This window comes from Xyrauchen texanus, chromosome 18, assembly GCF_025860055.1.
Source record: "Xyrauchen texanus isolate HMW12.3.18 chromosome 18, RBS_HiC_50CHRs, whole genome shotgun sequence".
NCBI classification, from domain to species: Eukaryota; Metazoa; Chordata; class Actinopteri; order Cypriniformes; family Catostomidae; genus Xyrauchen; species Xyrauchen texanus.
The window spans coordinates 28730631-28874809 of NC_068293.1; the positions used below are offsets into that span (position 1 = coordinate 28730631).

General features: G+C 37.9%; 3 protein-coding genes across 4 annotated transcripts; 2 read left to right on the forward strand and 1 right to left on the reverse strand.

Moving 5' to 3' along the window:
• Nucleotides 1-19562: 19562 nt before the first annotated feature.
• Nucleotides 19563-116200, forward strand: clybl (citrate lyase beta like). Its single transcript, XM_052149141.1, has 8 exons — nucleotides 19563-19609; nucleotides 78761-78971; nucleotides 95575-95763; nucleotides 102520-102621; nucleotides 103286-103379; nucleotides 103696-103863; nucleotides 112288-112412; nucleotides 113431-116200. Exons 1-8 carry the CDS (start codon nucleotides 19566-19568, stop codon nucleotides 113524-113526), a joined length of 1029 nt encoding a protein of 342 aa, XP_052005101.1. The 5' UTR covers nucleotides 19563-19565; the 3' UTR covers nucleotides 113527-116200.
• A 12424-nt stretch (nucleotides 116201-128624) lies between these two features.
• On the reverse strand, nucleotides 128625-133044 carry LOC127658672 (zinc finger protein ZIC 5-like). The gene is made up of 2 exons (XM_052148081.1): nucleotides 131856-133044; nucleotides 128625-130230 (listed from the first exon to the last, which is right to left on the reverse strand). Exons 1-2 carry the CDS (start codon nucleotides 132898-132900, stop codon nucleotides 129785-129787), a joined length of 1491 nt encoding a protein of 496 aa, XP_052004041.1. The 5' UTR covers nucleotides 132901-133044; the 3' UTR covers nucleotides 128625-129784.
• Nucleotides 133045-135414: 2370 nt separating this feature from the next.
• LOC127658673 (zinc finger protein ZIC 2-like) lies at nucleotides 135415-141271 on the forward strand. 2 transcript variants are annotated; one of them, XM_052148083.1, is made up of 4 exons: nucleotides 135415-135679; nucleotides 137363-138475; nucleotides 139736-139899; nucleotides 140273-141271. In XM_052148083.1, the coding sequence occupies exons 2-4, from the start codon at nucleotides 137497-137499 to the stop codon at nucleotides 140465-140467; spliced, it is 1338 nt and encodes a 445-aa protein (XP_052004043.1). In that variant the 5' UTR covers nucleotides 135415-135679; nucleotides 137363-137496; the 3' UTR covers nucleotides 140468-141271. The 2 variants fall into 2 exon arrangements, with proteins under 2 accessions (XP_052004043.1, XP_052004042.1); XM_052148082.1 differs by lacking the exon at nucleotides 135415-135679 and having other exon boundaries at nucleotides 135727-138475.
• Nucleotides 141272-144179: the final 2908 nt, after the last annotated feature.

Genomic DNA, 144179 nt, shown 5'->3' on the forward strand with positions numbered 1-144179 from the left:
AAAGCAAAGGATTGCTGATATGCCCAAAGTAGTTTATGATTCCCATAACATTTATATATTATGAACAATATAAATGGAATCAATGTTTATACAAAGTACTATTAACATTTATAAGAATATGTTAATAATGACTCAATTTATTAAATATATTTGGGTGAATATTTACATCCTAACAAAACAGAAGTAACGCTGTTTAGGGAAGCCACACAGGTCTCGTGTGAGAGCTGATTCTGAACAGTATTTCAGACTGACTGTCTGTCAGGCCTGGCTCTGGGCTGTGTGTAGCGTAAAGGCAGGTCTGCGCTTCTCAATTGCACTCAGTGGGGGACAAGTGCTGGGCTCTCAGGGACACCACAGCCAGCTGGCTTCACACAGATAAGCCATGCCCCAAATGTCTGCCCTGCAGTGTGTGTCTGTGTGAGAGAAAGATTTGAGATTAAGAGCATTTTCCCTTTTTGTGTAAACAAAATACCATTTGATTTTGATTTGACATATGATATAAAAAACAATTTATTTTATCTTTTGTCGGGAGTACTAATCAAACAAAATGTCTGAATATGAGAAATACTAAAGCTCTTTGCTTTAGTTCTGATAGGTAGCTTTACAAAGTGTTGGTGGTTTCACATATGATGTGTCATAATATACTAATATTAAAACTCTTTCAGGAACTTTAAACTCATTGATGTTAAAGGTTTGCAGAATTTAGGTTACTTTCATTTAATTTGACTGTTTGACTGAAAATTCTTATAGTTTTAAGACATCAGTTGGTTTGTTGTATGCATCTAGATGCTTAAAAAGCAAGATTCCTGTAGCCATATGTGTGGAACACAATAGGAGTCATTTAGCAGAATGTCCAAGCAACTCTTTTCCATACAATGACCACGGCTTTCATTATTCCCCTTCCACTTTCACTGCATGGAAAAAGCAGCATGAACACTCTTCTACATTTAGTGTTTCACAAAAGAAAGAAGGCAATACAGGTTTGGAAAGAGAAACCGTTAAACAAATGGTGACAATTTGGTGAACTATTCCTTCAAGTTAGCCTATTGCAGCTATTTTCATTAGCTTTCATATGGTCCCATTTAGATGTAATACTTCAACAATTTTGGTAGATTAGCTAACTACAAGTAGCGATGCTACCAACTTAACCTCATTTTTCATTTTTCAGCTTGACAGAAGTTCAGCTACTTTTCCAATTTTTCCAGTAGCGAGCTACTTTTTTCAGTGTAGTGTGAACAAACGCATCTGCAGCCTTCCAGGAACAGACTGAGGCTCATTTGTACAATGGGCAGAATTATGCACTGTCTATCTTCTTCTTCTTTTGGGCAGATCACAAACTAAAATAGTGCATTACCACCATCCACTGGCTACTTATTACAGCTCACTTGGATAAGAAGAGATTGTCTCATGGGTATGTAAAGCCAGCAACCACAGTTTACAAGAAGTACAGTGGTGGGTAAATTAGAAAATGATAAAAGAACACCATTCTATTCTATGAAACGAAGAATGTTTCAGACACTTTGTTCTTAATAGATAGAACAACAGCATATATAACTTTACTATTTTAAATAAAATAATTCAAAAAGTAATTTTTGTCTTTTGAGGGAATTTTTCTGTTTATATTTATATTTTGAATATTTTGCTTATCATCATCTCTGCATTATTGGGAGCAGTGAGAGAATTATTTTTTTATTAATGTATATTAATTATTATAATTATCCCTGTCAGGCATAACTATTTGATTTCTACATTTACTAGCATTTCATTAACTATTATTTTAATGTAAAAAAAAAAAAAATTATTGGTAAACTAAATAATTTATAAATGGCATGTATTATTATTATGCAACAATCTAGGTTGACCATCCGTCCACTTTTTTGGACCTGAACAAAATGAACAAACATTTGTTGCGCAAACTCTGTATGTGACCTGTAAAGGTGACACTTGCATGTCAATGACAAAAAAGTCAGAAATACAATGTACATAAACCCAGGTGAGGGGAGAAGCAAATCCTGTGTATCTGCACTGTAAACAATAAATTTAGTTTAATTTAACATTCATTCCCCATTTTTCATTAAAAGTGTGAAATTCCCCTAAAATGCATTTATTCATTGTAAATTTAAAATGTTCCTGTTTCTTAATTGATAATATGTGTTACTGACAAAAACAGGCATGCTCCTTTAAATGAAGGTAAACTCCATGTTTTGTAACATGTGAAAATAAAATTTTAACCTGAGATTTCAAAAGTAAATGTTTTCTTTCAGTGTAAAATGTTTTATTTTTACTGTGAAAATACAGTATAATTGAACATTAATTTAAAATGTTTTTTTAATAAAAGTGTTACATTTCAATACAAATTTAAATTTTCAGCAAATATTGCTCATTGAAAAAAGATTTTACTTATAAAGTTATGTTTTGTACTTTATTTGTCGCTACATTTGCAACAGAAGATATTAAGTTTATGTTGTATTCATAATAATGAAGAAATTAAAAAAATAATTTAAAGTGTCAAAATGAATTGAATTGTAAACTCCTAAGTAAAATATTTTTTGCTGCTCGTTTACTAATGTAGTATACAAATTTACTTAATCCATTTATGTTGGGATTTCTATAACTGTTAAAAAATGTCTGTAATTTATCAGAAAAAGAATGCAAAAAGCTACTGTAAAAATGTTCATTGGTTAACAGGTAGTAATCTTAACATATAAAGTAAAACATAAAATGTCACACACATGTAATTTTACAGTAATACATTGTAATATATATATATATATATATATATATATATATATATATATATATATATATATATATATATACATACATACATGTATATGTGTGTATGTTTTTAGATGTAACAGTACCAAATAATTAATGGTAAATATGTATATTATATCTAACAATATACAATATTAATTAATTAAATTAATTAATTAAATTAAATTAAATTAAATTAACAAGATATTACATATACTTTTATGGTAAACCTTTGTAAAAAATCATGTTTCTTCTTATTTTTTTGTACCATGGGGTGTTCAATGCTATATTTTATGCAGTTTAGTAAACGTTAATTACAGTTGTTAATTATTGTTAATTAATGTTAATTATTATTTTAGTGTCACATGTGTTACCTGGATGGTGTTTTGGGTCTCTGTGAGTAAAACTTTGCACTGTCTATATATGTGTTAATTTAATTATTGTTCCTGGAAAAGTCACTCATGATGAACTTTAAGTCATCATGTGGCATTTAGTAGTAACAGTGTTTAACATTATTGATTAAAAACAAATAAATAATTGAAAAGCAGTTAAAGTGAAAACAGATATTTGTAATTCTGTAACGTTGGAGTTTTGGGGGTTACCACTGTGGTGTAGAGTCGAGCTTGAGTTTAAAAGGTCCTAAAATGAAAAGTGTCTAAGTCTAAATGACTTTTAAATGCATGGTGGAGTAAACCTACTTTAACTCTTAAGGTTAAAAAACAGAAATTAGTCATAATTACAGTAAAATCTTTTTGGGGGTTTCTCTTGTTTTGTTCAAGAAACACTTTTATCCATGTCCATGCTTTTCTTAAATATAGAGAGTTTTTATGCAACTCAGTTTTTAATTCTTACTGCATTAAGACTATAATCAATATGCAATGTAATGCATATTAATGCAAATATTATTCTAATTAATAACCAATATATTAAATATATCAATATATTCATATATTAAATATATTTGGCACATGCTGATTTAATAGCCTGTGTGTTGGTAAGCCACACTGATCTCAGTCTCTGGCACTAAACACAAACATAATATTTTTAAAGAAAGCAGACACCTGTCCACATATTTCAGCTATTTGTGAAAAGATGTTGCCATCTTAGTTGGTCTTTAGGATAGACTGTTTTCCGGTAATCTGAGGCAAAGCCCATATTTTGAATGTAATTTTGGCTGTTTTCATATTGTTTTATTCACAGAGTGTGGACTAATTATTCCAGTGGAATTGCTCTCCAGCTAACAGAGTGACAGTTGGCGTTATCGGAGTGATCAGTCTGCTTCTAAGCCTGTGCTTTAGCCATTTGACATATATTAACAGTAATTGGTGCCACAGCCACAATGATGTTTTGTAAACCTTACGGTATGTTCCAGAAGGATGGCCAGGAGGAATTCAGGATTGAGGCTGTCCATAAATCCACAGAAATACACTTAATTTTCATCATGAACCTCTGCTCCATTAAAGCAAAGATTTCTTCTGCTCTATGCACTTCTGTTCAGACTTGTGCTCTGGCCTGAAAGTAGGTCTGAGAAAAAAAAACCCACTTCGTTTAAACGTAGATATGTATTTTCAATCTAACATTTGTGACCTGTCTAAAACTGTATGTAATAGCCACTTAGCTGTGTTTTAGGTTCACCAGCAATGCTAGATATGTTTATCTGCAAAGAGAAATCTATTAAATTGAAGTGTGTATTTTTTATGTTAAAAATGTATCTACATCTATTTAATATGCAGAGATTAAAAAGTCATTTGTAGGTTGATTTTCCACAATAGTTCTATAGAAAGAGAGTGCCTATGTGGCACTGTCAACACATTTTATTGTTTGTTTGAGCATTTTTACCAACCCAACAAAGAAACATTGACTGAGTTTCGACTTTGAGTGCCAGTTGGAGTTTCGGGCAGGATTATCAATTTTAGCGACTAATGGCAGACAGGGGAAGTGTTCTTGAAACCTGTTTAAACCAATGCTCACACCAACACTTGAAACCTGTTTATATATATACAGTATCTCACAAAGTGAGTACACCCCTCACATTTTTGTAAATATTTGATTATATCTTTTCATGTGACAACACTGAAGAAATTACACTTTTCTGCAATGTAAAGTAGTGAGTTTTCAGCTTGTATAACAGTGTAAATTTGCTGTCCCCTCAAAATAACAACACACATTAATGTCTAAACTGCTGGCAACAAAAGTGAGTACACCCCTAAGTGAAAATGTCAAATTGGGCCCAAAATTTCAACTTTTTGTGTGGCCACCATTATCTGCAAGCACTGCTTTAACCCTCTTGGGCATGGAGTTCACCAGAGCTTCCCAGGTTGCCACTGGAGTCCTCTTCCACTCCCCCATGATGACATCACAGAGCTGGTGGATGTTAGAGACCTTGTGCTCCTCCACCTTCCGTTTGAGGATGCCCCACAGATACTCAATATGGTTTAGGTCTGGAGACATGCTTGGCCAGTCCATCACCTTCACCCTCAGCTTCTTAACAAGGCAGTGGTCGTCTTGGAGGTGTGTTTGGGGTCGTTATCATGCTGGAATACTGCCCTGCAGCCCAGTCTCCGAAGGGAGGGATCATGCTCTGCTTCAGTATGTCACAGTACATGTTGGCATTCATGGTTCCCTCAATGAACTGTAGCTCCCCAGTGCCGGCAGCACTCATGCAGCCCCAGACCATGACACTCCCACCACCATGCTTGACTGTAGGCAAGACACACTTGTCTTTGTACTCCTCACCTGGTTTCCGCCACATACGCTTGACACCATCTGTACCAAATAAGTTTATCTTGGTCTCATCAGACCACAGGACATGGTTCCAGTAATCCACGTCCTTAGTCTGCTTGTCTTCAGCAAACTGTTTGTGGGATTTCTTGTGCATCATCTTTAGAAGAGGCTTCCTTCTGGTACGACAGCCATGCAGACCAATCTGATGCAGTGTGCGGCGTATGGTCTGAGCACTGACAGGCTTACCCCCCACCCCTTCAACCTCTGCAGCAATGCTGGCAGCACTCATATGTCTATTTCCCAAAGACAACCTCTGGATATGATGCTGAGCATGTGCACTCATCTTCTTTGGTCGACCATGGCGAGGCCTGTTCTGAGTGGAACCATGGTCTTGGCCACCATGCTGCAGCTCAATGTCAGGGTCTTGAAAATCTTCTTATAGCCTAGGCCATATTTATGTAGAGCAACATTTCTTTTTTTCAGATCCTCAGTGCCATGAGGTGCCATGTTGAACTTCCAGTGACCAGTATGAGGGAGTGATGACACCAAATTTAACACACCTGCTCCCCATTCACACCTGAGACCTTGTAACACTAACGAGTCACATGACACCGGGGAGGAAAAATGGCTAATTGGGCCCAATTTGGACATTTTCACTTAGGGGTGTACTCACTTTTATTGCCAGCGGTTTAGACATTAATGGCTGTGTGTTGAGTTATTTTGAGGGGACAGCAAATTTACACTGTTATACAAGCTGTACTCTCACTACTTTACATTGTAGCAAAGTGTCATTTCTTCATTGTTGTCATATGAAAAGATATAATCAAATATTTACAAAAATGTGAGGGGTGTTCTCACTTTTATGAGATACTGTGTGTATATATATATATAAATTATTTTGCAATTCCATTTAAATTTCAAACAGCTTTCCAGAATATTCCACAAACTCAGGTATTGATCAAACAAACAGCTAGTCCACCCCAAACGCATAGCATTGGTTGACTCAATGTTGCTGTTCAAACAAACATTTTCTCTGTATGCCAATCATGGGCATCTGAATTCTCCAAAAAAATAAAAAGAAGCATTTTTTGAAATCAAACAGTCTGACTCAGCATTTCCCACCTCTTATTATAATGACATCATCACCCACAGTCCATGGTTGCATGCAGTTTGTATAGGGTCAAGTTAGGTCAGCTGCACACTTTAAACCGATAAGGAGGCCCAGTGTCAGGAATGCTTGCATGCAAATACCTCAGTTTGCTCCCATTTTGTATATGTGTTTATTTGTTTGTAAAAAGCACACTATCCACTCTGAGGTTCTCTAATAGTGAGGAGAGGAGTTTCACGAACTCATGCAGGTTCCGCAGCTGCCAGTTTGTACAAGCGTACACAGCGGAGAGATGTGTGTTGACAGCACGCCGCTCATTAAACCTAATCAGCATCATGGGGGTGACAACTGGACAACTCGAGCCTTGCCCGGTCAATCGGCAATGCTTTGTGGTCTTGTTGCTGGTATCAGGGCAACAGCGGGCATGGATTTTACTCTCCGGGCTATGCTGGTGATATCTATTTCAGTGTGCCTCGCCACCTGACATGCGGAATTCCACGTGTGCCCGAGTGCTTTCATCACAGTCTTGTGTTCTGGCATCTCCTGCATCTAGATCACTTAGCCTCCGACAGGCTTCCCCTGAGCCATAGCGAGTATCATTTATGGAGTCTCAGACACTGAAGAAAACAAATGTGTGTTGATCTAGTCATAGGTTAGTTTATATAATTCCCACTGCCTCAAAAGTCATGTGTGATCCTTGTCCGTTTTATGCCTTGTGGGCCTTCACATTTAAATGAAGGATTCTCAATCAGTGGCTATAAATGGTTAGAAATTAAAACAAACACAGAAAACTTCTGTTGTACCAAAGGAACTTAATATTTGCCAGCAATTCTGATTAGTGTGTGGCAATGCTTTATGAAATCCATAAACAATGTTTCTGATGTCCTGCTGCAAAACAACAAATTGTAATCAAGAAAATAAATAAATAATCATATATAAATATACAAATGTATATATTTATTTATGTATTTTCTCGAGAAGGATAGCAACAGCTTTACTAGTTTAATATCGTTCCTCCTGCCTTGTCTAAAGCCCTTCCAAAAAACATCACCTCAAATTCAACCAGATTGTGTTGAATTTATCTTATAAATAACTTTTGAAATTAATAATTTTGCACAGGCTGATTTTGGCAAGAGACTGAACCCGCACCTCATTTTTAAATAAAAACTGTTGTTGTTTTTTTTTATTTATTTGATGGGTAGTTTCCTTGACTGCCCCTCACTTTACTCAAAGAAGCATACTATATTACTTGTATTATTTGTATTTCTGCAGTATTTAGTATGTGTACCAAATGCAGCAAATCTTCTGGAAGCATGAAAAACATGATCTACTACATTTCTTAAAATATTCAGTGTACAACAAATCGCACTATCCCCCAATGAAGCTCTCGACTTGGCCTCCCATTTCCAGTGTGACAAATTAAGTGGAAGTACAGAAAATTCAGCAGGGGTCAGGGGTTCAAGCCCCAACACCACCAAGACACCACTGTTGGGCCCTTGAGCAAGGCCCTTGAACCTATCTGCTCCAGGGGCATTTATAGAATGCACTGTGCTGTAAGCAGTACGCTACTCCATTCCAAACTTTGTTAGCAAACAGAATTGCTTTTCTTCACGCGATGTGTGGAAAGCCATGGCATTGACTGGGATGCGAAAAAATGGGAAGAAAATAAATGGTGCCAGATTAAACCCCATCTGCTAAGCTGCTAAAATTTTCTGAAGGGCAAATAGTAAGTGTTGGTGTACATTTTTAACGCCTTGTCAAACTTCTGCCTCTTGAAAAGCCCTCAGTGGTGAAAAATGGAAAACAAATGTTCTGCTGACAGCTTTTTATGCCTAGGGTGAGAGAATATTTATATAAAAAAGGTGCAAACATAAAAGCTTTATAGAGCAGCTAGTAAGTGCTAAGGGTGAATTGAGGCATTCAAGCAAATTTGGTACCTTAAGCACTTTAAAGTGTTAATTATGTTATTTTATTAGCTGATGGATGGACACAATGCAAATACTTCAGAGACAGTATGAAATGGTCTCTAGCTTGAGGACAGTGGTGAACACAGTGGTGGTAACTTGGATCCTGTGGGCCCCAGTCAGGTCCCCCTTGTTTGTTTTTGACATTGGGATAGCAATAATTTTCTCCAGCAGGCCCTCAGTTGTTTTCATCGCTCCCTTTCGGGCAGCTGTCCCGGTCCCCAGTGCGGCTGTTCTGCACTGCCTGTAGTTACGCTACTGGTGTAAGGTGATTCATCCATTAAGTGGGAGAATATACCTAATACAGTGTTCATTAGCATTCCCATTCTGCCAAATTCAGGCCCCGTTTCGAGTAGCCAATCACACCAACACAGTATCCTTGAGTAATTATGCTAAATTGCTCATTTGGAACTAGAAAATCACATACCATTAAATCAAACACTGCTGAAAGCTATTTGGTTCGTTACATGAAGCTTATCATTGTCTTTGTATTTGTTTTTGAGTTGCCACAGTACAGTATACAATAGACTGGCATTTCTTCAGTTAAAAATAAGGTCAAAAATGGCAAAAAAAAATCCTTGCTTTCTCTAGAAACTCGTCAGTCAATCATTGTTTTGAGAAATGAAGGCTAATGCTTGAAATTGCCAAACAAATGAAGTTTTCATACAAATGTGTACACTATAGTCTTCAAAGACAAAGGACAACTGGCTCTAACAAGGACAGAAAGAGATGTGGAAGGCCAGATGTACAACTAAACGAGAGGATAAGTACAAAAGAGACTCTAGTTTCAGAAATAGACAATTCACATGTCCTCAGCTGACAACTGCATTGAATTCTACCCACTCAACACCAGTTTAATGTACAACAGTAAAGAGAAGACTCAGATTTGAGCAGGTCATATGGGAAGAATTGTAAAGAAAAAGCCAGTTTGAAACTGAAAATCACAAATAAAAGGGCAAAGAAACAGACATTGGACAACAGATAATTGGAAAAGAGTTTTATGGATCTTAACCCTGTTGAGCTTTTGTGGGATAAGCTAGACTGTAAGGTGCATGAGAAGTGCCCGACAAGGCAGCCACATCTATGGTAATTGTTACAGGATGTGTGGGGTATCTTGACAAACTGACAGCTAAGGATGTGCAAAGTTGTTATTGCTGCACGTGGAGGATATTTTGATGAGAACACTTTGAAGTAGTTTAAGAAGCTCTGAACAGTATTTTTTCACATTATTAATGTCCTGACTATACAAAGTGATCAGATGAATGGCACTTTGGTGAATAAAAGTAAAATGTTCTTTCCATAAGTGCAAAATTTGTACAGTATTCCAAAATGTTGGCAGCTAGTGTAAATATAAAGCATATAAATAATAAATAGACGGTTTAGTTGTTGGGGGGGCAGTTTCAGCCATCTATCATTGTTTAGTTACAGATCTGCTGTGCATTAATTTTCTCAATAGAATTCCACACCAGCTCAAAACACAAATTGTTTACTGATGAAAGTAATATAGCTAATATAGATCTACTACCAACTATGAAAATTCCAAAATAATACTTTATAAACACACACCCACACACACACACACACACACACACACACACACACACCTGAAAGATTAAATATTTGACCATTTGATTACCTTGACCTGTACTGTAAAATGCTATTATCATCCATTTATCATCTCTGCTCATAAAATTGGGACTGTCTGGTCACATAGATAAAGGGGTATTGTAGTTCAGATGCTTAAAATTATTTCCTTAGCAGAAAGGGCTGGAATATTTGATCACTCCTATTATAATTTGAAGTTGATAACCCTGTAAGCATGTGACTTGCGCAGCTTCGTTCTTTATAATGGGTGCGATCTATATGGTCTCTTTTTGAGCACCTAAAGTAATACTTTTTCTTAACTAGCCAGCTAGACTAAACTTTCAAGTAGTTGACAAAAATATGTTCACCCACCATAGATAAAATGTGTGCTACATATGCTGCAGTTGTTAGTACTGCTGTGGTCAAATGATTTCAACTTCAAATGATTGCTACTTCGGGCCTTTACTTGAGTGCATAGCCTAATTGACTTCTCCCCCTAACAAATATAATCAAGACCATAGTGTTTGTATTATACACTCACATTTTAATCTTATTTAATATTTTTAATATTTTTAATTATTTAAAAATGTACATGTTGAAAGCCATTTTTTGACACAGTTGTATGGCTAAATTAGTAAAAGAATGCAAGAGCAATGCATTGCAATATAGCCTCCTTCTATATTTGATCAGATGTCCTTAGATTGAAACAAAACACAGACAAACTGACACTGGCTAGCTTATTTTGATAAATAATCTCTATGTAAATGTATATATATATATGTGTCAAATGTTTTATTGATTGAAAAAGTTGTTTTACTGCAATAGACATGACAGGTCTACGATTACTTTGGGCATCGTTTTGAAGAGAAAAAAAAAATATTTGATACGTTTTATGATACACTTTCAATAAAAATTCTTATGAAATATATATCTTTATCAACCAAACATGTCAAGAATATTGCAAGATAATTTCTTCTATCATCCACCCCTGCCATAGCATACATGGCATATTGTTTTAAACATTATTAGTTCTGAAATGCTTACTATTTCACATACATTAAAAAAACAAAAATAATAATAATAATAAAATAGTAGGCAGTGTGTTTACTGTGCATTATCTTGTCACACACAAGAAATACAAAAAATTCAATACAGATTTTATATAAAAAAAAATTCCAAATGTATTTAATTTGAAAACCTAGTGCCCATATTGAGTGACTTGGAAAATGCTGTAAAATTAGTTTTTTGTATTTTAAATGTACTTTTAATATGTGTGTAAAAAAACTATACAAATATATTGTATTAATGCATTTTAAAAATGATTATGTTTTGTGGATACAGATATAGTGGATACTATTGCACCCTTGATACCAACAAGTTCTTTTTTTGCTGTGTATTTGGGATCACTATCATTCTGAAGAGAAACTGCTTCCCAATTCACTGATCTTCAGCAGTCATGTTAAATTTTAGTAGATTTTTTGACAAACTAAAAAAGAATAACCACATAATTTCCAGAGGGTCACAGCATATCACTTCATAAAACTTTCTGTCACTGTATGAAGCTGCATGCTTTTTAGAGTTTCCAGTAAATAATGACAATTCTTGAGCTTTGGACCCATTACAAAGAAATCTTAGGGTGCAGAATAAGCCCTCATTGGCGCCTGCAATAATTAGACCCAATTTGTCACATGACCTGCTTTTATGTGTCTAGTTAGTAGAGTAAAACCTGTTTTCACCTTTCCCCTCATCACCAGTGTGTGCTTGAGGACCCATGTATTCATGCTCACCCATGGGTTTGGCAGTGGGGCATGTTTCTTTGCCCCAATAATATATTAATAATCAGATACTGCCATGACTTGTCTTGTTGTCATTGTTTGCTTGTTTTCATAATTCACGGGTCAGTGGAGTGGCATTTGGTGCATGTCCCCTGTGCAAGTCATGTCTGAACTAACTAGCTAGTTGTGACCACTTTGAGACCGTGCCGGTGATGAGATGCTTTCATAATGCTGACCGTGTAAGTGACAGCAATATAGGGAAATGCAAAACTGAATATGAATAATGGATGAACTCATATCAGTTCATAGATCACATGACCATGGTACATATTGAAATAAACATATTGTCCTTGTCTGTTTGATGAGGGGAAAATCACAAGAGGAAAAGACAGAGAAAATGAGAGAAAAGAAAATGTATCGAAGGGAAGGGTCACACACTGCAGAAGTGGAAATCTCTGTAGTAATGAGATCTGTCACAAAATGGTAGTACAACAATGAATGCTATTTAAGAAATGCAATAGCTATAAGAAATAATGTCAATGTACTAAATGCATCAACTGCAATATTACATTTAAATTAAAGTAATGTAGTATATGCATGCTCGCTCAAAAGTTGGCAGGTGCAGAACAGGTCATTTTTCAAATTCACTCTTTTATTTTCTGTCTTTTCTAAATGCACCAGAACCTGCTCATTAATTTAGTTAAATGAGGTGAGAAAGTTGTTTTTGGGATGGATGGGGGATGGGAGCTCTTGAAAGCATTTCCTGTGATTTTGTTAATGTGCAGACCAGGTCCACCAACCCTGACTGCAAGCAACTACTGGGTCAATGACCACAATCTTGCTCTAAGTCTATGCTCTACTCCATTTGCTTTGGGCCTCAAGGGTCTAATGTTTTGTGACAATGCCAGTTATGCTCAAATCACTGAAGTTCTAACAGTATGTGTGGGTAGACTTTGTGCAATGGCTGATCTTATGCACAAACCTAATGACAAATGTATTTATTTAAAACTACTAAGACTCCCTAAAATAGCAGATTTAAGTTGTATCTCTGGCTTAGATATCAATATCATCTTTGTATTGGAAATCCGTGCAAGATACTGTACCTTCCCAGGCATTTGTCTGTTAAAAGCACATATCTGAATTGTTGCTTAACCCAACCAGTGACCCTGCCACATACAATCTCTCTCCTTCTACCCAGATTTACCAGCGCACAGTTCCCCTTGGAGGCAGACGATACAGGGTGTGTCAAAAAGGGCCACTACAACCAAAACGCAAACCTGTTATTCACAAATCCGAAGGCTCTCTCCATGGCTGCTTACTCATCTGTTAAAAACAGAGTGATCTGGAAAGTTTGTATGCAAGGCCTTTTGACAGAGCCCTGCTGCTCTGTCAGTGCAGCACATGCTCTAGGCACTAGCATCCCCTATTGCCTTCCAGGTCATTGAGTAGCCACAGAGGGGGGTCTGCCCCAAGCTCCATGACAAGCCTCTGATTCGCAGCTGGATCCGTAACAAGGTATCATAGTAAATGAGTCGGTAAAACATCACTGAACTGAGGAGCGTGACAAATTGCCATGATATCATTTGTAATACTTAATGTGAGTTGTGTGTGAAGGTGATCCAGTACTGATGGAATCTCTCCCTCTCTCTTCCCGTTTACTCATCCACTGCTGACACCACAAAAGTGAGATTTCTGCTAATTCAAGAAGGAAACGAATAAACAGTCTTGGATTTGCATGTTTAAAGTGTTGTGACCATGACATGGGTTGTTTGTGACATATTGCCCTCTTTTAAATAAGGGTTAGGCTCTTCATTTTAAATGAACAATGATAATGTCACAAATTGAGTTGGTCTTCACAACTGGGATAACAATACACTTTTGACAGTTTTCTGGAAAATGGAACCCTGAATTCATAAATGTAAATCATCATCATTATCAAATCACAAAAGTTAATTAATTTTATTTATTTTATTTTCATTATACATTTAATTATTTATTTGATGATTACATTTATATGTATCTAAAATTGTTGGGCTTTGATTTTATATTTGTAATACTGTTATATAAAGCAAATACATTCTAATCCCTTAATATCAAATATCTGTGCAAATGTTTATTCTTTCTTTATCTGTTTTAAACCCATATACATCTCATTTATTGAACTTAATAAAACACATAAAAATCAGATTGATTTGATATGCAGTATTATTTCACAAATAGGAATAATGTTTACATGAAATTGCATGTGTGTCTGAGAAAGTTATCACAAACAAACAAACAAACCAAACAAAACAAAACAAACAAGCTTCCTGAAAATCACAATGATATCTTGGGTCTAAATGTCATGGTTTCCTACCAAATCCAGTGACATTTCTGTGATGGGATGTTTGATATGTGTTTTTCCTTAATTGATTTTGGTATGTTGACCTTGTCTATTAGAAATCTGAATTTGAAATAAAGAACATTTACTTTCTTGAAATGCCAGGGTTAGGTTATGAATTTCCATCCAAATATTTTGTCCTCCATGTATTATTCTTTAATCTCCAGCTTCAGAGTTGGCACTATTTCAATATTTTCAAAGAATCCAGGCATCCAAGACACCAAACCCTGCTGATGCATTGTCCATTTTTACATTTGTTTATGCATTCATTACTGTATATGTTTTCATCAAAACATAATATTCACTTTCTATAAAAGGAAATTATACACTTTCCTTGTTTTAGATTGCCATCACATAATGCTGATGATGTAGGCTATCACATTCTGTAAACAATCGAAACCTGAGCGACTTTCGTCAGATGGCAAAGGCCCCCTTTTTGGGACAACCGAACTCTGACTTATTTTGGGGGCTCAGTGGTTCCTATGGGAGACCAGAATAGAAGTCATGGATCTTGCTCTGATCCAAAGGAAGTGTGCCAAATGCTATGAAAACTAAATTAGCAGACAACAATTGAGGTTGATGAAAGGCGTTAAGCAAGAAAAAGGGTTTCCAAAGTAACCCATGAATGGAATTTCAGACTATATGCAATATGATGAAATTAGTTTTTATTCTACACTGTTGAGTTATGGTATTGTTGTTACAGCCATAGTTTAAGTTATTTGATGTGCTATTGTTCATGTGTACAATTAATGGATGCATTGAATTAATGTTCTGTCTTGGATATGCGATTTGTTCCAGATCTTGAAGCTATGAGAGATTTTTCTAACAACCATTAAAGCAGACAATGTACATAATAAGGCTATTATAGGAAATAATCACTGATATAGCAATATCATTGATGGTGAAAAGCAGGTATGTTTGCACCAAGTGGAAATATATATGCATTAATTTTTGCCAGCTAGTGGAAATACAAACACTGATTAGACATGAACAGCATAGACCTTAATGATGAATGATGTATTGGTTTTGATTGCCAACATGCAACATTTTTACATAGCCTTTACATAGTCTGACAGAGATTGCTCACATATACTCTAATTGTTGAAAATAACTATACTGAGTTATATGTATTTAATTGTATTTATTTATATTTTCTTTTTTTTATATTTTTTATGCAGTTTTCTTTTGGCTCTTATAGAGTTCTTCTGCTTTAAGCAATGCTGTGTACAACCACTACATAGTCAGAGAAATGGTTTTTGAAACTTGACATTTCCTCAGAGCCCCCTGCTGACTTTATCATGGCAAATATTGCGTGTCATTTGTTTGCCACGCATGGACCTGGCTGATGGTAGTAGTAGTAATTCACCACCGCTGTGCGTCAACTCCTGGAGCGCAATCCTGTGATGGTGTCCTGCGCGTCAGCACATAGACATGACAACCAGGATCATCACCAAACTGAGGATATGTTCAAAATGGAATAGGCTACTACTGTAGCCTATAATGCACAGTAAACACACTGCCTACTATTTTATTATTATTATTATTTTCTTTTTTTATGTATGTGAAATAGTACGCATTTCGCAACTAATAATGTTTAAAACAATATGCCATGTATGCTATGGCAGGGTGGACGATATAAGGAAAAAATGATATTGCAATATTCTTGACATGTTTGGTTGATAAAGATATATATGTCATAAGCATTTTTATTGAAAGTGTATCATAAAACGTATCAAAAAATATTGAAAGTAATCGTAGGCCTGTCATGTCTATTGCAGTAAAACAACTTTTTCAATCAATAAAAGACTATTTTTTGTTACAATTAGAAGTCTATTTTATCTACCAGCATTGTTTTTCAACACCATGAAGCGAACCCCTCCATGAGGTATTTGTTTAAGATTTAGCCGTTTGATACTGGACACCTTTGGTGACTGTATACTAGATATTAATTCACGGTTGGCAAGGTTATTTTATAATTTGTGAAGTAACCAAAGTAATCTGACAAAAAGATTTTAATACATGGACAGATAATTCCAAAATGTCCATCGTGATAGAGCGCTCTCATCCATGACCGTGAGACAATGGCCCCTTTTAATGCAAAAAAATTATGTAGAAGTAACTAATGACGGATAAAATAACATTAGTCTATTAAAAGTATTACAATTTTACTGTACAAAATCAAAAAATGACCAAAATATGTCATTAGAGAATTAGAAATCATGCTAAGTTGAAATACTGGCTTCTTCGATAACAATGCTACGTATATTCTACTTTGAAGTTTCCATTCCAGGCCGGAATTTCTGTTTATGTTTTGGCCTGTGTGATCCCGCCCACTGCCCACTCATCAATAGTATTTCGACACCTCCGGGTTGCCAGATTTGAACAAGTTTGCGGGCAAACAACACTGCGTGCTGCAGCCATGGAAGGCAGCAAACGAACTGGATCAGAGTGAGATAACAGATTCCACCTGACCTAAACAGACACGCCATCCGTCTAAAAACGACCATGACCAGAGTGTAATAAAACAAGGATAAATATTGAAGATTCCTTTGGAAGAGGGAGACCGCATAAAGCCCAGAATTACTTTAAAACGGATGATTTGGCTAATTTGCATGTCAACATTCTGGCAACCCGCTTGAAATTTGAGTTTGGGCTGACAACTATCCAATATTTTGAATTTGGACTACAGTACACATTTCAAACGCTTGTTGTCAATCTAAAATATAGCACTTTTAAAACAACACTTTGACACATTTCTACCGGTATACCGATTTAACCGGTATATCGCCCACTCCTACAACAAAGTTGTAGTCACCTATCCGTATTATATGGTTTAATTTATTTAGTGAAATAAAAAAAAGGCATTTTAATCAAATAGTGTGTAAAATGTATAACTTGAGAGTCAGATCAAATAATAAATTACAACGATGATTTAAGATATCGAGGTTTGTTTTACTTCCGGTTGTGGCATAGGAGGGTACATTGTTCATGTACTGCAGTCATCTGTATATGCATACAGTTCCATTCGAATAGCCTACTGGGCACTGTACAGATAGTTTATACTGCAGAAATAGTAAGACTATACGTTTACACGACAATGATGTACTAAAAACGGAAACGTTCTTCCTTTGCATTTTTTTAAATTTTCGCATACAGACGACAACATTGTCAAAATGATCGCGTTCACATGGATACAAGAAAATGACTAAATATGCTGTATTATGAATGCCAGACCAGTAGTTCGCGATATTACTTTGTAAAGAAACACTACGCACATACAGGTCCTTCTCAAAAAATTAGCATATTGTGATAAAGTTCATTATTTTCCATAATGAAATGATAAAAATTAAACTTTCATATATTTTAGATTCATTGCACACCAACTGAAATATTTCAGGTCTTTTATTGTTTTAATACTGATGATTTTGGCATACAGCTCATGTAAACCCAAAATTCCTATCTCAAAAAATTAGCATATCATGAAAAGGGTCTCCAAACGAGCTATTAACCTAATCATCTGAATCAACTAATTAACTCTAAACACCTGCAAAAGATTCCTGAGGCTTTTAAAAACTCCCAGCCTGTTTCATTACTCAAAACCGCAATCATGGGTAAGACTGCCGACCTGACTGCTGTCCAGAAGGCCATCATTGACACCCTCAAGCAAGAGGGTAAGACACAGAAAGAAATTTCTGAACAAATAGGCTGTTCCCAGAGTGCTGTATCAAGGCACCTCAGTGTGAAGTCTGTGGGAAGGAAAAAGTGTGGCAAAAAATGCTGCACAATGAGAAGAGGTGACCGGACCCTGAGGAAGATTGTGGAGAAGGACCGATTCCAGACCTTGGGGACCTCGAGGAAGCAGTGGACTGAGTCTGGAGTAGAAACATCCAGAGCCACTGTGCACAGGCACCAGAAATAGCGGCAGAAGCGCCTGACCTGGGCTACAGAGAAGCAGCACTGGACTGTTGCTCAGTGGTCCAAAGTACTTTTTTCGGATGAAAGCAAATTTTGCATGTCATTCGGAAATCAAGGTGCCACAGTCTGGAGGAAGACTGGGGAGAAGGAAATGCCAAAATGCCTGAAGTCCAGTGTCAAGTACCCACAGTCAGTGATGGTCTGGGGTGCCATGTCAGCTGCTGGTGTTGGTCCACTGTGTTTTATCAAGGGCAGGTTCAATGCAGCTAGCTATCAGGAGATTTTGGAGCACTTCATGCTTCCATCTGCTGAAAAGCTTTATGGAGATGAAGATTTCATTTTTCAGCACGACCTGGCACCTGCTCACAGTGCCAAAACCACTGGTAAATGGTTTACTGACCATGGTATTACTGTGCTCAATTGGCCTGCCAACTCTCCTGACCTGAACCCCATAGAGAATCTGTGGGATATTGTGAAGAGAAAGTTGAGAGACGCAAGACCCAACACTCTGGATGAGTTTAAGGCCGCTATCGAAGCATCCTGGGCCTCCATAACACCTCAGCAGTGCCACAGGCTGATTGCCTCCATGCCACGCCGCATTGAAGCAGTCATTTCTGCAAAAGGATTCCCGACCAAGTATTGAGTGCATAACTGAACATAATTATTTGAAGGTTGACTTTTTTTGTATTAAAAACACTTCTTTTATTGGTCGGATAAAATATGCTAATTTTTTGAGATAGGAATTTTGGGTTTACATGAGCTGTATGCCAAAATCATCAGTATTAAAACAATAAAAGACCTGAAATATTTCAGTTGGTGTGCAATGAATCTAAAATATATGAAAGTTTAATTTGTATCATTACATTATGGAAAATAATGAACTTTATCACAATATGCTAATTTTTTGAGAAGGACCTGTAAGCACTTTAAACCCCGTTTTCAGGCCCCAAAACGCCGTTGTTGAAAAAGTTGTTGTGTAAACGGCCCCTAATATAGTAATTATAAACATGTTAATTTTGTTTGAATAAAATGAAAACACATTCATGATAATCAAGCCGTTGTATGGGGAAAATAAATCAGTTGGGTGACTATTTGGCTGCCATATAAATGTAAAACGAAATAAGAAATAGGGAAGAAAAAAAAAGAAATATGTTTAAACATATTAATGAAGAGTTTTATTTAGAAAGTGCGCTTTACTATTTCTAAGTCAAGAACAAATATGTGGTCTGGGACTTTAAATCAGAAAGCTGCGGTTCTCTAGAGGCGCCTGCTTTTCTGTTTGGCCAATCAAAAGTCTTAACTTTACACACTGAGATGCCGACAGCCAATAGGAATGTCTTCTGTTGAGAGCTGAAAACATGGCGCTGCGCATCGGTTCTGTTGGCAGAAGAGAAACAATGCTGTAAGTTTGAACTGACTCTGTTGTCCTTTCTTCATATCATATATTGTACATACGTGAAACTGATCGGTTTTATGCATGAGTTATGAAAGAACATCATTTATGAGTAAGCAGGGAGAATTAAGGGAGAATAAGACAAAAACACTGAGCTTGACAGTGACATTCAAGTTTGTCTTCATCGCTCTCCTGTCTTTCAAAACGCTTGCAAAACTTGAACATGGTAGCTTATGCTCCACTATGTGTCTTGTGTAGTTATGTTAGAAATATCAAAGGGGTTATGATGAGAAAGCAAAAGTTTGATGTCAAAAACCATTTCTCAGACATGGTCGAACGAGAGTGGCACATATTTAAAGAAATAAACGATGCAAACTAATATCTAAATACCATCATATTTATGGTATGAATTACATTAGTTAAAAAATATGTAAGCTAATGAATAAATAAGCACTAAATTATTTATTCTATTATACTCTGCTCTATTTACAGAATGCTTGGGCTTTCTTGGAATTTAGAAAATTGTCCCAAATGAAGCACTAGACACTGTGCACTTACACTATGCACTATGGATGTAGAATCCTCCCAAATGGAACATTTACCCTGTGTCCGAAACCGTGTACTGTATTTGATGAAGGATGCAATTTGCGACTGGTAAAACGATACGATCTTTAGCTATGCATGCGAGTAGTATGAATAGATTTCGGACATACGTCATCTGGGGACATGGATATTGACTCTTGACACGAATATATGATGTAATAACAAAAGCAGCAGAAAAAATAATCTCTGGTCTTGTTAATCAAGCACCATTTAAGCACAACTTTCTTACAGTTGAAACAGAGCTGTCCAACTTGCGATTCTCCATTGTTCTTTTAAATTCAGTGTTTTGAACGTGATGTCACCTCAGCTCTCGAGTGATTATGGATCCTAATGTGTCCAGTCAATGCACAGAAACCCGCCAAAAGTCCGGGTTTTCCTTGCTTACTGCTTAATGAGTAAGGAGTATTCGGACATACTACTTTATTGCAGTGGCGGGCCGTGCATTAATTGTCTAGGCCTTCGGTGTGATCCATGCCATTAAGAAAACACAGTTTCACAATGAATAAGACAACCTATGCCTTTGGGCATCATACATTATGTCACAGCTAACTAATAATACCATCTGACATTTTAAAAACACGTCCACGCACGAAAGCCAGAACTTGAAACGACACATAATGCTTAAGCAAGCATAATTTTATCTGCAGCATGACTGTTTTGTGAAATGAACGTCTCCCTAACAGACATCCAAAAATCATAATTTTTCATATGACTCTACCAAGGAGGTGTATAATATCTGAAAAAAAAACAATCTAATAATATTTGCGATTTAAATGTTGCTTGCAATAAAAAAAAATTGTCAGGGTACACGGTTATGCTCCATTCCATTCAAGTTGGATGTGGGAATGTAGTTGGACATTCTACTTGATGTCTCTGACCATAAATGCATTCCATTCCCTGATATTCGGAAGAGGATGTTTAAGGAAAAAAAACGGGAATGCTCCCATTAGTTTAGCAGGGGTTTTGACTCTCATTAGAGATGTCTCGTGGCAACCAAACTGATAAACATTGCTGCAACGCTAGCATTTGTGCTTCAGGTGTACAATTATCAAAAGAGATTGTAATTTACCATGTTTTATACACCTGTTTCTGCAGGCATTCGTTAAACAATCTTTAATATCATGTAATGTGGAAACAAACTCATTTATCGATATTACTTAGTATATCTACCTGAGTGTCGACATGTTTGTGTGACATCATGCCCCTGCATCTTGGCATGATGTCACACAAGTTGAGAATTTCTGCGCAAGCCTAAAAGTTGTAATTCTGACTTCAAGATGTAGGAAGTTGTCAAATCCAACTTTCCGAGTTGGAATGGAACGCAGCACTACTTTTCAAAACTGACACTGAGTGCTCCAGCAGGCTAATTTTCACTTAGAAAACTCCTGATGTTGCTATAACAAGGCAAAAAGCACTTACCAATTTGCTTGAAGTGAAAATCAGTCCTCCTTTCCTGATTAATAAATTAAGCAATCCATAAGGATCTCTTTCTCAATGGTGATAAGAGGCAGTGATGACAGTAGACTCCTCAGCCAGACCTCGCACTCTTCACTTTCAAATTATGTTACTTAAAGCGTGATTGCGCCACACAAGGCCAGCTAGAAGGCCTCGACTGGGACATATCCTAATGAACACACCCACCAAGAACAAATAAATCAGTCTGATTGGCTGATGAATCTGACAATTAGGGATGCACTGATACCACTTCTCTTCTGATTCTGATAACGTAAATCTCAGTACAGACCGATCCCGATCTGATACCAGTGTTGTTTTTTGCATAATCAGTATAGATTACAGATTATAAAGATTATATATTTACATTATTGTGTGGAACTAATTGGGTGGGTGTACTCTTTAACATGTAAAGAAACACAAACCTCTAACCACACATTATTTCAATATAAATGTATATCTTATTAAGAAACACTTTATTATTAACTAGTATACTGGATAATGAAGCAGCAAAATTAACAGTAATTCCAGTATAGGGCTGGGTATCATTAAAAGAAATGTGATATCGATACCGATATCTTGACTTCTATACCAGTTCCTAAACAATACTTTTTAGATTACATTTTTATGAAATCCATTTTAACAAGATTACAAACATTACCTCAAAAAACGTTGGTTTTATTTTTTCAGTTTGTTGACTTTTTTTACAGACACAAAGACTCATCTCCTGAGCCTTCTGGTCTCCTCATGCCAGGGACGGCAGAGGCTATAACATTAACGTGAAGAGGCAAAAAAACAAACAAGAAAGCTAAACTGTTAATTCAGCCAACCTTATGGATAAGTACGGTTTAACAAGATAACTAGTTCAATGTGAGTTAAACTTGATCAGTTACTGTCAACCTTAAAGCATTTTTAGCATCGATTTAGCTAGCTATCTATAGCCATATATCCAAACAATATCTAACTTTACGTAGGTCCCAGTTTATAGGACTATGTCACCGCGCACAGAAATGTTAATTTAACAAGTACACAAGCGTGTACCACTACAAGTTAGCCAATTTTGTTTGTTAGTTTGTTTGCTAAATGTTAACCTACCTGTCGGAGTCCCAGTCATAGCGTCGCTGCATTCATCAGTAGTTTTGGAGGAGGACACGTGGTGGGCATGTTGAAGGAAGCTCTGTGGCAGGAGGATGCTGAAAGGATGACTGCACCGGCTCTTCACATTAATTAATCGAGACACCATGTAATTCATTTGATTAAAAATTGTAATCGATTGACAGCCCTAGATGTAAGATATCAGTTCACTTTTCATTCACACAGTTATTTTTTGGAACCCATTCATCTTAAATATTATTTTAATTTGTAAACAAATAAAAATATATTATAAACTCTCCAGTAAGTGTGTCTGTTTGTAGGCAAGTTCACAGTTGTTTAATTTGCTTCGTGAGTATACTATAGCGCTCAAATATTACGCACCACGTGAAGGCTAAAAATAGCCGCAGGTGTGTGTAAACAGAGCAATGCCTTTCAATAACGCGCTGGAGCTGCGCAAGCATTTTATATATTTACTTATTACACACAGCCCTTTGTGATTCACCGAGCTATCGCATGTCTTCAAGTGGCTTTGAATAAAATGCACGAGTCATGTGAACTACTTAAATTGTGTTTTTATGGCATGACAGTAACGGACATGACCAACACACAGTATCGGATTTGGATCAGGCTCGTCGGACCGATAAACAATTAGTCTAAAAGCTTCAGTATCTGAACCGATACCGATCCAGGTATGGGATCAGTGCATCTCCACTGACAATGTGACTTTAGTTGCCCATTCATTTGCACTATTGAGGGATTCTGAAGAAATTCTGTAGGCCTGAGGCCGTGGAGCTCAGACCCACATGCTGCTTTGGGCATGTGATATGTGAAACAGTTGTCACGCTTCGCTTGTAAGCATCAAGGAATACATTCTGACCGTTTTTCTCTATTTGTTTTTAGATTAATTAAGAGTGGAAAGCGATTAAAAATACATAGGCAAAAATGTGTTTGAGAATGAAAGGATGAAAAATATTTATTATTTGACATGTTAGGCCAGCAGAGAAGGCTTTGCTGGTCCTGAGAATTTCCACTGCTCTATTGGTATACTGTTTTTGGCATACTATATGGGGAAGTATGGATATTTGAACGCAACGTTAAAGTTTTTTTAGTTTTTGGAAGCATTTGTCATTGCTTTGTGTTGATGCTAGTTTTAGCACATTAGCCAAACTCAGTTATTCACATGTCTCAAATAATGTACATAGCGTGGCATGATGGTAAAGCTTTCAACTCACATTTGCAAGGTGCTGTATTCACTAAAGTTTTGCTATTTAACTAGTCAGTCTCCATTATTTTTCAATTGTTTTGTCAGATCATCAACACAGCCAGGAAAGTCCACCCCTTCAGTTAACATGCCTCGATGGCTGAGTTCCACACTCCATTTTGATGGTTCAAGTAGGTGACATCATCCGAGTACTCCTAGTAAATTTTTTTCGTTGCATTTTTAGTATTAACATACTACTCGCACTACTAACACCACAAAATAGTGAAAAACCGTGCCGAAGTGTACCATTTGGGATGCTTTTCACAATTTTATTTTGATAGTGTTTGTAATATTTTGCCACTAATTAATATTCTTCAAATATGAATGAATATTTAATTACATTAGAATTTTATCTTGCATTATGTAGGCTAAATAATTACAAAAAGTTTATGAAAATGCTTGTTTTTTTTCCTGTGGTGTTTCAAATAAGCAAATTAGTACTGTATTTCTGCATGGTACATCTGTGTCTAATTCCTGTTTAGAGACTTTAACGAGGGACTTCAAACAGTTTAAATGTCACTTACAAAGAAGGCATGGTTTTAAGGTCCCAGTAATCTGTCCGTATTGAGCATTGGTCATCGGAACATGGTGCCAGGTGTCTATAATTCAAAGCAGATGAATTTCCAGAGGCGCTGTACTGATGGGCCTGCTAATCTATTGTGTGAAGTGACTGTCACGCCAGGTTTTGTCATATTTGCAGTTAGTATGTGAATATGAGGTTTTGATGCCCAGGGTCATCTACGATGTGTTTATCTCTGATAATTAAACCTACAGTTCACATTTTTTTTAGCTTTTATTTTATTTTTCTTGTTTATATATGTTTGTCTGGGTAGATATTGAGGTAAAGCAGAACTAGATGAGTCATCAGTTTTCTATTTGTTTAATAACTGTGAACTCTTGTGTTTTCGTTTCATCCTTCCACAAATGCCACAATGCAAAATGAGTATGCTTGGAAGGAAGTTTGAATGTGTGACTAACTGCACGAGCTGGACCCAATTCCGAGGCCTGCGAGTGGAATGTGTGTGCATGTTTTATGGTGAGCCAAGTGCCACTGGCTTGGAAGCAGACTGGGATATGTCACAAACACCCTTATGTCAAAGATGCAACGGCATCCCAGAGGAAACATGGATTGCCGCTATGAACTCGACAAGTGATGAAAGTAGCCTAGAGCTTGTCAATTATACTTCCCGAGCCTGGACCCTATAAGTTAAAGCTTCCCCTTTGCCTGCCAAGGCTTTATAGTACTGGTTATAAACCCATGATGTGTAATGCGCAACTATAACTTTTTCAATTAAGAGCAACTGTGCAAATGCCTTTGCATACCTGGAAGCAATGGAAAGCAATTTTGGAGATTTTTTTTTTTTGCAAACGTGTGTATTTCTAGCAGACTTTACTTATTGAGGATACTGGATGATATGTGGAATTTGTTTTGTTAATGAACTTTTCTATGATCCAGTCCTGATGGTGTTGCCTATATTTTTATGTCCTATTTGTAATGATTTTTAAATTCAACTCATTTTGCTTAATGCTGTATCCAAAATATCCCACTGTGCTTTGCACCATCAAGTTAATTGTTCATATTATGAGCTTTTAATTGCTACTGGATCAAAAATACATGTGTTTGAATTTAATATCAACGGCATCTGCAGTGCATGAAAGGGATAAATTAGGGTTGTTGTTGTTTCCTGTTTTAATATTCTCTGTGTGTGTGGAAGGACTGTGACATTTCCGAACAAAGTCAACAGGAGAGGACGGATCATTTTAAATGTTCAAAGCCACCGGTCCCCCTCATCTGGTGCCTTTTAGTGTAGGTGCTGCCTTTGGCATCCCATAGAAAAATAAATGAGTGCTGAGTAAATAGTGATGTGTTGACAACTCATTTCCACATTGATTGGTGCCGGTAACAAGAGCAGAGGTGTGTGGCCTTAATCCAATTAGGGAGTAAATCCTGAGCCTAACTGTAACCAAATTCTACCAGCAAATCTGGATTACAAAATATGGACTGAATGGAGTAACAGTTTTTGGATGGAAATCTCATCTGACCCTCTGTGTTCAAAGCAAGCCTGAATTTATTTAGTGAGAAAGTAAGGCTGCTGGTATTCCCCTGATAAAGTGTGTGAGGATTTTAGTCCATGGTGAGACATGTTTGTTTGTCTCAGTTGTTCACGGAACCAAAAATCTTAACTGTGTGAAAGATCAGTTGGGTTTTCCATAAAAAAAAAAAAGCTTCCTCCTCACTCGTCTTTCAGATCAATACATCAATAAATCGGTCAATTACCTGTTGTTGACCCTCCCCCAAATTGACATTTGAAATTTGTTACAGAGCATTAACTTAACACATGTTCTGAGGGAAAACAAAGGGGAGGTAACAGGATTGGGAGCCAGCTGAGTAAACTGAATGTAGAGGGATGGCAGTTCGGAGAGTTCTTGTCCTGGAGGTAACTGAGAAGGTCCATACGGCCAACAGATGGAGATTTGTGCTCAGAGTCCCTACCGACCCAAACAAGTGCCTCTGCTCTTGCATTAAATGCTTTGATCAACGGAGGGTCTCGGCCAGAGAGCGGCTCCTCAGATAGCCCGTGGAATCGCATCTGTGTAAATATGGCCATTCAGGAATGTGTGAAAAAAGCAACAATAGAGTCTTGTTCCAGAGCCAGACCTCTGAACTCATGCGGTCCATGTATCGAGCTTGCTGCTCGTACTGAAGTTTTGGGAATTTACAGTTTTGGGAATTTACTTTGTTTTTAGACATAACAGCAATGGTATGCTTTGACTTTGTTTTGCAATACAATTATGATTAAGAATTGAAAGGGCTGTCTTTGATGAGAAACATTGTTACAGTTTGATTACAGTTTGATTTTAAATCCAGGTTTAGCTACATATTATCAAAAACAATCAGTCGTTTCTTCCAATATATATGGGAGAGTAGTGCAAGATGATCATATATTTATAAAGAACCCATCATAGATAGCAGCCTGTGTTGAGAGTAACTCATGAGAAAAGTGATAAGCAGTTTTTAATGTTTAACACATTCGACAAATTTTATGTAAAAGCCAACTTATTCAGGTCTAAAAATCAGGTCTATACTGTGTAAGACATGTTGGTAAATTGCCAATGCATAGAACCATGTACATTTTTTGGCTTAAGTTTCACAGTGATTCAAATTACCCCTTGGCATGACGCAGCTTACCACTAATGTGTGGTAAGAAGTCAAATTTCAAAGACTGTATAGATGCTTTCTTCTTATTTCAGCTGGTTTGTACATCACAAAATATAATTATGCATATTGGTTTTATTTCTCATTGACTAGATGACAAACTAAGTAAAGTGTGACACCCCATTCTCCCCTAATTCAAAAGACAAAAACGTCAATAGTAATTTTCTCTAATAAATAATAGCTATGACTGACATTAAACAGCTCTCTGAATAGTCATGATGTTTACAGAGAAACAGACTATTTATTAGCCTTATTATTTTGATTAATACACATGTTTCATTGCCTGCTTGACTGAACAGACTGATTCTTAGAAAACATTTCTCAAGAAACCACTGACTCGTTGCTTACATCAGTTAAACTGGGTGCAGTGTATGGGTTGGCTTGCATGATCTCCTGCCACAGCATCTGCCATGCTTAGTTCGTCATACTCCAGGCAAAGCTCTAAAAAGAGACTTGGACTGGCCAACCTCTGCTGGGTATGCCACGCTGTGCCAAGGTCACCCGTAATCACCATGCATTCCCTGTCGAATAGATCATGGTTAACAACTTTACAGCAGACAGCTGAAAGCAGTGTTTGGGGTTCAACTTGGATGCTCAGGTTTAGGGCAGCAGTACTCTTTCTGTCCCCATGGTGTCAGTGTTTGCAGTGTTCTCAGTTTGATAATTGCCCTTTGATCTTATACCAGGTAGGTAGCCTTGAAAGTCAATGAAAATTAAGTTGCCATTTTATTGACAAGCATACCCTTGTATTCTTCGCTTGATTTCTTTCTTTCTTTCTTTTATCCCTTCAAAGCAGTGCTTTGGTAGTATACAATATAAAGTATATATTTTATATACTTAAGGGAAAAAATTAAATAGAATTTGTGAGCTGGATTGTTCATTAATTAATGGCTCTGATTTAACATTTATTTTGAGGTTTACAAGCTCTGTCTAGACTTTTAATCAATTTACAACCACCATTTGTGTTTTTATGTATACAAAATACTTAATCTATAATTGCTCCACCTCCTAAATCACTAAAGGCTGCACATTTTATTTAGAAACAGATCTTAAGTTCTGATTTAAAGGCAAGAGCAAACAGCACATACAGTGAAATTAGTCTTTGGCAATGAAGTGTGCAATTAAATTATATCCATCCTTTTTTAATGACTGAATGAAATATTAAAAGAACATAAGCAATAAGAGGAGAGATTATAATAGGAGCAGATTTCCCATGGTGTGGCACATCATGTAAATGGGGAGTTCGGAGCCCTGAGGTTGGGCCCGGCCCCCTCTCTGTGCCTGTGAGGTTCCACCATCCCACCGACATTCCAGCGTTTCTCATTAGCTTTGGATATGAACACTTCGTGGTTCAGGCTACGCAGCAAGAGGTTTGAGCACTGCAATTGACAGTGTTTGGTGTGATAGGTGGTGCCGGAGATCCTGAATACCACCTTCTTGACTTGTATGGCTTCTATATCAGAAATGTGTCTGTCTATTTACAACCCGGGCACGCCGTATACTCTCACAGTGTTTTAAAGTGTTTTGGACTTTTAAATCACCAGTTGTAATTTTCGCATTGGTTTAAGGCTCTTTCCCCACTGCACTGGATAAAGTATTGCCGTCTGAAATAGAACAGTTGCCTTGTTGCTATAGGAGTATTTTTATGGATTTGAATAAGTGATTCAATGTTATTTTTATAGTAACTGTTAAATGTCAAATTTAGGTTATTGGGTCTCTCTTTTCATAATAGACTTTTAATGCCGTGGGTTTTTGTTGTTTGTGTAGAAAACGGCTCCTGCCTAGGGTTTTCTTCTCCCTTAGGGAGCCTTCTCTTTTTAACACCATTTTATTATATGAAATCAGCACATTTGCTATCAGATAAGTAATTTATCTTCCAATTTTTCTTATTTGTCTGTTTGTTCGTTTGTTTATTCATGAAATCCTTAGATGTGAATGATCAAGAACATATGTATAATTAATTTGGAATAGCATATACTGATTTTTATTGTGAAATTATTTTATTTCTGATTTTGGATAAAAACTGACAGGACCAGAAATATTATAACAATTTTTTCAGTTTCAATTTACAGATAATTAGTTATTTTGACAATAATGCAGTACACTTCTCTCCAATTATATTTTCTATGTTTGACTGAACCTGATATCTTTTCAGGTACTCACATGTCTTTGGGATTTAGGAGCTTATCAGTTTTCTCTGCTTTCAGCAGATATGTGTTAGGAGCATGACGTACCTGAAAACAAGTGCTAATTATGGGTATCACCCCTGCAATGATTACACCTTTACTTCCTCTTTCTCTTTTGCTACTCGTACACTTTTCTTTGTGTCTTTTAGCTTTACCTTAAGGCAAGGCAATTTAATTTTTTAAGCATATTTCATACACCGTTGTAATTTAAAGTGGTTTACAGGTAAATGATAACATTTGTTTATAAAAAAAATAATAACAAGAAAATAAGAATAAAAAGATATAATAATTTAAAACTGAGTTCGGGGCACCACTTCAGTGGAAACGCTGAACAGGTGCCCCAGGGATCTGAAGGTCGCTCACTCATCACAATGAAACGGCCACCCCATGACCTTTTAATAACCATCTTCCTGAGGTCCTAACGTGTATCACCCCGTAATCTTGAAGCGACCTCCTTAAGGCTAAATAAAGTAGATTGTTCCAATTGGGCCTTTCCCACTGGCGGTAAAGCCCATTTTAGGCACTTTTACCCAAGACAAGATCTTTTGTTGCTTTCGCCCCTAAGGAACCAGAGTTCCTTGAAGCTGTTTTAAGGGCCATTTTTAGCTCCTTCTCCGGGGCAGATACTTTTGGGCATATAACTGTGGGTCTTCGGTAGTTGCTGCATCTTCTGATTGGTCACAAACCTGCTTTGAGAAAGGAGAGGAGCTCCGTAGCCGCCGTAGTAAACAACTAGCTTCTAGCCTTATATTCAGAGGATTGTGCTAACTTTACAATTCCCTTAAAAGAAATAACATTTAAAAAAACAAAGTATCCAAAGAGAATCACTGTTCAGTGTGTGTGTGTGTGTGTGTGTGTGTGTGTGTGTGTGTGTGTGTGTGTGTGTGTGTGTGTGTGTGTGTGTGTGTGACTTCATGGGGAGACAAAATATGAGTTTTCATCACATCTGTACTTTGTGACCAGGGTGGATTATGACTATTAAGGTCTCTGGGGCCAATATTCTTTTATGGCCCCCCTATCCAATTATTTTTTAAAGTTGAGGTCTATGCAATCTATTTTCATTGATTTGAAACAAGTCTGTTTTAATACCTGTTCTGTTATGTACAGTCAGATTAATTTAAACACACAACACAGATGTGGTAAAGAATCCGCTAACATCAGCTTATCAACCGCTGATCCACCACTGGACTTAGAGACAGTACCATTTTAATGTTTGTTTTACATAATGTAAACTCAATGTAAATACTTAAAATTATGTGTACAAAATGCATATTTTTACAGGGGCCATAATAAATTATGAATTTTTTTTAACTTCATTGGACACTTTAAAGGGGATAGTTCACCTAAAAATTAAAATTATCTTATTATTTACACAAATCATGCCATCCAAGATGTGAATGACTTTCTGTCTTCAGCAGAAAACACAGATTTGTAGAAAAATATCTAAGCTCTGTTGGCCAATACAATGCAAGTGAATGGTGACCAGAACTTTGAAGCTCCAAAAATCACATAAAGAAAACATGAAAGTAATCCATAAGACTCCAGTGATTTAAATTCATATCTTCAGAAACAATATAAGAAATGAGAAGCAGTATATAATGGGTGTGGATGAGAAACCGCTATCTTTTCAACTTTGATCAAACCTATAAAGACTTAACCGTCCATTGTGAGTGCTTCAATTGGCTGAAAAGTGTGGGGCTCAAAGATAGTGGTTATTTGGTAATTTTTTGGGAAATTCTGTTTGGAACAACCCTACAGCTTGACTACCATTATTCTTCTTCCATAGAAAACCCCTGCAAAGGCATCATTTAAGCCTTTTCAAAGTGTCCAAAAATTGCCTAAACTAAATTACATTGACAGAAAGTTAAAATAAGCCTGTTATAAAATGAGTCTGTTTTGAAATGTTCGTAATTTCAAACTTCAGCTGTCAAAACTTACACACACTAACTTTAATCTGCTTTAAGATGTTCTACTTACTTTCTTTCAAACCTGAAAAAATTCTAACTTCAAGCATTTAAAACCATTTTAAACTTTCAGACAAGGTTATGTCAGACCAACATTATAGTTTGTCTCAAACTTTACATATCTAGTTTAATCAGTACTTTTGGAACATAAAATAAAATAGTAAAATATCAAAATTTTCTTTTTCCCAACCACCTAAGCAAAGTAATTTTTTTGTAATATAGTGCAAACATGCAGTTATAGCAATGAATAGTGTAATAAACTATTTTGTTCGACTGCCCCTTTATACAAAGAATAAAGCTTAACCATATAAAGCCTAACATAACGTAAATTTTTTTAAACCAATTGTTTTACAAAATAATGAAGTTTTAAGCACATGATGCTTGAATTCAATAAATACTAATTTTGTAATATCAGTAGCAAAATAAACATTATTGTTACTTTTACTTTAAAATCAGCAAAGATTTCACATAAAAAAGCTGAGTGCATTAAAACATCATGGTAGCTATTTTGGTCTTCTATTTCCAGTACAACATGAAAACTTTCACCAGGAGAGAGTAGACCTCTCATCCACATCGTGGTGATGATGTAGAGGCTTTAGAATGTAATGAATACAATATTAAATGTGTGGCGTTCTAAGGTTAAAGAGTTGCTCAACATTTTTTGTTCGAATCAGGAAGGCAAAAGAGTCCTATAAGAGGGCTGGTGGCACTCATAGTCACAGGGCTCTGTTGAGGGGGCCTTGCATAAGCTCTGGGGGCCACATATTTAAATGTATATAAACATTTGGTTTCAAAGTTGATGGGCTGTGAGACCTTGCATTACTGTTGTGTATCTAGAGAAGAGAAGTGGCCCAAGCACTGAGCCCTGAGGTACCCCAGTAAGCAGCTGATGTGACTTGGACACCTCACCTCTTCAGGCTACCTTGAAGGACCTACCTGAGAGATAGGAAATAAACCAGTCAGTTCCTGTGATGAGTAGAGAGGGTGGAGAGTAGAATCGGATGGTTGACTTTGTCAAAGGCTGCGGAAATGTCCAGTGGAATCAGGATTATGGAGTCAATTCCATGCCACATATATTTGCAAAAATATAAAGTTTTGCAAAAGAAAAAATAAAGTATTGAGAGAAAAAAAGAAAGAATTGCAAAATATAAATAAAATATAGCAAAAAGATATAATTAATTGCAAAAATCAATGACTGTTGTAAAAGAAACTAAAGAACTTTTATCCTTTTTTATCTCTGCAACAGATTTTTAGGCAGCAATGATTTTGCCACACATCTTTTTCTTTGCAGTGCCTACTAATTATTTTGCAACGCTCCTTTTAATCTGCATTTCCATCACTTGTGAGCTCATGATACCGTTTTGCCTTTGCGCTTCACTTTTCTGTGCGTTTCACTTTATGGCACTGTTTTGACGTGGGGGTGGAGTCAGGGGATTGGGGCGTGTACAACGGGCTCAGTGATGCCTCCCTGGAAGTTACGTCATTAGCTTGAGACAGGGATCAAACATCATGGCCGAGCAGAGGCATGCAGGTGAATTTCTGGTTTGTAAAGTTGATTGTTTCCTTTTATTTAATTAGCAATAAATGTGTTTTAACAGCGTTTGCTTCAGATAAAGAAGTTGGAGATCAGTTAAAGCGATGGATTTATTAGCCACACTCGCTGACGCGTCTGAAATAGCCAGCATCTGCAGTTTTTTCTCTCTCAATTGATTGGACTATTGATTGATTCTTATGTTTATTTTATAGATTGTAATTGTCTATACCATAGTATGTTGTCTTCTAAAAAAAATTAAACTCCATATTTAAAAATATATAAATAAATAGATGTTACATTGTCACTGTTAAAGGAGACCGTAGATAGATTACAAATAAAAAGTTAAAAGATCGTAACAAATAAGCATCCCAGGAAACGATCTACAAACAATAAAATAACATCACTTATAATGTTAATTGTGCAAAAGTAAAACAAGTTTTTTGATCAATACTTTTTTTTATTTTGCAAAACTTTATTTTATTTTGCAATACTTTATATTTTTGCAAATATATGTGGCGTGGAATTGACTAATCCAGCTTCCGCCGGTCTCATCGACTAAGTGACAGACAGCAGCTTTTTCCTGGGATGATGGATGTAAATAGTCAGATGTTTATCAAGAGTGCGTCATTGAACTTTATTGTACAATAAACAGTCATGAAATCTAGTTTACATTACATTGCATGCCTGTTACTGCATGTTTAACTTGCATCAAGATATCTTTTAAGTCAATGAGTATTTCAATACAGTCATAAAAGCCTTTATCGTAAAAGATTATGTTGATAAGTAGGTTTATAGTGCATTTTCAACATGTTGTTCAGCATGTGCTGCACGACTAAACAGCGCTTTCACCGTCTCATCTCTTCACTCCGGCTGCAGTAAGGAGCACCGCATGCACGGCTCACATGCTCTATTTAAACTCTGTTGTTTAATCCATTAACTGATAAGGCAGCTGCCTACTTTTTCTGATGCAGCCAAAGTTTGTATAAAACAGCCTTAAACAAAAGTGTAGCTCAGATACCGGCGTCCTCCATCAGTTTTGTTGTTTTTGTTGCTATTTAAACGTGCATGCAAATAATGTCTGAATAAAAATGGCCGATACTAGATGACGTCAGTATGTTTGTTACTGTGTGAGTGCGAATGCAATAAGGGAAAAGTCTTATCTGGTGTTCCGTTCCTCGTAAGAGTTCTCATCTACAAAGTTACTAAGAGAAAAGTACCAGGACTGTTGGTGGAAAAGGGCCTAATGTCAGCAGCTAGCACTATAGAGTTTAGTCACTATTAAGACTTGTCCTTGCAGAAGATCCATTACTCTGGAAGCTTATTCAGGTCAGCTTTTGAAATTTGTAGCTAGTGATTGACCAATTAGTTAAATCGGCCAGGCCAATAAATTGCCTCATATTCGTCAGTTTTAAGATTATTGGCATATTCCGACAACTGTACCTGCGGGACATTTTAACAGAAGCGTTCCCCCTTATATCTGTTCCAAAATCAGCCTTCTCAAAAGGTAATACACCATTTTTTTTCAGATGCTTTTTGTGAATTTCAAATAGCCTAAATATTGTGACGAAAAATTGTTTGTTAAAGTTTTAGCTTATATGTGTACATCTCAAATCCCATTAATAAATTGTTTAAGCCTTTATTATGCTAGAATACATTTTATATATTGCATTCTTCAACATGGTCTCATAATTAACAAGTGGTAATAATTATTGTGAGAAATTTTAAAATTGTATGACTTTTACTTCCATAGAGAAAATTAAATTAAACATATTATAATTAAGTTTAACCCCAAAACTTAAATGTAACCTTAACATAAGGTTTAACCCTAACATTGATTTTAATAGGAAAATAAATGTATGTACCACAGGATATAAAAAAACCCATCAGTCTATTACAGGTAAATGTCAGTCATTTGTATTGCATAAATAAATATGGACTGAATAACCAAACGTTTCTTCACAGATTTAAGTGAAATAAAGTGTTTTTAATTGAATAGGAAGCTAGCTAAAATGTGATAACTGTATTATATTGATTTTAAAATCTCTATGGGAATGAAAGACCTACCTCTTTTTATAAGCCATGCCATGCAATATATCATGTTTTTGCCATCTAGTTCTAATTATTACAATTTATCATGACACTATTCTGCATTCTTTCTTGGTATCAGCAGCGACAATATCGGTCATCTGCTAATCGTAACTACATTCCCCTCCTGCTCTTTACCTTCTGGATGCTCCCAATTAAGAGTGCCTGCTCTTGATAATCTCACTCCATGTTTGGGTTGCAACAGTAAGAGATTTTCATGGTATGATAACCGTCTCAGATAATGTCACGGTTTCACAGTATCACAGTATACAGTATTACACAATTAATATTATCAGTTACAATGACCCTTAAAGGAGTGAAAACAGAAGGTTTTTTTTCTTTCTTTTGGTTGAACAAATGCTTTATTATAATTGAAACTTGAAAAAAAATTGTTTTAATTGAAGTATGTGTAAAAAATAAAAAAAAAATAAAAAAAAGTCTCCCTTTTTAAAATAAATAGAATAAATTAGAAAGCTAACAGAATTATAATAATGAACCAAAATTTAAACATGATAAAAAATAGAATGTAACAATAACATGTTATATAACTAAAACATCTTCGTTTATATGTTAGCATAGCATGTTAAATTAACTACTAAATGAAAAACAACATCAGCTGTGTGAGCTTTTAAATTAATGTCCTATGATTATTAACAATTAACATACAGTAGGAGTGTGACAGTGCAGCCAGACTGCTCCTGTCTGTACCTTTAACTCAGTGGTTTTCAACTGGTTTTGCTTCAGGACCCAGATTTTACATTGGAAATTAAGTGGCGATCCACCATAGTAATAACGAAACCTGTATGTAATGTATCCTTTGTCACATTTCCTTTTATGTTGCATAGTTTTGTTCATCGTTTTCAACAGTGGCTATTTCTTGGGGCCAGCAAAACCTTCTCTGCTGGCCTAACATGCCAAATAAATAATATTTTTCATCCTTTCATTCTCAATCACCTTTTTGCCTATGTATTTTTAATTGCTTTCACTCTTAATTAATCGACAAACAAATAGAGACAAACTAAAAGTTTATCCAGTTAGTATTTATTCCTTACAAGCAAAGTTTAACAACGTTTTCACAAATTGCATGCCCGCAGCACGTGAGTCTGAGCTCCACCCCCTCAGGCCTTCAGAATTTCGACAGAATCCCTCAACGGTGCAAATGAATGAGCAACTAAATTCAGAATGTCAGATTCATCAGCCAATCAGATTGATTGATTTGTTCTTGGTGGGTGTGATCTTAAGGATATGTACCAGTCGAGGCCTTCTAGCTGGCCTTGAGTGATGCAATCGCACTTTAAGTGATGTAGATCATTCGAAAAACACGAGATCTTACTGATGAGTGGGCTCTCAATGCCACATCACCACTGAGAAAGAGATCCTTATGGATTTAAAAACATGAGATGTTCTGCTTGACCATGTGATTGCATAATTTATTAAACATGAAAGGAGGGCTGATTTTCACAAGTAAATTGGTATGTGCTTTTTGCTTTGTTTTAGCAATTTCAGGAGTTTTCAAAGAGTAAATTTGGCTGCTTGAGCATTCAGTGTTGGATCAAGTTTTAAAAAGAAGTGCTGCGACTCAAAAGTCGGAACTTCCTACAAGGAAAAGTGCAATGGAATGCATCTTGAAGTCAGAATTACAACTTGTAGGCTCGTGCAGAAATTCTCTACTCTGATTTCGCCAAGATGCAGGGGCATGATGTTACACAAACATGTCGACGCTCCGGGAGATATACATTCACTTTATTAAGTAATATTGATAAATTTGTTTGTTTCCACATTACATGATATTAAATCTTGTTTAACAAATGTCTGCAGAAACAGGTGTATAAAACATTATAATCTCTTTTGATAATCAGACACCTGAAGCACAAACACTAGCACTGGAGCATTGTTTATCAGTTGGATTGCTTGGAGTCAAACAACTGCTAAGCTAACAGGAGTGTTGCAGTTTTATTTCCTTAAACGTCATCATCTGAATATCGGGGAATGGAATGCATTTATGGTCAGAGATATCAAGTAGGAATATCCCTCGTCCAACTTGAATGGAACGCAGCATAACCGTGTACCCTAACAAAACGAAATGTATTGCAATCAACATTTAAATAATTATTATGGCAAATATTATTAGATAGATTTTTCCAGGTATTATACACCACCTTGGTAGATTTCATATGAAAAATTATGATTTTTGAATGTCTGTTAGGGAGCCGTTCATTTCACAAAACAGTCATGCTGCAGTTAAAATTAGGCTTGTTCAAGTTCTGGCTTTCGTGTGTGGATGTGTTTTTAAAATATCAGTTGTATTACTAGTTAGCTGTGATATAATGTATGATGCCCAAAGGCATAGGGTGTCTTATTCAATTTGAAACTGTGTTTTCTTAATGACATGGATCACACTGAAGGCCTTGACTTTAAATGCATGGCCCACCACTGGTTTTCAAATACAAGCACATGCATCAAGTGACATCATTTTTGTTGTTGATGTCAACAACAAAATCTACAATAAGTTTTCTTTCCTCCCTTTTAAAAATGTAAGCGCATATTTACTCATTATTATCCCATTTGTTAACAGAATTCAAACAGAACATACATATTACACAGGAGGATATGCTCCTCATTACCATGGATATGTCAGTGTAGCTAGTGTTAAATAATAGTAATAATAATAACAAATTAAAATATTTCTGAAAAAATAAATGCTAGCTGAAGCACATCTTGAAACTTTAACTATAACTGCCACTATTGATATAAAATTAGGTCTAATAGATTCTACCTTTTAGATTATTTAATATGAAACTATAAAATTGTCAAAACATAAGTGGCGTTTACTCACGGAAAATCGTGAAACAATTTTGTGAAGGTGATGATGCATAATGAAAAAAAAAGTGTGCATAGCACGGTGTTACTCTTTTCCTCAGTTTTGTTTGGCATGTCAGGACTGCCTAAAGTTTGAGAGGTTTGACTTTACTTCCTCCGCAATGCTTTAAACTAGAAATGTCTCACTAGAATTGAAATTGGTCACATCAGTTTTGAGGTCTGCCATTCACAATATCGAGGGAAGACCATTTGTTGCACACGCTCGTCAGAGACCAGAGCATATCGTTATCGCGAGTGCTGATGAGAAGCCTTTAGCTGATTGCAAGATTATCATAAAATCTGCCTCGGCAGTCCTAAGTAGGCTATCACTTGGGTGGCCGGCAAAATATATTCAATGAGAGAACCATGGCATTGTTCTTTCCCTGCTGTCCGTGACCCACCAGTTGAGAAACACTGCTTTAACTCACATACACACTCACCTATTTCAGACCCCCTCACCTCACTTCTCTCTGACATTTTCTCTACTGTGTGTGTGTGTGTGTGTGTGTGTGTGTGTGTGTGTGTGTGTGTGTGTGTGTGTGTGTGTGTGTGTGTGTGTGTGTGTGTGTGTGTGTGTGAAGAAGAAAGGAGATGCGCAGGTGAGATTCTCCATCCGGTTGCATTTTTTTTTTTCTCAATTCCGTAAATAAGCAAATGTACATGGTATGATATCCGTCAGTTTTCATACCTTGAAACTGGTATACCGCTGCAACCCTACTCCATGTATCCTATCCTTTTCCCAGAGAGTTGATTGGGTGCAGCATTTGGAGGTGGAAGCCGCAGAGGCAAGTGAGACTGTTTACTTACTCCTTTTAATGGGGAGTGTGATGGGTGTCTGTTCACATCGCTGGGAGTAAGGGCTAGTGCTGCAGCTCATTAGAACAAGGCCAAGATCCTGTCTCACACAGGAACTGGACTGAACCGAAGACACCCCACCTCATCACACTTGAGAGAAACCTGTCCTCATAGAACATGTCTGTTCACATCACTGACCCTTCAAGATTTGTGTTTCCTGGCTCAGCTGCCTTTGGTTTGGTTACAGTTAGTTTCCCTCTTACACACAATATTTGTTTGGTTAGTTTTTGTTTGTTAATTGTTTCCAGATGGAAGCCCTCAACTTTGCCTGCGTGGCTTTCAAGTTCCCAGCGAGTGTTTTATAGTCTTGGCTGGAGCGCTTATCCTGTTTCCTAGACTCTGCTTTATGATGGGCACATTTCTTTTTACCTTGCAACTGGGAACAACTGTCAAAAGCTGTCTGCACTTTTCCAGTGTGAAAAGGTGCAGTGTAGCTTTGTTGTGATGCCTCGAGTTGTACCCCAGGTTTAAAGGTCACATGTGAAGATAGTGTACCATTCTCTGCAATTTATGCTTATATTGGGAATCAGCCTGAATCCTTTCTGTCGAGGTGCAGTGAAATGTGGTCCTTTTATTATGAGGAGGACAGATAAGGCTAGAAAACTTTTCCCATGGCTGGATATAGGCACCGTTAAAACCACGTCACTTATTTACAGGAATACAGGAGGTCAGTCTCGGCTGTAAATGAGGGGGGGGAGATATCTTGCCCATCGGATGCGGTTAAAACCAGGGGCCTAATCAAGCTCTCCTCTGCCTTAAGGGGGGTCTTTTCTTCATTGCCTTGGAATGACTGTTTCTCTTGCATACCAGTTGCCTTAAAGGTTTAGTTCACCTCAAAATCAAAGTTATGTTATCATTTACTTACCCTGATGTTTTTCTAAACCTTTAGGACTTAAAGAATGTTAACACTACCCTTTTTTCCTAAGTGAAAGGACTGAGGCTGTCAGTCCCTAGCATTCTTGACAACTTTTTCCTAGTGTTTAATGGAAGACAGAAAGTAAAATGAGTTTGTAATGACAGGATTGTTAGTTTATTATAAAATTTTCCTTTTTGTGTGTCTCTTTAAATGAATGCTCCATGTTGGGATAGTTCACCTAAAAAGGAAAATTCTCATCATTTACTCCCCCTCAAACCATCCCAGATGTATATGACTTTCTTTCAGAAAGAGTTTTGAAGAACATTTCAGCCCTGTTTGTCTAAACAATGCACGTGAATGGGTGCCAAAATGTTAATGCTCCAAAAAACAAATAAAGGCAGCATAAAAGTAATCCATACAACTTCAGTTTTATAATCCATATTTTCAGAAGTGATGTGATAGGTGTGGCGGAGAAACAGATCAATATATAAGTTATTTTTTGCTAGAAATTCTTCTCCCTTCCCAGTAAGGGGTGATATGCATAAATAATGTGAATCACCAAAAACACAAGAAGAAGAATGTGAAAGTTAAAGTGGAGACTGACTGAGCAGGGAGGAGAATTTATAGTAAAAAAGGACTTAAACTTTGCCAGTTATATATAAATTGATCAGCCACAACATTAAAACCACCTGCTAATATTGTGTGGGTCTCCCATGTGCCATCAAAACAGAGTGTTTATCTGAGTTACAGTAGACTTTGTCAGTCCTAACCAGTCTGGCCATTATCTGTTGACCTCTCTCATCAACAAGGTGTTTCCATCTGCAGAACTGCCGCTCACTGGATGTTTTTTGTTTTTGGTACCATTCGGAGTAAATTCTATAGACTGTTGTGCATGAAAGTCCCAGGAGATCAGCAGTTACAGAAATACTCAAACCAGCCCGTCTGGCACCAACAATCATGCCTTGTTGATGAGAGAGGTCAACAGAGATTGTCCAAACTGGTTCGAACTGACAAAGTGTACGGTAACTTGGATAACTGCTCTGTACAATTGTGGTGAGAAGAATAGCATTTAAGAATGCTATTCTGAGATGCGGGCTGGCGCTGTTTTTGCGGCACAAGGGGGACATACACAATATTAGGCAGGTGGTATCTCTCACCCACACCTATCATATTGATTCTGAAGACATTGATTTATCCATTGGAGTCGTCTGATTACTTTTATGCTGGTTTGTGATTTTTAGGAGCTTCAACATTTTGGCACCCATTCAAAAAAATGTAATTTGAGTTTAGCAGATGAAAGAAAGTCATACACATCTGGGATGACATAAGGGTGAGTAAATGATGAGAGAATTTTAAATTTTGGGTGAACTAATCCTTTAAACTCAATTGACAGCATTTGTTGAATATGTTGATTACCATAAAAAAAATGTTTCAACTCGTTTCTTATTTAAATAAAAACAAAAAAAAACTGATTACAGTAAGCAGCTTGCAATGGAAGTCCATAAACATAAAATAAACATTGATCTAAATATTTAGTCACAAGACGTAAACATTATGCATGTTAACTTGATTTTAGAATGAAAATTTAACAGGTTACAGGGTTTATTGGCGTTAAGTCATCATGACAATGAAGTTGTAATTTTGCATATAATTTTATACTGATAAGGTTAGTAAGCGATTTTTATCACAGTAAAATCATGTCAACACCTACAATTGTTTTTTGAAACAATATGTTCATTATTTTAACGATTATGGACTGGCCCAATTCACTTCCATTGTAAATGCTTTAACCGCAGTTTATTTTTTTTTAAATAAACGAGCGACGAGTTAAAAATAATTTGTTAATCAACATATTCCACAACTGCTATTGGTCGAGCTTAACTTGTATTGTACTCGTAATATACCTCTAATGGTGTTTTTTTCTTTATTGCCATTGCATGCCAGTTCCTTTAATCTTATATGTCTGCCTTTTATTTAACCAAGGACTTGAACAACAATCTCCACATAGTTCAGCCCAAACAGAAGCATTTTGTTGTAGCAATATGTTTGATTTCTAAAGTGACAAAAAACCCGTGCTCCTTTACAGCTTTCCCTTAACACGGAGCTGGTATCAAAATAATAGCACTGTGATGACTGTGTCAGGCAGAGCTTATCTGGTGTCAGTCTTAATCACGGGATCATTGTGTTGTTAAGGTGTAGCACTGTAACACCGTCTGCCCTGAGGCTGACCCTGGGATGAGGTGTGACTGTGACTTATAAGCTTTGTTTTCTTCCTGACCATGTTTTCGGTTTAATCTTTTCACTGACCGCTCGGCGGCTTGGGTCGCTAAATGTACAACAACTCTTGGCTGCACTTCTGCTGAACTGTGTTATCATGTCATACGTTCCTCTAAATAACTGGGAATCCTTAGAATCCTTAGCCGTTTAAGAAGTCAAAACATTTCCCTTATTTAACATATCTAAATCAACTCATTAGCAGAGGCTCAAAGGGTGTGTCATAATTAAGGGAGGCATCCAAAATGTACAGTGCTGTGGTACTCCAGTGCCAGAATTAAGAAATCACTGCATTAAATGACAACCAGGCTGCGTTTCCCGATAATGATGCATCTTGGCTCTTAAGAGCATTTTCTATGTGCTAGGTTACAAAAGTTTGTTCCTTTTTTATATGTATTTCCCAAAAATGCACTTAAATTGAACATGCGAGAATGTGCTTTTCATGAAACTGTACGCAAGTGTCTGTGTGTGCAATGCTGAACTTTCTCCTATTTGCCTGTAATTGTAACGTCATTATAGCTTTTTGTGTAACTTTATAAATACTTAGAATTTAACTTCATCTTTGTACATAATTACACATTATTTTATGATCTATTACTTGTAGACAATAATTTTTTGCACACAGTTATCTTTGTTCATGCAATATTTAGCATTCACAAATTCATCTGGTAGGTAAGGTGCAAGCTTCAAGGTTCAGTGGAGTCATGGAGATGATAATTTATTTTTAATTATTGAAATATAATATAATAGGCCGCTCACAATGCTAGACATCAGCCACTTTTTGGGCGTGTTTGTAATTTTAAATATTAATGTGTATTTTCTTTGATTTGTTTTTCATTGCACAGTCAATAAAATCATATATATATATATATATATATATATATATATATATATATATATATATATATATATATATATATATATATATATATATATATATATATATATATATATATGTATGCATGCATGAATTCCCAAAGTAGATAAGCAGTATTTTATTTAATTGTGTTGATTTTCTCAACTTTCACACTTTCAGCCGCTCTCAAAGCGTGCTACACTTAATCCCACAACACCCGTCGCCAGTGTGTCGCTCGGCTTACATAGGAATCACTTGAAAACTCCCACTTAGCTCCACTAACTCTGCACCAGTGGACACGTAGTGTAATACATTTTCATTTTGCTATGTTAACAACTCCCATACATACTGAAACTGTTTTTCATGAAAATGATCTCCATTACTGTACAGTTTGGAAAAGGATGATGTTTGGAAACAACAAATTTAGTTCTCAAACAAAAAACGGATTAGTGTGGATGTGGTAAACAAAAAAACTTTAGGTGTATGACGCTTTTAAAAATGCAGCCCTGGATGTGAGGTCACAATAGAATAGAAGAATGCCATTGTTGACTTCCGCATATTAAAGCTGTAACAAACGGTAGTGAGATCAAACAAACCCAAGAGCAGATGAACATTTCAAAGGTTTTATTAACCGCAATAATGAGCAGTCATTGGGTGAGGAACAGATTTGTAGAATCCTCTGCTAAAGTTTAGTGAGTTGCTAAACAATGCCCAGCAGAGATGTCGAACTTAACTCCTGACACACGGGCAGAGACTGGGTATACTCCATGGAAGACCAGCTGACAACGCAGCAAAGATGGAAGGCAACCACACACCCGACATGCGGGCAACCAACAGATACACGAGACAGGACCAACTAGGCAGAGAGAGTTAGGTTAGAACTCGACATCAAACAGCAATGCTCAAAAACGTAGTCAACACTGAGCAACATTAACCATTCAACATATAACTATATTTAACAATCAGCAAAGGACATGCCACACTAAGAGTTTAATATAGGCATGAACAAACAAGGGGCAGATGGTGCTTTCAGCTGAAAGTTGGCATGATCAACATTCCCGTAGAAGTGCTCATTCTGCATGCCAGCAACACCTGAAACACATGAGGGCAAAAACATCAACACGCTTGGAACAAAACAAACAGTGAACGGATGCCATGGTCCTCGTCAGACAAAACCCAACCTGACAAGGTCACGGGTCCATGACATTACTGGCGAGCGCACGGTGGTAACTCGTGCACGGTGGCAACCAACAACCAGACCCATGCGCTCACACAAAGAACAAACATGAGACAGACAGGGACGATTATGCCATGGTCATTGTCAGACAAAACACAACCTGACAAGGTGACAGGACCGTGACATCACCGGAGAGCACATGGCAGCAACTTGCGCACGGCGGTCACTAACAACGGGACCCGTGTGCTCACACAAAGAACATACATGAAACACGAGACAGAAAGGGGACAATAATGCCATGGTCCCCTCAGCTGCAGTTAATACATGCCAAGCCTTGGATTATTTTTTTCTTTTAGATTTTTAAAAGGCATTTTGACGAAATGCTCTCCTACTGCTTTTATTTAGAGGGTGCTCTATTAAGTCAAGTCATTTTAATTTGTAAAGTGCTTTTCACAACACACATCGTTTCAAAGCAGCTTTACAGAAAATCATGCATTAACAGAAAATTAAACCGTAATTTCTATAAAGTCTTAGAGTCATCATTGTGTAGTTTTATTAAATATGATTGTAAATTATATATAAAAATAAATAATAATTGTATTTAGAACCCCAGTGAGCAAGCCGAAGGCGACTGTGGCAAGGAACACAAAACTCCATAAGATGTTGGTTAATGGAGAGAAATAACCTTTGGAGAAACAAGGCTCACTGTGGGGGCCAGTTCGCCTCTGGCTAAACAGCATGAATATAATGCCAATATTAGTTTGTTGTGTGCAGTACAAGTCATGGTTTAAAATTAGTAAAATAAATAAGTGTTTAAGGGCCAGAGTTTAAACAAAGATTTTGAATGAACCTTAAGATTAATGTCACAAATGTCCTTTGAAGTCCATCCTGGATTAACTGCCAAAATTCACATAAATGCATTATTTGTTTGCTGATGAAGGCTTTTGTTAGCAATTTATTGATAGACTATGTTTTCCATTTTAAGAATGTAGTCCATCATTAGACCATTATAATTCAGGCAGAGATCAGTGAGGTTCATTGCAGTCTTATAGTGGGAGTTGGTATCAATTCATCCTCCGAAGTCCATCGTAAAAGACTTTAGTGATGAAATGATTCTAAAATGTATTATTCCTCTAAAATTTATTTTGACCATAAAGTTTTCACCAAAATGGTTAAAATTTGTTTGATCATTTTGAACAGTTTTTAGGCCAGAATAATAACTGTGCCATTTATCACTGTGCCAGTCTGTCTCTGGGAAACTAGGGTTTGACACAGGAAGTCACTGATGATGGGAGTATTTTTCTTTCCAGTTTTTATAGGATTGAATGCTGAATGTAATTGTTTCCATCATATAATAAATCAGGAGGTCAGATGGGACTCTATAAAGGTTTTCTGAAGAAAAACGTTTTTTTTTTTGCAGTGCTTTGAATACAGTTATGCAACCTTTTCATCACATCACCTCTGACTGCTTTAAAGGATGGCTTTGGGGTTAGATATATTTAACTTTATCAGCAAATTAACTTTATTTAATAAATAACTTTTACATCAGATGTGTGTCTAAGGTAAGGTTTAATTGTTGCATGAAAAGTCGAGATTAATTTGGGAAGTTGTACGAAGATCAAACAGCCATTTCAAACAGTTTGCTTCTGAACTAATTATCACCTAATAGCTGATGTGCCAACAAACAACTAGGCTAATTATTCTCTGATTTTGTTTCCGTGCGAGCACAAAGTGAATTATTTTAACACCTTTGTAAATGTCCCCAGAAGAGAGTTCTTTATCCGAATCCCGCCCCAGCTGCTAAATGCTCTAACAGGTGTGGGTGTCCAATAAATTTTTTCCTCACTTTAAATATTCATTTTATTAGACGAAGAAACATTAGTGACTGCATGCCGTTGTTTTGTTTATCTCTTGCTAAGAACTTATGACCCAATGTCTTTGTTTTTGGTTATTTCAGAACAAAGAAAAGAAGCTTTGTGAATTTGCTAGTGGCAGATCTCTATTCTTGTGTTGTCTGAAAGGGTGAGGGGGAACAGTTTGTTTAGATGAAAAGGTCCTCTAAATAGTTTAACCTTCCCGAGCAGCCCAACAAACAGATAAGCTAAAATTGGTGGTGGCAAGGCCAGCCTTTTTAAATAGCAAAGCCCTTTTATTTGTATCAGTGTGGATTTGTATTCACTCAACATGAAGAGCCGTGATTATGAAGATGTGTGAATTACAGACCAGGTCATTTGAAAGTGACGACCTGGGAATGGCACCAAAGCCTTTTAGATGAACAGCCTTTTGAGGCATTTTCCCTTTAATTCGGGTGGTGGCTTGCCTGCACAAACCCCCCTTAGTCCAGTTGGCATGGCTTTGATCTGTCCTTTTGACAATGAGCCCATCACAAGATTACAAATAAAGGCAAATGGACACAAAATATGAAATGGAACAAAATAACATTTAGGGATTCTTTCTATTGTTTCATGTGTTTAGATTGGATTGTGTTAAAAATTAGACACTGGAGAAACCCAGTTGCAGCATCATCTTTGACTTTATTGAATATTTTGTTTTCCTTTTGGGGGGTCTTTGCTACCTTATTCTTAACATACTGGATATCCATCCTTCTCTGTTGGTTGTTAGACCAGGGTAACCATCTCTCAGAGACATCGCCATGCCTTAGACTCATCTGCAGCCACACGGCACTTCCTACAGGCCTTTGTTTACCCTTCTGGGCCCCAGGTGTTGAGATAGGTGATAGCCGTGCTCCTTGTCCCGAGGCCCCCAAAAAATCTGAGTCTCTGCACTGTTGCACCCCAAAACCTAAATGGGCACATTAGACACAGCACATTAAGAGGCTGCTGGTGTAGTGGTGGTTGCATGTCCCAGAGGCCCTCGCCTCTCCCCTCCTTCACACCTCACCCCCTCACTCTGTCTGGACAGATCAGGGGCCATTACTCTGCGAAAGCTCAACGCAGGACTTTTGTGCATTCCCTCATGAAACCCCCGCCACATTCTACCACCTCCATTCACACAGTAGCTTCCTCTTTAAGCTACTTCCTCTTTCTTTAGATATATATTTCCACCAGTGAGAATTGGTGCCCAATATTTGTTTCTTTTTTTTTTTTTACACAGGATTTGATCTGCCATTATGTTGGACTAGAGTCATTACAATGCCGTGTTTGTGTCCATAGTGACGGTTTGTGTACCTATTGACGGCATTGTTCCCTGATATTCTCACCACCCTGCTGCCTTTGGTGCTGTGACACAACCCAAAATATCCACAAGGCCAGTCAAGCCATATGTAGTATTGCAGATTTTTATTGAATGCCGTTTCAAATTGCAGGGTCTGTCTAAACACTAAAAATTAATTTCCAACTAAATGTTTCTGTGTGCATTATGGAGGTAGACATGCAAACAAAGTGTGTTGCCTTATTTTTATAGTTGGCATCACAACTGGAGTTTCAGCATAATGTTACACTACAAATCTAACAGTTAAAAGCAGCAATTTCCCTGCTGGAAAAATAAAATATAGTCTTACACGGGCCTAAGCTGATTTTATGGTGTTTGCTTGTTTAAGGTGGTCTCCCTGTCAGACCAGCTGACAAATACCCAAAACCCCTCTAAAACAAAAAATTTACAAAATACAAATATACTATCTAATATGGATAAGACAGTCTATTATGGAGAAAATAAGACATTTTACTACAGCACAGCAATAAAGGAAAGAGAAAAGCTAACACCGAGATAAAACAAATGCCCAGTTTACCATAAGTGACAATTTCTCCCATTTAATGAAGAAAATTTCCCTCTGGCTTGCATTTAGTGCTCAGATTTTGTGCAGTTTCTGATTGGTGTCATAGCTGAGAGAGCGCGAAAGATTGGATCAATAACGCAGGCCCAGGATCAGAAAATGAGGAAACCTGTTCTGAAAATAATGAAAGCAATGATGGTGTCTCTCCACTCATAATGAACTTTACTATGAGCGTACTTGAGCATGACTTTGTCTCAGAGCAATGCAAATGGAATTGCCCCCTGATGGTTTGGAATGCACCCAGCTGGCCTTTAAAAGGTGATAATTGGAAAATACAGGATACAGCCGTGGTCAGAAAAGGGACTTCTTGTTATACTGATTTAACCACTGCATGCTTGATACAGTCCACACGAGCTTGCTTTGAACAAGATTTTAAGATTTTTGGTCTTTGTGTGTAGAATTCTTTTTCAGGGAAACAGGTCACTTTTAATTTTTTACTAATTTTACAGTTTTACTAATATTTTTTAAAGGTGAAATGTGTATTTTTTTTATTGTTTAAATACTTGATCCTATTCCAGCTAAATATGCATAGTAAACTATAAGGAAAAAATTTGAAGCTCAATTTCACTGAAAAGTATAAAAACTGTGGCTCTGTTGCACTATTATTTGTGTGTTTGTTTGAGCATCCTAACCAGCCCAACATAGAACATAGGCTCAACCAATGGTGTGAGTTTGGGGTGGAACTATCTAGGATTTTTTTGTTTTCAACGAATGAGAGACAGGGGAGTATTATATAAAAACGTAATACATATTTGCAGTTCATTTGCAGTTTTGTGCTTTTTGCCGTACATGTTAAAGAATACAGGATCGAAGTGCGCATGCGCAACATGGATTTTCCGCTTGTCGTCTGCAATGAATGGACCGTAAAAGCACTGCTTATTCTACCATTTGTTTTTAGTTGATTATGCGTAACTGCTACATTTGTCATCATAACGTCTAAACAATTGGAATAACACACATATTGCATGTATAAATCACAAGAATAAAAAGTAAAAATCCAAATACAAGTTTATTATTTAACATTTTATTTTTGAATTTTGGCAAACTGGTAGGCAGGGTAGGCAGTGCCTAGTTTGCCTACCCAGACCGCACGTCAGTGCACCAGACACAGCATTCCACTACATCCACTGAAGGAAGTCATGAGGCCTGGTATTTTGGAAAGCTTCTGTTCTTTACAAGTCTAAATTGAAACCAGTTTGCTACTCCACCTTTAACTCAGGTTAAGGAGATACAGACAGTCTTCATTAGTCACTTGGTGGTAAGGGCTCAGTTTTAGAGGCTGATACCATTTGTTTTCGATTAGTTTCCAAATAGTACTATCAAGGCCAATACCAATCAATACATATCAATACAGATACCTCTATTAAATGTTTTTTATTCCTGAGGATAAAATGGGTAGTTATAGTCATTTTACATTTACATTTGATAGCTAATATATTAAATAGTCTCTAGCCTATGGAACTGTTTGCTAATATTTCACTTCTAAGCTTGTGATAAACATTCATTTTCATTATAAATAATACTAGTTTGAAAAAGAAAACAAATTCAGAATTGTTACAACTTCATCGATTCTATTTTGATACTACTTGAAAGTATGGATACTTCAAGATAGATCCGGCCATCACCACTCAGTTTAGATCAGACTCTGACTGAAGCAATACTGCGAATATTCTTCGGTTTTGTTTGTGATTTAATTTGTGGAGGTAACTTGTGGAGAGAAGTGGTCAATTTCAATGAGCCTGATCTCATTGAAATTGTGACATTTATGCTAAATATTATGTGGTCACCTTACACATTTTGCGGCAGATCTGAGTTAAATGTTCTCCCAAACAGATAACGTTTTTAAGGTTAAAGGGATAGTTCACTCAAAAATGAAAATTCTCATGATTTACTCACCCTCATGTCATTCCAGAAGTGTATGCTTTTTTTTTTTGTTCTGCAGAACACAAATTAAGATTTTTAGAAGAATATTTCAGCTCTGTTGGTCCACACAATGCAAGTGAATGGATTTCCTACATTTTGAAGCTCCAAAATCCACATAAAGGCAGCATTAAAGTAATCCATGTGTTCAGAAATGATATTATGGGTGTAGGTGAGAAACGAATCGGTTACTAACGTAACCTCGGTTCTCTCTAGATGAGGGAACGAGTATTGCGTAAGCTAGCTTACGCTACGGGAAAGATTAATCTTTTCTGAGATATTGAAGCCAAAAAATTATCCTTAATTTTGTATCCATTGTCAACGCAGTGCGGCAGCTGCAGACCTTGAGCGGGCTAGCTAGCGAGCTCATTGGTTGCTCTGCGGCAACTGCTGCAGCCTATAGACGAGCTTGGGCGAACTCGCATCCAATGAGAGGCGTCCGCGCGCTCACTGCATCAAAGCCCGCCAAAAAGGCCATGACTAGAGTGCATATAAGCGTAGTTCGTAGGCTGGAACCCTGGTTTTCATTGAATGAAGCGAAAAATCGCTGCGTGGCGCGAAGCACGGCCGGTTACGCAATACTCGTTCCCTCATCTAGAGAGAACCGAGGTTACGTTAGTAACCGATTCGTTCTCTTACGAGAGATTCTCTCGTATTATGTAAGCTAGCTTACGCTACGGGAACCCTTTGTCAACGCCGTGCGCTCAAGCATCCACTGCATGAGCCCCAGGGAATTAAGGGGACCCGGGGAGCCCTTGTGAGTGGGGAATTAATATTTGGCCGGCAAGAGTGCGGGCCAGTGTGTGTGTAGTACATAAGCACATAGACAGAGCGGCGGTGCCGGTCTGTGTGGACTGTGTCCCATTAATGCAGCTCACCAGGGGAGCTGTAGCGTATTAAACCGCTAGCAGTTTAGGCTGCAGAGCGGGTACTTCCAGATTGTAAAATCTGACAAAGGTGGAGGGGTAAGCCCAGCCCGCTGCCACACATATGTCGTGAATGGAAATCCTGCTGGACCATGCCCACGAGGAGGCCATGCCTCTAGTTGAGTGAGCCTTAATGCCTAGCGGGCATGATAGGTCTTTTGACGCGTACGCGGCAGCAATAGCGTCCATTATCCATCTGGACAGTGTCTGTTTCGAGGCGGCGAGACCTTTGGTGCGCCCTCCGAACGAAACGAAAAGCTGCTCGGAGCTTCTGAAAGATGCGGAGCGCGCAGTATACAATCTCAGTGCTCTGACTGGGCAAAGGAGATTGGCGTTGCGCGTTCGCTATCAGATGCTGGTAGCGCTGACAAGGAAATGATCTGTGCTCTGAAAGGAGTACCGACCAGGCTTTAAAGTCTAGGCTTTAAAATGACCTTGGAGTCACTGGTCCAAACTCAAGACACGCAGCGCTGACAGATAGCGCGTGAAGGTCTCCCACCCGTTTAACTGATGATAGGGCAGTTAGAAAAACGGTTTTAAGTGAGAGGTGTTTCACATCCACGGATTGAAGCGGTTCGAAAGGGGGGGCTTTCATAGCTTCGAGAACTATAGAGAGGTCCCAGATAGGAACCGATGGGGGGCGCGGAGGGTTCATCCTTCTAGCTCCCCTGAGGAAGCGGATGACCAGCTCGTTTTTACCCTGTGACTGGCCGTGCAGGCGTTCAGCGAACTCCGCGACGGCCGCCACGTACACTTTGAGCGTGGATGGGGATCTGCCCTTATCCAGCATCTCTTGTAAAAACACGAGCAGCAGCGACACCCCACATGTCCGTGGGTCCAGGTCTCTGTCGGTGCACCATTTTGAAAACACAGACCATTTTGACGCATAGAGTCTTGTCGTGGAGGGGGCTCTAGCGTGTATGATGGTGTTTATTACTCCTTCTGGCAAAGCGACGGGTAGTCGTTGATCACCCACGCGTGTAGCACCCAGCGCTCTGGGTGGGGATGCCAGATCGTTCCGCGAGCTTGCGAGAGGAGATCTGCTCTCACTGGGATGGGCCACGGCGCTGTCAGTGACAGCTGCGTAAGCTCCGGGAACCATGTTTGATTCTCCCAGCGCGGGGCTATGAGGAGCACCGAGTGGCGCGTTTCCCTGATCCTCTGCATTACCTGTGGCAATAGCGAGATGGGAGGGAAGGCGTAAAGCGGGCGGTTGGGCCAGTCCTGGGCCAGCGCGTCCTCGCTTTTCGAGAAAAATATTGGGCAGTGAGAGTTCTCTTCTGACGCAAAGAGGTCTATCTCTGCTCTGCCGAATATGCGCCATAACGTCTGGACTGTTTGAGCGTGCAGGGACCATTCCCCTGGGGGAACATTGTCTCTGGACAGTCTGTCTGGGCTCACGTGGGCGGCCTGCAGAGGAGCTAGCGCGACGAGGCAGAAAGAGATTCATGGCTTGTGTGGCTTTTTGGACCTCTGAAAACCGGTCAATGATACCACTCACCGCGAAGCCGAAGAGACCGGAAGGAGAGAGCGGTGCGTTATGGAACGTAGAGCGCTCTGCTTCTCCCATGTCGGCTAGCATTAGCCACAGATGTCTCTCGGTCACAGTCAGCGCGGCCATGCACTTCCCTATAGCTTGGGCTGCAGATTTGGTAGCGCGGAGGGCGAGGTCCGTAGCACTCCGTATGTCTGCAACCGCCTCTGGATGCCTACTTTCCTCATCCCACTCCCGCAGAAGGTCCGCTTGGAGGATCTGTAGGATGGCCATAGAATGCAGAGCAGATGCAGCTTGGCCGGCGGCGGAATAGGCGCGGCCAACACAGGCGGAAGTTGTTTTGCAGGCCTTAGACGTGAGCACTGGTTTAGACCGCCATCTCGCGGAGGGCGGGCAAAGGTGTGCTGCTACCGCATCCTCGACCGGAGGGATGGAAGCGTAGCCCTTCTCAGTGGCGCCGTCCACCGAAGCAAGAGAGGTGGAGACGTGGGATCGGACCCTGGCCGAGAAAGGCGAGTTCCATGATTTGGAAAGCTCGGCGTGGAGTTCCGGCAGGAAGGGAGCGGCCCAGGTAGCGGGTGCTGCGGGCGGCGGCTCTGTAGAAAGCAGCCGTCAAGTCTGTTGGGTGCCTGCTCAAGGGGCGGTGACCACTCGAGCCCGAGGCGGTCGACGGCCTGTGTGAGGAGGCGTGTTAGTTCCCCTTCGACCCGGCGCGGGTCCTGCTGGATTCCTGGGCCGAGGAGGAAGCGTGTGAGCCTGACCACTCCTGCTGTCCGAAGCCATGATGGAACAGCCCTTATCCTCCGCTTCTTCGTCCGAGATGGCAGCAGAGCAGCCGCCGGCGGCAACTGCGCGTCCCGGTGGGCGGGCAGGGTGAAGGCGATGCTCGAGGGATGGGCTCCGGCGAGGCAATCGCTTCTACCACTGTTTCCGGCAGCCTTTGAGAGCGGCGCTTTTTCTGCGCTGCTGAACGGAAGGCGCGCGGCGGCTTCGGTCCTGAGCGCTCGAAGTCGAGCCCGCAGGGTCGACATCGGCAACTCCTCGCAGAGATCGCATCTGCCTTCGGCGAGGGCGAGCTCTGCATGCCCCAGTCCCAGGCAGAGAGCGCAGATGATGTGGTGGTCTCCGGTGCTGAGAGGAGCGCGGCATGAGGCGCAAGTGGAGCGAGGCATCTTAAAAAAGACGCTCGTACTCTTTTGTGAAGTTCTTTAAGAACTAGCTTGCTTTTAAAAAGGATACGTCGCCGGATGGCGTAGCTCGCAGGATGGCTGAAGGTGGCGAAGACGGCCGGCTTCTTCGAGCGCTGTCCACGCTTGCTTGATGCCCCTCGAATGGCGACGCGGCTTCCGGTTCAGTGATGCGAAGAGCTTCGCTGAAGAGATGAAAATCAGGGTTCCAGCCTACGAACTACGCTTATATGCACTCTAGTCACGCCCTTTTTGGCGGGCTTTGATGCAGTGAGCGCGCGGACGCCTCTCATTGGATGCGAGTTCGCCCAAGCTCGTCTATAGGCTGCAGCAGTTGCCGCAGAGCAACCAATGAGCTCGCTAGCTAGCCCACTCAAGGTCTGCAGCTGCCGCACTGCGTTGACAATGGATACAAAATTAAGGATAATTTTTTGGCTTCAATATCTCAGAAAAGCTAGCTTACGCAATACGAGAGAACCTCTCGTAAGAGAGCAGATCAATATTTAAGTCATTTTTTTTTCTTTTCTAAATTGTCCTCCCTGCACAGTAGGTGTGAATCACCAAAAACAGAATGTGAAGTGGAGATTTACTGAGCGGGGACGATAATTTATAGTAAAAAAGGATTTTAAAGATAAGGATTTAACCATCCGAGTTGTCTGGAGTACTTTTATGTTGCCTTTATGTGGATTTGGAGCTTCAAAATGTTGCCACCCATTCACTTACATTGTATGGACCAAAAGAGCCGAGATATTCTTAAAAAAATATTCACTTGTGTTCAGCAGATGAATACCTACCTCCTTACCTTAAACCTAACCAGTAGTTTCAGAGACAAAAAAAGCAATTTTCTGAACCACGTCATTTTGAATTACTTTGACAATTTCAGATCACGTGTTGATGCACATGCTCTGCGGGACTTATATCCTGGTCCTTTGCATCGCAAGTTCAACACAATCTCAGTTGAACTGGCGTATGATTTGATAGGGCTTGAAGAAGCTTGTAAATGTATTGGTTATAATGTAAATGGATCACTTTACAAGTCTTAAATTCATGATAAAAGTATTTTGATGTCACATTATGAAAACAGGATGGAAAATAAGCATTTACTGCCTTTGTCGTTTTTCTCCTGATTAGTGTGAAATAAAATGTATTATTGTTGTGCCTCTAGTATTCATTGCACCAGAAAATAGCTATGATAGGTAGCTTACAACAAGCTATGTAAAAACCATTTTGCAACAATGTTGGTACAATGACGTGATTCTATGAGCCCAGGTTGCTAATTTAAAATTTTTAAAGCACAAACAAGAAAATAAATGTTATCAATTGATGCCACACTTTAGCAACATATTTTGAAAATGCCAACATTATCCAAGCAAAATAGCATGTGTTTGGTGCCATCCTGCGTGACCCATTTCAGTCCACTGAAGTTTCCAATTCTGGATGTCAGCTGAAGTAAAAGGCCCTTCTGGCCTTGTGCTCCTCAGCCTTTCTCAGCCACCCCAGCCAATGCTATTTTAAATGTCCTTTCTCAGACAAAGACACCAGGTTTTCTCATCTTGTGTACCTGCATTAAATGTGTGATATGTTTTTTTTCCCCATGTTGACATGTATCAGGTGGTATAAATGTTGTCCAGGTGGAGTGGGGAAAGATGGGTGCTGGTTGGATTGATGCGGCCCATGGCCAAGCACAACAGCTTCCATCCCTCCCTCCCTCCCCACACTGTACTGATTATCCAGACTTATTATTCATCTTACTGGATATGTGAGAATTATTTTTGCTGAGGTTAATCAGGATGAGTTGACATTGTTATCTCTCATTGAACAAAACAATCATGACATACTGTAGGCTAAACTTCTGACTCATCGCTAGATGCTTAATGTAATGTTCAGGCTATTCAAGGGTTTTTGAATGAATGAAACATTGAACGAAATGGACAGTCATTTAGTGAGACAAACTCATCCCGGGCACTCTACTTAGCAGTTTGGTGTTAGCTTTAATCTGTTGATAGTCTGTTTTAAAGAGTCGTTTGTGTGTATGCATTGTCCTTATGGTGAAGGGCTGTTTAGCCCCCTCCCCACTCTGATTACACACTGTTTTAAGCCCAATGGATTTACTGCGCCGTTTCTACAGATGCTGTGAAGTTTTCTGTCTGAAGAGTCAAGGCGCCATACTCTGCCATTTGCATCCACCTGGCAGTTTAGTAAATTTTTAGCCAGAGGCAAGAAAACAAACATGCTGCCCTTTCCACCCTCCCACATCTACTCTGCTTATCCATGTTTGCTCTTTTATTCCCTGCTGCCCTCTGCTCAGGAGTAGTATTCTAGTTTCCAATAGATTTTGTATGTTAATAGACTATTTAGTGGTTTGGAATGTTGGATTACAGCCGTAGCCTTCAGTCATGTTTCCACTGTCACACTAATTAAACCAAACCCAGTATTTATCTTTGAGAAATCATGGCAGCACTTCTGCTTAGCATTCTGCATGGAAATATCTAATTGTACTGTTTGAATAACAACCCTGCAAATGCATTTAAATGAGCCCTCTGTAGGGCTTGGTAATTTAGCTAGAAAGAAATTTGTAGATCAATATTGTTCATCCTATTGATGACATTTAATATTTGCTATACCTCAATATTAATGCATTTGCTCTTGAAGAGCATAAAAGGGTGTGTTTTTTTTAAAAAATTCAAATCAGATATGCAATGCAGATTCAAAATAATTAATTAAAACAGGAAAAATCTGATTTTGTTTTTTTCTCCAAGTGACAAAAATTAATACAAGGAATAATACTGTCATTTATTTGTATGAATATAATAATAAATGTTTAAAGATATTTGAAATATTTACCTATAAACAGTATATTTTGTTTAAACATTTTAATACATGACAAATGCCATACAGGGACTTCAGTGAACTTTTGAGTGTCACAAATAAATTGTGGAATCAAAGTTTTAAATCACTTCTTAACACCATTAAAGGAATAGTTCACTCAAAAATTAAAATGCTGAAATTTTTTCACACTCATGCCACCCAAAAAAAAAACGTTCTTTCTTATGCACATACAAAGAATTTTAGAATAATATATAATAATATCTCCGCTCTGTTGGTCCTCACAATGCAAGTGAATGGGTAACAACATTTGTAAGCTTCAAAAGCACAAAGGCCACATAAAAGACTCCAGTGGATAAATCCATGTCTTCAGAAGCGACATGATAGGTGTGGGTGAGAAACGGATTCTTATTTAAGTCGTTTTTTACTAAATCTCCACTTTCACATTATTCTTCTTTTGTTTTTGCCGATTTGCATTCTTCATGCATATCACCACCTACTGGACAGGGAGTAGAATTTATAGTGAAAAATATTAATCAGTTTTTCTCCCTCACCTATCATATCTGTTATGAAGACATGGATGTAACCACTAAGAGTCTTATGGATTACTTTTATACTGCCATTATTTTTTGGAGTTAAAATTTTGGAACCCATTCATTTACATTGTGAGGACCTACAGAGCAGAAGTATTCTTCTCAAAAACTTTGTTTGTGTTTAGCAGAAGACAAAGTCATAAACATCTAGGATAGCATGAGGGTGAGTAAATGAGAGAATTTTCATTATTGGGTATACTATCCCTTTAATATGGCAGAATTGTAAATCAGAGACACTATTATAATATCTTTATGCTCTCATACTCTCGAGTCACAACACAAGCAGTGATCGCAAACTATTGTACTATGTGGAAATCAAATTAAAATCACCATGATATTTCCAATCTTGCTTAATTTTGTATCAGCAGAAAATCATGATGAAAATAGTGTATATGCCAGCCAGCCCATACATTTAGCCATGTATGTTCCCGATTCTGTAAGTTGTCTTGCGTAAACCAGCATACAATACAGACTGCAAATCAGTGGAACGTAGCATTTGGGAGCATTTCCTCACAGAGCAACGCTGAATGCTTGACGTACATGTGGTGGCCCCACGCCGAGCACTGTATGTCATGGTGCTGGAACGTATGCTTTCCACTTCTCCTGCGCTGCACTTGGTAAAAATGTAGCAGTGCTAAATGTTGCTGGATTTGCTACCCCTTGTGCTACTATGTCACTGTGGTTAACCTTAGAGAAATGTTTAGCTCGTTCCTCAGTGGTTTTACAGCAACACAGAGCCATAAATTATAGAGGAAATGGAAGTTTTCAGCTGCGCATTTGGCACATCATTGTAGTTTATTCTGTCCGAATCATCTTAAATTTTGCAATTTGCTGTTTGTTTGTTGGTTTGTAAATAAATCTACCACAGTCAAAGTCATTCAGAAAGAGTCAAGTGTCATTAAGAGCCAGAATAGTGGTTGTAATGGCAAAACCTCATTATTTTGCCATTTTGATTGAATTCTTAACTAGAATATGGTTGGATTCTTATGTGTGAGTGGAGGTGACTGTCCTCAGTGGATTTGGTCACTGTGTTGTGGAGCAGAAGTAGGCAGGGCCTCAGGAAGCTCCCTGTTGTGTCAGAAGCAATCGGGTCTAAGCCAGAATTAATTAAAGGATCTGGACAGGGCCGAAGGGAGGTGGGTGGTTGGGGGAGTCCTGCCTGCACTACTGCGGATGGACACACACACACCAACCCTTATTAAAACGAAAACAGTCTCAAAACTGATAATTTCTAATTTAAAAAGAGAATTTTTCTATTAAAGGAATGGTTTACCGAAAAATGAAATTTCAGTCATAATTTACTCACCTTCATGTCTTTCAAAACCTGTATGGCATTTATTTTGTGAATCACAAAAGGAGCTATTTAAAGCTTTTCCAAACAGTGAAAGTGAATGGTGACCACGGCAGTCATGCAAGATTTTTAAGTCATGGAATGGTATATAATTACTTAAATTTGAGTCTTTTACTGATACCAAGCTATCAAATGCCTTCAGATGACTTGAATGTATAACGTTCTTGAGTCATATGGACTACTTTTATAATGCTTTTTTTGTCCTTTTTGGAGTTTCATAGCCCCCTTTGTCTCCATCTACTTTTATTGTATGCACTCAAAGAACATTTTTAATTTACACAATTTAATGATGTACATCAGTTTCACATAAATCTGTTAAAATACATCAATATATTTTTCCCCTCATAGTTTAGTTCATGAAATTCTTTGACAGAAAACATTTTGTTCACATAATTTCAACATAATGGAATAGTTCTTTTTGATTTACCTAATTAAGAGGCCACAAAATGATTTTTAATTTTACCCTAACATGATTTCTTCAGTTTTACATAATATTTTGTCACATTACTGATTTTTGTTACAAGGTTATGCTAGTTAGCTAACTTTTTGCTAACAATAGCTTATATTTGCATGCTGAATGCTAAGTTGCAATTGCTCTTTGATTGAATCAACATACAGGATGTTGTTTGTGTACCCGTACTAAACCTAAGCAAAAAAAAAAAAAAGGTTCTTCACCACAATCGTAACCCATCACAACATGACAACATGAAATACTTTTAAAGGGATACTTCACCCAAAAATGAAAATTATGTTATTTATTTACCTCATGCCATCCCAGATATGTATTACTTTATTTCTTCTACAGAACACAAATCAAGATTTTTAGGGATCGTGGGTAGTGAATGCAATGGCAAGATGTACAGTGTAAAAGGAGTTATATTTTGTTTTGTTCTCAACCAAAGAAGTGATCCTTTGTTTTGGATCACTTCATTAGACATTGATGTCATATGGATTACTTTTATGATGCTTTTATGTGATTTTTGGACCTTCAAAGTTCTGGCCACCATTCACTCTGGACCTACAGAGCTGAGACATTCTTCTAAAAAATCTTAATTTGTGTTCTGCAGAAGAAAAAATGTCTGGGATTGCATGAGGGTGAGTAAATGATCATATAATTTTCATTTTTGGGTGAACTATCTCTAAGTCAACCTCGTTTCTCATCTTGCTCAAAAAACAAACAAAGAGAACAACTTTTTTTTTTGTGCTGTTGTTGAACATACTTGATTGGTTCACATTCACTCTACATAATGTAATCAAGTAGAGTGCACATTTTAGAGAATTGCATTAATCGAAAGCAAACAAAACGAGTTTAGAAGTGAATTTTGTTGTCACAATATGATTTGGTAAATTTAACAACCCATCTTGTTTTATTTTTCAGTTGTAAACAATCATACAATTTTCTGTTCCATGGAAGAAATTTAGTCAAATGGTTTTGGAATGACATGAGGGTTAGTATATATGATGACCAAATTTGAATGCACTTTATTTACCCTTTTAATGCTCAAAAGATTCATAATTTGTCTTTCTGCTTAATTATATGTTATATTATGAACTAGAAATACATTTTAAATGTTATTCTATCATAATAGTCTGTGATTATTAGTTCTAATATATATGGAGCAAGAGACCAGTCACACATTTGCGCTGGTATCGAGCTTGATACAGATGTTTCGCTAAACGGCAGCCAGGCTTGCAGCATTTGAATGGCCATTCCAGTTGATATTAGCTGTTTAGATGCCATTAGTGCAGGTCTGGTGGAAACATTCATGCCTGAGAGAGTCTGAATCCTGCTTGAATGTCTAATAGTGCTGTAAATGCACACGGTTCATGACAGGTTTCACTCCACCCGCTGACCCAGGGTCAGTGTGAGTATCACTGACACTTTGTCATTAATGGCAGTAGCCAATTCTGCCTCTCTTTCGGTTTTGGGGTGTCGTAGGGGAGAGGGGACACCCGTGAAAGAGGCACCTCTCATTTTGATCAATGTCTGACTGCCAACCCAAGCATGCTTGAGTTTTATCCGGCCAATTTGAGCACCAGGACATATGATTCAACCATTTGTGTCCTGTCTTCCATACGCTTGTATAATTTCAAAACTGATTAACAAATTGCTTAAACCAGTCCAAGCTGGTTTGCTGGTCTTAACTGGTCTCCCAGCTTGGTCTGACTGCTCATGTTCCCCTGACCAAAACTAGTCATGATTTCCAAAATGTTTAGAAGCACATTGAGGTGATGCAACAGAAATGCCTGGAGTTCCCAGATCCAACCACTTGAGGGCGAGGTAAACTAATCAGGCTGGTGTTTGGCAGCTTTAGAGGATGTGTTTGGGATTACATGGATCTGCATCCGATAAACAGCAAACAGTCACGTAAGCATGCTTCTTGGAGCGGAAATGAACCAAATGCAAAATCATTCTAAAGCTGATTGTTTGGTCTGATCTGGGTCTGTACTAAACCCCAATGTCTATCACCCATCTGTCCAATAGTCGGGGAGGTCCTACCTGTTTTGTGTCTGTTTGTGATTTAATTCCTGCTATTATTCTATCTTTATCTGTGCTGTGCATAGAGACACATGGGCTATCTTCATAAGACTGTTGCAAATGTAGGAGAAAGAGACTCTTTGACCCGTAACCACCCTCAGCCTGTGGTGCAGCTAGACCAGCAATCTTTCCTCTCATTTTCAAATGGAGTGTCACTATATGAATATCTACTCCCTATTTGCTGAATTATTATTTTTGTTGTTGCGCAACTATTAATTATAATACTAACTATAAAACCAGCAATGAAAATGATAATAAAAATAATGGCGTCTGAGCAAATATTAATTATGAATTTTATTGAATTTATCCGTCTGATCAACAGTAAGGTTTGGCAGCAAACCTCAGAAAACAATTCACAAAACCAGCAACATTACTAACTTAAAAGCTTATTTAGAAAATGTCTCTATGTGTCAAGGGGCTGGGTGCTCTGACATCGCAATATGTGAGTGCCTTCTCCCATGCAATGAACATGGCGTGACTGTGGGAACATTGTTGCAAAAAAATTATGTGGTTCATTACACATCTCAGGGCAGTTCCAAAGTGAAATGTCCACTGTGTGGTGCTAAAAGTAAGTGAAATGTTCTCCCAAACAGATTAAGTTTTATAGGTTAACCTGTTGATATGCAATTTCCCCGCACTCGGGAGTGATGTCACTCTCCTTTTAATATATAAGTTACCATCTATAAATGTAATTGAATATTAACAAATTATACATCTTTTCAAAGGTCTAAGGGTTCAACGTTGATATCCGATCTCTTTCATGATAGCAATGCTCCAGAAACAGCAATTTAGTTATTTGTGCCAGGAGTACAAATGAAAACATGCAATATCAAAACAGGACTTCATACCTTTTGTTATGAAAACACGATCGCCAGATAAATACAGTTCACCACACTTGGGTCAATTGTCCATGTCAAGCGTTCATTGAAAAACATCCAATAGCACTTTTTGTCCATAAAAGTGTTAAATCTGAGAAATCTTGATATATTTTCCATTGTTTACATGAGATCTCGCCTGAAAGATTTACCCTTCGTCATCATTCTTCAACAAACTATGCAATCTGAGCAGCATTCATGTTGTAAAACTGTATATTATCTTATATATTAGAGTCCCGTAAACAAAACAAGCCTGTCTCCAAAGTCTATTTTTAAAAATGCGGCATAGATTTATTCATAATAGCAGAGCTGTGTAGTCAGATTTTGTGTCATCTTGAAAGGCGGAGCCTTAATTTTACTCTGTACACCGGCAGCGATTTTCAGAGAAAAAAAAAGCTTGCAAGAACCTTCTTTTTCTGTTAGATCATCTTCAAATTTGAAACTTAACTTTAGATTTGTGGCTTTGAGAACATTGTATTTCTGGGTTGTCTTGGTACTTTTATTATTGTTATTTTTTAGATAATAAAACACGTTCGGCACAAAATATTTCCATTACTTTAAACTTCAGCTTCTCTATCTTTAATAATAACAACATATATTAATTCTGAAACTTAGGAAATAAAGCCCCAAGTGTCATCTTTCAAAAGATTCTACAACTGTGTCCACACTCTAAGGCAAGGGTGGGGAACCCTGCTCCTGGAGGGCCACTGTCCTGCAGAGTTTAGCTCCAACCCTAATCAGACAAACCTGAGGAACCTAATCATGGTCTTGATTACTTTAAAAATGTAAGGGCAGGTGTGTTTGATTAGGGTTGGAGCTAAACTCTGCAGGTCAGTGGCCCTCCAGGAGCAGGGTTCCCCACCCCTGCTGTAAAGGGTCCAGTAAATACAACCATTTAAGTTCAGGTATGTCATTTTCATGGTTTGTGCTCAAAAAGGGGTGCATATCAACAGGTTAATGTATTAAAAAATATTTAAATCAACAAAACCGACCTCCCTAAACCTAACTGATAGTGTCATAAAAAGCACATGTGACATGAAAAACACAATTTCTGAAGCAATAACGTCATTTTGTGGTGCTTCTGACACTTGGCTCACGTGTAATCTTGCGCACTCTTCAGGATTTGTACCCTGGTCCTTTGTATTGCATATGCTGCACTCTTATCAGTTGTTACCACACAATTTGATCACAGTTAAAGAAGCTTGTAAATGTAGTTGGTTATGTAATGCTAATGTTAAAATGAGTCATCCGCTATAGTGTTTATATGTAATAAGATATCATTGTGTGAGGAACAGGGCAAAAAGTAAGTGTTTATGAATTGATAATCTGCTGTTTTACTCGTGATTTTAGTGAAAGGTGATTGAAGTCATTTGTTGTTTTAGTGCCTCTAGTGTTCATTCCACTAGGAACATGTTTGTGTTATGTACAACAGGCCACATAAAATTAAGGCGACTTAACAAACCAATCAAATTTAACAACATCTATCTAGATTTCGTTCTCGCTAGAAAAGTTACTTTTTTAATACTCAAGTGCATTTTAACGTGAATACTTTTTACTTTCACTCAAGTATGTTTTTGACTAGATACTTGGATTTTTAATTGAGTAACATTTTTACTCAGTATCCACACAAGTATAATTTCGGAGTACTTTTTACACACCTGCTGATATGCATCTGAGTACATGAAACTCCAAGAGACAACACAAAGACATTAAAAATAAATCCGTAACACATCTCTTGCTAACGTCACATGTCATTCACCCATCGCGTGATAGTTAATGTGAGTAGATTTTATGAATGTAAAACTGGGACGGGGTAAGGAGTGTCACTATATTTATACACACACACACACACACACACACAAATATACATGTGAAAGTGTACATTTTATGTTATATTACTTTTACATACATTTTAATCACATTTAAGCCTTTTAAAAATGTTGGGTGACAAATAACTTTTAAAGAGTACAAATTGTATTTACTTTAATGTTATGAACTTGCATGTGAAATAATATGAGCTGTCACTTTTTGAAATTTCAATTTATAATAAGTAAACTGTTGTATCGTGAAAAAGTGCAGTGTTCCAAATGTGATCTGCCAGGTCCAATTTACCTCTTTGTTTTTTACCTTTGTAAAAATAAAAATTTACAGTGACAGCAAAAACACCTCACTAGAATATTCATGTGGTAAAGTGGTGGTGCAGACTCATACCATCAACTCTTGTGAAAAATATGTTCTGTGTTCCCACACTTAATCCATTTTGATCGACTCTTCTCTGTAGCTTCAATAAAAACCGGAAAGTAAGTGACAAAACACGGAAGCGTGGAGCTCTGAAAAGGGCTGAATAAGGTCAATAGGACTTTAGAGTAATTTAAGTGCCTCTGATTCGCCATTGCCGTTTCATTGCTCAATGGACGTGTCTGGGATTGGGGCACACTTAGTTAATTGAAACCTTTGACGCAACAGGAGTAGGCTTAAATGGAATGCTGTAATTGTCAATTTTCAAAACTAGTTACTCATGGCAACCATAAACGTAATCTCGATTACTTTTACGATTAATTTTGTAGCCCTAGTCTATATGACCTGTATACTATATTCCAAGTATTTTATTGAAGATACACTTAAAATATTCCCCTCCATCTTTGTGACCAAATCACATTCTTGCCTGCATTTATTCAAACTTCCAACATCAAGAAGACACACTGCATCAAGTTTGATGTCAATTATCGCGCCACAGAGTTTAAGTGTGAATCATATTTGAGAGCTACGACACATGAAATGTATGAGCATATTCAGTGAATAACTTATTAAATTTCACTGTGAGATCGGAAAGAGTAGGTTGTCTCTTACCGAAATTCGAAACCCTGCACCCCGTGGACAAAGCGGTAAGTGTTGTTGGGCCTATGGGTATGTGTGTAATGTCCATGTGGGGTGCAAGAGCAAGACATGAAGCGAGTTGTTTTCAGCTGTACAGGCATTAATACAGTGAAGAGAAATACAGAAATGTTTCTTGAAGTCTACCACCGACCCCAAACCTATGCCTAACCCTAACCATTAGTGGAGTAATATTTGAATGTTAGAGGTGAAAATGCAATGTCCGAATCTTGTTTGTCACTGATTATGCGATTGTGATAACTCCCTGGTCTTGAAAATGTAGAGCTTGGAACATATTTCAGACTTTCACCTTCAAGAAAGATGCAAGTGAGTAGAAAAGTAAAGGGAAGAGAGCAAGTGAGAAGGAAAGAGAGAGAAAGAGATAAGGCATAGGGGTTTGGACAACCTGATCTAATGAAAATTCATACATAATTTACGAGTTGGCTTTTTCGTATGTTCTCACACAATGTTAAAATAAACTCATACTACTTCATCACGTGCAAATTCCCGGATGTCTAAGGCGGAAGTAAGCATGAGTTCCGCGCATGTGGCATTGACACGCTTATTAATATTATGCCATTACCCAAACCTCTTATCTATACTTAACCAATCAGTAGAGTGTGTAAACATAATAGGAAGCTGTTGTGTGTGACAGAAGTAAGTAATTGTCACGCAATAGATGGAAACTGTCCAGCGACGTCACTGGCTGTGGTGAAGTCATAGGAATTCAAATGAGTACAGTGTCATGATATCATACGAATTAGCCATGTACCAAGTCGTACGAATCCTGCCGATTTCACGTGAGAGTGTGTTTGTTTCGGAATGACACGGGTTAATGATAACTTCATTTTACATTTTGGGTTAACTATTCCTTTGTGTACAGGTTTAGCTGATTTTGATAATTATTCCAAAATTTTTACTTTGTCACCACTCAGCACCTTCATATTACACTCTTGTTTGTTAGTATTCCCATGTCAATATTTATTACATTTATTACGTTTTTTACATCTGCACCTGAAATAAAGATCTGTTGAAATCTCTATCACTTGAAAAAATTGTGTGAGCTTCTCGTGCATGTATGACGGACGCTGAGCATTTCGAAAGTCAGATGGCTAGTGTTACAGCATATTTATAAGCCAGTCTCTGGCACCAGTATGCTCATCCTTGCAGGTCGCAGTCCACTGGGCTTTAGTCAGGTAGGCCCTCCGTAGAGAGACGACTACAAAGCGCTCAGATCTGTCCATATGGCAGAGGGAAAAAGCAAGGCGTGCATTTGAGGTGCTCTGGAGCGCAGCCAGAAGAGTTGAGTGTAGCGCGGAGAAGGCAGGGCCTGTCGACAGCATAGATATAACAAAGCAACGGCTGTATGGAGATTAGTGAAAGTGTGAGATTCTGAGTGTTTCCTGTGACATGGCATGTAGGTTAGATTTTAAATAAAATGTTTTGCCATCTGTGTGTGGGTGTGTTGTTGCATGCTTAAGCACACACATGCATGTCTTTCACTAAAGTTATATAGCTCATAAGTAGGGTTAGGGGTGTAGACAAATTTGGAGTTTGAACAAAAACTAATGATAAAAAAAGGTTTTCACTTTACTATCTATTCATTGCAAAAATTATTTGCAATACTATTTGGTGAAGCTATTTGCCCAGAAATTACACACTTTAAAAAAAAAATTCACCTGGTGAACTATAATATGGGTGAATAAAATCTATAGATTCACATTGACTTACATTATATCTAGGGACCAAAATATAACTTGTGCTCTATTCAACCTATCGACGCCCTAGTAACCACCTGGAACACCCTCGCAACCATGTAGAAACTAACCACAACACCCTATCATCATTACAACAAGTTTTATGCAAGCAACACAGTGTGTGTGATTGTCAGGGATGACTCGGGAAGGCAACCGAGCTTCCGCCTCAATTTTGGAACCGCTGTTTAAAACAAATGCTAATCAGTCAGCCCTGTCAACATCTCTCTTGCTCTTTATTTCAAGAGACAGTCACACTGATCTCTTGTTACTCATCTCTCTCTCTGTCCTCCACTCACTATTGCTGCTAGAACAATGCCAACCAAACCACTTAAATCACACTGTTTGCCAAACAATTACCACATGTATTTGTCTCAAGTGAAGGCAGACTGTGACCGAAATGTAGATTGATTTAGGCATCATTGGCATTACATTGGCATCAGCCCTTCCAATTATTTTCTAATTTCATTTGCATTCATCCAAGTTTTATTTCTGATATGAATACATTTTACACATTTTTGTTTTAACATTAATCCACAGTTATGATTAGCTTTTGGATCTTGACTGACCTGCTCTCTCATTGTCATCTCACCACTACTGGGCGGGGGCAACGGAAGTGATGAGGTAAAGTTATCATTGATGTGTTATGAAGGCATTCAGATGCCGATGTCTACCACAGTGAGACACCACAATGTGAAGGAAGTAGAGAATGAGTCCTTTTGGCAGTTTGGTGTCAACAAAGGCTCTTTTGGCTGTGACTCTTTTGGAAGTTTTGGGTTCTGAAAATTAGAGTATGTTTTAATAATGACCTCTTATGTTAAAATATCAGGAACATGTAATTCCTCATGTCATGACCCGTTTAAGCAGATGCATTTATCAAAAGTCATGTGTTTATGAAAACCCCAATTTTTCAATTATAGCCTGAATTTAATTATTCTTGCAAAATAAAATAATAATAAAATAAATAAAATCATTATAAATAAATCAGGAATCTCAAGCTCTCAAGGAAAGGCATCTGTGACAAACATCCTGTAAAAAAAATTAAAAATAGTGAGTTAGACAAACCCCAGTGTACCTCCACCTATCCCACAACCCAACCCTTGTCCATGCAGCACCTCAGCAAACTGAAAAAACACTCAGTGCCTCAAATGGCCGACACCTTGCAGCCCCTGCTGTCAGGTTAGTGAAATGCCTGGATCTATTTGCATGAAATAAATAAAACCGATTGCTCATCAAGCATGGTGCAGTGGCAAAAGGTTTCCTCTCCCAGATGCAGTCTCCATCTGTCCCTCAGCCTCCCCATTCGGTCACATTACCTCTTAAATAAGTTCACTGAAGTCAAGTAATTTTTATCTCTATAGTGCTTTTCACAACACACATCATTTTAAAGCAGCTTTACAGGAAAGCATTCATTAACAAAAACAAAAATGAAACTGTTATATATATATATATATATATATATATATATATATATATATGTATATATATGTATATATATGTATATGTCTGACGGTGATCATTGTGTAGTTTTATTAAATATGATTGTAAAACGTGTATAGAAATTAAATAATAATTGTATTTAGAACCCCTGTGAGCAAGCTTTAGGCAAATGTGTCAAGGAACACAAAACTCCATAAGATGATGGTTAATGGAGAAAAAGACCCTTGGGAGAAACCAGGCTCAATGTAAGGGCCAGTTCTACATGAATATCAACATGAATATAATGCCAATATTAGTTATTTGTGTTCAGTCCAAGCCATTGTTTTAAATTTGTCAATTAAGTGTTAAGTTCCAGTGTTTTTAAAATAAAAATAAAAGACTGAAGCAGTACTTTTATTAACACTGTTCTTTTTCTCTCTCTTTGTCCATCAATCTCTCCTCCTTCGCGCTTTTTCTTTCCACTTCAGTTGTGTCCAACTCTGAGGACATTTTATCTTAAGATTGGGTGCCCCTGATCACATTGGTTCAGAACTATAGGCGAGTGGATGTGGGCTAATTAATAATGTGTTGGATAATGATTGGTGAGCATGGTGAGGGGCTTCTCTCTGTGTCGTGGCTGATGAAAAGAAAGGGGTTTATTAGTGCTTGAGTTGTTGGGTTAAGCACAAGCTTGTTTTGCATGGGGCAGTGCTTCACTGGACTAAATGTCTTGGGTTTTCAGATCGTTTTGCCTTAGAAGGCACAGGTTGGGAAATTCTTCAGTGGAAGGTTGGGAAATTATAGAATGGGTTTGCTTTTGAATTTTCCAGTCTATGATTTTTGCTGTTAGCATTAATGTCTGTTTGATTCTTTTTTACTTTAGTGCTTGTTAAATTATGACTGCTATTGTTCATAGTTAGTTAAACAAATCCCTAACTCTTGGTATTTTTTTTAACATTATAATTAGGCCCATAACCTTTTCTGCACTGTATTTGCTATAGACATGCATGATATCTTAAATTGTGCCACTTGTTGAGCAAAGGTATGCTATTATTTTAAGTTATAGAATTTTCATCTGGTGGACTGAACAAGGAAAAAATCCCTGAATATGGACCAGAATATCATAAAGACTTGGGGGGCCAGTAAGCAATCATGTAGCAACCATCCAGAACACTCTAAGGGCAAGTTTTCATGGACAAGCACCACTGTCACGAACCCCGCTCCTCTGCCCCATCCCCGCTTCCTCGAGCACGCACACGCGCTCCCCTTCGTCCAGCTCACGCGCACGCTCGGCTTCACCGAGCACACACACGCACTCCGCGAGCGTACTCGCTCGCTTCCCGCCCCCTCGAGCTTCTACGCTCGTTTTGCTCGCTTGAGCTTGCACGCTCGTTTTACTCCTACGAGCTCACATGCTCGTACACTATCTCCCCCCTTGGGCTCACATGCCCACTTCTATCGCCAGAACATTATGTACACCTGCACTCGCATCATCTGCACTCCTGTTCATTGTATACACCTGCACTCGTCCCTATCACCTGTCATTGTTTACACCTGCACTCGTCTCTATAAATATCACAGCACATTCGTCTCCCGCTTGTTGGTTATTGTATTTAGTTTCCCGTGTCCTTACCCCCCGCTAGTCTCGCCTAGTTTTGAACTCCTCTTGTTTACCCCTTAGCTTGCCAGCTCCCCTTGTTCCCCTGTCGTTGATCCCGCTAGTCCCATCTTGTTCTACGCCATAGTTGTTAACTGTTTTCCCGGCTTCGACCTCCCACTCTCGTTGACCACTCTCTTCCGGATTTGCCCCTTCCTTCTATTCTGATTCCCCGGCTCCGACATCACGCTCCCCTTGACGCCTCTTCACTGGATTTGCCCTTTTTTGTACTTTGCACGCTTTGTGTTTAATAAAGCTGTTTTGTATTCGACATTGTGACTGTCTCTTCTTGTGCGGGTTACAACCACTTATATTTCCATCAGAAAACGTAAAAATCTAGTTCGTAAAATTATTTTTGTCATGAAACAAAGTATACGAGCCTGGTTGGTGACTAAGATTTTATTTATTTTGCCATATTTAACCATGTGTTTTTGCATTACAATAAAATTTTATTAGTATTGATTGGTATTAAAATATGTTATCATGATAAAAACTTTTCACTTCAATAAATGATCTGATATAAAGCATATCATAACTTCTAAGGATAGAACAACGTTTTGCAAACTGTATCTCAAAATGTCTCTTTCTGTATGCATATCAGTAATAATCTTTTAGGCCATGTGTCAGAGAATGCAAATGACCCTGTACGAGGGGGAGGCAGCTGTCATTTGGAAATTTTATGAAAACATGTCAAACAAATCACTGCCCCTTCTCCTCGCCTGCTTGTGTTCTGATGCTCTCAGTCTTGAGCTGACACAATTTAACTGTAAATGAAGCCCTGCCACTGCCATTAAAATGAACAACACTAACTGGCTTGAGGAAAATAATCTTTTCTTTTCCAACAAAGTGTCTGGAATAAGCAGGAGAAATTAGTTGAGGGCATGATAATTATAGATGGGACCTATTTAATTTATGTCATTTGTCAGGACAAGAGTCATCCTCATGTTGAATGGGTGAGTGGGTGGGGCTAAAAGCAAATTGTGCACAACAAAGTACTTCAAAAGTCCTGGAAAGAACAGAGCAAGCATCAGGAATTGTGCCGCTGTGGCAGAGCTTGCACTGTGGGAATGCATCAGAGACCCAGCATCACTTTTAAATACCTAACCAGACAGGAGTGACTTACTCTTTCTTCCTGTATCCCTGTCTTTCTTTCAAAAGCAGGCTCTTGCTTGTGTCTCCCTTCTCCTTTTTGGGTCTTCTTGTCAGTTTGTCTGACTGTTGCTGTTTCTTCACTTGTCTGGTTGTTTTTCTCTCTGTCTGTTTGTCTATTTCTTCCGGTGTTTCCCTGTATTTCTCTCTAAAACAAGCTTGGTTTCTTGTGTCACCCTCCTTTGCAGGATTCTTTGAAAGTTGCCAGTTCCTTCACTCCTCTGGCTATAGATTTTGCTGTCAATCTTGCGTTGTTTCTCTTGATAGTTCTCTTCCCCTCTGAGACACACCAGCCTCTTGACCGTGCAGCAGTTCCTCGTGTGTTTTTTTTAAAGTGGGGAGGGAAGCACTTCTTGTATACATTTTTCAGTTCTTCAGTGTGTCACTTGGCCGTGAGTGCCATTGTCTACTGCTCCTTTTCTCCGTGCCCCTCGGCTGCAACGAGTTGTGTCTTTCCCTCATGATCAGCACTTTTGTTGCCTTTGTTTCTGGCTGTACCTCAGAAGTCCATCTCCCCTTTTATCTCCCTCCCATTCAAGCCGAAGGGAACAGTTGTGCTCTGTTGTGGAGATGTTCCACTGGATTTTCACCAGTGGGTTTCCTTTCAGGCCCTTCAAAGTGCTACAATGGAGCTCCAAAGGCCTGAATGGCTATTGCCGAGTGCACACTCTTAGTAGGATCCCTTATTTTGTTTTCCCGGAGTCAATAAAAATGCTAAGTTAAAAGCTAACCCCATTGCCCTCCCCACACCCAACACTTGCTCCCTCCTTTTGATGGGCCCTTCTCAATTATTTCTAAAGAAAAATTAATGGGGAAATTTTCTGTTACGTCCCTGCTGTGAAAGAGAATTGAACGGAGCAGTTGGTTTCTAGCATTGGTGCAGATTGAAACTTTAGTTTTTATTTGGTTATTACCCATTTAGTTTTTATTTGGTTATCACCCAGGAGCTGCACATCTGCAGCTCCTGGGTGAAGTTTGTTTGGGACTGGCAGAGTTTCGTCAATGGGCTGTCGTTATTATTTTTCTGTATCTACACTGGTGTGGTGAATTGGATATAGACATTCCTCGTGCTGCAGTCATGAGTCTTTGGTCCAGGAAACAAAAACACTCTGATGCTTGACAGTTGAGCCGTCTGTAGTCTGAGCCTTTGTGTGGAGAAGAATTAGAGCTTAGAGTTTGCGGTGTGTCAACCATTGTGTGTGTGCAGCTTTGCGAAAGAACAGAAAGAAAGAGTGACTAGCTCTATTCCAGAGGGATTTCAGGTATACGCGTTGGCCAGTTCACATAACTGCTATGACTTCACCTTCGTTGTGCAGATTAGGGCGTAAAATCCACTCTAATCAGGCTGCGGCAAGGGGAAGATGGAATAGCAGAGAACACGCTACTTCTGAGATACTGTTGCCAGGGTCACCAGCCACCAGCTGATCCTGTTACAATAGGCTCAGATGTGTCTGTCAGCCCTTTCTAGAGGGACAGGCGGCAGAAGGGAGGGATGAATAGGGAAATGAGAGAAGAAATTTCCACTTTGCATCCCTGACCATCATCAATGCCCCACAGTTATTTTGGCCACATTTTTAGCACAGGCCCTTGTGTCTTCAGACTGGAAAACAAGGCTGATCCCATGCTGAGAAGCAGCTTTTATTGGGATTGTTTTAGCCTGGTTAGGAGGCGGGAGGGCAAGACAAGGCCTGGAAATGGGATAAATATTAAAGACCCTTGACCGTTTATTTATCTGCCATCTTCAGAACTATTTCATGTTTATGCAACACAACATTGATTTGCTGTTTATTTTTTTTATTTTTTTCCCAGCTCTGTTTCATCCCACTATTTCTTTTATTTTAATTTAAAAGCCTAAATGTGACTGATCTTGAAAATGGTTTTCATATTAAAGAAATATGCTGATTAGCGCAGAGTAGAAACACAAATCTTTAATTTTGTCCATTTTAGACACAGCTACTGCTGTGACTTCCAGATGCTGGAAATAATTGTAAAATCTGCATATTGAAAGGACTGCAGTTGACAGTGCTTATATGAGACCGTGAATGAGGGGGATGGGGGCTAAATTGGACAACATATTTATCCATGGTGCCATGTCCAGGGCTGTTTATGAGTAAATGAAACAGAGGAGTTCAAAGGCTGAATCCTGATGCTGTAGTAGACAGACAAAATAGTTGAGAATTCTTTGTTTATATTGTCTGGAAATGACTTATGGTTTTTTTACACTTTAGTCTAAAAGGCTTTTTTGTTCAGTGCTGTTATTTGATTTCATAGTGGTCTTTGAAGAGTATTTGGCCTATTAGTATTTTTTTTCTGGGTAAGTTAATATGAAATGCTAGTATTTTTGTTTTATCATAAAATGCAGACTCAACTTTATTCTAAAGTTGTATTATAGGTCTGTATACCTATTATTCAAAATGTCACCAACATGTTTTTAGCTTGAGCAAACTCAGTGGGTGGTTAAATGAGTGCATTTCTAGTTTGTGAGGCTAGCCTATATTATCATTAGGAGAATTTTAATAACTACTTTTTCAAGCGTTATAGTAGTGCAGAAAATTTTCACATTATGTCTCCTGGTAAGTTGGCATTTCGAAACTGAAGACATGTGACCCTATATATATATATATATATATATATATATATATATATATATATATATATATATATATATATATATATATATATATATATATATATATATACATACATACTCTCACCTCCTACTTGGGGTATTACCGTAAGTTAAACTATATGGAATATCTGAGATTTAATAAGAAGATCTGTGCAATTTTAATAGTCATGTCATATCCAGTTCATAGACATTTAGATTTGCTTTTCAGAAGCAGTAGTAGGGGAGACCCTTGGAACATTTTCCATCATAACTGACAGTTTAATATCTACCATGTGCCAAAAGTAACTGGTACTTTATAGACAAGTAATTAAAAATGAAAAGATTAATTAATATTAGAAATCGGAGTGTCTCTCCTTTTTCTCAAGCAGAGAGAGAACTTTTGTGATCATGTTAAAATAAGTGTCATGTAGTAGTGTCATGTAGTTAAAATGTAATGCACATTGCTATAAACGCCAAGGTCATTGGTTTGATTCCCAGGAAACACAAACAAATAAAAAAAGTATATCTCCAATGCACTGCAAGCTGCTTTGAATAAAAGCATCTGCCAAATGTGTAAAATATAAATCACCTTAGGTTATTTGTGATTGAAGAAATTTAGAATGTTACAATTGCCACATCCCTTCAGTATGGTAGGGCAGTTGTAGGGCATCAGTCAGCTAGAGCTGAACAGAATCAATGTCCCACCAAAACACCAGAGGATTTTGTATTCTCTCCTGCCTTCTACTGTATAGGGAAAGCAGGCTTACAAATAATGAGGACCAGGCCTGTCTACAAGCATATAAAAGCAGCATAGATAACCTCAGAACTCTCACCGATAAATCCACTAACTGCTAAGCTAACATCCTGTAATATCAGAATCTTTCAAGTCCAAAGAATCGGGTACAGCAGAAATGTTGTATACATCAGGGACTGCTGAACTTATATCGTAGTTTAATGACAGGGAGAAATCTTGGACAGATGCATCAATAAAACTGTCCAGATTGCGTATCTCGGAAGCACAGTACGGTTCTGAATGGGAAGACCGGCCCTTTCCAAATGGTTCCAGAGGTGCAGTTGTGCTGCAATAACATTTATTGCTTCTTGTTTTTATTGCTTATGGTCCATGTTGCTTTTTATGCAAATTATTGTACACTTAATGTTGGCCACTTGAGTTACCATTGCACCTATTAATTTCAGAGTTTTCTGACCTTAGTGCAGATCCAAATGAGAAATGGGCGAAGCATGCAACCAAATAAATCGCTGTAAGATAAACTATTTTTCCTGCAGTTACATTAGTGAATGAATTCTCATGTTGAAAGTTGGTGTAAAAATGTCATTAGCCATTGTTAAATGGAGTTAAGGTTGGTTTATTTTGTGAGAGTGGTATGCCACAAAGTTTTATGACTTTCATGGCTTAGTAAGCCAACATTGTGAGCTACTGCACAAGCAAATACTAATCAGCTTAACAGTGTTTCAGCATTGCCATTTATTAAATAAATCTTTAAACTGTAAGCCATGTTTTTTTAAAGTGTTTGATTTACAGACATTTTATTAGAAAAAAAGATAAGATGTCCTTTCTCTGCTTGACTTAGATCTGATGCTGAGAATTTTTTTTATTGTCTTTTGTTATCCTTCTTTGAACCGCATTTGAATATCTCAGACATTTATTTTTTTTTTCCTCTTTAGTGGATTCTGTCAATCAGTTCCTCCACCTGTGAATTTAATTCCCAAGTCAGGATGAATTATAATACTCTGTGCTGAATAAAGACCCCTTAAAATGAAATTGGTTTGAAAGGTGATAAGTAGAAACTTTTTTATTAGGGTACTCTATTTCTATTTTTACATTAGTATCATACCATTATTTCCTTTCTATCCTAATTATCCAGTTGAAAGAATTCAGATGTACAGAAATGTATGACGACCTGGCTTTCAATATGGTAAATTTGATCTCATTTCAGTTTTTTGCTACCTTAAATGTTTTTATTTTTTTAACATGTTAATGTCCAAAAATGCTTGTAGAACTTCATTCATTTCACTTATTGAAGATTAAAATCTTTAACTTAGATGCTATGAGTATGGATACATCAGAGAGACAATCAGATATGGAATAATATTTTTGTTCTTCTGCCATATGAACGGTGTCATATTGTAACAGACATCCGTGCAATGTCATTAATGAAATCTCCTATTATTAAAAGCCTGATGATTATGCATGTTTAAATTTGTTAATGACATGGACATGTGTGTGACAACAGCACATGAACACACATGCAGTAGCCTCCCCTGCCTCATACACCTCATCAGGTTCAACAACAGCACACACTCTTGTGCTTTCCACAACACCACCTTTGGAGAACACCACAGTGGCAGCAAGGTTACAGCAAAGTGAAACCCCTACTGCGTTTAAAAAGGCATAGAGGGCGAGTAGCACTGAATGGCGTCTCTCTATTAGACTCCTTATACCTCCGTCAAGCGATCCGCTCTCCTGCTCTGATAAAGATCCATAAAGGAACCCCATTTTCCCCCTTGAAGGGTTTTTCTCTTCCTTTAAGAAATCTATTCTTTAATTATGAGTGCGATACATTTTGTAAGCCTCCTACTTACAAGATAATTTATTTCTTTTTCAAGTGCCCACTTAAATGGCTTTTTAACATTTCACCCTGTAGCAGTATGCATTGAATGTAGAAGATTTCATTTGGATCCTCCCTCCCCCTTTTTCTTTACCCATTTCTTGCCCACCCCCAACACATGCACACACGCATGCTTTACAGTCATGCTGTTTATGTTCTTTATTGGCAATCTGGTAAGGTTTGGGGTCTTGAGAAATAGCAAGTTCCTCCCCTTTCTATGACCACACTGAGAGGGATTTTGCATATTTCCTCCTCTTCTTCTTGTTGAGCTATTGCCACTGACCAAATCGGAACACTGGAGCATTGAGAATCCCTGCCGAGGCCCTGTGTACTTATGCCTGCAAAGTGCTTGCAGCCATAACTACCTGAATTGCTTTTAATTGCCTGTTATAGCTGCATCATCTAAGTCAAGAACATGCTTGCTTGGTTCTTGAGGGCAATTGTAACCGTGAAGGGTGGGATTAAGTGTCTATTGAAGTGACTTTAGCTTCTTTTCACAACAAAGACCTCAAGTGAATACAGCAACCCCCCCAAAAACCTCTCTGTTACCCCCTTCTTTTTGTCAAGGAATAGAGTCAACTAATATGGCTCCTTCATGGGCAGTGGCAAGGAACAGGCAGGCGAAGAATGTTCCCGGATGTATTTAGTTAGTATGTGATCGCAATTATTTCCTGCATTTATTAACACTAATTGTTTGAACACCCTGACTTACAGAAAAAATACAATTAAATGTGTGTGTGCCATAACTGTGGCTATTAGTGTGCGATAAAATGCGTTTGAATGAAATTAAGCCATAAACGCACACCTCGATTAGCCCGCTGATGTAGAGAAACAAAATCTTGGATCTGAATGCTGCTTGAAGTAATTTACCAAGGGTAACATACACATTTGTGGTCTTGTCTAAAATTTGATTGTTGTGGTAGGGTCTGTAATCTCTCTAAACCTGTTTCAAATCCTTGAACCAAATAGATTTTTTCAGCTGTGCTTGCTAAACCATTGTGAATTAGCATTAGAGAAGATCTGTTTGCTCTGATGTTGTCGGAGACAAGAGCCTCGGGTCAGCAGTGATTATCCATTAGGAGGCTGAAAGGATACACCTTGTTCCTTGAGTTTATGAAGACTTGGAAGGGTAATTGAAGTTCAGTCTAATTACTTAAGATTAAAAAACGTTTCTTTCATGTAAATATAAAAAAAAAAAAATATTTGAACAAAATGAGCAAAATCTTTACATATTTAAATGTAACAGATCAAACTTTAACCAAATATTCAAATATTTAGACAAAACATATAAACTACTTTGTTATTAAAACATGTACTAAATATTAAAGATTTATACAGATATGCTTACTTTAAGCTTAAATCCTGAGGTCCTGAAAAAGTGTTAGCTACTTTTTAAGTTACTCTTTGAATTCCTCACGTTTGGACAGTTTAGGATATTGATTTAAGCAAACAGCGTTCATAACGCAAGATACGCCTTCTGACTACCACGTAATTTAGTTCAAGATTACTTTTTCATTCTCTTCATTGTTTGTACAGAAGTTGTAATGAAATGTTCTAATATGTGGAGGAAATAGCTGAATAATGACGTGTGATGTGTGTGTGTGTGTGTGTGTGTGTGTGTGTGTGTGTGTGTGTGTGTGTGTGTGTGTGTGTGTGTGTGTGTGTGTGTAGAATGTGTTTGTGTTTGAAGTTCATTGTACAGGTGTACATGATGCATGATAATTTGAATACATTTCTAAGTTCTTTCATAAAAACAAAGTGCAGTGCATTAATATCTTACAGCACTAGTTTTTCTTCATATTTTCATCAACAGTATGTTTTAATTAAGACCACATGATAATTGTCATGATGCGTCTTCATCTTGTCTTCATTCTTCAGGAAACCCTTGATCAATGTACCTTTTCATCAGTGATTTCATTGACAATACTTGATTTCTCTTTAAAGTTAAACAGTTTACACTAGAGCACAACCGATATGGGATTTTTGATACCGATTTTAGAGAGGGAATATTACCGATATGGTGGCCAATATAGTTCATATTTGAGCTGGATTGAAAACGGACCATTTCTATGTGGATTGTTCACCGATTTTGCTCCGATATAACTATGCAAATATACTCAGAAGGCTGCTTTCTTATACAAATATTTTTATCAAAGAAAATTTGACATTATTATTATACATTTTCAACAAATTCTAGAAATGAACATGGAAAAAATAGAATAAATAAAAATAAAATTAATAGCTTAAAAAAAAATCAGTAGTATTGGTCAAATCCTGGCCATTAATATAAAGAATTAATAATAATAAAATAAATAGCTAAATAAACATCAGTAGTACTTTTTAGTTTGTCAAATGCTGACTATATTAATAATGTAAGTCAATTATTGGCAGGTTGTAATACAAGAAGCATTTACGCCTGCCAAGACAAGAGAAAAACAGCAGCAGTGGGTGTTACACCGTATTCTGCTATACATGTTCAGGGGAAACTGTCAACAGTGGGAAAACCAGACTTTTAAATATTAAAGTTTATAAATGCAACGACTGGAATTGTTCGGTTGAAGGGGGTACCAAACTGTGAATCCTGAACAAAACAGTTTAGTGAACACAAATTTACACATTAGCTTCCACTCAGCTGACAAGCAATGAAAGTAGCTACATGGTTAGTTAGTTAGCTATATGCTCGTTGTCACGGAGAGTAAAAGATGGACCAGCATTGCGTCTCACCACCTAGGTAACAGCGTAGTGTGAAATCAACACTCAACAGACACAATCGACAACTGCACCATTGTCTACTGAGCTGCAAAAAGATGCTCTGATGTTTACCTTTCAATCTGCTATATTACTTACTGCACTGACAAACTATAGCTGGCTAACAGCAAACAGACATGAGTGACATGGTTGACTGGTTTAACGTTTTTTTTGTTATATTGAAAAGGGAAAATGATGGGTTCATTGTTTATTAACTTTCCAGTTTGTATTTCACAAAATTAGTTAGCAACACACAGTGAAGACACCGCTTAACACTGCACCAATTAACAAGCTCTGCTGGACAAACTACATAATGACAAAAATTCTAAAGCATTGTTTTCTGCATTAAATGTTCTGGAAAAAAGTTTTCATATCTGTGCATATCGGCAAACATATACGCAGATAGCGAGCGGTACATCGGTGAAAGGCTAATAATATGGTCAATATATCGTTCTGGCACTAGTTTACACAGAAAAATGCTCTTGCACACATGTGTACCAGTGTACTGAATGATCCATCATGGTATGCATGAATTTTCTCAGGGGGATCAGTCGTCTACTCTTGGCTGTGGTGCCCTGGTGTCAGTCTAGTCAACGTACCCACCATACCCTTGGCACCTCACTGAAGTACATACCACGCCGTGCCATACTCTACGTACCTGGAAACGATGAGAGAAAACTGAGGAAACTGACTTCGCTGGATGTGGACTGCGCCGTTCTCGACTGTGAAGATGGGGTCGCCCTCAACCAAAAGGTACTGACCGCCCTAAACCACCCATTCTTGACCCAACACCTGACTCAGTGAGACGCAATCACACAATCCTCATCATTTAAAGCTCTCCTTTAGACAGGTGCTGATCCTTAATCACTCCAAAGAAAGCTACCTTAGCACAATGCTTAAAACAAGCACATTTCTGACCCATTATGTGCCAATAAAGGCAAAAAAAAACCCCATCACATTCACTTGAAACAAGGTGCCCACATCACACTGTGCAAACAGCAGGAAGTCAGCAGATGCTGCAGGTTAAAAGCTTTCTCAACCTACCCACACAGCCAGCCAATTGGCCCTGCTTACCTCTCCATGAAATCATGATTGGAGCAGGAGCTAAAAGGAGAACTGGTGGAAAGGAGTCAACTAACAAAGGTTTTTAAGTCATGTTAATAAAGATGATTGATATGGCCAGAGGCTATTCCTGCTTGAGTGGTAAATAGAGTTTGACAGACAGCCTAAACTGTGACCCCTAAAAAAGGTGATGGATCCCAATGTTTAGTAACACCCACTAATTTATTTATCAATGCTAAATGGTGAAAAAGAATTCAAAGGGAAACATCAAGTATCCATCCACTAAGGATGGAAAAATAATGGCAATTAAAGTATTTTGTGTTTGTTACAGTACCTTAGTTTTGACTTAATCCACCATTGACTGCCTGTAAGTGTCAAAATTTTTTACAGTTGCACTTCATATTCAGAGGATAAAAAGCATTGGACATTCTATTAATACACAGCTTTCCAAATTATGGCATTTTCCAAATTATGGCATTGCTAATGTGTGAGACCTGAACACGGTGTACATCAAAGCTTTAATATTAAAAAGAGAATAAAAAGACAAAAACACTAATTTCTTCCGATTAGTTATGTTTGAATGGGATTATTTTGTTGAGGGAATATTAATACTAGGTAATCTGAGAAGGGGAAAATGGTATTAAAGAAGGGTCTTGGGTCCTTCTCTAAGCTGAGTAGTTTCTCTGTGCTTGCTCACATTCCTGTCAAGGCTGATAGAATTATGCTCTGTGCTTCCCCAGATAAAAATGCTAATAACTCACTCTGGAAAATAACACTGTTCTGTGCAAAAGAGCCCATCAAATAATCCCATTGCTCCTCATCTTTTTGATGTGATAAATGTGTCAGGGTTACAAGTACTTACAATCCTTCATACAAGACGTAGTACATTTTAAAGACCATATGTTAGCTTTAAAGAGCCTGGCTCAGTGCACTGAAAGCTGTGATCCATTATTAATTCACTAGCATGCAACTGCGTAATGTAAAAATAAGTTATTAACTCAATAATAAAACACACTTTACTCCTCGGCGCCCGCTCTTTCACTTCCCACACTCTCACATTTTTTCCCCATCCTGGCAATTGGAAATCCATGGGGGGGTTTGTGTTTACCTATATACATATGTTTTATTTTCTGTGTCACTAAATGACACTCCTCCCACAGCTTGGTTACTTTTGTATAGGCCTGTGATGAGGACAGAAAAGGAAATGATCACACATTCTGTACACACACACAAGAAATGTTGTGTGATTTACACTGGCATTGATATAAGAGACAGCTTCCTGAATACTTCAGTGCTCAAACACTTTCAGAGACGTATATACCTGTATAGCTTATATCATTGGTAACATACGATTGTTGGACAAATTTAATCATAATAGCAGTTTTTGCCCTTTTTGTAACATTTAATTGAGAGTGATGAGAGAATAGAAAATGATGCGTAGAGAGAGTTGGGAGTGAGCCAGACTCAAACATACACCGAAAAGTGAGCATGTCCACTTACCACTAGGCCACATCTCCAAAATAAAGCTATTTTAAAAAAATAGTTAAGCCGGACACCTAAATTCTGATTGGAAGTGCCACATTCAAAGCTTGTGTACTGTATACACACACGCACACATCCTTGACAATTTAATTCTATATTATGCGTCAAGTTGCTACAATGCTTGGCAACCGTAAAGAGCCTACAGGTGGGATAATAAACGGTATTATTTGGTTGAAGAATTTTTTATTCTGTTTGTTTATTGTGAAAATTTAACTTAACAAATTAATTTTATTTATTTATCTTTAATTAACTAACATTTATGGAACACTTATTGAACATCCTTGAATTTTTATTTTACTGTTGTTGTTACCATTTAAAAAAATGAAATGGCTGAAATTTAAATAACAGCAACACTTGGCCTTTCATGGCTCATCACTTTATTTATATATTTTTTATTTAAGTGTTTTGCATTTTGTGCATTGAAAGAAGAGGATTTTCATGAGAACTGACTGAATGTGTTGGAAAATAAATTTTCTTTTGATTGATTATTGGCTCTTGAGGTAATTGTCTGTGTGCCACAAGCATTATTGTTATGCTTCCCCCTGGCAAACCTGTGCCATTCATTACTCAGCCCTGCCGGCTTGGTGCTATGTGACAGAAGATTCTGTTTGCCCAATGACCACTTACTGCCACTATGGACACGGGCGTATGACACACACCCACTCAAGCATACACTTATTATTTAAAAATGTCTCTCCTTACTGATAAGGAGGGGTAGGGAGTCCTCTTTCTCTCCCTCCGAAAGGGACTGATGGCTACACCTATCTTTTTCTCTCTCTGGGTTCAAGTTTGTTTATTTGTGTATTTTGCATCAGAGATGCCCAATAGACTGAGGCTCAGTTTGGGGTATTCCACCCACTGGCTCCTTATCCCCCAAACCCTCCCACCCCACTCCTTCCCTGCCCACCTCCCCTTTCTCTCTGTGGCAGTGTAACTCCATAGTGCAACCCCCCCATCCCCACCTCCAATCCCTGGAAGTTTGGAACTAATGAACTGACTGCTGAGCTGCCACCTCGGAGCTTGGTCCCAAACTATACTGTACTTCACACTCGATTTATTCTCCAGATGGCAAGACTACGCAGCCCTGCCAGGAGGGGCCACCTTTTCCACTGAAGTGTGAAAGTGGACGGATGTTGTTTTCGGATCCTCTGTGATCAGCTTCGATCTCCCTGAAACCACCTGGCACCATATGTAAAGAATAAATCCCCCTTCTAACAGGCACACTTGAGCTGTTATTGCAGTCTGCATGTTTGTGTATGTGTGTATGCACTGTTTTTGTTGCATTTGCCTAGGTGCAGGTGTCACTGGCATCGGCCCCTGTGTTATCTGATCCACTCACCTGTGGATTGTGGTGGCTGATGCTTATAATCATGACAGTTATCCCTGCTTTTGTTTTTATTATTATTATATATACCCTAATACTCCATCTGATTTTCTCCCCCTTGTCCTTTCTCTGTCACCGCTTCTGTACTCTCCTACCCTTTGCTCCTTCACTCAGCAGAGCAGTTGCAAAACATCTTGCTAAACAACAGGTTAGCTTGTTTGGCCCAGCCGAATGGAGATGTGCTTGGTTCTCCTCAGGATTGATAGTTTCTAAAGTCCTAGATACACTTTATATGGAGCTGCCCATACTTGCATAGTAAGCACTGCTTGCGCTAAAACAAAGTGATTAGATCTTAGAAAAATCTAAACATCTGTTTTTCATCCAGATATCTTCTGGATCGGGACATGTCCCAGGTTGCACTTGAAATATGGTTCCCCATGTACCAATAGGGTTACCAGATCACCATGACAAAAATCAGGACACAGTAAAATATGCATGAAGCGTGTCGTCTAATTCCTGGTTTCTTTGACATGGAGAATTTCAGAAACAAAAATATTTAAAGTGCTCACAGACAGCGCAGATTCACTGGCTTTTTACAAGCATGTCAGTTTGCAGTAGACTACCTTTACCTGGGTTGTTTATACTGGGCATTTTATTGAAGATAAAAGATGCTGTTATCTTTATCGGCATGGGAAAAGTCTGGAAAAATATTGATATGCTTGTTTTGGATTGGATTAAAATCAATGAGAATCTTTAGTAATTATTATATTGCCCCACATTCCCATTTAAAATGAATCTTGTCCAAATAGGGTTTATATTACATGGCTCGTTGGTACAGGGTTGTTTAGTAATGGTATGCCAGAGGGTGTATATTATTGAAAGGGAATGCATTTTTTGTTATTTGATTACCTTGACCTGTGCTGTTCGACTGTTATCATCACTCACAGGTTTTTGACTCTAGCAGGTGAGTAGACAGACAGCAGCAGAAGTGGGGAGGGGGTGATGAGGGGAAAGTTTAGCACTGCAGAAAAAGCCCTGCTGATCTGGATACTGCAAGAATAAACAATTCTCTCATTAATTGTCAAGTTTCTCATCACAGAAAAAGCAAGAAGCACAGCAATGATCATTTTCTTAAAATATTACACTAAAACTGATTATTGTGTCAAAAGGTAACAGCTCGTGAAATCTGCACTGTCCCTGTTTTATCAGGACAGCTGGTCACCCTATGTACCAGCAGCTAATATATGTCCTAGTATGTGCACTAATATTAGGGAGTAACTAACTTTAAGTAGCAACACTACTGAATGGCATGAATGTAGTTCAGCTATTTTCTCAACAGTGCAGGTTTTTTTTATAACAAATGTATTTTTCCATCACATTTAGATGTAGTGTGGCAAAACACTATAGTTTATCAACTCGGTTTGAAGCCTGAAACATTTAAGCGAATCATTGTAATCCGATGGTTCATGTAAAAAACATTGTTCAATTCAGTTATAAAAGCATTGGGAAGTTGAATTGTAAAGTTGAAACACTTTACAAAAAGGTTAGTTTTTAACATTAGTTAACAACATTAGTTAAAATGAACTAACAATGAACAATACTTTTACAGCATTTATTAATCTTCTATAATGTTAATTTCAACATATACTAATACATTTTTTTAATCAAAAGTTGTATTAGTCAACATTAGTTAATGCACTATGAACCAGGGACTAAAACGGTTAAAGGAATGAAAACCGAAAATGAATGTAATTTTATGCAGTATGTAACCGGAAACGGGTGTGATTATTAAAACAAAGTGTTTTTTTTTTTTTTTCTTTTTTTTTTCTTTTTTTTTAATGCTGTTAACAGTGCAGACTCTCATCTGGCTATTTGTTGATGTTGTGGCATTTGGTCTTTCTTTGTCAGCCCTGGTGGTGGCACTAGATGAAATGCTGTGGGGGAAAGAAAAGTGGCATGCCTTTTCTTTTTTTTTTTTTTTTTCTTTTATTTTAAACATACAGTATATCACCTATTAATGTAGTGACAGTGGATAGTTGTGTAGTGGTGGGTGTGAGAAAGTTTCAATTATCTTTTGCTCTCATTTATATTCACAAGTACAATTTATGTCTTTTTGTCAGGACTGGCTCAATAATACACGATTGTAGTCTTGAAATTCAGTTTGAGTTTATTTGAAAGTGTAATACTTTGGCTTCCTGTCAACTTTTCCAATTTAACATAATTTATGCAACCAACTGTTATCTGATATTAAAGCTCTAAATGCAATGTCGGTATTTTGAAGTCATCTCTGATTTCTTCTGCCACACTCTTACTGGGTCGGTTCAAAGAGTGTGTGCTGCTCTGGATTGCAGCAGTGTAGTGATGTGTGTGTTAGTATAGTTCACATTACAAAGTCTGCAAAATAACAGTTGTCTCTCTCTCCAATTAAGCTGAGAGATTGCTGTTGAAAGATATTCTGGAGCCATATTACAGAAACTTCCAGAATTTGTCATTTTTTTGGTTAACTATTTCTTGAAGAGGAGAGGGTTCTCACTGTTCTCCTAGAAGAACACAAACTGGACACAGGGTGCTCTGCTGCCAAGAAACGCAAACAGTGATAGAAGGATCTTTGAAAGATCACGTATGTACCTTATGGGTATGAGATAAGTAAATGAGAAAAAAAAAAGAACAAGAAAGCTGTGACATTATCCCTGCAAACAACTCTTTCGGTGCTGGCATCACCTGTGCCTTTGTACATAATATATTGTTACTTCATGTATTAGATATCTACATGCTTTGTTCTTACATTTGTAGGTCTAGTGAGCATTGCTTGATTTATTTAAATATATATATATATATATATATATATATATATATATATATATATATATATATATATATATATATATACATTTAAGCATGTACTGTTCCAGTCAATCATGAGTTACTTGAGAACCAATGCCTTTTGAATCATTAATACATTTAAGGTGCCAGGTTTGAATGTGCACATGAGAATGTAGAGCATAGGGTAAACGATGCCTTTAATTTCACGTTCATGATGTGTCAAGAAAAATTACATGCATCTGTCTTCTGTAGATCCTGCAGAAGAAACCTGAGAAGTCCAACATAAGCCATAATATCACATTGTATCACTCCAATCTTGCAGCTACAACATGAAGATCTGTCATTACACTCTCACCAGGGAAGAGGATGAGTGATATGCATGCCATACATAGCTGATTTATTCTAAGCAAGTAGATATTCATATGCTATGTCTAATGCAAATAACTAAGTAAAGTCATGAGATATGTGTGAAGTGTATGATGGGCATTAGTGATATCTACTTTATCTGGGGGGATTTCTCAAGCATATGATGAATGCTTATGTGAAATGTTGAAGACCAGATGATTTGTAGAGGCTTCATTCAGGATAAATGGATACATGATCTATAATCAAAACGAAAACACATGAATGGAGATGAGCTGTCTGTTTCACTGCTGTTCTGCATCCAAGAGTTTGATTCTAAAAGATGAAAACCAAAGACTTAACATCAACTGTATTTATGTAGCATGTATTATACACATCAAACAGAGAACTGCCTTTGATCAGTTTCACTGCATGTCATACATACAGTAGGTTATGTTTCACATCAAAAGTCTTTTATCTAGCATATGATACAAAGTTTGACCCATTGTGCCTTGCAGTGCAAGGGCCTGTGAAATTATGCTTATGCCAAGTCAGCAATATCTACAGTATTTAGTAGCGGTGTGCAGCAAGGCCATTGTCTGTATTTGTATGTGTTACTATGACATAATTATCTGTCTCAGAGTCCGGATAGAACCGAATGTGGGTGTTGCTTAGACCGGAAGTGTCTCAAAACTAAACACTAACTTTTAAAATGTAACACTCTTACATTTCTAGTTTCTGCATATAAAATGTGTAAGTATAACATTGTTATTATGGCGGCACAAGGTGTCAAGCAATTGTGAAATGCCAAGCACACATTTTGCAGCAAATATTAAATACAAACATTAAAAGAAATAAGAATTAAGCATGTACAATCAGGTGAAAGCACCATAAATTTATATCAGAAAGTTTTATGATAGGCTACACTTGAGGCTATGTTTTGTTTTATCTGCAATCCTCTGAGCATACGCAGGAATATTCTGAATAGATTTACAAGTTTTTAAACCACTATAGAGCATATAAACTGTTTGATAATAAAGGCTAAACCATGCAATTACCTTAATTGGTGATGTGGATATAAGTGTAGTCCACTTTGAGAGACGGACAAACGAGCTCCGCTATATAAAAGCATCACACCTCTGGTCAGGAATTCAACATTGTGCTCAGGTTGGTTAATGGATCCTTATGTGTGAATTGTGTGCAACAGTTGGTGTTAATGTGTTAACAGACATTTAAAGAAGTGGAAAATATGTACAATATAGTATCTTAGTTAATGTTACTCTTGGCAAGATTGCATTTCTGAGATGTGCACATTTTCATTCATAAGGTTTACACTGTTGTAGCTGGTTTCACAGACTCACCATTGCTTTGTAATTTTGGGTATGTTTATTTAAAATATCGCTTAATATCTGTGCTTGTTGGATCATTCTTCTTTTATTATTATTCTGATGAATTAGTTATTAATTTTGAAGTCATTATTCGTGCCTTACCAAATAAGGTATTCGGCTTCGGGCATATTCCTATATTTAGTTTGACCACCAGCTAGTAATCATTTTGAGACCGTGGCTATATTTTCTACAAAACGAATAGCTTTTTACTGAACTGGGATATCAGTACTAGCTTAACTTTAGTTTAATATTGTATTTCGCTTTATGGCTTGTACTTGCAAAGTGCATGATTGATGGCATTGCGTCATTTTCTGAACTTAAATTAATTGTGTCCTATAGCATATTTTCCATTATTTCCTCAGCTTTACATTGAACATTTCCCTTGGATAAGTGACTTTGCAAATGTTGCAAGAAGAAACGGGGGAAATTTAGGGCCTTCAAGCCTGGAAAATACAGAACATGGCCAAATATACATGAGTAAAAGCCTTGGGGTCTGTTCACCTCAAACTTTTTTTTTTTATTTATTTATTTTTTGGGGTATGTAAACATGTGCTAGACAGACTTCTTTGACTGTTGCATTGTGATCATTTATTTTTTTTATATATATAATTTTTTTGCGTCTCACACAGAACATAGCGTCTCCTGTATTTTTTGCAGCATGTGTTTAGAGGCCATGTCAGACAAGTGTCAAATTACAATAAAAATTTTTTTTTTTTTAGTGCAAGAGGGGTTCGATCTGACTGACCAATTAAGTGTGTTAAAGGTGTGATATGTAATTTTTTTATTATTATTTATTTATTTTTATTTTTTTGCCAATGTGTGAATGGCTTGTAACACAACTTAAAAAATGAGCCCTTCCCGGACTTCCTTGGTTTCCTTAAAGCCTGTAGACTGATTTTCATGTGAAGGGAGCAGGTCAGTTTTGCCGGGAAAATCCAAAGGATGTGACGTTTATGCACGCTCCCAAGAGACTTGCTTATCTTCCACTATGCAGCAGCATCAACGACAGTCTGCAACACTAGGTAACGCTATCTTAGAGATGGAATCCAGCAAACAGTCCGGCTCCCAGCACAACACCGACTCCTACACACACTCTTGAGTAAGCCAAAAAACAAAAACATTTATCTACTGAGTCTAATCTGTATAAGTGGGAACATGATTGTGGTCAAGTGAAAACTAGAGTGAACATCGGCAGGGCATTTCTTTCAAATAATTTAAACAATCTTCTCTTTATACCAAAAGTAAGGTATTCAGGGTAAATTTAAGCAAATACGCTGTTTTTTTTTTTTTTTTTTTTTTTTTATCGTGGTACAACATATGATATACAAAATGTACAATAATGCAACCTAACAGTGCAGCGCAACAGTAAATTGTCTGGTATAGTTGTATGTGTATCAGTATGCTACAATAGCTGATAAGTATTTTTAGTTTAGTCTCAAAGTTTGAAGTAAAACAATCATAACTGTGTAATTTTAATTATGCTGCCTCATCTGTCAGCATGACCCAGTGAATCACGTTCAGTGTCTTTGTACATTGCATCATTGTTTTGGCCGATGCTTGCTTCCTCTCCTCCCTATGTGTGGGCACAAGCATGAGCAGCAGGTAGCTAGCTACAGTTCACTTAATGGCCACATGTGCAATTAATAACAAGGGTTTCTGAATTTTACATATATACCTTTTAATCTTTTGATTTGAAAATGCATTTCCTAAAATGTATATGCAGAGACAACTAAACTCAGCAAAAAAGAAACGTCCCTTTTTCAGGACACTGTATTTTAAATATAATTTTGTAAAAACCAAATAACTTTACAGATCTTTATTGTAAAGGGTTTAAATAATGTTTTCCATGCTTGTTCACTGAACCGTAAACATTTTTTGAACATGCACCTGTGGAACGGTCATTAAGACTCTAACAGCTTACAGACGGTAGGCAATTAAGGTCACGGTTATAAAAACTTTGGATACTAAAGAGACCTTTCTACTGACCTTTCAGGGCTTGTAGGTTTGTTGTAAGGCAGGTCCTTACCAGACATCACCGGCAACAATGTCGCCTATGGGCACAAACCCACCTTCGCTGGACCAGAGAGGACTGGCATAAAGTGCTCTTCACTGATGAGTTGTGGTTTTGTCTCACCAGGGGTGATGGCCGGACACGTGTTTATCATCAAAGGAATGAGCATTACACTGAGGCCTGTACTCTGGAGCGCGATCGATTTGGAGTTGGATGGTCCATCATGGTCTGGGTTGGTGTGTCATAGCATCACCAGACTGATCTTGTTGTCATTGCAGGCAATCTCAACACTGTGTGTTACAGGGAAGACATCCTCCTCCCTCATGTGGTACCCTTTCTGCAGGCTCATCCAGACATGACCCTCCATGACAATGCCACCAGCCATACTGCTCATTCTGTGTGTGATTTCCTGCAAGACAGTAATGTCCGTGTTCTGCCATGGCCAAAGAAGTGCCCTGATCTCAATCCCATTGAGCATGTCTAGAACCTGTTGGATCAGAGGGTGAGTGCTAGGGCCATTTCCTGCAGAAATGTCTGGGAACTTGCAAGTGCATTGGTGGAAGAGTGGGGTAACATCTCACAGCAAGAACTGGCAAATCTGGTGCAGTCCATGAGGAGGAGATGCACTGCAGTACTTAATGCAGCTGGTAGCCACACAAGATACTGACTGTTACTTTTGATTTTGATCCCCACTTTGTTCAGGGACACATTTTTCCATTTCTGTGAAACTTGTTCAGTTTATGTGTAATTTGTTTAATGTTTTTGTGTTCATACAAATATTTACACATGTTAAGTTTGTTGAAAATAAATGCAGTTGAAATTGAGAGGATATTTCTTTTTTGCTGAGTTAATAAGCAAGCCACTTGTTAATTAGTAAACCCAGAAAGTGTAAACACTGATTCTGTGGCATTATGAAAATATCACTGTTTGATTATCCAGAATAGCCCACCACTACAACATTGGTTCAGTGGCTTGAGTTTGGGGTGGGACTATCTCTTTGGCTGATAGTGGACAGATGGTAGGAAAATAACTTTCGTTTTTGCAATTCAATTTGGTGATTCAGGTTCAGCAAAAAAAAAAAAAAAAAAATCAACATTTCAGCTTTAATGTAAAGATAACTTTGCAGATTATTCACACAGTTATGGTTACAGCACAAGTAGAAGACAAGTGCAATCATAAAAGAGTATGCAGCAGAACTTTGACTAGACATAATGCAAAGGGAAAGCAAAGGGATCTACATTTTTTCAAAATGTTTACTGCAATTAGCATAAGAGATTCTCACATGATATCTGCATCACTGGGCATACATGCATGTATTTAACCCTAGTTGGGAACCACTGCTGTGTTGACACATTGTTAAACATAATTTTATTAGGTTGAAGTTTTGCTGGTACAGTTTTCAATTTTGTGGAATGATTCTGTTTTAAGGAAAGTTTTGATGACAGACATGTCATGTACTGTGGGAACAGAAGTAAGTAGCTTCCTGGAACAGAGGCTAACCAAGCTTTAAGACTCCATGTTTAACTCTGAAGTGCAGATTTTGCATGTGGATTAATAATGGTGGGCCTGAGTTTCCATCTGGATGCTCCTTTAGTGGAACTTCTCTATCATCTTCCTGCTGGGAGTTCAGTGCAAGCCAACATATCACAAAACGCTGAGTTTTGAGAAATGCTGAGTTTTGAGGGCGCATTTTTTCCGTCTCTCTTTATCAAATTACAGCCGTCTGTTTAGATTGGCAGAGCTAGGCGGCCACACAATCATGTAATATGTGAGCTGCCCAAGTTGCGCTCTGAAGAAGTAACAGACCCTGGGTCATTCTTCAACCTCACAGTGTGAGGAGAAGTGGAAGGTTTCGAGAGGCTGAGAGAATCGTGTGTCAAGCCTGGAGGGACAGGGTTTTCCCTCATGCGGAACTGGACAAATGCAGAATGAAGAGCGGATCAGATGCTGGATCTGTTCGTCATTCAGCTGGAATAGATCTCCAGACTCCTGGTGTGTCATCTGTCAGACCCTGTCCATGGTGCATTTGTTTGCTTAGATTTAACATTCAGAGGATCAGGGTCACCCTCCCCTCACATAGTTACAGCTCATTTTCACCTGCATCACAAGTGTCACTGTGGCTTGCAAGAAGCCAAAAATGAAAGACGAAAACTAAAAGAGTGAGATAAAAATATCATGGAGACATGCAAACAGCAGCAATGACTGATATAGTTGCTCTCGCTCTCAAATGTCTATAGTGAATATAGAAGTTCTATATTCTATAATTCTGTTCTTCAATGGAACAAGTAAGGTAAACTCAATATATATATATATATATAATGTACCACTGTTGAAGGATGGGCAAGGAGGAGGCGAGAACCGGCTTGTCAACATAAATTATATTTTAATGAGAAACTCAAAAACACATAAACAAACACACATGACGGACATGTCCGTAATTCTCTCTCTCTCGAACAATGCGTCACCGGCCGCCTTTATCCCTCGGCGCCTCATCAGGCTGATTGGGGACCGGGCATGCGATATTCCGACCGGCCCCGCCCCTCCGCTCCACAATATATTATACACACACACACACACACATATATATATATATATATATATATATATATATATATATATACATATACATATACACACACACACATATATTTATTGGCACAGACTTTTTAAGGTAACTATATCGCCCCCTTGAGTTTTGAGGTTTGTTACTGACACAGTAACGCAATAACAGGCGTTATGTATGTTAATTTGGACTCTGCGTTGGCCAGATGCTCGTATCTATGTACACGCACTTGTGTAAAGGTTGTTTCTGGCCTTAGTCACCATTCACTTTCATTGCAACTTTTTCCATGCAATGAAAGCGACTGGTGACTGACGCTGAAGCCCAAAGTGATGTCGAACGCTCACCTTTTAAAGTTGACTGCGTGCCTATACATAGGTGGTTGGTGCATGCACGCTACGACGGTTATGGGACACCAGATTTCTTCTCTTCAGGAGTTTAGATCCATGATGATGTCTTTTTATTCCTTCTGCTTCATTATACAAATGCAGGTGTCACCTGACGTACACATCCACTGTTGTTGTTTCCATCATCGTCTCCTGTTGTTTTCTGGCAATTACAGCTTCTAGAGCTTCTTTGTGGCAGCAATGGCTCAACTGTGAGTTTTTCCACCTTATGGACCTACAAATAAATGCAGATAATTCCAGGTGCATGTGCATTCTGCACGTTCAGAGTAGGTGAGGTTAGAAATTATCAGGCCTCATTGCTCAATCATGCTGCTTTTGACGAAATTTGCATCATATGTCCTGTACGCAGACACCTAGCATTCTGATCAAAGTATATTTTGGGCTTAACATTCTTCCTAACATCTCCTTTTATGTTCTACAATGAGTCATTTTGGGTATAAAACATGAGGGTGAGTATATGATTATAGAATTTGTATTTTTCAGTATACTATGCCTTTAAGAGAATCTGAACTAAACTGACAGATGTTCAAAGCAAGTGTTATCTAATTATATTCAAAGTATCAGCTGATTTAAAGGTGCTTTGCAATTATTCTGACTTATTTTACTATCACAATCCTTGCTCTCATTTCTATAAATGTACACGTATAAAGGATCCATTATACATATAAAATGTCATACAAACGTTTTCTATATATTTTCTATAGCTTTGATTTTGAAACTGAATAATCCAAATGTAAATCTATTTCTTTGCATATCACAGAGTTGGAGTCCAAATTCTCCACGAATTTGAAGGATATGGCCTTAAAGATATAAAATAAAAACCTTGAAAAATAGTGTGTTGAGCTTTAATTATGGGCTTGTTGGAAGAAATCGAAGATCCCTCAAACCTGTGATTCTCCTGGTCACTCTGGGATGCTGTGTGATGGGGAAGGGTCTTTTGAAGCAACTAGTTGGACAGGCTTCCATTAATGTAAAACATTTGATCTTTCAAAGCACTTTATTCCAGCTTAGAATGTTAGCTCTGTATGATGAGATGATAGAGATTCATATATGTTGCTGTCTGGAACATCAGTTCAAAGTGATATGTGCTGATAAAAAGCAGAGGATTGTGTGCCATGAAGATTTGATCTAGCGTTTTGTAATTCAGCATGGGCAGATGGTTTCTTAAATCTGAATGGTCAGTTTCTCTTCCATAGCAACTCTGTTGTCTTTGACTTGATATGGGTACTGTTTGATGTTGATTTGCAACTTAAACCCTCATGTTTTTGCTCAAGAGTGAACATGATACCAGTCTCCCAAAAAAGCAGTGGTTCTGTGTTATCTTAAGACACTGGATCAGTCTTGGATTATACTGTGGATGAGAGTGGAGCACTCAGACTGGATTAGCCATTGAACAGTTTTATGAATGCTGAGTTATGGCTTCATAAATCCATCAGCCCCTAAAATTACCACTGTGATGTCCAAATATTTTATAGACATTAAGCGTACCCATGACTGTCTATTGAGAATACCGTATTGAGGATCCCTTTATGCTCTGTTAGCAGAGAAACAACAATAGTATTAGCATAAATTGTAAAATGAGAACCATAATAGTTTAGACATTTGAGTGTCTAGATTGTATGTTGATTTTAGTCTGTTTTGTTTGTATATCTGTGAACTTTCAAAATGCCACATTTAAGTGTGACTGCACAGAAAGCTTCCTGTCCATTCCTTATAATTTGTCTCTAGTGTGAAATTATTTTTAATCCAGGGAATTTATGATTACAAGGTCAAAAGACAGGGTTTTTTGGTCCAGACTAGACTAAGGATCTGTCTCAAAATATTGTTAGCTGCCTTGCTGCCTCCTGCCTACATTGGCAGATGCATTCTATGACAGCATAATATCTGAAATGGAGCCTCATAGGTGATCAATTAGGAATGCTCTTCATAGGCAGCAGCTCTGTGTAGCATTCAAATAGCTCTCCTCACTTAAAGCACACGGGAGAATTGGCCGAAATCCTATAATATCTTGTGGAGTAGGGATAGAATCTCAAGGACTTTAACAATTCTAATTATTCTAATGGAATCGTTAATGGGATCATTAAGGAACCAGAATTGTTTAGTACTGTACGTTTGAGGAGGAAATATTTGGAATTAATAAATGCAATTAATATTGTATTAACTGCCATTATCAGCCTGTAACAAAATGATAATGATCGTATCATATTTTAACAACAGATTTTTGCAAACAATGTTATACAGACTAATTAAGATATTTATTTGTTTATGTATGTGATCATAAACCATCCAGTAATCACTCATTTAATAGATATAGTGATATAATGAAATGATTGACTTACCATTCAGTAAGTTATTTGCTAAAACTGAAAATTCACTGAAAATCATTGTAAAAGTCAATGGAAAGGAGGCGGCGAGAACCGGCTTGATAATATAAATAATAGTTTTAATGATAAACTTAAAAGACAACATAAATACACACATGACGGACATGTCTGTAAACGATCTCTCTCTCTCCCGAACGATCCTCTGCAGTCGACCTTTATACCTCAGAGGCTTGATTAGCCTAATACGGGACCGGGTGTGTGGGATCACGACCTGGCCCCGCCCTCCGCCCTGCCACAATCATGAACATCATTCAGTTCTAGTATTATTTTTTAATGGAACCGGTTCTGAATAAGAACCACTTCTAGGATCCCAATTCTTCTTCGATGGTGGCATAAACAGGTTTTTGGTGGCATAAACTACCTTTTGGAAAAGCCTTTGAATTGAGATTGCAGATAGGTTTTGAAACAGATCCTTAAATAGGGTTACAGATCTACACTGACCACATTTGGATTATTACATGGCCATAATGGCCAGACCATGGGGTTAAACAGTTTTTAGATAACTGTGCCTGGCTGCGGCTCTATGTGGACTGTGTAAAAATGACCAAGACTACAAAGTGCCTCATTCAAGTTGAATTAACCCATGAGTTTCTCTTCCCCTCCTCTTTCTTACATGGCCTCTCTTATCCCTCCTCTGATCTAACCTGACAACTCCTGAGCTACTGTTTCCTCTTGCTGTTTAACTGAGACCACATTTCCCTTTGGATGGAGCGCCGTGCTTAGGCCAATGAAAACCTCATCTTTCGGCCCTTTCTCTATAACCTACATTTAGTCTTCTCGAGGTGCATCTGGTTTGAATCTCCTTGCGTGTGCTGCTGTGTCACAGTTAGGCCCTGGAACTTGGCCCTAATGTTCATTTACATCACTGCCCTCCCTCCACTTACTTTGGTCATGTAGTGTGGTGTTTGTGTGGACAACTTGTGTGCAGAGATTCTCAATTTATGGCCTTTGGTGCATTTGCTCTAGTGAGATTAATCCTTCTCGCTAGATCTTGCTCCTCATCGTAATCCCAGGTGCCAATCACCACCTCCTTCTGTCGATTCACATAACCTCTCTTCCAAGCTGATGCATCTTTTTATATTTTTACAAGTGCACCATTGACCTGTTCAAACAGATATGCCCTGGGTTGCATTTTTATTGCTTGCAATTTCCCATATTTGACATAGTACTTCTTCCAACGTACCAGAGCTTTGTCCAGTCGCACAAAACCAAACAATAATCAGTCTACGGGTGTTTCACTGGTGTGCACATTTGACAGTCATTTATTACCTCTACGGATTATACACAAATCTGTGTTCTTAAAGTCATATCAAATAAATTGCTCATTCTTGGGAAAGTCTGAATTGTAATATAAAAATGTAATGTTCTGTGCAAGCGCACATTTTGAACATCATTGAAAATAGGTTCACTCTTGGGTAACCCTTTTATTCCGGTGACTCGTCTGCATTTTAATTATTTTCTTTCTTTGATGTCGATTCTTGGTTGGTTAGTGTGCAGTTTGTGTTTCTGGCAGGATGCAGCTCGGAAAACCATCCCGAAGATGTTGGCAGAGCTTGATCTGGGGCGCACAGAGAAGTGTGTACGGGTGAACTCAGTATCCAGTGGCCTGGCTGAAGCCGACCTGGAGGTTATTCTACAGGAGGAGGTGCTGCCCACCGCTCTCATGCTGCCAAAGGTGGAGGACACAGGAGAGGTTCAATGGGTAAGTGAATAATGACTCGAAGTATCTTAAAGGAATAGTTCACCCAAAAAATGAAAATTCTGTAATAATTTACTAACCTATCATGTCATTCTAAACCAATATGAATTTCTTCCTTCCATGGAACACAAAAGAATGCATTTGCTGCTACTATGATACTTTTGAGTCACTGTCAATTGCCATTGTATTGTAAAGATAGACCGGTATATTCATTAAAGTGCTCCTTTTGTGTTCCACATAAGAAGGAAGGTCAAATGAGTTTGTGAAGAAGTGAGGTAAATTATGACAACATTTTCATTTAAATGGGTCCAAAACCCATATTACTCTGTCTCTTCAATGGAAAACACACTCTCACACACATCTATTTTGAAAAATGTTAATGCTGCTCTTTTCTATACAATTAATCCATAGAGTGACCAGGGCTTGTTTGCAATATTTCCATATTAAATTTATGGTGATCACTGTTAGATTATAGTTAATGTGGCATTGATTATAAGGCTATTCTCAGCTTAATCTAAAAGATGAGAAACTAAAAATACCTCTGATGTGCTCTTGCATTTTCCATCATTTGTAAAGAACACAGCAGCTTCTGAACTCACAGGATATAAGAGGAAACCACAGGTCTTTTCAAAGCAATAATAACAGTCTTTTTCATTACTCTGTAAAGAGGACTTGATCTCTGTAGTCGGGCCCAGAGAGAGAGGGGCTGTATATCTTGGCATCAGCTCAAGAAAGCCATGACATTTTGAAATTGGCCTCACAAGACAGATGTCCCTAAATATGATCTATCTCAACTTCTTTTCCCTGGAAACACAGGGCCTCTTGAATAAACCTACCAAGAAGCTGGTAAGGATGATATGATATTTGAGATTGGGGCAAAAACTTTCTATTATAACAACTTTTCACTGTATAGAGTCAGTGCAGGGACCCCAAAGTATTAAATCTCTCAATCCCCTCTTAAAACTGTATGAATGCCACTGTATTGGTTAAAAAAATAAATCTGACTTCTGGTGTGTCGCTAGACATTTTTCAGAACTATATTCACTTTCCTTTGCCATTTTTGCAAGTACTGTGAACCACATTGTCCCAGTGTCAATTTAAGTGCATGAATGTGGTCAGTTCACCTCAAGTTCAAACAGAGTTTGCAGATTAACCTTAAGTATTGTAACCTCATTACATTTTACTTGGGACTTGTTCCACATAGTTTGGCTTCTTTCACAGTGCACATCAACTATTGTTTTATAAAACCAAACAAACTTTGTTTTGTGAGATGTTTTGCTTATGGCCACTATACCGCTATGGTAGATGTGAGGGAATGAGATGTTTTTGAAGTCAATGAATCATTAAATGCAAGCCGTACTCACAACTACAGCAATTCACTATAGCACGTTTATGTTGGACATCAAACACATACCTTTAATTGTATTTCTGAGGATAAAATCAAAGGTGCATGTTTCGATAAAAGAATATGGCTGTACCGTTTCATCAGGGAATTACACCTTTAATGACTAGTGGCTTGATATACAGATAGGTCAGTCAGTCTCACACTGAAGATCTTAATTAAAGTGACATCATTAAACACTCTTTGCTCCTGATCACCTCCATTGGTGTTATGTAGGAGGTGTTAAGGATTATTTTGGATGTCTGTCCGTCCATCAAAGCAGGGCTTCCTCTGCCAGGCGGCCCCAGGAGTTCCCTGGTGGCACCCAGCATGGCCAATACACCAGCCCCCAAATCCCTATAGCCCATTTCCCCAACCTAGCCCAAATATGCTGTATTCAGCTGCTCTGCATGAACACTGAAAAGACCTGATAGAGCCCACAATGTCTTAACAAGGTAGATGAAGGGAAGGAGGGACCGAGGCTGAGAGATGGAGGGGCCCCTAGTATGTTGCTCACAGTTAGTTTAGGCTCGAAACAGGATGTTTTTAACTAGTGGTTTTAATTAGTACTCCTATATTTCCTGGGCTGCTTGATATTTCTTCCCTTTTTAATTGTTGACAGGTGTCCATATTTCTCATTCTTGTCTGTTTGCTGTTTTGTCTTTTACTTAATATTTTTGTTCCCTCAAAAAACAGTTCTGCTCTTAAACGTACAAACCTTTTCAGAATCTTCAAGGATTTTATAATTTTATTTAAAATAAGAGGGATCGTAAGAGGGATCCTGAATACTGCATTTAGTTTTTTATTTAGTACTCTCCTAAAGAAGCTATTTAAAATATATTCCTATTATATATTAGTTATTTAAAATAATAGCTGAATGTACACACATTATTCTTTTCAGAAGTTTGCATAAATTAGGTTCTTAATTTTGTGTTGCCTTTTGTGTTGCCAGATAATCTTTGTGTAATCCCAGTTATTATTTTATTTTGTGGAGTTTACTTAAATATCTGTTTTGCAGGTTCTTCTGGACTGTAAAACAGATATTTAAGTATATTCCAAAATACGATCCCTTAAATTTAAGAAAACATCTTTTAACAGATTCTGCAAGGGGTATGGAACATTTTGAGAAAAGGGTTATGTAAATGTTTCAGTACAACTGTTTTTAAACTCTGGAGAACATCCCAAAAACAACAGTTGATTTGAGGAAGATACCGTTTGTATTTTTGTTTCAATATCTGTTATAGTTGAATGCAGTTGGTTTCGTGAATCTCCTCTCATCCACATAAAAATAACCCAATGTTTACAGTTTTCTCAAAAAAAAATTGCCCACACCATTCACTACCCACATAGCCACCCAAAAATCAACACAACCTCCACACATATATAGTTTGTGTGTGCGTTTAAAATTTGCACACATATCTGGTGTGGGTTAGAGCATGCTCTCCACATGCTTTGCACACAGTCAGGCTCATAGCCGCAGCAGGATATGGGGGATTGTGAGCAGAGAGGAAGTCATGTAGCACTGACCTCACATGGGCCCATTACTTTGAAAGTGGCGTGAGACTTACATGAAAGGAGAGAGTGTTTTTCTTTTTCTCTTTCTCTCTTTACTATCTCTCACAGCCCTGATCTTTGGACATTTTATTTACATTGTCATGCACAGCTAAAGAAAAACCTTACAAAAAATGACCATGGTAACCATGATTTCCTGAAAAATACTGTAGTTATTTCAGTTATTGCTACTACAATAAATATGTGGTATATGGGTATTAACTGCCACTTTTATCAAAAAGGGAAATTGATGGTGATGTGTGTAATTTTTGATGCGTGTAATTTTCTGCTTTCAATATTGCTCTATTTGAGCCACCTGACAACAGCGTACACTCAACCAATTGTGTGAGCTTGGGATGGGACTACCTGTTTCGCCGGAGAATGGCAGATGAGTGTTTGGGAAACCTGTTTGAAAACTTTTTCTTTTAGTATCACTAGTGGCAGAGAATTCTGAAAAGCTTCTTACTTTGTTTGATCACTTGTGAATTTATTATAAATTCACATCAGTAACCAATTCATATTGCTGGAAACTATCGTTATTACCATTGGAAAATTTTAGGGTAAGCATATGTACACGCAAGATATAAAAATACACATACACGTTACATTGCATGCTCCATTCTAAAATGCAAAGTTAGAAGTTGTTAAAAATTTCAAAATGTCCATCCTGCAATGGCTCGGCCCAGAAGTACACTGCCAGCACTTCCGCTCCTTGACTCTGAGCGAGGTCAGTGGCCTGATTGCCTTTGCTCAGCAGCTCAGTGATGCCTGCCGGCAGTTGGTGCTGGCTAAGGAGGACAGTGACATCGATGATGTCATCAGCTGTGTGGTGCTGCAGTTCGTCTCCAACTGGAAGACCATCTGCCAGCGTATCCGCGGGCCGACATGCCCCATGTACTTTCTCTCCCTGTTGTCTCATCCCCGGCACTCTTCCACCCGGAAATGGAGGAACATTCCCCCGAAACCGGCTCTCCGTTCTTGGAGATTCTCTGCATCAACAAACCCTGTCTCTCCCCTCTCTTCATCACAGGTTAGCGATCCCGCTGCTGGAGTTGCGGGGAGCCGGGTCATGTCCGAGATCAGTGCCCAGTAATGGAGATGGGGGCCTTGATCCGGGTTCTCCGACACTCCACTGACAGCCTTCGATCAAGCAGGGACATACCAGGTACCAGTGAGTGTTAAGGGGTGTACATACAAAGCCTTGGTGGATTCAGGTTGTAATCAAACTTCCATTCATCAATGCTTGGTTTAAAACAGGGCATTTAATGCAAATATTCGGGTGAGGTGTGTGCACTGGGATATTCATGATTATCCTGTAGTGACTGTCATGATGTTCAGTGGACAAAAGCATAATGTCGAGTCAGTGGTTAATCCTTGCCTCACCCATACGCTAATTTTGGGAAATAATTGGCCTCCTTTTCGATTAGTATTGAAGGGGTTGTATGTGGATGAGTCCTGTGAGAAAGTGAGTATTGTGTGGGATCTGCGAAGCGCTGGTTGGGGAGGTGTCTGGGTAGAGAGTGAGACACACACCAAAGCTGTTTGTTCACCGTCACGCTTGACACGGACACTTTTTATTATTTTTTTTATTAATAAAAATGACATACCTGAATTGGAATTGCGGTCTCCCGCTTCCTCTTTCCATTGAACAAAATAATAACCTGCGATCAAGTGCTATTGTGTGGCATTAAATATCACTCTTTCCCTCTCTTTTTTATGTGTGTGTTTGTATCTGTGAAGAGCAGTCAGAGAGTGTATAATCCAGCACACAACACAAAGTCATACCACTACAAACCTGATCATCACTCACTCTTCTGCTTCTCTTCTGTTCTCTGTAGCCAACCCTAAATCCCTCTGTTGTTTATTTTCTATCCCTTTTTCACGTTGATGAGCAGAGGAACCTCCAGATTGATTTGTTGGTAAAAGATGGACTTGTTTCCTTTTGTGTGAAAATCTTATACTCTCTCTTTCTAACCTCTCTTTCTGTGCTTGTTTGACTGACAAGGCTTATTGGACTATAAAAGGCGTAACTCTCCCCCCTCCTCCTTTTGTCCATAGACAATTCTCCCAGAGATTCTGGGCTGTTTGCATTCTTTGGCTGCCACACTACTGAGTATTGAAAGGAACCAGCTCGAGTCCCGTCCCTCCATGTCCGATCCTAATTCTATTTCCCCCCACACGGTGAAATGAGCACTTCAACTGGCCGGAAACATTTAATCTGGCCCTCTTTTGAAGAGAATTAATTGAAACTCATCCACTTGCCGCCTTTTTCGCTCTAGCAGCTCTCTCACCCAAAATCCCTGCCCTTTTCCCATCTGGACCGTGGTGAATGGGGCCTACGCAGCACTTGTTCTTGAGAAATGTGGGTTTTAGTGAGGGCTGAACAACCACTAGAGGAGTCGGCGGTCTGTAGCGCTATTGAGGACTGGAAAAGCCCTTTTTCTCTTGACACCTGAGAGCGGTATTAACATTTAAGCAACTACGGTTCAATGCTAAGTTCCCCCGTACTGTGTAAATATTGAAACGGGCAATAAGGCCTGATTCTTCAGCTCTTTAAAAGCACACCTGTAATTTGTTGTCACTTATCAACATCCTAATGGTGCTTCTCTATTGCGTCAGGTTTGTGTTGCAGAACTTTGTTTCATTAAGAGTTACATAAACGGTTAATTTTGCTGCAGAGTGGCTATTATTTTGTACGGAAATACAGGGCCATTAGAGAGGTCATCCTAGCACCTCATAAAAGAGAAGGTAAGAAAATGGAAGGGCCACTAAACAAGCCTCTCCCTCCCTTTCTCCTTTCGAGGGGAATATTATGCTAAGCCTTTGGCATTTTTATGTTGCCATAGCAGCATTTCTCCTGCAGGGTTGTGACCTCAGATAATTACAGTACAAAGCTTACTGGGTCTTGAAAACCCCTTTTGAAGATGAAAAATCTTTGATGGTTTATATTTATGCAAATCTCTCAGATATGATTTATCCTACTGAGATTGAATGGGGAGATGATTAAAATTCCCCCATTAGAAAAAAAAAAAAAACCCTCAATGAAGGCATATTCTTTTGAGCTAATAAAACAAGTGTGTGTGGGATATTTTTTTGCTTTATTTGGAAAACTAGCCTTGACATACCTGAGGTTATTTTAATCTGCTGTCCCCAATGTGTGAAAGAGAGATGAAACGAGGGGACAGGGAATTACACTTTTCTGCTTTAAGTTTTTTTCTTTTGTCTTATCTTTTCTTTTTTTTTTGTACAAGCTTTAAAAGAAAATATCTGACAGAGGGAGCTTTTGTGTGTTTCCAAAAGATTTTGGAATTTGGGCAACCCCACTGGCAGTCCACAGCTAGCTGTGAACTGGTCTGTTGGAATAAATCAGAATCTTTGGTCTTCAAAGAACCATACTTCATTTTAAAGCCTCCATACGTAAGCTCAAATATTAGCAGGAAAAATTAATAGTGCCGGGAAGTGTCGTATAACACGTTGCAAGTCTCACAAGTCTGTCTGCCGGGGGAAGTGGAGGCTCTGCATAAAACTGAAACCAAATGCACTACCAGACAGCTCAGATCTCCTCTCTTCCCTTTTTATATTCAGTGTTTGTTGCTTTGTAAATACAGACAGGAACCTGTAGTATTCCTCGAGGGCCATGTGAAACAGGAGTTGTCCAAAGACTGTGTGAATCCTATCAAGTTTTTGAAGCAATATCTTTATTTTTTCTCCAAAAGTCAGAAGTTTTTGAATTTATTAAAAATAGGGTTTTTTAATATGCTGTCTGTTTACATGTGATTAAAGTGTTGTTGTTGTTTAATGCTCTTTTGTGTGTGTGTCGTCTTCAGTTTGTTGACAGGTTTGAGCAGTACTTAAAAGGCAGAGAGCTAAAAGAACCCATCCGCTTGGTCACCTTTGTGGAAACTGCTGTGGGTTTGCTCAATTTTAAGGTAAATAACAGCCCTGCAAATCTCATATATCATCACATCTCAAAGAATTCTCAATCTCTTTGGAATTATAAAATCTGTAAATGCCCCCTTTCATGTAACCTAGAAAGAAATGGACATGTTTTTTGTCCGCTAATAAAATATGCAGTTCTTTTTTCTTTTGATTATTTTCTTTTCCTCCACCCCTCCCCCAAACCCTCTGTTGTGCTGGCTAGACAGAATCACAGAGCTGAGACAGGGAAATATTGCAGAGTCACAGCAAGAAGTGAAATTAATTTGGAACCCAACAAAAGCATTCTCCAAATTCCATCTGCTCCATGCCTGACACAGTCATATCACATTCCAGACTTTCTCTCACCAATCTTTGTTCTGGGGTTAGTTTCATCCTTGGAGGGTCTTCATAGATTTCTAGATTTCACGGTCCATGGGATAGAGATGTGGCAGGCCATTTAATTTGTGTGTGTGTGACTTTGCAGGTGTGTCTTTTTCTTTTTATTATCTGATCAGTTTCCATTTCTTGACACTATTTGAGGAACAGAGGCATGGACAGTGATAAAGGGAGTTTGAGGAAAAATTAGAGCCATCTGACTGAGTGATTTGATTGAGTGCCAGAGAACACACATGTACACACACTCACACAGCTCGTTATTTTCTCTTTCTCTTGAAGGCAGTGTGTGAAGTACTTCGAGATCTTGGGCCAAAGGCAGGTTTTCATCATGATGGAGTTGTCTTTGGATCAGATGACTTCTGTGCCAGCATAGGTCTGCTGTCTCTACGTTTATGTGTATCTTAATTTTGCACCATTTAATAAGCCTTTATTTTATTTTAATGACAGTACACCAAATGTTCTTAGATGGTAAATTTTTTTTTAATCTCCTAATAAGCTCATATATAGCATGCAATTTGGAATTGTTTTCAATAATATATTGTGTTTAAGATTATCCCTTGAAAAGGTTTTTATTTAATGTTTTGTGTTTATATCGGTTTATATATATATATATATATATATATATATATATATATATATATATATATATATATATATATATATTTGTTTTCTGTCTCTTCCAAATGTAGGTGCCACACGCACCAAAGATGCTAAAGAACTCCTCTATGCACGGCAGAAAGTGGTGGTCACCACCAAAGCATTCGGCCTCCAGGCAATCGACCTTGTTTACATCGACTATAAGGATGTGGAAGGACTGAGGCAGCAGGCCAGAGAAGGCGCGCTCATGGGCTTCACTGGTATGCTGACTGCTATGGTCACTTTGATTTTGATTTTCTGTCCACTCACTGTATGTTATAGTATTCTGGCCTGGTCTTTCTTACCCAAACGCACACACACACACATACACACACTTGATCACACACTGGAATAATGTACAGGTTTTGCTGTTTAGGAAGGAAATTGGTACTTTGGTGAATTAAAGTAGCATTTAACTGATTACAAAGTAAAGTCAGGACATTACTGATGTAAAAAAAAACAGCACCATTACTATTTGAAAAAAAGTGATTTTTGATCAAACCTAGACAGGCTCTATTTCCAGCAGCCATCACTCCAACACATTATCATTGAGAAAACATGCTAAATTGCTAATTTGGTAACTTGTCTTAAGGTCAATATTAGTTCAAAAATGGCAAAAAAAGAAACTGCTTTCTCTAGAAACCCGTCAGTCAGTCATTGTTTTGAGGAATGAAAAAAATGACGATTTCATACAAAGCTGTACACTACAGTTTTCAAAGACAAAGAACAACTGGCTTTAACAAGAACAGAAAGAGATGTGGAAAGCCAGATGTACAACTAAACAAGAGCATAAGTACATCAGCGTCTCCAGTTTGAGATACAGACACCTAACATGTCCTCAGCTGACAGCTTCATTGAATTCTACCTGCTCAACACCCGTTTCATGTACAACAGTACAGAGAAGACTCAGAAGTACAGGCCTTAGAAGAATTGCAAAGAAAAAGCCACTTTTGAAACAGAAAAACAAAAAGAAAAGGTTGGAGTGGACACAGATATTTGGAAAAGAGTGTTACGGATCTTAAACCTATTGAGCCTTTGTGGGATCAACTAGACTGTAAGGTGTATGAGAAGTGCCCGACAAGACCATTGGCAAGTGCTACCGGAAGCATGTGGTGAAATGTGTCTGGACGAACTGACAGCTAGAATGCTTACTAGCTGTCAGTTCGGTCCAGACATATTTCACCACACGCTCCGTAGCACTTGCCAATTGTCTTGTATGTATTTATATATACATATATATATATATATATATATATATATATATATATATATATATATACATATATATATATATATACACATATATATATATATGTATGTATTTATATATACATATATATATATATACACAAGCCATATATATATATCTGCAAAGCTGTCATTGCTGCACATGGAGGATTTTAAAGTCCTTGAAGTAGTTTAAGAAGTTCTGAAATGTTTTTTGTTTGTTTTGTTTTTTTTTTTTCAAATTGTAAAAGTAATTTTTCACGTTGTTAATGTTCTGACTATACAGTGTGATCAGTTGAATCCCACTTTGCTGAATAAAAGTACCAATTTCTTTCCATAAGAGCAAAATCTGTACATTATTCCAAACTTTTGGCCTCAAGTGTGTATATACAGTATATATACTCAGTAAAAAAAGAAACATCCTCTCACTTTCAACTGCTTTTATTTTCAGCATCTTAACGTGTGTAAATATTTGTATTAACATACAAATATTCAACAACTAAAACATAAACTGAACAAGTTTCACAGACCTATGGAATTTTGTATCCCTGAACAAAGGGGTAACAGTCAGTATCTGGTGTGGCCACCAACAGCATTAAGTACTCATGTGGTACCCTGCAGAAAGGGTACCACATGAGGGAGGAGGATGTCTTCCCTGTAATGCACAGCATTGAAATTGCTTGCAATGACAACAAGCTCAGTTCGATGATGCTGTAACACACCACCTCAGACCATGACGGACCCTCCACCTCTAAATCGATCCTGCTCCAGAGTTCAGGCCTCAGTGTAACGCTCATTCCTTCGACGATAAACTCAAATCATGCCATCACCCCTGGTGAGACAAAAACGTGACTCGTCAGTAAAGAGCACTTTTTGCCAGTCCTGTCTGGTCCAGAAAATGTGGGTTTGTGCCCATAGGCGACGTTGTTGCCGGTGATGTCTGGTAAGGACCAGCCTTGCAACAGGTCTACAAACAGGTCTCCTCAGTCCAGCCTCTCTCAGCTTATTGCAGACAGTCTGAGCAGTGAGCACTGATGGGGGGGATTGTGCATTCCTAGTGTAACTCGGCAGTTGTTGTTGCCATCCTGTACCTGTCCCACAAGTGTGATATTCAGATGTACTGATCCTGTACAGGTGTTGTTACACGTGGTCTACCACTGCAAGGACGATCAGCTGTCCTTCCTGTCTCCCTGTAGCACTCTCTTAGGCGTCTCATAGTATGGATATTACAATTTATTGCCCTGGCCACATCTGCAGTCCTCGTGCCTCCATGCAGCATGCTTGAAGCACATTCACGCTGATGAGCAGGGACCCTGGGCATCTTTCTTTTGGTGTTTTTCAGAGTCAGTAAGTGTCCTAAGTTTTATAACTGTGACCTTAATTGCCTACCATCTGTAAGCCATTAGTGTCTTAACGACCATTCCACAGGTGCATGTTCATTAATTGTTTATGGTTCATTGAACAAACATGGAAAATATTTTTTAAACCCTTTACAATAAAGATCTGAAAAGTTATTTGGATTTTTACAAAATTATATTTAAAATACAGTGTTCTGAAAAAGAGACATTTCTTTTTTTTGATGAGTTTATATATATATATATATATATAATATATATATATATATATATATATATATATATATATATGTATATATATATAACATGCACTATAATATCATGCATATATGCATATGCAGAACAAAATGCCCCTTACCAGTGCAAAACCATTAAGAGAACCTGTGATTGATGTCATAAAATTATTGTCTTAAAATACATGTTATAATCGATAGCATAGCACATTATCTGTTGCCATAGCTTAACTTGTAATGAACCCTCAATATTATTTTAAATATCTCACAGAAATTCTGAAAGTGGAAACTTTTACCACACCTGTTAAAATAAATTTGTTTTAATAGTCTATTTAAGGGTTTTTGAAAACCAGAAAATTTGTGTATAAAATGTTTTATTTGTCATTAACCATTTTGCACTAGAAATAAATTAAGTTACTGCTGCATTTATTCAAATAAAGTAAAACAAATTTGTTTTTATTTTTTTTTATTTTTGTCTGTACGCATGCGTGCATCTCTCTGTATTTGTCAGTGTGTATGTGTTATTTGTGAGTGTGTGTGGGAGATCGAGGTATGTCCGCAGCTCAGCGCTTTGTGGGTTTGTAGCTAGGCAACGTGTGTGTGTGTGTGTGTGTGTGTGTGTGTGTGTGTGTGTGTGTGTGTGTGTGTGTGTGTGTGTGTGTGTGTGTGTGTGTGTGTGTGTGTGTGTGTGGAGAGTCCTGGTGAGGGGTAACTGGCCACAGGAGGCCAGACACAGCCCACTCTGAGCCTCCGCTAATGAATATGTAATTGCTGTTTGCAGTATACACACTGTTCTCCCTGCACATCTCTGTATACACTAGCACTGCCATTCCTCCAAAACACAGCAGTCCACTGCTCAAGATTTCACTTTTTTCCCCTCATTTCTGTGTTTTTAATTCCTCATTATTAGTCAATTTTAAAGTCTTTTTTACATTTTTATTAATATATTTTAACCTGGATTTTGTCATGAAATTTGCCAGAAAGGTGGCAGATACAAATAAATAAATAAATAAAAATAAAAAAAACTTATAAACAGATAATTCTTTATTATTCACATCTAATATGTGTGTGATTTAAAAAATAAAAACAACATTTATTATCATTTAAGGATATAGGCTTAAGAAATTAATACAATTGCAACTCTTGCAACTTTTCATACAGAAAATATTTTAAGTATTGTTCATAATTAGCAACCCCTTGTACTGCTGTAACCATGCTTTTCTCCAACATACAGTAAAGTTATTGTTGCTACTTTTAAAATCATGATAAATTAATGAGGAATCTTCTTTAAACAGTGTAGAAACTTTCAGAATCTTTCTGACAATTTATTATAATTTTTTTTTATGACAGTGTTCGCTAATACCATGATTTTGTTGTAGAACTATAACTATAGTAGCTCATGAGTAGGAAACATGAGTAGGTTAACATGAGCCAACCCATTTATTTACTTTTTATTATTATTATTCTTATTATTATTATTATTATTATTATTTTGGTTGTGGTGTCCCAGGAAATCTATTGGGTGCCACTGAAATGGCATTTGCTTTTTTTGCTTTTTTTGCTTTTTTTGCTTTTTTTTTTTTTTTTCCTGGTGGCCAGCCTGCAGGTTGATCGTTCCATGTTGCAACACATCATCAGTGTGCTCTGTTCAGCAGCCTGTCATTAGGCAGGTGGGGTCGGATTTGATGACTCTCTTCTGCCTCTCGTGCAATTGGAGCGTCTCCTCATGTTGTATGCACTGAGCTCACCGCCGCACCGTTTACAACTGCTAGTCTGAGGTCCCTGAGTGGGGAAGCCTACAGAAATACTGTTAACAGTTTAAACCCTTGGTGTGAAGTGTGTGTGTGTGTGTGTGTGTGTGTGTGTGTGTGTGTGTGTGTGTGTGTGTGTGTGTGTGTGTGTGTGTGTGTGTGTGTGTGTGTCCGTAGGATTGAATTGCATGCAGACAAATGTGGTTTGGATTTAGGATGTTATGGCAACGCAGTATAAAAGTGTAAACCAACCACACTTGAATATATTTATGCTTTTTTTTTTTTAATCAGAAATGAGTGTCTTTGCATTTAATTTTTCTAATTTTATTGTTTTGATATTATTTCCAACAGAAAATGTTCTTCACTGAGGTCTTTGGAATTGCATGGAAAACTAAATTAAAATCAGACATTTATTTTTTTTATTTACAGTGAATTGCATACATGATTTGTTTTCTAAAGTAAACATACTCCATTGAAAATAATAATATAGCAAAAGTTTACAATGATACATTTTTTAACAACAGATACACAGATTTAATCTGGTACAAAACTTAAAGCCAAAACATTACAAATTAACATCACAAGCTTCACCATGTATTTTATAATCTTCTATATGTATACTGCACATGTTGTGTCTTTATTTATTTGCCCCTGAACTCCCCACTTGTGAATTGGCCTTGGGCCGTCTTTAAGAGCATTGTGTCTTAAGAATGGTTTTAGTTGTGGCTCATCATGAAATTAAAGAACTCAAGAAAATAAAAAGATACCACAAAATATTATTGTTAATACAAATCCCTGTATATTAAGTATTAATATATAAGCTTTTCCTATTTCCTTTTTAAACATTTATTTTTCATTGAATTTACAGCTCTGTCAGTTTAGGACTATTTGAGTATAACAAACTCTATCATGTTGCTACATTGTAAAAAAAAAAAAAAAAAAACTAATCATATTTGTCTTTTCTGTTGTTGTTGTTGTTGTTGTTATGCCTTTCATAGATTCTGTCACTCTAAATGACATTTTGAGAATCATCTTACAGGGGGCACTCTGCTAAATGGTAATGAGCCAACCAGACATATCCAAACCAGATGGCACCCCGTGATTGGCTGATTTGCTTTGGGGAGCGTTAATGATGCACTGTGGCAGGCGAATAGCAATGTACCATAAGGGTTTTCCACGCCCCTTTGCTCACTCTGTCACTAGCTGGCTCAGAACAGATATCTCCTGACAGGTGGCAGTCTAGGGAAGGGGGCATATTTTGTTGATGTGAGGGAACGACCCCCTGCCAGTGTTTTCTGGGATGGGCATCACAAACACGGACCTTGAGCCTCCGCTTTAGGGTGTTGATCCTACAGGCCGAAAATAAGGCTAAAAAAGAATATGCAGTCATCAAGCTTGTTTGGTTTATTTACATAGCAGTGCATGCCTAGCTGCCATTAGTAAACCAGAGCATTTACCTGATGCCTTATTCACTTTCAATTGTTACATTTTATAGTCAGAATTTGTTGTATCATGCAGTACTTACCTTTGACATTGTGTTAAAGATGCAAAAAGTAACACCTGTGGTATTGTAGGGCTGTTTTAACATTTGACTGGCATTATGCTGCAATATGTAACATTGTGTGCTGAATTATGTGGGAACTGAAATAACACAGGCTGTTTCAGAGGGGTTAACCAAGATGAGATTTACAGATGGCGCTAATGGTTTACGCATGTATTCAATTCTGGTCATACCAGCCATCTACCTTTCCATATTTCCTTTATTTCTGGGACATTCTAAAGCGAAATGTGATGCTGTTATATCTTAAATTAATCTTTATAACCCAAAAGTGTGAGCTGGGAACATGTTCCAGATTATCTGGGTGCAATATGTTATTTTTGAGGATAAGGTTCCTGCCGCCTTGACCGTAATCTGTTTTAGCTTCTTAGTGGATGCTTCAAAGTAGGGAGGAAAGGCAAGATGTTTATTTGGAAATGGCCTCCAGATTTAATGGAACAATTGTAACTTAGTTTATAGAACGTTTTATACCAAACATGAGATGGAAACCATTTATAGTTGATCTAAAGGCATGCAGGTTGAATGAAGGATCTGTTTTGCCCACAGAAGCATACGTAGTACATGGATGGATGTCTCACTTCACATAATGGATGATTTCATGGTCATCTGTTGTTGTCGCCTCCAATTTTTCACCCCAGCGTTGGGTTATTAACACACATAGCTGAGCTTATGAGAGATAGCAGTTGCTGCTGTATGATATCTATGTCTAAATTATGTGTGCACTTTTTTTATGGAGTGTTGGCACTGAGGTTGCTGTGTGTGTGTGAGTGTGGCTCTCACTCAGTGCTGTAATATAAGCTGCAAGTGATGTCTCACAGAGGCTGCCTCAGATTGGAGTGTAACTAAGCGTACAGTAAAGTTTCAGAGATCAGCAGGGTACAAGGCAAAAATCGGGATGACACCCATAATTCATACCATCCTCTGTCCCTGCTGTGTCCCTTAAATTAACTCCTGGTCAGGGAGCGGTCTACAGAAAGAGGAGCCAGAACCCACCAATGCCTTCGCATCTGCTTACCAAAGCCCTTTAAACTTGCAGGAATAATCCTACATGACTTTTCTATTTTTACAGAATTCAGTAATTTCCTGAGGTATTGTGTTATAGTAGTCTATATAGTGTAAGTTATATGCCTAAATAAATTAAAAGTGCTTTTGACAAAATGTCCTATTTTTAAAATGATGTAGACTCGTTATCTTCAGTCAAATAAGAAGCTATTTTACTTGACATTTTATTTTCCACATTAAGCTTACATGACCAAACTTGTACTAGCCCTCACCCCCCAACTTCGCATTGATAGGTGAAATTGCCTGAAAATAATTTTTTGGCAATTACACTGATTGCAATGATATTGGTTACTGAAAGTTGCTGTATTGGCCAGTGAACATAAACTATTGTATCAAATGTATGCATGGTTCTAGACTCGTGGTCCAAGACTCTGGATCTTTACGCATTCATTCAACTCAGGCATCTCATCCAGTCACAATCCAGCCTCTGCTTTATAAACTCCACACAGCTGTCTTTCATCGCTCATGTGCCTCCATTGTTTTCACCTCCCTCAACCCCATTACCACCAGTTTACCACCAGTTTAGGTCCCGTCCTGCCATAGTGGTAACTCCTCTCCTACTGTCAACGCTTTCTGGCAGGATTTTGGTGGTTAAGTATCTGAGCACTGAACTGAAGGATGGTGCTTATGCCAAATGAACTAAATCTCTCTACATTTGGATTAATTCCAATCTTCAGAGTCTTTCTGATAGAACTTATTATATACTGTTAACAAAAATGTTTTAAGATGTTATAATGGATGAAGGACCTTAGAGGCCCCTGCTCTTCACTGACTGTCGAGAACAGTACGTTTACAGACACAGTAATAGGCCTGATCGAGCTACAGCTGGTTTTTGCATAGTCAAGCCATAGTCTCCATCTGTCTCTCTCAAGTATATGGAACTATGCATAATCGAATATTGAAAGGTAAGATGTCAAATACAGCGTTTTAGATCACCTGTTTTTCAGGGCATGTGTGCGCACAACGTCGAGGTCAACTTTTGTCCAATTAAAATGTATACATACTGGATGAAGCTGAGCTAAAATCACATTATTTATCAGTTTGCACTTTAAAAGTTTTATTTCTCTCAGATTAAAACAATATTGTTATATGTAAATGCTAGTTGGATAGACAGATTGACAGATTGGATAGACTGTTGCTCTGCCTGACTACACAAAAACCTGCTGGAGTGTGATTTTAATTGTGCATGTAAACCTAATGTAGGTCTTTTAGTCTGTTTTCTTGCAAAAAAAAAAAAAAAAAGCATTTAAAAAAAAAAACGATTTCTTCTTGTAGTCTGACTGTAATGCATGTAAACATACCAAATGTTGCACACCCCGGTGTTCCCCCCCCCTAATGACAGCAGTTTCGGTTTAAATATATTGTGGCCTGAAAGTGATATATTAAATACATTTGTTTATTTCTAAATGTGTTGAAAGAGATCAATTTTGTTTGATTGCTGTGCTTGCTTGCTTTTCAGGAAAACAAGTGATCCACCCCAGCCAGATCAAGGCTGTTCAAGAGGAATTTACCCCCAGTCCGGAAAGAATCAAGTGGGCCATGGAGCTGATCGCTGCATTCGAGGATCATCAAAAGTTGGGAAAGGTGGATATTCCAGAGCTTCCAAACAGATCTATAATATTTTCCAATGTGACGTAGCATCAAGATGTCCTCCTCGAAGCATTCTGTTCTGTAGCTTTTCAGCTTTTGTCTGAGGAAAGCAAATGAGGTGTCAAATATTGTAGTTCCTAATTTAGTGCATCATTGTGTCCTGTGTTTTCTGCTCGGTAGGGCTGCACGTGTCTGAGATGTGCTGGTGATTTACAATCTGCCAGTAATTCTTAGGCTAAGGATGGCCTGGGGGTGCGTCAGTGATATACACCCTGTTCAGCTCTTTGCTTGCTATCCAAGATTCCAGGGCACAGTTACTTGATTTAATTGTGCTTTCCCATAGTTTTTCAGTGCCCTCTTTAATCTCCTTGTAGATTTGTAACAGACAATGTTTGCAAAATGCCCACCTGGGGCTTTTCTGCCTGTCAACATGACATTTTTTGGACGCTATCAACATTAACAAATTTAATTACATTTATGGTACAGCTTAACTGAAGATTTATATTCTTTGAATGATATGCAGATGCATACATTTAATTATTGTAACTCTTTCTTGATGAGAGGTTATGACTGGTAGGCTGATTTAAATATCTGGCTCAGTCTAGTGGCATAATGAATAGGAGCATTTTTTCACCCATGCTGTAATAAAGGCATCTTATTTTAATAAAAAGCATTTCCCAATTCTTAACCAACTTGAATACAACACAACTTGCTCTTAAACTGGAAGCTAACAAGAGGTTATTATCAATCCACTGTATCACAATGGCTGGCCAATTTACACATTAAAAGCTGAAGAGAAAAAAAAAAGCTTTGAAATCCATCCTCTACCTTTTTTGTGACATTTTTATATTTTTATTACATTTTGCAGTTCACTCACTGGAGTCTCTAAAAATCATATGTTGTAGTGTTATATACCCAGTGCTGCAGAAAGTGCAAGGACATAAATACTTTCAGACAATATCTCAAGTGGCTTTTTTTTTTTATTCAACTGGTTTTGTTCTCTTTTCCTTAGGGGGCTTTCACCTTTCACGGCAGTATGATTGACATGCCATCTCTGAAGCAAGCCCAGAACATTGTCACATTGGCTTCAGCTGTTCAGGGGAAGTGAGCTAGTCATCAAAATCTGCACCACGCTGGCCACCAACCATGCCATGCACTTCACATCAACACAGTTGTACCATACAATATGTTCTGTCTTGATTGAAAAGTAATTGAAGTTCCACTTAAGTCATTTTGGTTGTTTTGATTATTTATTTGTTTGTTTGATTTGGGCTGCTGAAATTTATTTTAGTTGCATTACCATTTTATGCATTAGTTTGTGTTTGTGTGTGTGCCAGTGCCCACCCCCTGCCTCTCTTGTGTCAGGACAGACGAATGTCCATGGCAAAGGTTGTGCATGCCCACAGAAAGGGCAAACAAACAGTGCTGCCCTGCCATTGCGCTTCCATTCAGCCTGAAGACTACTCCAGGCCCCTGCACATCAAAGTGCTGTTTGCCAAAAAGCCGGCATGAATTTACTAAAACCAACAGAGAGCAAATGAGTCTGTGTCCATTCTAAATTGCAGGCCTTTGTTTCAGGAGACTCTGTTAGCCAGTCTGTTCTCTAAGAGAAGGCCTGAATGTGTCTGCTGCCTGCCGTAAACTCTAAGCTGACCTGATCAGCGGTGAGGCACACATTTGCAAGCAAACACATACACAAAGTGCTCTGCAGTTTGTCCTTTCTCCTTTATGTAAATATCAGCAGTTTTCCATGCTTTCCTTGGCTTTTTAATCCCGGGAAGTGGGTCCCATCACTCTCGCCAATTTATAAATCACCATGAACTTGCCCAAGCACTAAAAAGACATGCTGTTGTTGTCTATTTTACCCATGTTCAAAACATGCTTTGTCAAGAATGCTTCTTTACAAATAAAGCTCCAGGATGTCTCTTGAGAGCATTGTTGTTTTTTAAGTCACATTTGTTATGAATGCATCTTACAGTACACACGGTTCCCACTCTTTGCTTGTCGTGGCTCCCACGGGCTGATGAGACCTTTGGCAGAAATGACTGGTGGATTTTTCTGGGGTGGGGGATGGTTGATGGTTGATGGTTTCGTTAGTCACTATGGTAATAAAGGCCTTCACAAGCAGGACTTGATATGGAATGATCAATAGAGTCTGTGGTGAGCATCTCGGTCCCAAGCTCTGTGCCAGCCAAAGGACGCAGACATAAAGATAGAAGCTGTGAGCAGCTCAAAGGGCCGGCAGTAAGCTGACGGCCTGGCACCCAGCCCACTCTTCTCTCTCCCATGCTCTCTACCATATGCGCTCATTTAATTTTAATTTTCTTTGGATTCTTCTTTTTTGACTCATGTCAGACAAGCCCCTTTGCTCTCCTAAGCACTTTTTAAACAAGTTTTGAAGACTCTCAATCAGAACTTGAGACAGCAGGATCAATAGGCCAATGCACATAGATGAGAGCGATTAATACAGATCTACTTAGATGCATTGTGGCATATATCTCTGCCAACAGACTAATATATATATATATATATATATATAGGAAAAGGAATATTGGACTAAACACAACACAACCCAGACCCACACAAGAGATCGGAGGATGCTGACCTCTGACTTGGTCACATAAAACTTTCTAAGAAATCAGTTTGATTAGTTGTTTGTTGATTGATATCACTAAACACTAAAGTGGACTTCTGTGTGTCTGCCCCCTCCCCTGAAATGGCTACTTAAGTGGTTCTTCTGCCTTTTCAAAAGCATACAAATGTGTGTGTTTATTGTCTTTACTGTTTGTAACTGAGAAGTGTGATCATTTTGCACCTTATTTTTTATGCAAAGTTAAATTTTATTTGCCAGAAGAATTAATCCTGTATCTGTACACCAAAGTAGTGTTAATTAATTATCTTGAAACTGAACTGCACAGTGAAAGAATTTGGGTGTAAAGGATTTGAGGTCAGTAGAGCTCAGCAAAATGCTACTTCCTCCTATTCTTTGTCATTTTTCATGACATTTCTATTATGCTTCTAACTTGACATAATCTTTTCAGCTCACAAGGCAGAATTATTTAAATACATTTACTATTATTCCCAAAGAGAGTACAATACAATTAACACGAATAGGACCTTACCAAATCTTGACAGCACTCAATTAGGCTTGAAACACAGTCCTGATGGTTGTATGCTGAGATTGCTGTCATAAATTATCTGATATCAACCTAGCAGAGAAAATGCATGTATGCAAAGTGCTTTCAGAGGAAAATTAAAAGGAAACGTTTTACATATTTTTCATTAATCTCAATGGGACCCGTGTGGCAGGGAGGATTTTACTTGCCTAATTTCTCACCAAGGGATCTCCCAATAATTACTTTATTCTTTTACTAAACAATATATGACAAACTCATTTCAACAAAGATGATTTTTCCGCAATAAAACTAATCGTTTACCACAGGGGCATGCAGCAACCATTTTGGAAATAATGTATAATTGAAATGAAATTTAATTTATTTCCAGTGAGGATAATGAGAAAACAATTAACTCTAATGCTTAAAAATGTCTTGGGGTTTTTTCATGTAGGGAATTTCCTAGAATTATATGCAGAGAACATTATAAAATATACTGTATATATTAACCATATACTGAATAGTAACTGAATAATTAACTTCCTAAATAATAACCGTTGATGATAATGATAATAATTTTGTGGCTGAAGGATTATGTATTGCCCAATAGATGCAAAAGGAGTTTCATTCATAGTTGTTCTCATGTTTAAATATAACTACTAAAAAATAAAAAACAAAAATGATTTACAAACTCTTTAAATGGCTGTTCTTTTTGCACATATTTTATTTTATTAAAACCAAATGATTTACACTTTCAAAGGGTAGACTGATCTATTGTTATGATTGTTATTATTATGCCTTATTTCTGCTTTTGATTCATTTTTCTTAATTTTTGCTCAACGTAATGATTTTAAAAGCAAGAGCTCTTCAGACTAGCTACTTTAATGTTTTGAAATGTAGCGTATATTGTGTTGGTATATGATCCAGACACAACAATCAAACTTAGATTGTTGACGGTAGCGTAGTTACATGCATCAGCAAAATGTCAACAAGGTTTTTACAGCTTTAAATGCAAGAGTAATTTATATAAAGACACCAAAAATAGCCTAGTTCTCCTTAATTCGCTTCTCCTAAGCTTTAATTATTTAAATTGGGCCATTATATATATATATATACATATATATATATATATATATATATATATATATATATATATATATATATATATATATATATATATATATATATATATATATATATATATATAATATTTTTTTTTTTTTATTTAAAGTAGGACTAATTATTACATTTTTATATAAACCCATTAGTTGCATTTTTGTAAACGTCTTGGTGGAACACTGATGTTAGCGAAGGATATTTCTCTCTGAATAACCAGAGAGTTTGAGCTGACTCTTTTATTTTAAATGGAGACAGATCAAAGGGCAAACCCCAGTAAACCTTCTCCGGTCTTTGTCTGCGGTTGCTATGGCTTCCAGTCGAGGGGCCGCGTAAATCAGACTCGATACAGTGCGACAAAAAGTCTGATCACTTTTTTCATTTTTAGTCGGCTTGACCCAATATACCCTTTTTAATGTATTTTCTTACCATGAACTTTAATGAATAGCTAATGTCCAACATGATGTTTATTCAGCTGCTGCTGCATAATTGTTTGTCCATAAAGGACTCTCTCTGTCACTCTTGTTTTCATTTATTTGTTTTAAGTTAAAACCAATGAAATGCTGTCTATTGTCCTGATTATTATTATTATTATTATTATTATTACTCTGATCTAATCTGAAATGTGGGCTGTCATTACCTGCTAAATTGAAGTCACGTATTGACATGCATGAGTGCGTTATGAAAATAGTTTGTAACTTTTTAATATTCAAATTTTATTTGAATTATCTTTTTCTTGATAGTCACGTCAGGCCTGTAGAGCACTATGAGCAGATGCATTTTCCACTATACACTGTTCAGTCTTTGGAACAGCCTATGGGTGGATTCCCCAATTACAGGCCCCCCTGCAAATTGACTTTTCCTTCTGTTGTGACAAAATGGTGCAATTGTCGCGTAGCCTCCAGGATAATCAGCGCATCATGGTTTTATGTATATTACAGCGGCTGGCTCATTATCACTCAACTGCTCGTGAATTAGAGAAATTAAAACAATTCCGCGATATCTTTCATGGATGCGATAAAACAGATACGCTTTTGAGTGCTAGTGAGCTTGCTGTGTGTCTTGACTGCTTGGCGCAGCTTGTACTATCTCACCCACTGGTTTTCTGATGAAAGAAGAACAGAACTTTCAGAAGTGTGCCGCCGGATGCTGTCAGAATTAAGGGCACGAAGAGAATGGCTGTTCATAAAGGCGATATTTATTGCTTCTTGGCTGTTAAGACTTCTGCTGTTGAAATCTCCTAGAACGGTGCCGATGCATCCATACAGCAAACGAGAAGAATATATGATCTGTCTGCTCTTATAGGTTGCTGCCTGGTCATATTTGTACCTGCCCATAGTTCTAATGAGGAACAGGTGCACTATGTGGATTAAAGTCAATCCACATTTAATCCAATCCACTTTATCTCTAAAAGAAATCACACAATAAAAAAAGTGTGTTTGGTCACATAAATGCTATATTGTTGTTGTGATTGCCATATCAAACATTTCCCTTGCAAGTCCATAATTTAATGGCATTTCTAACATGCATGATCTAATTTAACGTTCAGTTTGTGCTATTGTAGAGGCCATTGGGCTTTGGCTTTGGCTTTATCTTGGGGTGACCGGCGAGCCACATAGGCCTATACTTTTCCAACTCACCGATTTTACTGTCAGGTACCGAGTCTCCCTTGGACATGTAAACACAACCCCAGCCTCTGGTCGATCACCTTGTCTTGACACATGTTCGCCAGACTATCACCGTGTCTATCTGGTGCTTGGCATTTCACAAGCCATGCAGGAAACGCACACACCTTTGTGTTGACAAGTCTCACTTAAAATAGATTTTTACAATACGGTAAAACGTTAAAATGAACCACATAGATAATACAAATTAATTAATTAATAATGTTAACAAATGTATTAGATGTGATGCTTAATGTTTATTCTAATCGTGTAATTTTAACTCGTATATTTTCACTAATATCATATTTTAATGTAGGCCTACATGAACTGATGTATTTAATCGTGTTATGTTAATAATGATAGTTATGCATAAATGAGACAAGTTGCCGATAAGTCATGAAATAGCCTGAAGTCACAATTGATTTTGATTTCATCACCCCACAACGTTAACAAAGTTAGATTATGGACTGTGCTCATTTTGGCTGGCGATTGGTCAGATGGGACATATAAATATGATCTGTGTTTAGTTTCTGTAATGGTGTGCCGTCACTGAATCACTCCCTCAAAAATTAACCCATTTCCTCGTAAATGTTTAGGCTAATCAGTATATTGTGATTTTATTTTAGCTTTACCAACTATTTGCTTCAAGTTTTTAGTCTGCCATATTATAGAATATATTTGTTCTTTTCGTTTGTTCTCGTTAAACTGCTTGAAAATGAAACTCTTACAATGTATTAGGCCTAAGTTTCCCGTTCGTAAAAAAAATTTGTATTTTATTTTGTGGTCTTTAGGAAAAAATACAAACTGTAATAATAATTTACACGTACAAATAATTATATAGGCCTATAGAGATTTGTTTTTAAACAGTATAACTATTTTTTTTTTCATTGGCCTGTGCTGTTGACAATTTCAGCGTGTGCCTGTGTTTGCACAGTCAAGCTCTTAATTGTAGTTTATGACATCATCTCCGCTAATCCAATTAAACATGTTTGTCCTATAGACCCAGAACTTTGTGAAGAAAGAATACCGCTGTTTAAATAAAGGGCAGCTGACCTTTATGGCTTTGAATTAAACACATTTGTTTTATTGGACTTTCATGTGGCCTTGTTCATTACTTCTGTTGTATTATCTATTTTGGGAAAATAGTCCAATAGTCCAGCCCCAGCAAACCCCCCCCCCCCCTGCATCGTGATCATATTTGTCGGGAAAGTCTGGGACAGTCGCTTATTTTTGTAACCTGCCCTATCCACTCGAAAAACAGGGTGAGAGAGAATAAACTTAGTTGTGATTATGGAAACGCGAAATTTCTTTAAAAGTATCAATTCTCTTTGAGGCGATTTATTTTGTATTTTTTATTTAAGCTAAGTGGAAACTCAATCTTGAATTCGTTCAAATGATTTACTCGCTATAAAAGTTCACGATCAGGTCGAAATTCAAATGTTTGTTAATCAGTATTTCGTTAGCGTTTTTTATATTTACAGACAGGGTAATTCTCTGAAAAATGTTGAACGAAGTTTGTATTTAAAACAAACAATTTATTTGAAAGCGGCATGTCATAGCAGAGCTTGTGTATTATGGAAATTAAATTCGATTAGGAAAAGAAAAACACTTCGACCCAATACAATGCGTCATACGAAATAATGAGTAATGAACTTTGTCTTTATGACACCCTGACTTTATTCGACATAACGGGTTTGTGTACAGCAGCATTTTAGGTCCATATACATTTTTATAAGACTTATTTTGAATGCATACGTAACTTTCTTATTTTATAAATTGGCAACGCTTTCATCTGATTCATGGTGACAGTAGCTTCTTATCTTTATTTGATCATACGAAATCTTATAACCACGTGTCCATTTAAACAATCACTTTAGTGACTTAATTCGTTTGACTTTCGTTGAATCCTCCTGTAAATCACACATGGCACTGTAAAGAGATACGGTTCATGAATTGCAATTATATTTTCCTTTGCGCTGTATGAAACCCTCATTTGTTCCCCAATTTCAAGAAGAATATTTGGATTTTAAGCATGAGGTCGACCTATAAATTCAAATGGCGTTGGCCCTCCTTTTTATATATATTTAATTGTTTTGAATTAGGCTATATTTGTAGCCTATCTAAAGGATTTTATATCAGTTTATTGAAACAAGAAACTATTTAAATATTGTGGCCAATAAAAAGCTAAAGCCTACTCATTTTTTGTCTTAATAAGCCATACTCAACCGCAAATGTCCTCAGAGCTTCCTTTGCATATCAATAAAAATGTTGCCTCTTCAACAGAGAAACCACATGGGGTGAATAAACTTTACAAACTTCAGCCTGTGCTGAAACTGCAGCTTAATTTAAGCATGCTCTAACTATACTGACAATAAACGTATTCCCAATTTATACACGTAATGATTATTAAACACGTAAATAATATTAAGGTCAATGTGCATACCAGCAAACTTAAGTCACCGACCCATAACAGGGAATGAACCGTCATTTCAAAATGGAAACGAACTGAAGCCTATATTTTATCATTTCTATGTGCAGGAAGCTGTAGTTGAGGATGAGCTGTCATATCAGTTTGGTGAAGGCGCTAATGTTGTTGGAGTGTTGAGGCAGTGATGCTCAGGTAAGGAGCCTCTCTTGTCTGAACCACAGCGCAGCTGACTGCTCCAGGAGCCAAAGTAATGAGGGTTCCGTTGGGGGCCGCCTGGTTGGAGAGGTGGCTTAACCCTGCCCGAACGAGGCAGGAGCCCGGGTTCTGCTTTATCAATCGGAGCCCCTTGCAGAGCATGCTGCCGTCTACGAATATTTTGACAATGCACGAGTTGATGAAAGGAAGCTTGTCCGTTTTTGTTGTTGCATGATCATTCAGATTGCAGCTGAATTACGTGTATAAAAAATGGTGAGTTTGAAATCTAAACAAACGCGCCCATTTCACAGTGGATTAAAACCATGTTCCCCAACTTGTGTTTTAGAGCTATAACATTTAAATCAAATTTAAGGCAATGCCTAAAATATCTCGAATTTACCTAAAGTGTAAAACGTCTTTGCATGTTTTGAATTGGACAAAATGCATCTTGGTTTTATCTATAATAAAGACATTTTATTAAATGTATTATCTCAAGTTATAGCATTTTATTTGTCTTCTCATCCAGTATTATTAAACAACATTATTTTGATTCATGCACAAATCTCTGAGGCATGCCATTTTATGAATCAAGATTATCTTAATAATCAAATGTAATGTTTCCACTTGAGTGCATATTGCTATGTAGAAAGTAGCTACAAGCAAAGGGACTTTCTAAAACCAGACAATTAATGTAATGTAAAGAGAAATCTGCAAGTGTCACCAAGATGAATTTGCTCTGTTATTTTAGCAAGATATGCTGTCATTTACCATTGAAAATGTCAAGAAAGGGGCAAAGGTGGTCATCCCCTAAGAGATGTGCCTAATTATATAATTTGTCTTGTGATTGGGACAGACCACTGTAAAGTCTCCACTGGGATCACTTCTTCAGCAGCAGAGTCTATCATCCGTTTCATCAACACTCATTTATGTGAGGGCACAGTGAGCAAGTTCATTTATCTTTTTTCATCTTCAGGAACTAGACAAGGCATGCAGACATTCAGTAGCCTACAATACCATTTAGTACATTTAAGATTATTATATCAGATCTTCATGTCATATACATACTATATATTAATAGGGACCTTTAAAGATGTCAACTGATGAAAAGTATTGCAGGTTTCTGAGAGAGGCTATTTGAACCACCAGGTTTTGAGTAATTACATATTTTCTATTAAATGTTTAAAGTGAGCTGTGATCTCATACAGACTGTAAAACAGACTGTTTTTATTTTCGACATCAAACTCTGTGTAAATCCTGCCAGAAAACTTAGATGGGTGCTTTTAGCACAATTGAAGGGTCACAGTCAAATTACTTCTGCTTGGCAACATCTTGAAAATGTGTGATGGAATAGAACATGGCCTGTGTTTTATTAAATATAGTCCTAATAAAATGTTCTAACTTATGTGTTCATTGAACTTTGTCTAACATTTCTCGGAACTATGATGTTTAAACCAAATATCACAACTTTGCAGCCAGTACTGGCAAAGTTCTGAGGAGTGAAATGTGTTTTTGTGTGTGTGTCCATGTATTCCCTACGTTGTGGGGAACAAATGTCCCCACATGTATAGTAAAACCTGAAATGTTTGATGTTGTGGGGACAATCAGTTGTTCCCCATGAGAAAATCAGCTTATGAATCATACTAAATGATGTTTTTTGAAAATGTCAAAATGCAGACATTTTTATGTGAGTGTTAGGATTAGGGGATGGAATATAAAGTTTGTACAGTATTAAAAACCATTATGGAGTGTCCTCATAAAACATGAAAACCCAGTACGTGTGGTCGGTCATTCTGAATCGGCATTGATGCACTCATAACCTCATCAAGGTTGGGCATAAGCATGTGCCACTCCTATACTTATTCTGAGATGCGCATACACAGCATTGCAGATTGCATATATGCAGCATGGATTCGCACCTGCTGAGGGGGGAATGAAGCATTGCATTCTGGAGATATTCTGCGAGCACACCTTGCGTACCTCCACAAAATTTCACAGCAGAAAGCAAGTCATTATCAACTCAGGGGCACCATTGACACCAGTCTATGAGAGATATTTCCAGTAGTTCAAAGCCATTTCTAATGGCCATTCCAAGATCATCTTGAAACAGAGAAAGTTGCTTGTAATGTTTAAGAATATCTAGTAGCTACCCTTGTGCATCCAGCAGGAGTTTTATTGTCCGGTGATGCACTAGGGGTAGTCCAGGGTATTCTATAGGAGAGTTTACAGGTTTATTAAGCAGGGATTAGTCCCTCCCTGATATACGGTGGGATCTTTTATATGATCTTCAATTCAATCATCAATAGAGTATAATAATGTCAAGTCAATAAAGTTACAACTGCATGAACTGGCTTTTTTAATGGGTTTTGACTTTTTACTGTTGACTTTCTCTTCTTTTGCTCATCTCCTTCCTACTTGAGAGTTGTGTGTTTGTACTGTCTCTCTCTCTCTTCTTTTCCCTCACTGAGATGTTCTAGCACTGTGGTTGACCAGCTGTGCAGGATGACTTCCTCTCACTGAATGTTGACCTTTTCTTCTATGAAAGATGCCGTAGTCAGAGGCACAACTCTGATGTGGTAATCATGATAGTTCGTCAGATGTGGCAGGAATCAGCATCTACAGAATGTACAAAGACTGTGTTGCATATTATGCATACAGTATTATTTGTACATCCAAATTAGTCAGTATGTGCCATGCAATTCCTTTTTGTTTTGAAGATTGGTTACAGAATGATAAAATGGCAAGTAGGTGTGCTACTACTAGATGTTGGAATTTTAAAGTCCGACACATCTTTCTCATTGCTGAGATGAGTCACAGTGCTTTTAGACAGGCTTGTTTCCAAAATCTCTTCTAGAATCCTGTTTTCATGTTGCTTTATTTTATTGTTGAACAGGCCAAAAATTTCTTTTTTTAATAGCCTACTGTGCAGTTGTGAATAGGAGCCACTAACCTGCTTTCTATACTGGAGAGTGTGTCTTTTGAATATTTATAAATGAAGTCCTCCCATCAATCCATCTGTGTCAAGCAAACTATATACTCCACAGTTCTGTTCCTTTTGTCTATGCAGTGAATATGATATAACCTTAGTCTTTAATGTAAATTGTAACATCTACAGCAAGAAACAACACTGATAACTCTACATTAACCTCTACATTAACTGGTATGTCCACGATCCACATTCAAGCAGGCCACAATGTCCATGTAATATGTTTCCTAGACCAAACAGCTTTTAAATCAAACATTTGCATCCTCTCCTAGGACAAGGCCCAGCACCACAAATGCTTCTGAACATGTGCCACATGGATAGTGTTTTTCTATTGGATGTCCAGACTTGCATTTAGGGCCATTTAAACAGGACCTGTCAAATACAAGGCAAGCAGAGAACTGGTCGCATGGCTCTGGGTTTGGTTCATTTGCTGCACAGGCTGAACAGACCAGGTGTATAGCTCTGGCTCCTGGACATGTCCGTGGACGACCTTGCTCTCATCTCCAACTGCCTTGGAATGCCTCCCAGTCCTGGGGATCCATATTTGGACAAGTATCAAGTTTGTAGACCCACAGATGTTGTGGAGAGGCCAGATATTATGACCGTTTTCTCATGCAGACAGGCATGATGATTCATATGTGTTAAAAAAGGGGTTCCTCTGTTGCGATGAATATATGGATAATCCACTCAAATATACTTTGAATTTTAAATTACAATTTGTTTTTTTTTTTTCTTCTTTTTTGTGATTTATCGTTAATAAGATTTACTCACAAAATGTCAATAACATGGCCACGAGTAGTATTATTTCATACTCTGTTCTTTAATTCAGGTTTGGGTTGGAAATTAATTAAAATCACAAAAACATTTTCAGTTGTACAACAGGTTTAAAATTAGCAATTACTTCAACTAATGCCATCACTAATTATCCAGGCTGTTATTTTTTATTTTTTAATGTCCAAGAATTTGAAGTGAAAGGAAATATTTAGAACAATCCCTACATTTCTTAACATTGAATTGCTCAGTAATTGCTTAGCACAACAAAATGATTGTGCATTAAACAGACATGCATATAGACTTCTGACCACTTTTAACTAAACTCTGAACTGTTTTGTTGGTTGACAAAAAAAGACCAGAGATGCAAACTACTATCCTTTAGGTTAAAGTCACCTTTTTTTAAGCTAATTTGCCCAAATTGTTAAAATATTTTACATCTCTTAATAGGGATACTTTAAGCTTAACAACAACAACAACAACAACAAAAAGCTTTAAATACAACAAAAACAAACTGAAAATCCTGAAACACCTGCTATGAATGTCTCACCTTTTTCACCTCTCACGAGTTTGCATCCATGAAGATGCACTGGCTGTCCACATCTTTGATAGCTTATAATTTTGTTCTTAAACAGTCTTTCCTACTAGACATGATAAGTCATACCAGGCATGGCTGCACACCACACTCATTCAAAACTTTTAATATTACAAACATTAAATATAAATATGCCTTTAAAATAAACTTTAATCTGCAACGTGAATACAGTACCCGTATTTGCTTGACCTTATACTGAAGCAGACAAATCATGTTCTCCATTCCAAGCCACAAGTTTCTCAGTTCTTAAAACATGCAAAGTCTGTGTGGAGTTATATGGTCGACAACAACAAAAAGTTGCACTGTTAGATAACTTTATCATCGGATAATTTTCTACAATCAAATATATAGAAATGCAATGACCTTTGATTCATATATTTTAATCTTTGATTAAGGCTACATGAACTACTGATGTATAGCATTCTATAAAGTTTATTAATGACATGTCCAAAGAAATGGTGTTACCAAGGAAGCGTTTGAGAGATAGCCTAAGTCAAAATAAATGATGATGTGCTCGAATAGTAATTGATTTAATGAAGTTTCTATGGAACTATTAAAAGCGAGTGGAGGTCAGACGAGCGGCACCCCTGAGCGCTCATTGTCAGATGTTTAACTCAAGCAATCTTTTGGGAAAGACATCGGGGCTAATAGGTGAACTCACAGCTGTCTGAGTCGGGCTTGAGCTTTCAGAGCAAATAGCAAACAACTAGTCTACTCATCCGGCCTCTAACCGAATGGGACGGCAAACTTTCTTAACAACATCATCTTCGTACATGCAAGAAGCAGAAGCACGACGCCTCATCAATAACTGCACTAAACGCGAAAAGCATACAAAATCCTTGTTCTAGAGTTGAGTTCATAAACACGTACTTACGTAGCACTGTATGAACACCCCACGAGTTTAAGCATCCATGCATCAAAAGTTTTACTCTCCGTGTTTTAATGTTAAATCTCGGAGTGCAGAGAGGAAACAAGCAGCCTTGCAGATACAACTGGGTTGTTTTCTCGCTTATTCGGGAAACTTAAGATAGTAGGCAGGTAGGGTGCTTGGAAGAGTTTGGCAGAGTGCCTGGACTGGAGAATGAATATGTGCCCAGTTTTCTTGGTCTTCAAAGCATATAGTGTTGTCAAACACTCAACGGATGTTTAAAGCGCAACGCATATGTAGAAGTTGTTTATATTTTAAAAATTTTAAATTAACGCATGTTAGTAGCCTACTTGTGGACAATTATTTCGTGGTTGTCTTTGCAAAAGTACGGCTGACAAATAATTTGGTTTAGACTTTTATAAGATATATTTCTTATGTTTTAAATAGCGTCAACATTTTGACAAGTTTGCCTTCGTGCTTGTGCCTATTGTTTTGATTGAATGATTAAACCATTTATATATTAAGTTGTCAAATAATTCTACAAATAAAATGCTAATCACATATGATTTTAAATAATTAACATTCTCCATGTAGTTCACAATATGATTTAATCAGCAGACCTGTCGATGTAAATAAACTAGCTAACAATCGTTTTTGTTGATGAACAAAGCATTATTCATTCTTAACTTGGATGATAAGTATACAAGTTTAATTATCACGAGCTTAGAGGTTGACTAAACCAAAAGCTAAATGAAAACCACCACGCATAACGCGTTTAATATGATTTTTAATTATGTTTGTGTCGTTCAATATTTAATACACGTGTTTCATAACGCCTCTCTCTCCCTAGACACCAACACCAAAACACCATGACAAATATTCCATTAGTGCCGTAATTTACCTCTGAGACTTTACACGTTCTCAAATGAAGTCTGGCAGTGTGAGTTAAACATATGTATGCTCAAACAGATAAAGTGTAAAGTGCATTTTCCTAATGGAGAATATGATGATTAAACTAATGCATGTTCTCTTTTCCCTGAGATCTTCAAATGCTCTACTTTTGCGTCAAAAAGAAAAGGGGGATGCGCAATGACTTGGGTATTTTTGAACTCACGTCAAACAAATAACGAGAAGCTGACGGTGTGAAATCTGACTTGTAAACAGACTCCTCTGATGTGATCATTCTGTCCAATAAAGGTAAAACGAGAGAGAAGTCGCTGCGTTTTCACACTGACTTCTGCTTTGTCTTTTGAAAAGTGGCGTCTGAGAGTCTGACTCTTAGAGTTACTGATTTGCAGGCTGCATGTTAAGGTAGAACATGTAAGTGATTTCCACGGGCATTGCACTAAAGGAGAACAAATCGCTGACAAAGGGGGTAGCTTTTCGATTCAATAGCGTCGTTAGGACGACCGAAAAGTATGCCTCAGATAATAAGTTCTACTTCAAAGCGTCCCCCATTCAGCTGTGACTGCTGCAGCTTTTATGAACTCCCCCTTTTCATTCCGAAAGGACTGTCTCTTTGGTTATTTTTCACCATGTTTATTTTGCACTATTCAAAAGGCACTTGTTTTGAATATATAGAAGATCATTCTTTCTTCTGGATAAGAATAGTTTGCGTACAAAAGGTGTTAGCGCGCCCGCTTATTTCCAAAGTAAACCTCAATGCGTAGGAGGGATTTCAAAGATTTGGGAGCAAACAATATGAGAGACTCTGACGAAGTGCGAATTGACTGCTCTAACGTAGCATGAAACTAAAGGTCAGTGCGACTGTATCTTAATAGAGTGTTTCAAATTGAAGTTGCCTGTTTCCAGTGTCTGGTAAACACACACACACACACACACACACACACGCACTGTTTATGAAGTGCACTTGAACTTCGCTTTATTTATGGGGCGTTTCACTGACGCAAAAAGATAGATTTAAAACATCCAAATCCACTGAACGGTGTAACGCAATATGAGGCGTGCATTCATGTGCGTTAGCATTCATTTACATTTCTATTCTTTTTCTTTCTGCATAGGAAGCATAATATAACTTGATACAGTTTTCTCGCACAAAAACCGCTAAATGAAATGTTGCTCTGTTACACAATATTGCGTCGGCTGATTTAAAGGGAGAATGTGTTCGTGGAAGAGGTTGCCGCTTTGATGATTGACTATTTATTAGTAGTTTGTATTGTTTCTTCTCTAAATATTGAAATGGGACCTATAGAAATCGCACCGTGCAGTGTTTTGTTCTGAAGTGGGTCTCTTTGAAGTGGTGCAGGACTTGCGCTGGTCAGCTCTGAGTCTACAGTCTTGAACAGGGGGCACAGGGGGAGGTTGTTTCATTTTCACCATACATTATTCTCCTTATTGTCAGGCGTCTTTGGTGTCTTATATTCCCATGAATGATTCATCTATTGGTGGATTTGTGCTATTCTTCCTTTCATAACGTGCTATATAAACAAGTCATACGTTTTTCCATTTGGGGGAATATTTTATTCAGCAGAAATTCAGAAAATAAATAATTGGTCATTCGTTGGGAAACAGCACAGTTTTCTAGCATTGTCTGTTACGTTGTTGGTCATTTAATGAGTGTATAAGTCCTGCCTTTATTCAAGTTTTCCATATATTTATACACAAACATCACATGTCTTCACAACTTTTAAGTTTTCCATTAATACCATCATGCACCTCAACAGAAAGAGTTACTACACGGGTCATGCGAAAGAATCTTCACATTATACAGCCTATTCAAGTAAGACCCTTTTTACAGAACACGGAAAAAAAACACTTAATTTCACCAAAATTACATTATTCTTTGGTGTATCTGTACTTTCAGACCAACATTAATACCAGCAAATAAATTACAATGTACAAAACTCGTAGTGACTCTACAACAACATTTACAAGCATCAATACCAGATAATATTTACAAATCAATCAGGGATAGGCCTGTCAATAATACAATATTAGGGTCTCAAAGGACATATTCGTACTCTTAAATCAGAGTTACATTGATTTTGCATAAAATATAGATTTAAATAAATATCACAAAACCGTCCTGACCACGGTTATTGGTATAAAATTTAACAAAGACTCAACCCATTTAAAACTCGTTTTTTTTTCTTTGACACTGACAATATACATGTAAAACTCAATTTATTATCACTGCACTCTTTCCCAAACTCTAAACATGCCCCTTAGACATTTAACGTGTAAAATGCTTTTCTATAAAAGATTTCTGTGCAACGAAGGGGTTGTAATGTAAAAAAAGAAAAAGAAACATACTATAATTAATATTCTTTTTTTTTATCAGAATTATTTTATGAAAAGTCAGGTACAATCTTAAAAAAATGGAAAAGTCAATAATTTCATGTTTGATTTCGAAATGTCATAATTAATTTAGCACGTAACTGCTTATGTTATCATCATCATAGGGAACATACATTGCATCAATGCTCTGAGCAAGTTTTAAGGGCAAACTGGTGGCAAAATCTCTTTCACCCTCTGACATCCATACGAGGTTCCATGTCCCTTCAACTGGAACGCTTCAATTGTGATCTTTTTTTATTCATTTATTCATTATTATATTATTATTATTGAATAGGGACCATTCATCACGAATTCAAATATTCATTGATGTTCACATCAGAGCATTGCCCTTGGATCTGTGTGTCTGAAAGTTTCTTCGTCATCAGATTCCGACGTTGGCACATCACTGGAGGGAGTGTGTAGGTTGTTTGCTCCAGCGCTCCCATGGCACACGTACCACTCATTTAGGTTGGTCACCTGAGGCGAAAGGTTTGATGAACGGTTCCTGTGGGGCTCCAGGTTTGGTGAGAAGGTATCACCGATCGTCGTGGACGAGGGATGGTAAGAAGAGCTCGTGTTGGCGGAAGGGGGCGGAGGAGACTTGCAGTGAACCTTCATGTGTTTGCGCAGAGAGCTCGGGTGTGTGTACGACTTGTCACAGCCCCTCACTTTACAGAAGTAAGGCTTATCACTCGTGTGGACGTGAGAGTGCTTCTTCCTGTCACTGCTGTTGGCAAATTTCCTGTCACAGCCATCAAACTCGCATTTGAACGGCTTCTCGCCTAAGAGATAACACAAATTGGGAGAAAATGTGGTGAAGAAATCATCCGTGTACTTTTTAAATCATTAGGGAAGTTTTTGCTCATTAGAAAATGAAAGCTAATTTATGTTAATTTAGTGACCAGTAGCATTAGATGGGCAACCAACGTATTTAACCAATGCGTCGCCTTGAAAACAGCATTAATAGAATGCATTCAGTGATTGGTGGTTTAGTTTAGAGAATCAAAACACTTTGAGATGCTGCTGTAACTCCACAGTAGCTTATTATTTCCTGCTATAGCATATGGAAATATTATATATGCTTCAGCTACGCCACACTCTGTAAACGTATGCTGCTCTCACCTACTGAAGTGTGCAAAAGTGGATCCAAGATTTTATTTTTATTATTTTATTATTGTTATTATTATTTATTTATTACTGTATGTACCACTGACTCATGCATTTCAACTACACTAAAACATTTTAGCCGTCCATTTGAGGATATATCAGATTGCCTGGAGTGAAAGAAATGACATGACTTTTCGAGCTATCCAAATGATTTCATGTAAAAATATATTAAACGTAGTAATTTGTTCACTGTATCCTGCCGGGAAAATTGGCTTATTAAAAATGAGTCTTTTTACTCATATAGCCTACTCACTATTTATTCGAGATACCACAATGTGAACAGAATTCTAAATCTATGTGAGTTTTACATGTGGCTAGCCTATATATTCAGAGGGCACGTGGTGCATGGTAAATATAATTCCATCAAATAATATCCCAAACTATCAATGCAACTGCTTTACAGCTGGCAATAACACAATGTCTTACACTCTCTCACACTTCTCTCGCATACCAAGAAACTTTACAATGGGTTCAGGTTAATTAGTAGATGTTAGTACTGACAGGAGAGAGAGCTTGTATCATATATTTAAAATAATTGTCTAATTTAAGGCTTACATGTTTTAAATAATTTGTTAGAATAGAGACATACGAGCAACATCAGAAGCAGAGGCCTTCCTTGTCCTGCAAAAATGCCAAGAGCAAAGGCACCATAGTTTGGCACCATGGCTGGCAGTGGCACACTTTACATATTAACATTGGTATGGAATTATTTAATCTGTTTGTAGTTATCTGTGGCTAAAACAGAGACCACTGCGTGCCAAATGCTCAAGCATAACCTCTGGACATTATTTTGCCTGTAGTTTGATGTAAATATTCTTGCTTGTTATGTTCTAAACACAATAGCATCAAATTGTGAAACATGCGGTCATAACTGCAGCCTGATCTCTTCTACTAAAGTAAACTATTCATGCATCAAAGCGGTCAGGGTGAAACAATCAGTGTGCAAGCACAGATTTGTTCTAATGCGTAGTATTTGTAGAATCTACAACTGAATTATTATGCACTTCTAATTGCATTGCAAAGACGCGAAGCAGAAGAATACACATTGTAAACAAATAACCCTCTTCCCTTGGTTATGAAGAGGGGAAGTAAGTGATTATTTTCCCTCATAAAGCTGGTAGCCTAAATGTCAACACAAATCGATACGTAGTACGCCACATGTTCTTTCATAGATACATATCAACACGTTTTCCTGTGTATAAAGTTTTTTCAAATGAATTTTTGTGCACTTTTGACTTACCTGTGTGCGTCCTCTTGTGAATCTTGAGATTTTCCGAGCGCGCAAATACTTTGCCACAACCGGGAAATGGACACGGGAACGGTTTCTCTCCCGTGTGCACGCGGATGTGATTGATCAGTTTGTACTTTGCTTTGAACGCCTTTCCCTCGCGCGGACACTCTTCCCAGAAGCAGACGTGACTGCTTTGCTCCGGTCCTCCGACATGCTCCAGAATAACGTGGTTCACGAGCTCGTGCATGGTGCTAAAAGTTTTTGAGCATGGCTTCTTGGAGGTCTGCTCCTGATCAATCCACTTGCAGATTAACTCTTGCTTGATGGGCTGCCGCATGTATCGCAAAAACGCCCCCGTCGCTCCGTGAGGAGCCGTGGCGAGGTTCACATTAAAGTTCATAGAGTTGTAGCTGTGGAGAGAAGAAGATCCATAGTGCTCGGGCCTGTGGCCGAAGTGCTCTGGCCTGCCGTAGATGTCCCCCGGCAGACCCAGACGCATCTGCCCGTTGAGGGCATGGTGGTGATGGGCACCTGGGGCCGCTTGCTCGTGCAGTCCAGAGAAAAGTGGATGGGCACCACCTTCCGCGTGCCCATAAGCACCTGTTGGGGAAATGAACATGCCATGGTGATGAGGGGAGGAGGCGGAACTATGCTGGTCGCCAAGTGCATGCATAGCAGAGGCTGAGAGCTCTCTCCTGAGGATGAAGTCCCTGCTGGAGGTGTAGCCTGTGTGGGGGTGAGCCACGGGGAAACCAACTGTGGTCTGAGAAGACGTGAAAGACGCCGCGGTCAGGGCTTCGGGATGGCTTTGAAGAGGCTGAGAGGGACTAAGTTTGAGAGCATTGGTCTGTGCCATGTGCTCGGGTCCAAATGGAGTGAGAGCCACTCCGGGGTCGTTGCCCATCTCCCCAGGGTGGAGGTGGGCATGGTGGGAGTGTGGGTGATGCCCCCCTATACCCGGGAAGCCTGTCATATTCTGATGAGGAAGGGCTTGAGTCGATGCCAAATCCGCTAATCTTATCGCCGAATTCCTCTTGTTAAAAGGGGGCTCCATCACTACGCTGTCATGTCCGCCCTCGCTACTATTGTTTTCCCCAACTACAGGCCTTCCAAAACCATTAAAATATATGTATATGGCCGTCTATAGAACTTCTTTTGTCCTGCCTCTAACTCTGCTTGCTCCTTTTCCCACTCTGTCCTCAAGCGATTGGCAGAACATACAACAGTTGGAGGACACAGTGGGGAATAGAGTTTAGAAATGGCACTGCGGGTATTGGACAGATTTCGGTGACTGGCAGTTAAGAGAACGAAGCGATTGGCTGTCTTTCAGCGCAGAGGCTCAGCGGGGTTCCGCCCCCTCACTCTCTTCATCACTGTTCACGCCAGAAAGTTGTGCTCACAAAGTTACAGGCAAATATGTTTACCGAGACACACACACGTGTGGATGGATGTTGTTTTTCCTTTGTACAAAATACGAGCATGTTGAGCAACCCCCACCACCACGTAAAACTAAAAAATAAATTGTTTGGACGTCGGTTCAACAGAATTCCTTTTCCTCAAAAAAAAAAAAAAAAAAAAAAAAAGAAAAAGAAATAAATATATATATTAAGATATTTAATAATTATCTTAATAGTTAAAAAAAAAAAAAGCTAAGGATAAGCTGGAAATAATGAAAATAATATACAAAAAAGGTTATTTTTTATAAATGTTGTATTATTATTATTGCAGTGTATTGTATATTTATAGGCTATATAGGCAAAACTAAATTAGAAAAAGGCAAACTGAATAATTAGTGCTCTGGAATCATAAAACATTTTTTATTGTATTTTCTTGGCATAACTTCTAAGCCATAAACAAATTGCGAGAAGACGCAATTGTTCAAATTCTTTATAGCCTCGGTTGTGTAGATATATTTATTTTAAACACCATTTTAATTCACCAACATAAACATGTAATTTTACATTCAATATAATGTGTAGGCCTAATAAATGCATTTTCATATTTAAAAAATGCAGTTCTCAACATCTCAGATTTTAGGAGGAAATATCCACGTGTCGCTGACAGACTTCCTGTGCTTTATATTAGGAAAAAAGTCAGGTGTTAAACTTTTCAAGCGCTAAACTTTTGAAAACGCGTTTTCCATGAAGTCTTTCAAACCTGACATTAATTTGATATTTTCACCAAGTGTTGTTTTCAAAACAACGTTTAAGAAGCATCTCGCCCTTCTCGTAATATTAATTCATGTTTATTTGTGTATGCTGTACTTGTGTCATGGAGCACGTCCACGCCCTTTTAGAGTCCATGTTGAACTCAGCAGGATGTGTTTGCTATTGATTTAATATGTCTTAATTCAAAGACAACTTTGGAATGTGGTAACAACTGCCCTGGAGCATTTTCAAAGAATTATTGAAAAAAAAAATAATCAAGTAAGCCTACAGAACAAGGTTAAACTGGGATACATATTAATACTACAAATTAACAAATGGCTGTTTGTGTATTGTGTATCACATGCCTTTATATAATAACAAAATAATTTCAAAATCCTGAGAACATTTAATATCAGTTAGCCAACAAAATTAAATTTTCTCTCAGATCACATTAAATTTTAGAATTGAAGGCTAAATTCAACAAACCTTGAAAAACAAATGCATCAAAGGATTTTTTATGATTATCATTAATTGTGTATGCTACACCTGTAGTAATGGCAAGTGTTACTATTTCCTGCACAAGCTAACATGCCTGACAGCTTTGTTTATGGTCTTAATTGGTTAAAGAACCACTATGTATCCCGATTAATGCGCCAGCAGCATTACAATCTATTTAGAATTACGACATCTCAACATTTGTCTCTAATTAATGGAAGAGTATGCCTTAGGAGTGTTTCTGTTGTCCTTGAAAAAATTCCTTTAAAATAAAAAAATATGCTTAGAATTGTACTGTATAAAGGGTGGATATGGTTCAAATAATGTTGTGTGCGTATGAGTTTTCGTATTCTGTTGTTTATGAAAAAGAAATAACGGAGGGAGAAGACAGTAGTCTACTTGTCTTATTGCAACCTTTGAACAGAGAGGATTTCTTAACATAATAAGTTCAAAGGGTAAAATATGTGGTCTCCACTGGTCGGAGGTCAAACACCTTTGAAACCCAAGGTCACTAAAAGTAACCAACAATGCGTCACCATATTGATAATGACAAACTTGAAAGAAATGCCTTGTCGCTTTGTCTTATAGCAATATACAACAATGAAAAGCCATATGTCATGTTAACTAGCTATTGTTATTACTGTTCAGGTCTGGTGATTTAAAGGATTGTTGGGGGGAAAAAAATATAAGTTTAATATAAAGGGAGTTACGTATAGGCCTATAAGAAAAAAAAAGTTAACTATTTCCCCCACGCATATTTGTTCTGTGTTTGGTTTTTAGCATTTTCGAACCTTTTCCTTTCCTTGCTATATGAGAAAAGAACCGCAAAAACTGCAGGGATGTGGTCCAGGCCGATTGCACTCTGTCTAATTTTTCTTTCTTCTTCCCCTTGCCCAGTGAATAGGAGAAAGGTTCGGTGATTTTCTGGAGAAATAAAGAACTTCTTAGAGAGGTCGGTAGACATGACTTTGAACTTGGATCAGATCCTATGTTTCCTGTGGAGAGGGTAGAAATATCTTGGAAGAATAGTGCACAACGTTCAAACAGCATGGCTTTGAGCAGAGGCACACAGAATTCCCAACGTTTTATACATCCTCCGCCCTATTTACAATGTTCGGAGCTGAGGAAAGACAAGAGAAAGTGTGCTTTGTGTTGAAACTGGACTTGGTGGGACGTAAGTTCATTGCAATTGTAAGTAAACTTTCTTTAACTGAATGCTAACATTTTAATAAACACTCGTATTTGTAGAAAAGAGAGTTCTGAAAAAAACAGTTCATGAAGTGGCTTGGCTTGCAATACTTAAAATAACCCACTAATAATTACATCATGGGTTTGGATAAGAGTCGGACCATTTCATTATTGTTATGTGTACACCGTAGGTGGTGTAAAAATAACTCGCATTTACGATTTTCCCGTAATCACAAAATAGGCCCACCAGTGCATTTTATTTTTACATTCGGATTTATTCCTTTGGGAAGACTGAACTCTTAGTCCATGACGTCACGGTTTTATTAAAGGTGTATCAGATTGTGCTTGTTTAACAAGAAAATGCATCATATCAAGCCATTAGATATTAAAATGGCATTGTGTTGGGCTGTTGGCAATTTGTATCTGTGATCTTGGCATTATTCTGAGCGAGAGTATGTTAAGAAAAGTATTTTATGGCTAAATAAAACACAGTAGCGTGCTATTGTTGGATATAGTGTATAGTTGTGTGTTGGTGTAAAGGAAATAAACAATTAAAGAGGATATGTAACAGGAGTTTAGTGTTAGCTAACAAACATTGCATTTTCTAATACAATAACTCTTATTGTAATGATGATAATGATGTTTTGGCGATAACGTAGGCTACTACCCGCACTTCTCCTTTCTTGTTTTGCCCCAAAATCAATGTCATTTTAATTGATCCCTTGGTGCCACAAATCTCAGTCTTATGTTTTGTTAATACATGCATTCACATTTAATAAATATTTTTTTTATATGTCAGATCCGCACCCAGGGATATTCAACATTATTTACTGTTCACCTTCATTCTGATGCTGACTGACTACAACAAACAAACATGATGCAAACTGGTGTTTTAGTTCTACATTTGGAAATAGTCCCGTGCAGAGTAGGGATGGGCACCTCGAATGAGGTTTACGAGTTTGCATTTCATTCACGTTTGCGCTGACAGTTTGTTGGATTACACTTTGCGAGAGTAATTAATTGGATTTTCCTATAACCCTATATCCCCTCACATTTTGTAAGCGTTAATTATGATCAAACTGCGTTCCATTGTTTCGCCAGTTTTTACAGATCAACTAAAGAATTATGGGTTAAGCATACTTTCCTGAAGCCGTTTGGCAATTGATTTACATTTTTTAACGGTCTGGTTAAAGGCGAGTATTTTTGCTTTTCCTCTACCTATTCCACGAAAAGCCTCTCCGAAAAAGAAGGCGGTAAATGTCAGTGGAAGATGGCGATCAGCGATTAGTTGCCAAATGAATGCGTTCGATTGGAGGGGCGCCTGGGATTGATGAGGAGAGTTGGCCAATGAGAGCGCGTCAAATGAATGCCCGGGCTCCAGTTAAAGGGGGCGTAAGAGGAGGTAGTGCCAGTCCACTGAGAAAGAGGGACCCTCCGTGATAAACATAGACAAGCGAAAGAAATAAACATTCCAATTCGAGATGCTTCAAGAACAAGGAAGACTTAGTAAGATAATTACTCTTATATTCGTGTAATTTGAAAACAACGACATCGATTCAGTTTGCAAGGAAAAGCGAAAAGGAATCTCCTCATTTCGTTGCATTTGGGATTTTGAGTAACAAGTTATCCACAAGAAAAATATAGACTAACTCAATGCGAAAATCTTTTTTTTTTTTTTTTCTCCAGTGAGCGGATCGAACTTCATCGCCTCATGTCGTGTTATCAAATCTGGAAGTTAATATTATCGTAGTGCTTTCGATTATATTGTGTGCTTTATTGAAGCGCCTTGCGTAAGAGAATTGGTTTGAGTTAACGAAAGAATGTTATTGGACGCTGGGCACCAGTTCCCTGGTTTGGGAGTGGGGACCTTTGCCAGGCATCACCACTCATCCAGTGAGATGCAGGACAGAGATTTGAGTTTAGCGCAGAACAGCTTCGTCGACTCGGCTCACATGGGCGCCTTCAAACTGAACCACGATCTCTCTCCCGGACAGAGTTCTGCATTCACGAGCCAAGCGCCCAGTTACCCCGCAGCAGCTTTAGGCGCGCATGCAGCTCATGTCACATCATACGCGAGCTCGCCATTTAACTCCACGCGGGACTTTCTCTTTCGCAGCCGTGGATTCGGGGAATCATCACCGGCGGGCGGGCAGCATGCGCTTTTCGGCCCCACGACCGGCTCCCTGCATCACTCCCATACAGACAGCCAAGGCCACATCCTGTTTCCTGGCATTCACGACCAGCATGGATCTCACGGCTCCCCAAACGTTCTCAATGGGCAAATGCGACTCGGACTACCTGGGGAGGTTTTCGGGCGATCGGATCAGTACCACCAGGTCTCCAGCCCGAGGACCGACCCCTACTCAGCCGCCCAGCTGCACAACCAGTACGGCTCCATGAATATGAACATGAATATGAATATGGCAGCGCATCACCATCACCCCGGTGCCTTCTTTCGATACATGCGGCAGCAGTGCATCAAGCAAGAGCTCATATGTAAGTGGATCGATCCGGAGCAGCTCAGCAATCCCAAGAAAAGTTGTAATAAAACTTTCAGCACCATGCACGAGCTGGTCACCCATGTATCGGTCGAGCACGTTGGAGGACCCGAACAGAGCAACCACGTCTGCTTTTGGGAAGAGTGTCCCCGGGAAAGCAAACCATTTAAAGCCAAATATAAACTGGTCAATCATATTCGCGTGCATACGGGAGAAAAACCTTTCCCGTGCCCCTTCCCTGGATGTGGCAAAGTCTTCGCAAGATCGGAAAATCTGAAGATCCACAAGCGAACACACACAGGTAATTATTATATTTATTTATGGTGGTGCTCGTGACATTCATATAAATATGCACAGTATTCGGTTTTACCAACACAAAATAATACCCGACTGGTATCCAAAATTGTGGTGCTTACAAAAATAAGATTATGATGATACCAGGTTGGTGTATTTTTAGACAATGAAAGCACATACTTTGATTGACGCTTAAAGTAGATTTAGATCTTGAAAAAAAAAAAAAAAAAAACTGATGCAGTGGATAGCCTGTGCAATTCGTTCATTGAGCACCCTGCTAATGCGGCTGGAAACGATTATACCTGCGCTCCTATGGAATAAATGAGATGTTTTGCATCAGTGTGCTAAATTATGTAATAGACTGTCGAGGGTTTGAGTTCATAAACTTTAAACGGGTCAAAGGCGACTAGAGGGCTCATCACGTGCGCAGAAGAGCCGTAAATCTCTCCAACCGGCTTAATGTTTGCGTGGACCAATGCTTTCGCACTCGGGTGACTACGTCAGGATTTGAATTTCATTGAGTTCACATTGTGCATTTTTTTTTTATCCTGATAACTGAGTAGCCTATATTAATTGGTGTAAAATAAGAAACGATTTAGCATATATATGCATAATAATAATAATAATAAACGTTATTTATTTAAAGCCTTTTAAAACACACATTAGCATACAGTGTGCTTTACAGAGAGAATATAGATAGGCTACACATACGCACGTGCACATGCATTTAAAAACAAATACAAAAAATTAGCAAAATAAAGAGAGAGGTTTAAAAATAAGAATATGTTTCCTATATTTCAAATGGGCGATGGGGCCGGGCCCATTGTTATTCTTTCCATTGCATTGACAGTCTATGTGTAGACAGGCCATTACCAGGATTGCACATTTGAGCAATTTCCACTTTTGAATGCACGTAGGAATTGAGCCTTATGTTTTTCAATGTGTTAATTACATTCTGATAATTTCTAAACAAATGCCAAAGTTTTGAGTGGGACTGACAAAAACTGATTGTTGAAAAAACAAAATAGCTGTTATGACTGATTTCCTCTTTATTTAAAACGTAAATGTTCTCGGTATTAATTGATGAAAAAGGTGCATTTTTGAATGGTCATTAACAGTAATAGGCCTACTTGATCTTTTAAAGTTATAGCCTTGTTGAAATGTATTAATTGATTGATGTAATATGGGTTGTTGTTGTTGTGTTGTCTGATAAAGACTAATTTAAAACGTCATTAAACATGTGAATGTTTCTGTTTTGTCTTCTCAGGGGAGAAACCATTTCAGTGTGAGTTTGAAGGATGTGATCGGCGCTTTGCGAACAGCAGTGACCGAAAGAAACACATGCACGTTCACACGTCAGACAAACCGTATCTGTGCAAAATGTGTGACAAGTCCTACACTCACCCCAGCTCTCTTCGAAAGCATATGAAGGTAATTCCTCAGACGATCAACAGTGAATATGAAATACATTATACATTGATCAATCCTTAAAATAGTTTAAAAGCTACTTTGTATATTAATAACAATAAATACAATAGAACACTATAATAACGTTCATTGAATACTTTAACAAATATCATCAAAGTAAATAGGATAATGCACACAATTAAATGTTTACAAATGTCTTTGATTCACAGGCTGTATTGTCATATATAGTCATATAGAACTACCGATTTGTTACGATTTGTTTTCGTATTCATGAACAAGGTATCGAAAAGTTTTACCAATGCTCACCATTAATAATTAATTCCGCGGATTATTCATAGTTTGATTCTTTAGTTTATTTCTTTATTTATTGTTTCAGGTTCATGAGTCGTCTCCATCTGCATCTGACTCGTCGCCAGCGGCAAGTTCTGGTTATGAGTCCTCAACACCCCCTGGTCTGGTGTCCCCCTCCACTGAGACCCAAAGCAACCACAATCTGTCGCCCTCCTCAACGGTGCACAGTTCCAACAACCACAGCAGTTTATCGTCCAATTTCAGTGAATGGTATGTTTAAGACTGTCCCAGGAGGAACCATTTCAGAAAAACAGGAGATCCATACAGCTTGTACAAAACGAACGCTCCTATATTGTGCGGTTTGTCCAGCAGGATTTAATATTCCCACATCAACAGAAGAGACGTGCGCAAAAGCACTAAACGGCCTCTTTATTTTCTTTCTTTTTCATTTTCTTTTGTACATACTAGTACTACGCGCGCTCTTTCCCAGTGGTTGTAATAGATTATGTCGGGTTTTGGTGTATAGATGTTCCTTCAATGGTAGCTATTTCTCTAACTGGACTTTTTAGTGCACATATTCCCATAAAGTTGTATTATCATAATGAATATTGTCATCCCATTAAGGCAAACTGATTGTAACTAAACATCTATTAACTGGAAAGAGTGCCAAAGTCAACATTTAACGAAGACAGACACAATATTTGCTTGTGAATGTAAATCTTAGTTTGCTGGGATTAACTTGTGATGTTTTGTGCTTTGCAAGTTTGAATTGTGATATATTTGGGAGATTGTGGGGCAAATTAATGTCGTGCCGTTAAATATCTGTAACTACACCCTCTTTTTTGTAAATATCGACTGCAATATTTATCCATTTGTAATTAAATTATGGCATTTACTTGCTACAGATGAAACGATATTTATAAAGAATGTTTCTTTACTATACATATGTACAATAATGTGCTGAACAAGGCCAGTTGGTTTTGTTATATGTGTTTTTGTTCAAAGTTTAAGAAGTGTTTTCTCCATTATTGTGATAAGAATTTTACTGCATACAGATATAATAAAATGTGGTGCAAGTGTACAATCTTTACAACGTTTCGTGTTCTTTCCACGTTCTTTCCACATTATGGGTATACATTGAGAACGTTTCAGGCCTGCGTAAATGTACTTGTTTTGCTGCTCAAATCAGTGCTTCTATTTGAATATGCAATTTTTCCATTTTCTTTTCACTGGAACCTGCATATAGCGAAAGTTTTTATATTTGAATTGGTCAGAAAGTAAAAACCATGTGTTGCAAGGAAGTCCGTTGAATTGTATTCTCATAATAATAATTCGGCGTTTCAAGCACCTGCAGGATTCCAGCACAACTGAAAGAGCATTTTTAAAGTTAAGAGAGACTTTTGCACCACACTAGCCTAATTGATACATGAAGTAGCCTACACCGATAGTAAATAAAATGGATTTTCCGGCCGTAATATTAAAACTGATTACTGATTACTGATTACTGATGGCTGCCAACTCCCTCCCTTAGATGTTTTGCGCATAGGAGAAAACCGAGTTTGAAATACAGAGGACGTGAACATGAACTTGACTCTGGCACTCTTATCAGGCATTGAAAAAACATTTGATTTCCTTAAAGCATTGAGAGGTTTTATTTGCTCGATCGAATATGGGCAGTGCAGAACGAAGCAGGATATTCTATTTAATTTCGTGTGTTTACCACTATTAATTTTGTAAACAAAAAAAAAATATTCTTCGGTTGCTGGGAGCCAAGAGCAGATGCTTAAACACATTTAGCAGCCGAGTAAAGGGCAGAATAAAATATCATTCAAAAGAGTATTTGACAAAGATACAGAGACAGCGAATAGGCCATTTCTGGTGCAGCATATGAGATCACTGGCAACTTGAAGTGTTATTACAATTTTTCAGCATGGGAAATGAACAGAAGTCGAGGGCAATCGTATCAATGTCACTATCTGTATTAGAGCTCCAAAGCAATGTGGTGTAGTAGAACTGTATACTGTGAAGGACCAGTTTAATATTCATGTGCGTAAAGCCCGAGGGAAGGGATAGGCTGTTAGACGCTTATCCTATTGTTATTCACTGTAAAATCAACTCCCAGTGCCACGTGAGGCACAAATTGACAATATGTATACCCTAAATGCAACATATTTAATTCACGGGAAATATACCTTGGCGAGTAGCCTACATTGTAAGTGCCATCCCCGAGAAACCAGTTGCTCCCTTTAGAAATCACCAGAACACTTGCTAGTAATGTGCAGTTGCCCACAGACTGCCCAGTGAAATCCATTTTTGTAGGCTGTTAATCAAATCACCCACTGCTTGGCTTGTGTGTGATATCCGTTAGATATAAATATTATCTGTTAAGGCATAGTTTAACATAGTTGTGCGTTGGGTGTTGACCTGTTTAGGGGAAGATGTTTTGACCTGTGGGAGAGTGAAAGGTCAGCATCCTGCAGCGCTCGGATGGCGTTTCCTTCTCAGCGCATGCTGCTCTGATATTGATCCGTAGAAAGACCTGCGAACAGAAAATACTGTTCACAACTGTATTCCACTTGAAACGAACTATTTCTTAAGACACACACACACACACACACACACACACACACACACACACACACACACACACACACACACACACACACACATGTTGTGTTTCCATGTTTTATGGGGACTTTCCATAGACATAATGGTTTTTATACTGTACAAACTTTATATTCTATCCCCTAAACCTAACCCTACCCCTAAACCTAACCATCAGAGAAAACATTCTGCATTTTTACATTTTCAAAAAAACATAATTTAGTATGATTTATAAGCTGTTTTCCTCATGGGGACCAACAAAATGTCCCCACAAGGTCAAAAATTTCGGGTTTTACTATCCTTATGGGGACATTTGGTACCCACAAAGTGATAAATACACGCTCACACACACACACACACACACACACACACACACACACACACACACACACACACACACACACACACACACAAACACACATGTTGGTCTATCGGTATGAGGACTTTCCATTGACATAATGATTTTTATACTATACAAACTATAGATTATATCCCCTAAACCTAACACATCCCCTAAACCTAACCCTCACAAAAAACTTTATGCATTTTTACATTTTCAATAAAACATAATTTAATATGTTTTCAAAGCCATTTACATTATGGGGACACCAGAAATGTCCTCATAAACCACATTTATAGCATAATACCCTTGTAATTACCAGTTTGTAACCTAAAAAATTGTCCTCGTTAACCACATAAACATGCCCCCACACACACACACGCACGCACGCACGCACACACACACACACCAGACAAAGCCAGGCTTTCTCTCTCTCTCTCTCTCTCTCTCTCTCTCTCTCTCTCTCTCTCTCTCTCTCTCTCTCTCTCTATATATATATATATATATGGAAAGCCTGGCTATAGGGCTCTGTGTGACGGAGTTGGCCGAGTTGTCATTAAAAAGAACGATTGTTTGATTATAATTCTTTTAAATATATATATATATATATATATATATATATATATATATATGGAGAAAACAGAGTTTGAAATCCGGGGACTTGAACATGAACTTGACTCTGGCACTCTTATCAGGCATTTGATTTCTTAAAGCATTGAGAGGTTTTATTTGCTCGATCGTATATGGGCAGTGCAGAACGAAGCAGGATATTCTATTTAATTTCGTGTGTTTTCCACAATTTATTTTGTAAAAAAAAAAAAAAAAAAATTCTTCTTCGGTTGCTGGGAGCCAGAAGAGCAGATGCCTAAACAACTTAAGTTGCCGAGTAAAGAGCAGAATAAAATATCATTCAAAAGAGTATTTGACAAAGATGCAGAGACAGCGAATAGGCCATTTCTGGTGCAGGATATGAGATCACTTGCAAAATGAAAAGTTTTTCAGCATGGAAATTAAGAGAAAGAAGTCCAGAGCAATTGTATCAATGTAA

Bases quoted from the DNA above. Each gene is read 5' to 3' on its own strand.
- LOC127658672 (XM_052148081.1), bottom strand. From the start codon at position 132,900: ATGGAGCCCCCTTTTAACAAGAGGAATTCGGCGATAAGATTAGCGGAT. The intron at 130,231-131,855 runs GTAAGTCAAAAG...GTTATCTCTTAG, and splicing joins TCACAAGAGGACGCACACAG to GCGAGAAGCCGTTCAAATGC.
- LOC127658673 (XM_052148083.1), top strand. From the start codon at position 137,497: ATGTTATTGGACGCTGGGCACCAGTTCCCTGGTTTGGGAGTGGGGACC. The intron at 138,476-139,735 runs GTAATTATTATA...TTGTCTTCTCAG, and splicing joins CCACAAGCGAACACACACAG to GGGAGAAACCATTTCAGTGT. The intron at 139,900-140,272 runs GTAATTCCTCAG...TTATTGTTTCAG, and splicing joins CTCTTCGAAAGCATATGAAG to GTTCATGAGTCGTCTCCATC.
- clybl (XM_052149141.1), top strand. From the start codon at position 19,566: ATGGCGCTGCGCATCGGTTCTGTTGGCAGAAGAGAAACAATGCT. The intron at 95,764-102,519 runs GTAAGTGAATAA...TGTCGTCTTCAG, and splicing joins ACACAGGAGAGGTTCAATGG to TTTGTTGACAGGTTTGAGCA. The intron at 103,380-103,695 runs GTCTGCTGTCTC...TTCCAAATGTAG, and splicing joins TGACTTCTGTGCCAGCATAG to GTGCCACACGCACCAAAGAT.